Source organism: Colossoma macropomum, unplaced genomic scaffold (assembly GCF_904425465.1).
Source record: "Colossoma macropomum unplaced genomic scaffold, Colossoma_macropomum, whole genome shotgun sequence".
Lineage (NCBI taxonomy): Eukaryota > Metazoa > Chordata > Actinopteri > Characiformes > Serrasalmidae > Colossoma > Colossoma macropomum.
The window spans coordinates 21,245,851-21,388,169 of record NW_023494801.1 but is presented as its reverse complement, the minus strand read 5'-3'; the positions used below and the strand labels follow the sequence as shown (position 1 = coordinate 21,388,169).

The 142,319-nt window shown below is 38.2% G+C and overlaps 13 protein-coding genes across 18 annotated transcripts in view; 7 read left to right on the top strand and 6 right to left on the bottom strand.

Annotated features, from left to right (window-relative positions):
- The window catches only part of LOC118821621 (small integral membrane protein 10-like protein 2A), a 3,376-nt gene extending 1,179 nt beyond the window's left edge, over positions 1-2,197 (bottom strand). The window contains exons 1-2 of the mRNA XM_036590320.1: positions 1,843-2,197; positions 1-743 (exon numbers count right to left, since the gene is read on the bottom strand). The exon at positions 1-743 is cut by the window's left edge and continues 1,179 nt beyond it. Coding sequence (XP_036446213.1) covers positions 723-743; positions 1,843-2,022 — 201 coding nt within the window. The 5' untranslated portion in view covers positions 2,023-2,197 and the 3' untranslated portion in view covers positions 1-722. The remainder of the gene's footprint in view (positions 744-1,842) is intronic.
- Positions 2,198-3,064: 867 nt separating this feature from the next.
- rac1b (Rac family small GTPase 1b) lies at positions 3,065-11,233 on the top strand. The gene is made up of 6 exons (XM_036589485.1): positions 3,065-3,409; positions 6,667-6,738; positions 7,748-7,865; positions 8,067-8,129; positions 8,237-8,396; positions 9,760-11,233. Exons 1-6 carry the CDS (start codon positions 3,375-3,377, stop codon positions 9,888-9,890), a joined length of 579 nt encoding a protein of 192 aa, XP_036445378.1. The 5' UTR covers positions 3,065-3,374; the 3' UTR covers positions 9,891-11,233.
- Positions 11,234-11,354: 121 nt separating this feature from the next.
- On the bottom strand, positions 11,355-14,255 carry stk19 (serine/threonine kinase 19). 3 transcript variants are annotated; one of them, XM_036589482.1, is made up of 7 exons: positions 14,235-14,255; positions 13,906-14,016; positions 13,594-13,739; positions 12,277-12,512; positions 12,093-12,190; positions 11,871-12,018; positions 11,355-11,785 (listed from the first exon to the last, which is right to left on the bottom strand). In XM_036589482.1, exons 2-7 carry the CDS (start codon positions 14,006-14,008, stop codon positions 11,740-11,742), a joined length of 777 nt encoding a protein of 258 aa, XP_036445375.1. In that variant the 5' UTR covers positions 14,009-14,016; positions 14,235-14,255; the 3' UTR covers positions 11,355-11,739. The 3 variants fall into 3 exon arrangements, with proteins under 3 accessions (XP_036445375.1, XP_036445374.1, XP_036445376.1); XM_036589481.1 differs by having other exon boundaries at positions 14,141-14,241; XM_036589483.1 differs by having other exon boundaries at positions 14,182-14,237.
- Positions 14,256-16,161: 1,906 nt separating this feature from the next.
- Positions 16,162-27,369, top strand: LOC118821784 (5-hydroxytryptamine receptor 3A-like). Its single transcript, XM_036590511.1, has 9 exons — positions 16,162-16,314; positions 16,485-16,630; positions 16,936-16,980; positions 20,051-20,157; positions 22,443-22,612; positions 22,939-23,060; positions 24,635-24,845; positions 25,873-26,019; positions 27,113-27,369. The coding sequence occupies exons 1-9, from the start codon at positions 16,251-16,253 to the stop codon at positions 27,367-27,369; spliced, it is 1,269 nt and encodes a 422-aa protein (XP_036446404.1). The 5' UTR covers positions 16,162-16,250.
- Positions 27,370-32,734: 5,365 nt separating this feature from the next.
- LOC118821699 (5-hydroxytryptamine receptor 3A-like) lies at positions 32,735-37,999 on the top strand. Its single transcript, XM_036590430.1, has 9 exons — positions 32,735-32,922; positions 33,157-33,314; positions 33,587-33,631; positions 33,718-33,824; positions 35,328-35,497; positions 35,592-35,713; positions 36,442-36,652; positions 36,779-36,934; positions 37,387-37,999. The coding sequence occupies exons 1-9, from the start codon at positions 32,847-32,849 to the stop codon at positions 37,644-37,646; spliced, it is 1,305 nt and encodes a 434-aa protein (XP_036446323.1). The 5' UTR covers positions 32,735-32,846; the 3' UTR covers positions 37,647-37,999.
- An 18,233-nt stretch (positions 38,000-56,232) lies between these two features.
- On the bottom strand, positions 56,233-60,540 carry zgc:112148 (uncharacterized protein LOC550424 homolog). Its single transcript, XM_036590351.1, has 7 exons — positions 60,476-60,540; positions 60,203-60,270; positions 58,509-58,653; positions 58,246-58,335; positions 57,892-58,017; positions 56,850-56,978; positions 56,233-56,758 (listed from the first exon to the last, which is right to left on the bottom strand). Exons 1-7 carry the CDS (start codon positions 60,485-60,487, stop codon positions 56,732-56,734), a joined length of 597 nt encoding a protein of 198 aa, XP_036446244.1. The 5' UTR covers positions 60,488-60,540; the 3' UTR covers positions 56,233-56,731.
- A 2,952-nt stretch (positions 60,541-63,492) lies between these two features.
- Positions 63,493-65,254, top strand: amn (amnion associated transmembrane protein; the record flags this gene model as incomplete). The annotated part of the gene is made up of 1 exon (XM_036590510.1): positions 63,493-65,254. A coding segment is annotated over one exon (1,440 nt), but the record flags the coding sequence as incomplete, so codon positions are not given.
- On the bottom strand, positions 65,072-71,148 carry LOC118821430 (tripartite motif-containing protein 16-like protein). Its single transcript, XM_036590029.1, has 6 exons — positions 70,468-71,148; positions 69,946-70,041; positions 68,522-68,755; positions 67,272-67,443; positions 67,083-67,178; positions 65,072-65,836 (listed from the first exon to the last, which is right to left on the bottom strand). The coding sequence occupies exons 1-6, from the start codon at positions 70,966-70,968 to the stop codon at positions 65,298-65,300; spliced, it is 1,638 nt and encodes a 545-aa protein (XP_036445922.1). The 5' UTR covers positions 70,969-71,148; the 3' UTR covers positions 65,072-65,297.
- Positions 71,149-81,706: 10,558 nt separating this feature from the next.
- On the bottom strand, positions 81,707-88,347 carry ush1ga (Usher syndrome 1Ga (autosomal recessive)). The gene is made up of 3 exons (XM_036589849.1): positions 88,096-88,347; positions 83,066-83,516; positions 81,707-82,620 (listed from the first exon to the last, which is right to left on the bottom strand). Exons 1-3 carry the CDS (start codon positions 88,257-88,259, stop codon positions 81,817-81,819), a joined length of 1,419 nt encoding a protein of 472 aa, XP_036445742.1. The 5' UTR covers positions 88,260-88,347; the 3' UTR covers positions 81,707-81,816.
- Positions 88,348-91,125: 2,778 nt separating this feature from the next.
- On the top strand, positions 91,126-104,683 carry LOC118821322 (proton channel OTOP2-like). Of its 3 annotated transcripts, none has more exons than XM_036589881.1 (8): positions 91,126-91,192; positions 92,572-92,679; positions 98,616-98,976; positions 100,690-100,826; positions 100,925-100,983; positions 101,392-101,522; positions 102,700-103,514; positions 104,027-104,197. In XM_036589881.1, the coding sequence occupies exons 2-8, from the start codon at positions 92,587-92,589 to the stop codon at positions 104,195-104,197; spliced, it is 1,767 nt and encodes a 588-aa protein (XP_036445774.1). In that variant the 5' UTR covers positions 91,126-91,192; positions 92,572-92,586. The 3 variants fall into 3 exon arrangements, with proteins under 3 accessions (XP_036445774.1, XP_036445777.1, XP_036445775.1); XM_036589884.1 differs by having other exon boundaries at positions 91,169-91,192; positions 92,575-92,679; XM_036589882.1 differs by lacking the exon at positions 91,126-91,192 and having other exon boundaries at positions 92,587-92,679; positions 104,027-104,683.
- A 2,047-nt stretch (positions 104,684-106,730) lies between these two features.
- Positions 106,731-109,928, top strand: LOC118821780 (proton channel OTOP2-like). Its single transcript, XM_036590509.1, has 5 exons — positions 106,731-106,761; positions 107,523-107,874; positions 108,585-108,716; positions 108,817-108,875; positions 109,650-109,928. Exons 1-5 carry the CDS (start codon positions 106,750-106,752, stop codon positions 109,926-109,928), a joined length of 834 nt encoding a protein of 277 aa, XP_036446402.1. The 5' UTR covers positions 106,731-106,749.
- Positions 109,929-110,148: 220 nt separating this feature from the next.
- Positions 110,149-135,969, bottom strand: hid1a (HID1 domain containing a). 2 transcript variants are annotated; one of them, XM_036589620.1, is made up of 19 exons: positions 135,759-135,969; positions 133,867-134,016; positions 132,448-132,618; positions 128,449-128,574; positions 127,107-127,213; positions 125,128-125,244; positions 121,553-121,760; positions 120,101-120,157; positions 119,866-120,006; positions 119,681-119,771; positions 119,349-119,500; positions 118,169-118,247; positions 117,461-117,625; positions 116,068-116,295; positions 114,965-115,110; positions 114,579-114,668; positions 112,966-113,057; positions 112,707-112,865; positions 110,149-111,172 (listed from the first exon to the last, which is right to left on the bottom strand). In XM_036589620.1, the coding sequence occupies exons 1-19, from the start codon at positions 135,822-135,824 to the stop codon at positions 111,109-111,111; spliced, it is 2,409 nt and encodes an 802-aa protein (XP_036445513.1). In that variant the 5' UTR covers positions 135,825-135,969; the 3' UTR covers positions 110,149-111,108. The 2 variants fall into 2 exon arrangements, with proteins under 2 accessions (XP_036445513.1, XP_036445514.1); XM_036589621.1 differs by having other exon boundaries at positions 128,449-128,571.
- A 1,171-nt stretch (positions 135,970-137,140) lies between these two features.
- LOC118821156 (protein FAM104A) lies at positions 137,141-139,928 on the top strand. The gene is made up of 3 exons (XM_036589622.1): positions 137,141-137,760; positions 137,960-138,074; positions 138,764-139,928. Exons 1-3 carry the CDS (start codon positions 137,735-137,737, stop codon positions 139,001-139,003), a joined length of 381 nt encoding a protein of 126 aa, XP_036445515.1. The 5' UTR covers positions 137,141-137,734; the 3' UTR covers positions 139,004-139,928.
- The last annotated feature ends 2,391 nt before the right edge of the window (positions 139,929-142,319 follow it).

Sequence of the window (142,319 nt, the reverse complement as noted above, 5' to 3'; positions counted from 1 at the left end):
AGCTGTTGCTGCTCCTAGATGCTTCCATTTCAGAATAACAGCACTTACAATTGATCATGGCAGACCCATTCTACTGCTCATGTTTGTCTATGGCAGACTGCATGGCTGTGTGCTTGGTTTTTTCTACCAGTTATCAATAGGTGTGGCAAAAACATCTAAACTCAATAATTAGGTGTCCACATACTTTTGACCATATAGTGTAAATGTGTCATATCTCAACACTGATAAACCTCTCAAAGCTGTACAGATGCTATTAAAAATGCCTAAGAACCCATCCCTTTAAAATTGTATAAATTCTATAAATATCAAGGCTCTAGGTGGTCACTACTGCAGTTACAAATAAGCAGAGCTTCCAAATGACTCTAGGCGAACAGGATTTTTAAAAACACCCTGAAAATTCCTTCCATCACCTTTGGCTACTATGCCTGGTCCACTAAAGGCTGGCAAAGTCACAGCAAGCAGCAGTGGGACACTGTGAGAGATGCCTAGCTGTATGTTCCCACAGGGCTCTTGTCCTTACTGGAGTGACTAAGGCCTTTTCTGAATACAGGCCTGCTTGAGTACAGAGTGGCTGAGATGGCAGCCCTGTCTTCACATTTGTGTCCATATTTCTCCCAGTATTGCATAATCTTTTCACCTTGGACGACTTCTGAAGCTGCGGTAAATGGCCATTCCGTCTCAGGAGGTTGGGCCTTCAGCTGATGGAAGTTCATGGGTGAATATTAATGTATCTCAATATGAACCTACACAAAGAAAAGAGGTAAGACATTAATATACTATTGCACAGCCTGGAAAGTCTATCAGGTTCTTTGCACTCCCTTCATGATCTTGTAGAGGTCACTAAGTGTGTTTTTGAATTTTAAATCTTGGCAACTTGTGCCCAAATTACTAAATGACAACACATCCACAGTTTCACAAACCTTTTCTTAATTTCCATTTTCATCTGAAAACAGGTGCTTATAAATTCCATACTTTCCTAGATATCAGAGACCTATCAGTTGCCAATTCTGAAGCCATACAGACTCAGCAGTTCATTTTAAAGGGACTTTCCCACCTAAAATGATATAGTAAATACTAGTTTGTCATTTAGTGCTTCTGCATTTGTCAGCTAGCAGACAGCCTGCCCTCAAGTACCCACCCCAAAGCAGTTTTGTAAATGTTCCTCCCACCTTTAACACAAATCATCAGAAGGGGATTTTACTAGTCCTAAAACCAGAAAATCTCACTCTAGAGACTTCTTAAGCACTCCTGTAGGAGGCGAGTAGTACAAATGAATAAATGTTTATATTTATCATTTTGTCAGGGGTGCCGCTTTAAGATGATATCCAAATAACTGCATTTATGTTAGTTATTGTGTTGCTTTGACAAGTCCAGCTCCACATAAATAAGTTTCGCAGTTTTTTTTTCTTTTTTTTTGTTGCATGTTTAAGCCTTTACTTTACCAGGTAAGGCCCACTGAGAGGGACTTCTCACAAGCATAATTTGACTAAAGAGGGATTTTAAAACTTGAGTAATTTAAGGTGCTCGAAATGCCAAATCATTGAATCAGTGCAAACTGTAATGGGTCAATTAAAACAACTCTAGAAGAGATCAACTCAGTCACAGATCACTCACTAATCTCAGTAACAGACTGGATGTAGCTCTTTAAGACACGAGTGCGCTAAAAACACTCATGTAACCAGTGAATTTGTGCTAGTTCGCCCACTTCACACCGTGCTAGCAAACACTGCCGTCATACGTCTAACAGCTAGGCTGACTTGTTATGGGATTGTCCTGGCTCGGTCTCGCTGGAGCTTAAAATAGAGATGGGCCTCCTCCGCCTGTGAACACTCGGACTGTTACCTGCAAGCGCACATTGAACATCATGGAGGCGATGAGGTAGAGATACGGGAATCGGATTCGGAGTCTCCACGCGAGATCGAAAAATATGAGCAGAGTCCTCGTTAGTCCCTTAGAGAACAGCCCGTAGGTCCGGCCAGCGGAGCCCGAAAATCGCAGCACCAAGTACGACAGTCCCGCCATAAGAGGCTGCTGGGCTGGATGAACCGCTCTGCGCTCCAGAACAGGCAGTTCGGTCAAAACCAACTCGTTATCCTGCACTGGGTGAGCATGATTTTGGGTTTGTTTTGAGCTCGAAATGATGTCGCAGTCTAGGTGGACTCATACTCCGCCCTGGGCGCTGCACTGCACTGCTGCTCAGCTCCTCCGGAGGAAAAATCCCGACACACAGCAGGGATGTGACTGACTGGCAGCTTCCGGTGACGTAAACGTTGCAGTTTTTGTACATTATTATTATTATAATTATTATTATTGTTGTTGTTGTTGTTGTTGTTGAACAAAAGTGCAAAATGGGGAAAAGCAAAAAAAAAAAAAGATAAGCACAGGTTGTAAACATATGGATAATGCTATAAAATGATCATCACTCTTAGGGAAATATTACATTCATAAATGTCGAGCAAAAACGTAAACCCCAGATTTTGAGTGCAGGTATTGTATGTATATATAAGACTGTTGTAAGAATTGAAAGCAAAAAAGCTGTATTTACTTTTAGAATTCCACCATCGTATCTATAAGTTCATTTGAAATGTCCCTCCCGCTTCTTATTTCATTCCTTTATTATTGGGCTCTGTGACGCTTGACTCCACACTTGACTTCCCTCAAAGGAAACGATCTGTTATGGTGTAAAAGTTGTATGAATAATAATAATAATAATAATAATAATAATAATAATAATAACAATAATAATAATAATCAACATTTGAAGTAATGTTGTTGTAAATTTAATTGCTCACGCAAATTTCCACAGTTCCACTGCTTTAGCCATTTTCTGTTTCAAGTGAGGATTTTATGGTAATGTTTATTTTTATTTTTATTTTTATGGTAATGTTTATTTCCTTTTTACTGTACTAACACAGACTTGACATTGAACTCTTTTGTAGTCAGAACAAAATATCGGCACATTCAAAAAATAAGACTAATTGAATTTATTTTAAACGAACTATTTTGTAAACTATTTTAATCGAAGTCCCTGAAAGGAGAGACTTTTCTTGTGAAAAGTCGCTGAGCCGGAAAGGGGCTTGTACGGTTATGAGGGTGCTGCTTTCTTGGGTGGAGGCTACAAACTTTTCTCTGTTACTTCGCTGAATCCGGACAGCAGGAGGCTGGAATGTGATAAGGGAATATAAACTTTACTTGAAAATTTAATTAGTGTGCGGTTTCAAACGAGCTCGGCTCGTAGAGGAGTTTGAGTTTTGTGAAACACTGCGGCGAAGTTGTTTGGACACTTATTAGCACATTAGCTAACAACTAGTTAGCTGGTTAGCTCGTAAAGCCACGCAGGGGAAGCGAGAAACGCCTCAGGATATCCCGGACCAATGCAGGCCATAAAGTGCGTCGTTGTCGGCGACGGGTAAGCAGATTGAGATTTTTTATTTATTTTTTTTTTTACAGTTTTCGTCTTGACACTTTATGCTTTTCATTAAAGAAATCGAGCGGTTTTGCGTTTGAGCGGTCAGAGAAGTGCCGCACCGCCCGTGACGGAGTTTAGCTGGTTAACGCCAGTTTAGATCAGCAACATCTGTGAAGTTAATGACTCGCAGCAGAAAACCTGAGATCTTCTCTTCTCTCACATCTTTTTTAGCTGTTTTGTGTAAGTGTAAGTGAGTTTTTTGACTGGGTTTGTTAGCCGTCTTAATACATGAAGTGGATCAGAGCTGAAAAAAGTAGTAAGAAAGTTATTTGCGTTAATCTAAATATCACAAGAATAGGTGGTCATTCTTCATTTGTTAACTTGTGCTTTAAGGTATAACGACATGAGTCTGCAGTATAGCTTAAAGGGGAATTGCACCGATTTTTCAAAATTTCTGAATAATTAAATGGTCAAGATGTAAACAAAGTGATGCAGAGTGGTTTGGTGCGAAATTCTCTGTTTCAGAGAAACTTACTGAGTCAGAGTTGTTCACAGTGGTGGTTACAGGAACCAGATATCTAAAGAGTTTAATGACTCTAAAAGCTCCCTGACAGAAAGCTGACACTCCCTGATGTCTGAAAATTTGTTTCATTAAAGTTTTGAGATAAAACACAGTTTTCGTAAAATAGTTGTATATTGGGAAAAAAAAGAAATTTGGGGGTGCTATTTTGCGTTACACCACCCTGCATGTACTTCTGCACCCTGAGTAGTAAAAAGAAATAATGTTTTAGGCTAGAATCTTATCTCTAAACTTTCATAAAAGTGTCTCAGGCATTAGGCAGCACATTAACAGCGATAATGTAAAGTAAACCCAGATTTTGAGGGTTTTTTTTGTCCCTCTCTCTCTCTCAGGACACTTCACCTGTGTACTACCAGTTTCAACAAGGAAGTTATTACATTTCTTGAATTGTTTGTTCTGAGAGATTACGAAGGCGAGAAGTGGGTGTGGGTCTGTTCGTTCTAATGAAGTAATCCTGGTGCCAGGAAAAGCTTGGGAAAACCCAGCTGTTAAATCATACATTGGGAGAAGTAAAAACCACTGGCTTAGGACGGGTTTGTCATAAGAGATGAACTCACAGCTAAACCTTGCTCTGTGCTGTACAGGCGATTTAGAACAGTTACGTATTGAGTTTCAGGTGCCTGGCCATATTTAGCATGATTTATCATGTCATTTAAAAGACAAAAGTCTTGTGTTTCCATAATCTTCAGTCAAAGTGACTTGTGCCCACCTCTTAAATGTCTTCTGAGTTTTGGTTACACCACCAGGCACCAACAGGCTGGAAAAATACTAAACAATAATATCATCAGTTAGTTCAGAGGCCCTCCCTGATGCAGTGTTTCACTTGGAAATACGTCTCAGTATGGAAAGAAAATGCACTGTGATTTTCAATTCATGTTGAGTATCCATGTTTTTTTCCCCATTACAATATAGAACCTTGAAAGTAGAGTAGTTCTCTTTAGCCTGTGTGGTCACTTGATTTCTCATGTGAATCTGGTGTTAACAGTAAATAAAAACAGTAGCAACAATGGAGGAGCTTCCAGTGCTGATATACCTTTACACCTGTATCTTCCTGCTGGGCATTGTTGGTGTCCCAGCAAGAAGGATAACCAAACTCAGCATTAGTACTCTGGTACGGTATGGTTCCCTAGGCAGTGGAAAGGATGACAAAATGCGCAATTACAAATTTATAACTGTCCTGTATTGTACTGCACCAGTGGAGAAATGGCATTAGTTTGATTTCTTTGTTCTGTTGCTTTAGCACATGCACTTCTTTGCTGTTGCTCACATTTCTCGCCCTTGCAATTTAGCATTTTATTTTACATCAAAAGGATCCTAAAATAGAAGAATAAGTTCTAACAAACTTCAGTTCTTGAGCTGATAAGATACTGGATAAATCAGAAGTACCAGTACACTTCTCAATATATATATTTTTAACTCTATACTTTTTGGCTCCTCCTCAAGCAATTTTTATTAGCTACTTTTTCTTCTGCTTTCATCATTTAAGTAAAACGTAGCAGTGCTTTTACTTTGCTCTAGTTTGAGACCACTCTACACATCTCTACTTAAAGAGAAATGTAAAAAATTTCAAATAAACAATATTGTGTTATAAACTTCATAAATTATGCTCTGTGAACAATGTTTCATTTGTTAGCAAGCTAGAGACCACATTAAAAGTCTGGCATTTAAACCTAGAAAATCAACAGAAATTTTTCGAATTTAGGAAAACATTAAAGCAACAGAAAGTTATCTTCTAAGCTGTTGTCCTTCTGGTTTGCGGGGGGAGCTGGAGCCTATCCCAGCAGTCACTGGGCGAAAGGCAGGATACACCCTTGACAGGTCACCAGTCTATCGCAGACAGACAGACATATACATTAACAAAAAGTTATGACAAGTGAAATAAAGAAAAAATATTCACGATTCAGTTCAAATTTCAGCAAATCTGTGACACTGACCACGTTAATGTCTTTGTACAAAAAAATCAGATTTAAAAATAATAATCTTTTCCATTGAAACTCTTAAGTGGATTTGATCTACTCATCAGAGACTGAAGCAAAAGTGGGACAAATACTAGAAGAAATTCAAGGATACAAGGATAACTATTGAAGCAAGCTCCTTTTGTTATTCTGGAGCTCATGCCTTTTCAACTCATATCATTTCTGTCTTTTTTCCTCCAGACTTATTTGGAGGAGGAGGGCTTGATTTTATAGGTGTGTAAGACAAGACAGTAGTAGGAAAAACGCCGCAGTACTTTAGTACATTCTTTAGCTGTCTTAATAACATCTGCCTTTTTCAGGAAAAAAAAAAAATCAAAACTTGTATATATAAACTACACATTTATGCTTCATAGTGGCCCTTGGTACCATCAGTTAATGATTATTTTTTTTAAAAAATGCTTTCTGATTTTTGGTTACATCACTATGCACCAGCAGGAGGGGAAAAATAATATTAAAATTAATATCATGTTTTGAATGCCACTCCTTCTACTCCCACCCATCACTGAGCAATAATGCTCAGCTTGTTCAGAGAGCCTCCCTGATATAGTTTGGAAGAGATGCGTAATAATTGTTGACTCACATTGACTTTTACCCTATATCTGCTTGTTCCTCAGAAAAGTTTTCTCCCTTTCCTTTGAGGTCATTGAGTTGCTCCTAAAGTTGCTGTAATGTTAACTTCCCTTTATTCTGCTTTATTCCAGGGCTGTTGGTAAAACATGCCTGCTGATCAGCTATACCACCAATGCATTCCCTGGAGAGTATATCCCTACAGTGTGAGTATATGTTGTGTCTGAAAATCTCACAGGGGTTCACTGATACCTTTTTGGTTTGAACTGGGTGTAGAAAAATATGTAATATTGTGACGCATGAAGACGTCTTCACCATACATAATACATAGCACAAAAATAAATAGGTACGGCTGTCAAATGATGGAATACACAAGCTGTATTTGAACAAGACAGTCACATCATAATAATGCACAAGCAGCTGAGCTTCAGCCTTGCAGTACAGCAGATGGTTAGATGGTCAACCAAACGAAGAAGTGCTATTAGACTGAAAAACATTTTGTGCTGTTAATAATTTGTTTTGACACAAATATGTAAACTTTTACAGAACTATAAATAAGACATTGGCCTAGAAGGCTGATATTTAATCAGCTCCTCCTCACAATACCACTGGTTGTTTTTCACAGGTTCTGTAAAGTTTTTAAAGCTTTTCATTTATTCTAATGTACTAGATGACGATACCCATTATACGCTTAGAAAAGCATGTTGTGATGTCATTTGTCTTATTGCCCACCCCTAGTTTGACCATTCCAAAACATTTTTTAGATTAATTTCTGCTGGGATTATGTTTAGAAACATGCAATATTCATGCAATAGATCAGATTAAACCTATCAAACATTTTTGCTGTGAAAAACATTTGTCACCACACTTTTAACTAGTGGATATAGAAAGCATTCTAGGCCCACTGAGTCGTTATACTTATTTTCTGTGTGAGTATGTATAACTGTTTAACAGTTTACTCATCGTGGAGTTGATAAATAGTTCAATTCTGATGTTGAACCCATACAGATATAGGTAACCAGTTATCTGTTTGGTTATGGTATGGCACTGTTGTCATTCAGTCCAGCCCTAATGAGGTGCCTTGTAGGATGTGTTTACTACTTTTTTTATTTATTTATTTATTTATTTTTTTTGTAATAATGACATCACTCATTACTTTAACCACAGCTACACAGATGCATTCCTGTAAAAGCTTGTTCCACTCTGATTCGGCAGATTTGATAATTACTCTGCAAATGTGATGGTGGATGGTAAACCAGTCAACCTGGGTCTATGGGATACAGCAGGACAGGAAGATTATGACAGGCTCCGCCCTCTTTCCTACCCACAGACAGTAAGATGACTCCGGTCACCTCAGTTAAAACCAGTTTTTAAATTGCTTTTATGGAACATGTTTTTTCATGTCTGCTTTATGGAAGATGCAGAAAATGTTCTTCCCTTATAAATTGAACATTTTAGAGGACAATAGACATTAAGTAAATTGATTTAGAAGACATTTCCATCGCCATGTTTTGACTGGTTTTGTTTTCTGTAGGATGTCTTTCTCATCTGCTTCTCCCTTGTGAGTCCTGCCTCATTTGAAAACGTCCGTGCAAAGGTGAGATCTGTAGCTAGTTATTTATTTGTTCAATTCATCCACTAGAAGCACTAAAAACCATACACATATGGTAACACATTAATGGCTGGACATGTTTTTTTCTACAGTGGTACCCTGAAGTAAGACACCATTGTCCTAACACTCCAATAATTCTGGTGGGAACCAAGCTTGATCTGAGAGATGACAAGGACACTATTGAGAAGCTCAAGGAGAAGAAGCTCACTCCTATCACCTACCCTCAGGGCCTGGCTATGGCTAAAGAGATTGGTATGTGTACAGAGCAGTGTTACTCCATTAGTTGTTTTTGTAATGTAGTTAGTGATATTGTGTTAAATATAACTGGCAGACTAGGCTAACAAAATCTAAGAACTATTAAGCGTCGAACTGCACCACATCAAGACCAGTATGTGTAGCGCCTGCTCTGGTAGTCAGTAGTTTTAGCATTTTAAGTATGTAGTGTCTAAAATATTGTCATTCCCATGACAGCAGTTGTCCAAAAGTTGGTTCCATTAGATAACAAAAAAAAAACACTGTTTCCTCTGCTTTGCTCGTCACTGACACATTCAGAAAGCACCAGCAACTTTTTCAGTGTTGCCAGAACAAGCAGGACCTCCTGGACTAGTGTTTTATACTTCCTGATAGAGGTGGGATGTATAGAGGTAAATGGGTGTATACTAATCAAATCCCAGGGCAGATAATCTGATGACAAAATGAATTGAAATGGTAATGTTGAAGTTTCTGTCAATACATATAGAAAATTAACTGTACCGAACCAAGAACAAGTGATTTAAAAAAAAAATAATAATATAATATGACCGTTCACATGTACACTCTGCCAGCTAAACATGTACTTTAAATATCCAGGAAATCTGAGGAAATGTTTTAAAATAAAGAAGGAATGGAAGGACGTTCACACAGACATGCAGATAAGCAATCACAATGGAACTGACAAAATCATGATAGTTGTGACCACCTTAGCTTAGATATCGCACACTTTGTCTACGTTTGGGCGGCTGTATCAGCTGAGACTGTGGCTTCCTGGCACATAGAATAGAAGCTGCGTGATACCTTTTGAAAGCACTTTATGTATTTATGTATTAGTGCAGAAATAATGCTGTGGTCAGACAAAATTGTGAACTCTGGTAAATACTGCAAGAATTGGTTGAATTTTTGTGAGTTTTTGGGATCGCAAGATGACATATTCCCAGAGGGTCTGAATAATAATCATTCACCCCCTTCTGTTGTAAATAATCGTTTCAATTGTTTTTTTGTTTTTTTACCTATTTTTTTCCAATTATTTTTTTGAAAGAATAAATAAAAAAAATAGTTAAATGAATATTTAAATGAAAATGCATGCATTGCTACAGAAAGGCAATTTAGTAATAAGTCACACAAAATAATCATCCATCTCAAAGTTCTTTTATTATTCTTGTAGAATATTTGAATATTTTGAAGTAGTGTTCAAAAATGAAAATATTCAGTAATTATGGTTGTACTTAAATGAAATAAATAACAATAATAATAATAATAATTATAATAGTAACCGTACCAATATTGAGTTGTCATAATTTGACAAGAATCGAGTTCATTCATGTTATCACATGAGTGTGTTTTGCCATTTGTCTTCCAGGAGCTGTCAAGTATCTGGAATGCTCGGCTCTGACACAGCGCGGCCTTAAGACAGTGTTTGATGAGGCCATCAGAGCCGTCCTCTGCCCTCCCCCTGTCAAGAACAGAAGGAGGAAGTGCTCCCTGCTGTAGACGCACAGCGAGGCCTGTCATCTGAGCTGTGTTTTGTGGAAGAGGAATGAAATGGCGTGTTTGTTCAGAGCTCCCTCTCCTTTGTGACTACCAGTACAAGTTTTTATCTTCACAAAACTGATAATAATCTCTAGATGTAGGAATGAGAGATTGACCTCGAATCCATCTTCCCGTAGACAGACATATGCACATACCGAATATTAGAATTCCTGCGGCCTTTGAACACAGATTTTTAACATTTTGAGAAGTTTTCTTATACTTGGTTCACTTCTTTTAAAAGCCCATGTGGTTTGTTTACAGTCTTTGTTGGAATGGAATGAAGGTCTTGCCAAATAGCACTACAGTACTGAGAACTTGCATTGCAAACACTACATCTGTTGCATTTCCTTCTGACTTGAAAAATGTTTGAACAATAACCAGTGGATAGATAGGCAAGATAGGATAACCTGTGTTTTAGTAATGTTCTTTAAATGTTAGTCAATGTAGTTGCCATCTAAAAAAAAAAAATCTGGTTGTGGTATTGGAAGGAGGTCATCACTGGCAATGTATTTGTATTACTCCATGATCATAAGTTTCTAACACTATTGTTGTCTGACTTCATACTGTAAAATATTTTAGACCTGAAGGACCTGCAAACATAGCTTCAGTGTTGTTTTAATGCTTCAGATGAAGCACACATATACCTCCCAATTAGGCTACAGCATGTTTCTAATTGTTGGGTCCAAGCTAATCCTCTCCAGTACCTACAACCCAGCCTATATACCTTCTCTGACTACATAGAAACAAACTGCAGTCTGAAAGATTGTATGCTATAGTGTGGGACTTGATGCATGTAGGGCTACCAGCATCCTTTATTGGTTTTGAGGCATTTATAATAATCCTTAAATACAGTTGTAAAAATATTTTAAAAGGTATTGTTAATGGCACATTTTAGCTTTTTTTTTTTAATATTTGGAAGTGTCCGAAAATGAAAAGGCAAGACTACTGTGGAAACGTATGCTACATGACAGATTTATGTGAAGTCGCTTTCTTTTCTTTTAGACATCTTACTCCCACCACAGTTAATCATTTTCTAATTAAAATTTTTACTTTGTACTCTAACATTTAACTGTCATATCTGCATAGTAATTGCTTTTCTAAGAGCATGAAAATGTCATGTAGTGTGACATTTTAAGGCTTGTTTTGAACCACTGTCCCAAATTCCAAGTATAGAAATGTGCATTTGCCATTGTATAAGTTTTGTCTGCACAGTTATAGCCAATGCTGTAACCCTGTTGTTAGGGCTAATCCTAATCACTTGTTATACAAACATGGTAACAGAAATAAATCATAATTAAATGTGACTATTTTTGTTGACCCTATGGTTAAAACTATAACTGCATAGCACAAGGGGACTAATTAATCTATGATACAATATACAGTTTTACGAAAGCTGAAAAGCGTATAAACCAAAGACAAAACAACTGAAATTGGAACGTTTATTTCAGTCAGCAGAAAACTGCAGTTGGCAAATAATAAAAAAAAATGCCACTGAATTTAAGGCAATAAATAAATATGCTTCTCTTTGAAAGCAAGTTGAATGAATTTTTCATAAATAAATGTTCCTGGCATTGGTACACTACGTGCTTTAGGGTTGGTGAATTGCACATATTTGGCAGCTGCCTGATCAGAACACATTAATGCTAGACCAGTTTTGGTCATGTCCATCACTCTTGTGAGGTATATACAAACCTAGCACTCTTCTTTGATGCAGATTTTCTGAGACTTTGCCAGAAGGCTGGGGAGAAAAATCTCATAAGCCTTCCAAGTTCATTTTGTTCTGTAGCATTTAAACTTCAAGGGCCGAAGATCAAGTGTCCATAAACCGTAACAAAGTCCCTGATGTGGTCTGTATGCTACAAAAAGAGAAACCGGGAATTTTAGTAATTAAATACATAAAAAATAAGGTGTATCGGAAACACAACAAGTACACAGTCTTACCATTCTACCAGTTCCGCACCAATTATATCATGAATGTGGTACTTCATGTGTAGTTTAACTTGTGAAGTGGTGCGACGTTCCTCCAAATCAGTCTTTAAAATTTCATTATATTTTGACTTCTTGACCATGCTGAGAACAGCTTTGCGTCCTGAAAGAACAATGAACACTGTTAGGCTAGGGCAGCTGGAAAAGGTGGTAAGTGTATTTTGTTGTTCCACTCACCCTGAATGAAGTATTTGGTGAATCGGCCAGAGTTTGGAATAGACAGCCACCAGCTGCCAGCATCTCTCACAGTCAAAACCCCTGACTTGACAAGCTGCCTGTTGTGAACAGGACATCCATAAATACACAGGGCAGCTTCATGGAGCAATGCGTGTGCTAGGACTAATTATAACGTTCCCCTTACGTTATCTCTGAATCTGTGAAAAGGAACTGCTTCAGCATTTTGTCTTTGCTGAAACTCAGGTCTGAGCAACCAGGCAGTACTTTATCAAGAAACTTCTCCACAGTTCCCAGAGTGGCTCTTCCAGCCTCGCCTGCCAGAACTTTGGCTCTGTAGTCCACAGAAAATACCAGGGCAAAGGTGTCGGAGTCAAAGCCCAGCTGAAACATCAGCAGCTCTCCTTGATCTCTCAACTCATTCTGCCAACACAGAGAAAGAACAAGCGTAATTGTGACTAGGTAGATAGAAAGATCATCTAAAACAAAGGATCCCAAGGTCAGGCATGGGGACCCTATGCTCTGTACATTTTCAAGTTTTCCCAACTAACACATCTGAGCCAGCACAGGAGGAGCTTGTTAATTAGTTCATGGGTTGAATTAGGTGTGCTAGAGGAAGGAAACCTAAATGATGTTCATAGTGTGTTGAATTACCCAGTAAAGAGACTGAGCACCCCTGGCCTATTACCAGAGCTAGGACTACACTCTTAAAAATGATGGTTCTTCAAGGGTTCTTTAGTACAGATGGTGGTTCTGTGTCTGTGTAGAACCATGAACACTCAAAGAACCATCTGCATGCTTAAGGGGTTCTTTGCATCATGAAATCATTCTTCAGATTGATATAGAATGTGTTGTATATGGTTCTATATAGAACTTTTTTGGAAATATTTCTTTACAGCATCAAAAAGCACAAAAAAGGTTGTTCTATTGTTGCGATGTCAAGCTTCTATACAATAGAAGAACCCTTTTTAAAAAGGAATATATTTATATAGAGCCATACACAACATATTCTCCATCAGTCTGAAGAACCATTCTATCATACAAAGAACGCTTTAAACATGCAAATAGTTTCTTTGATTGTTCACTGGATGTTCATTTCAGTGTTCAGAACCTAATATTACCCAAAAAGGGCCTGTTTGGCTGCTGGTCCTCAATTCAACTAGGTTGGAGCACAAATGATTTCACTTGTTTAGTCAGTTAGTCTTAGTCTTAAAACAACTAGGCAGTTATATAACGTGTGCTCCTTCTAGATTGGTTTGAAAACCTGCAGCTACAACGACCCTTTGTGGAAAAGATTGGACCAGGCCAGGGAGTTCAGAGCACACAAGCGTGAGCATCATTCAACACTTTTTCTTCCATTCAGTCAACACTTTTACTACTTTTGATGCTTTACCATGATGATGTTCATACAGGCCAGTACAATTAAAAGTACAACTACATTTTGACTACACATCCTACTACATACTACACGCAAAATAGCTTAAGCAGAGATGAAGAAAATTACCACTTGCTTGTCCACCAAGGTTTTGTCACTGTGTAAACTGTACAGCTGGTGTTTGAGGACAATTTGTGGAAGGCTGTCGTTAAACAATTTGCGTGGAAAGAGAGTCATGAGGTATTGCAGTGTGGCCTTAACATCAGGAGGCCCTTCTGTTTAAATAAAAAAGCACAAAAAAAAAACGTATTTAGCCATAAATACACTCGAAATATGAACTTGATCAATATATAACTACAGGACAGACACCGTCATACTGTCAGTAAACAGTTTAGACCAACTAAAAATGCCAGTGAATCACAGCCATTCAGAAAGACCTGCCTTGAACATCTCCATGTTCCGGATTTCCGATGAGGTTGTCGGCTCCAAATCTTCGTTTCTTCGTGCGAAACGCGTCCGGAATTAATGTCCTTTTTCTGTTCATAGCTGAGACTAAAAAAAACAACCGGAAAAACAGAACAACTGAGATTAAACTAGGCAGCGAACATGCTAACTACGACAAGATAGCCGATTAAACTTCCGGCAGAAAAACTAAGGGGAGAAAATTTATCACAACCTTTTTTTATGGTCTAAATCAACTAACTTAACCTAACTAACGTTTATAACTCGAGAATAACGCCTCGGTGAGCCGCTGTCAGACGCTCACTTACTCTTCTCACTTCTCTGGAGTCCTGAGTAAAAGTAGCTTCTGCACTCTAGCGCCGCTCACTGGTACGGAGCAAAAACATAAATCCACATTTTAAATAAATACATTAATAAATATAAAGACAGAAATAAAAAAAAACAGCACAAATAACCCTAATGAAGAAGCTGGCGCTATAAAAGTTGTGGGGTTTTTTTGGTATTTTTTTTTTTTTGGCACTGAGATACAAAACAACAATATGCTTCTAAAAAGTACAGTTACATTAAGTACATTAACAGTTTGTTAAATGTCTGTATTTACAGAGCCATGGTTGAAAAAAAGGAATGACATTGCATTCCCTTGCAAATGTTTCCTTTAATCACGATACATTTATATTCCCTCGCAATAATTTTGTATTCTCTTGCAAATGCAGTGGATCTTGAAGGGAGCACAAAATTAATTCCAAGGGAATGCAAAACATTCAGCAAGGGAATTCAATGTTGTTGCAAATATTTTTTTTCTGCAAAGACACTTTAGGGGCTCTGTAGTATTTTAATGTTAGACTTGAGATCTATACAGATAATTAATTTCTCCACAAATAATTTCACCATAATTCAGATTCCCCACAAGAAGGGCACTATTAGCAGTCGTAGTGTTTTTCTGCATCTTTAGGTGCGAGAAAACCCACACCAGCAGTAACACACACATATGGTTGGAGTCATAAATTTCAAAACGGGAAATAAAATCATTTATTAATTAAAAGTGAGGCTCAGGGTTATTTTATTTAAAATTGCTGTATGTGTGTGTGTGTGTTTATAAACAATGTTGAGGTGAATAGGTGGTGTACAGTCAAAACAGTTGAACTATATCATCCAACAACCGATTTCATTTGGGGTAACTGGAAAGTAAACATATCGTTATTGATCATCAGTAAAACCTTTAAACAGAATAAGAGTCCCTAAATCTGTTCACTTCTGGTTGAGGATCTAATTGATTATTTGTTTATTGATCTTTTTTTATTAGATCCAAAATTCAGTCGTCCCCTGAGGGCAGATCAGAATGTAATTATTACTGTATTTCCGTTCAAAAAATGGATGTATGTTGTTTGTTTTTTGTTCAGTTGACTTTAGGTGGTGATTCTGAAAAGATATAGAGAGGAAGGGACAGAAATTAACCTCATCATTGTTTACTTTCAACTAATAATGCCAAGTTGGACCAAGACATTAATAAAATAATAATTAACACTATTCTTAGGCTATATATTATTTAATGATATTTTACAACATTTATTATAAAATATTCTATTACTTATTAATATATATGTAAAATGAACTATAATAAGTATAATAAACTAAAGAATAGTACAATAAACTACAAGCAAATTCTGTTCAGTCTTGGCCACTCTTACTCTTGCCTCAAAGACTCAAAGTCTTGCTCCTGACTGGGACCCAATGTGTCCAGGTCTTGGCCTTGACTTGCATCTAAAATATTAGCAGGTACACAAATTACCAGGCAGAATAGGTCATTTCAGTTGAGTCTTCTACCCAGTTGTCGCACAAAGCCATTAGCCTCAAGCATAAGCAGAATATAAAGAGTCCTGTCTGAGACAATGAATGTAGATAAAGAATTGTTCTCAAATATTATTGTACATGCTTTGTAGTCCTACAAAGAACAGCCTTTTTAAATCTAATGCAGGAGAAGGGGCTATGAAGAATATGGCCTAATGCTTTGTTATACTGCCCATTTTATTCTTAAACATGCACAATTTGAGACATTAAAAGCCTTTTAAACAAGCAGAATGTTTGCACTGGGATATAGAAGCTTTTCAGATGAGCTGTGTCTTTTGTTACTCTCAGTACCACATAACTGTTGTGTCAGACAGGGCAGTGGTACCTTTTAAAAAGCCACATGATGTTTGCAAGCTATAAAAGATGAGGTGAGCTACAGGTAAGAGAGCGGTGCAGGAAAACTAGGCCTTTTATTTGAGGCAGGCATAAAAAGAGTTCTGCTGTTTTATATTAGATCAGCAGCTTTAGTGTCGTAGATGATCGGAATGATGTCTACACAGAGGATTGTGAAATCTCTCATTATTCTGTCTTCAGTAATTGGTAAGTAAGCCCCCAAGGCTTTGATAAAGTCTTGAAATGTAAACTGATTATTAAGAGTTAATTTTACTGATTGGTTCAGTGAATATATTATTAATGAGAATATTGTTTTTACAGTTATAGCTAAGGGTTTCCATTTGTAAACATCTGTATCCGTCTGTTGTCACTGACAGTGTTGGTGGGATCCACAACAGCTTGTGTTACGCGCCGATGCCTGGCTGAGGAGTTCATTAAAAAGAAACAGTACAGCGCTCCCCAACATCCTGAGTGTATTATCAACGTGAACCTCACATCCATCCAGTACCAGACCCTCTCTGTTGTAAGAATCAAAATATTATGTTCACTTCATTATGGGGAAGGGTGTTATGGCCAGTTAAACAGGACTAATTATGCTCTGTTTGTAATTATATATGCAGTGGGTGAGTGCTCTTTAAGTACTGATGATATCCACAGTGCACTCATAATAGCATATTGTTGTGTAACTTATACTGATACAACAATAACAATAAAATGTTTTATAATATTGCCACTCTTGCTTTAAGCAGTGAATTTAGAAGTACAGAAATCATCAACATTCTTAACACTCTTAACACGTTTCCTGCTCTCCCTGAACAATCTTGCCAGGACACCAAAGCTATGCAGTTCTCTAGCCGGATTAAAATTACCATGGTAAGTTCCCTGTCTAACTATTCAGATGTAATCAGCACATCAGTGTTTATTTAATTACACTGCTTATGAATGTAGTTTTGAGTCTATAAAGTCCTGCTATTGGGTGGTACGTCAGTAAACACGTTCTCGCACACCCATCAGATGTTGAGATGATGTTTTTTTTTTTGTTGTATTTCTGATTAATTGACTGATGCATTTGACATTTTCGATGCATTGGTATAGAACCAGGGCTGCCAGTCTTCATGGTTTTGGTGTGAGATGCCACAGTTTTCACACTGTGTAAGCAAATTGCTTGTGCATGATAATATCTGACTGGGTTATATCATTTTGCACCATGGCAAAGTCTTATTTTGGTGTTAAGAAGTACCAGTCGCGATTTACTAAGGAAGTGCAAGTGCTCTTTAGTGCCTATGAAAACGATTGAAGGGGCGGTCACTGTTCTTTTTCACTTTTGCCTCATTGCATATGCATGTATAGGAGTTTCTCAAAGTGCAAAATACTGTGAAAAGATTATCATAACAAAGCACTAACACCAGTTTATCAATGCTGATAGCAAACGCTGACTGTGAACTGTTTAACACTTGTGAAAAGCTTGTCTTATTTTAGGCACTAACATGAATGCCATTCTTTGTGCTCAGGGAGAAATACAAGAGATATTCTCACATATTTATTTATTTTCGATGAAAAAAAAAAAAACACTTGTAAACAGCTGCCATATTTATACTTCATTTGATAAAGGAAATAAAAATCTAAATCCAAATAGTTTTAGAAAAATTATGTTTTAAAAATGATGCTGTTTCCTAAAATTTTACAACTCTATCAAAGAGCACACATACACACACACACCCACACACACATTTTCTGAAATCGCTTATCCTTCTGGGTCACAGCTGTCAAAGAGCAGGTTTTGCCTAAATAATTGAACAGGCAGTTTTGTTTCAAAATGATTGTTAAAAGCACATATTGAAACTCTTTGGTTTTGCAATCCTTGCTTTACTAAAAAGCTAAAGCTTTCTTTCTCAGTACAAGAAACTCAATACAAATGCTCTTATATCACTCCATCTCACAAACAGGTGCCAAGTTTCACAGCTCAGCTACTGACGTGTTTGATTTCAAGGTTAACTCCTTGTCATCTGCCACCAGCAGTTTTAGAGCGATTGTTCAAAAAATGTAATCAAATACAAATAACTAATTAATTCTCTAGGAAGAATGTATCTCGTTATTCATTACTTTATTTCTAAAGCCCACACAAATCTGTATGAACTGGAATACACATAGGGAATATTAGGTTCCCTACTTTTCTAAGAGATCTTGAGACCAGTCTTGATTAAAATTACACACGGCTAATGCTGTTAAAAAAAAAAAAAAATAGCCAGTTTATTTTATTTATGCAACGTACTTAAGCCAAGTAAGTGCAATGTGATCTACAGGGCCCTATTGGGTTTGGTCTGACACCAGATGTTAATTTAGGACATCCTAGGATTAGCCAGTAAAAACAGTTGACTGAATGACTTGGTTTATGTCAGGCATGTCAGGACTTAGTGCCCTGACAGGTTAGAGGGAACATTTGAAATGCAGAGTCTGTGGTGGCGAGAATCTTTTGAGGCCACTGAAGAAGAAAACATAAAAATCCTTGAGAAGTAATCGCTTTTAGTATTTGTCCTCTAAAACAGGGGTGTCAAACTGGATTTCTTTCCAGACCAAAACTCTGCAGAGATCATCATTTTCCTTCATCTAATACTAGATGATTACAATTTATGAAGCCCTTGCTGATAAGTTGAACCAGGTGCATTTAATGAGGTCTGACATGTAGGTTACATCAAAACGATTTAATTATGCAGAAATGCAGAAAAAATGAACTCCCTTCTAATAATATGTTGTGCCATTTGATATATACAAAGTTAAATAGATATTATACATACTATCTTCACCAAAAGCTTGTCTGATTGGGATAAAATATATTTCTGGCTGCAAAAGTATGTGACACAGCTTAAAAAACGTTATGGACTCACTTGACACTTGCTAGCTTCTGGACGAGTTTTACACAGCAGTATTCTCTAAAACTAGGCAAGCAAGTGGTGGAAGTGGTTAGTAGATAGCAGCAGCCAGCCCCCTCTGCTGGTCAAAATGAGCACAACATGAGGCATCTGCCCATCTGCTCCAACAAATCGAGGAGCTATAGCGAAGTTAAGGAACTATAGCAAGTGTGCAAATAATCACATAGTCACTGCATCATTCAGAGCCCTTTTATAGCACCTTTAAGGATACTGACAAGCAAACAAGCAAAACGGAGAGCTTTTTCCTGGTGGTAACAGTAGATACAGCAGATGAACGTTTGTCTCAGGTGTCTGTTCATGCCTTCTTGTTTAGGACACCACTGAACTGCACTGACAAACAGATAAACTGACAGTTTGTTGTGTCAGTTCCAAATGTTTACCAAAGCTTTTCTGTCAACAGTGGATGCGTCACCTGTTTGTGCTATACAGACATGTGGACAACACTCAATTCTGCTGATTGCATACCATCCGTATAATTATATGCTGCACAATGCAAAGAAACCTACCATTAGCAAGTTAGCCAGTTACCTAGTGTGCACTTCATTTGATAGACTGGATGTAAGTAGCAAGACAGTGAAGTAAGACATGTTCCAAAGTCTATACACTTTATCTTATTTACATACATTCCAGTATGTATAAATATCACTGGATCTTCTGAATTCCAAGGTTAGGTAGTTGAAATATGAATGTTGCTACATGCAATCAAATGCTACTGTGAACCTATCAACTAAAATACCCACACAAGCCAGCAAGATTTACGAAGTGTGGTGGTTAAGTTGTGTGAGTAGCTTGAGTAGCTGGAGGTGTTATAGAGTGGAGTTGACATACAGTATGTAACTGGTTTTAATGCAATGTCATGCCAGTGTGCAGGAGATTTGCTTCTTGCTAATAACATGGATTTAGCAATTCTTGATGCTGGACTGTGACCTCCTCCCAAGTAGTAATGTGCTAAAGTGCAACTCTTTGGTGGTCAAAAGACATGATATAAAACAATGTTTCTGCATTTTTAATAGGAGTGGAAAGACCCAGACCTCACATGGTCAGACTCTCAGTATGAGTTTGAGGAACTTCTGTTGCCATTTAATAAAATATGGACTCCTGATCTCACTGTGGCCAATGCGTAAGTCAAAGTCTACTTCATCACTGTCTCTACGGTGGCACAGGGTTTATATGGGTTTTAGCTATGGGTTATAGCAATAATTCAGTGTGCATATACAGTATGTACAAATATGTTGAATATTAGCATTAGATACAGATTAAAATGTATTGCGTGAAAAGTACACAAACTTTGTATTTTTGTGTGTGTGTGTTCTTTGTTAATGTGACATGGAAGTTGTGCTTTACCATATTCAAAAGTACTCAATGTTGGCAATATTATATTTACCATTGTATAACATTCTATACACCATTTTTGCTTTATTATATTTGAATGCAAAAGTTTGGGCATCCCTAGTCAAATGGTGTATTGTTGTTTTTTTATGTGAAAATAAGTGAACACATCCTCTACAGAGAACACACTTTTGCATATTTTAACGCATAATTACTGTTTATTTGCTGAATTTAGCACACTGGAGAAAACATAGCATAAAAATATAATCATAAATGTGGACTGTGCAAAGTTATGGAACAGCTTATGTTTTATTTTCTGTTAGAAAGTGTGCACTAAATTTGCAGAAAAATGGAAAATTAACTTATTTTCACTTCAAAATTCAAGAAAACATGTAATTTGACTGGGAGTGTTCAAACTTCTGCATATGAATGTAACTTCGTCAATGAACACTGAATCCAGTCCAACTGAATAATAGCAAACTAGAAAACTTTCACAACCCCCCTATTTTATTATTATTATTATTATTATTTTATTATATTGGAACACTTATACAAATTGCTCGTCATGATCAAACCAGAGATCCAGCCACCTTCCAACACACCTGACTCGAAATTACCATATCATTTTGAAAGATATGGAATCTTCATAGAGAAAACTGAATACAGGATTTAAGTGATCAGATCATCTTTTTCTGACTCACCTAATGAGGCTGAAAATGAAGTTCTGGCTCAGTTTGACAGGCTTAGATATTTATTCATTATGTTATGTTAATCTCCAAGTGACAGTGTAAATTGCTGGGTTTCAAAGCTTATTTGAAAAGACCCCTGAGTAAATGGCACAGAGCGTTAGTTACTAGTTTTCAGTTCTTACACACATGAAGCCCAGCACTAGGCCTATGTATTCACCACTGTATTTCCTTCATTTCAGTTTTGCTTGTGCTGAAAATATAAACGTAACTGGCTAACATTTTGCCAGAACAATCAATTAGCTTGATATAAGTAGAATGTTTTATTTTTGCAAATAATAAACAATCTTTTTCATATTTCATATTACAAAAAAAACCCTGCATTACCACCATGGCCCACTGGGGGCTGCAGCCCACAGGGTGACAACTATCGGTTTAAATAAGTTTCAAATAAAATCTGTTGGTTGAGGATGTAATTGATCTTTTCATGATGGCTTAATCGAATATTATTTGTTTGTTGATGTTCATTGCTTCCAAAGTTTAAACATCCCTGAGGGCAGATCAGGATGTTATTATTACTATGTAAATTGAATCTTAATCTGGTCTTGGTCTTGTCTCGGTCTTGACTCTTGATTTGGACCCAACTCTGGTGGTCTTGACTACAACACTAATAGCTGCCATCCAAAAGAAGAGATATGCAACAAAATACTGACTTAAAATAGAATACTAAATTGTGATAATTGTTATTCCTAATTTCTACATAACAGAAACATACACTACTGTTCGAATAGTTTTATTTGCCTTCTTATTATTTACTTTTCAATCAATCCTGGGGCTGGATTCACAAAAGCTTTTGTAAGAAAAGTCTTATGAGAGAAATCTTCCTGAGAAATAGTACGAAGTTTGAGAGTAAGAATGTTCTTAAATGCAATTCTCATAAAACATACATTCTCAAATATTCTCTTAAGAAAGTCTTAATGATTTCCTTAGAGCTAGAAGTGATGGTGGAGGAGGCAGCCTAGTTTATTTTAACTATTTGTGAAACTCACTAGAAGTTAAAGTTTACTATGTCAATTCTTACAGTCCAAGACAAATGACTATCTTAAGGTTAAGAAAATATATTTAAGCACATATTTTTTTCAATATCACTTGCTCCTAAAATTGTTTTGAGAGAAATGTTAACAAAGGAAAGAAGAAAATTCTTGAAATAAAGACACGTTTAAAAAGATTTTCATTCTTGAGACGCTTTTGTGAAACCGGCCTGGTTTTGCTAGCTGTTACAACTTTTCTGATGGATATGAATGGATGTACGATTATTTTAGCTTGGAAAGTAATAAAAAAGACATACATTGTACTCAGAGATGTGTTATATTTTCCTTTGTGCTTACAGAGTATATGTGGATGTGAAGCCTGTTTCTAGTGATATACTGGTGCAAAGTGACGGAACTGTGAACTACGCCATTATCATGTACACCACGGTTGTGTGTAGGATTAATCTTTTAACCTATCCGTTCGTTCAGGGTGCATGTCCTGTGGCCATTAACGGATGGAACCAAAGCTGTAAGTTGTTAACAGTCAGTTTGTTTGAGTTGCAGTGCAGCTGCATGATTATAACAAAAATGTAGCGTTGTGATTAAGTGATGTGATGTAATTCAGTTAGGAAAACTACAAAATATGAACAGAAGAATATTGCCCTGCATCAGAAACGGCTGTGATGCTATACATAAATAATGTATGACTTACTGATCATTCTCAATTTACATGTTAATGAAGACAGCGTATAAAGAAATGCCTAAAATTGGGACATTTATAGAAAAGTTTGTGTAATAAATAAACAAACAGGATAAAGTTTCTATAATGATGTGATCACATTTGTGCTTCTTCAGCTTGCGGCCTGAATCTCGAGTATGGGTCAGTATCCTCAGTGGGAAGTGGTCGAGGGGAATGGCAGACCTTGTCGGTAGAACTTTATGGGAACGAAGATACACCCAACCGCAACTTTCTCCAAGTAAACAATCTATTTATTCTAATAATGAAGTGCTGGATGTTTTAAAGCCTGAGTTTTGAATGCCTAAATAGTACATCATCTCTAATTGACCAGAAATCATCATATGATATGTGTATTGTACTGAGAATAGTAGTTTCCAGAGCTATGTTAAGGGGGAAATCCCACGGTTTTGTTCAAAATTTTGCACAGTTCAGTTATTAAGATGTAAACAAAGTCATTTAGAGTGGTTTGATGTTAAATCCTCCATTTTAGTGAAACGTACAGATTTTTTCAGAGTACTTTTTGAGTTGAATAAAATGAGATCAACTGCTTGCTGTCACATAAAATCATTTTGTAGGTTGAACTGATGAACCATTCTTTACAGTAAGTGAAACTACATGTGTCTTTACATGTTTATATAACATAAAACCGTGTCTCCAAAAAAAGTAACTTCACAAGAGAAAGAAAAACATTCTTATAGCTTATAATGGAAGTCATTTTTGATCATTCTATTGGTCTGTTCGTCCAGTGATATTTTCAGACAATGTAAATGGCTCCTGGCATTTTAAAATTATGTTAAAAATACAAAAAACAAAAATGAAGAGACAAGGTTAGGTTCCGAAAATAACATGATCACAGATATACATGTAGTATCTTTCTGGGAGGAAAACTCTTCAGATGTCTAGTTCCTATTAGCACCACTGTCAACAATTCTGAGTCAGTAACCCATATGGAAAAAAATATTTATTCCAAATGTATATATTAAATATATTTTTGCAATGTAAAAAAATGGCCCAAAAACATATTTGTTAAATATATTTCAATTTTTTTTTATTTGTATTTGTTACTATATTTTTTTTCATTTGTATGTGGTTTTAACAAAGGTTACAGATATAACTTAGTGGTACTGCCTTCTGTGTTTTGCATTGTACTTTGCATTAATCATGTACATATGCAGTAAGACAGTGCTCACACAACATGTATTTCAAATAAACAAGGTTACAAATCATAACTGCATTTTTACAGTGTATCACCACCTACAACACTTGCTTTTGCCATGTTAAAGGTTCACTGGCTAGTGTTTAAAACTGGAATACAGATTTATTTCAAAAGGTATTCCAAACAGTAGATTAGACAAGTATTTTGGCTATTTCATAAATTTACAATGTATTTGATAAATACATTTACATACATTTATATTTGTCCGGTACACTTCTAGATGTACTATTTCCTCATACAATTTAAATAATGTATTTGGGTAATATGGCAGTATATTCTGAAATACATTTTAGTGTATGGAATGTATTTCGGCAGGGGCTGCCACGTATTTGACATGTATTTCAAATATACAAAAATATGTCTATATATTTTTTTCCCTTTGGGGAGTCTCCTTAGAATGGAGCATTTCACATGAAGCCTTTCTGACTTAATTTGTTTTTATCTTAACGACTGAATTTTGCTGAAAATTCACCCTTAATGGAAGTGTGAAGCAAACATTTTGACAGCACAGAAAAGATATGATACAACAGGACAGTAAATGGACTAAATGTTAACTGTTTTTTCACCCTCCCCTGCAAACACATCCCGTGAAATAGGTCACTATGTCCATCAACCCATTTAATGCAATGGTGTCACTGGTCCTGCCCAGTGCACTCATCATGGTGGCTGACCTGGTGAGTTTTGCTCTGCCGCTGGAAGGGGGAAAACGCAGCTCCTTCAAAATCACCCTGGTGCTCAGCTTCACCATGTTTCTCCTCATCCTCACCAGCCACCTTCCTGATACTGGAGCCTGCAGCCCTCTAATACGTGAGTAGGACTCCAGTATGAATACAACAGTATCAAAGATACCTATAACATGAGATAATGTAATGACTATTCAATATAAATGCCTATTTAGTTAAACATGAGCTACATTAACTTACTACACCACATTCTTAAGAATAAAGGTTTCTGATCGCTTCTTGGCTTGAATGTGCCTTATTGTTTTAAACCTGACGTTCACACTGTGTGGACTAAATGAAGACATGAAACATTCTAAAGGGGAATGCCACCAACTTTTTCAAAATTACTGCTTAGTTAAAACATTAAGATGTAACCAAAGTCACTCAGAGTGGTTTGGTGTGAAATGGTCCATTCAAGAGAAACTTAGCGAGTCAGGATTGTTCACAGTGGTGGTGACAGGAACATCTGAAGAATTTAGTGCCTCTAAAAGCTCCCTCACATAAAGCTATTACATAAAATTGTTAAATATATGCTGCTTTATGCGTTGTTCTATGAGAGCTTTGAGATGAGATTTTTAGCTTTTTTTTTAATTCATGGCAGAGAGGTACTTGCAGAACATCGTAAGGCAAAGCAATTCCCAAAAAAAGTTTTTTTAATTTGATCATTATTTTACCATCATCAACATTACATAAAAAACCTCAGAAGTCATGCAGCTTCACTAGTCAATTTGGATAATAAAAAACGGCTAGATTCAAATTGCAGATCTTGAGACCCTTGGTTCCTATCACTATCACTGCACAAAAAATCTGATGTAGTCAGATTCTCTACAATGAATCATTTTACATCAAACCACTCTAAAAGAGCTTGTTAACATCTCAACCATTGAATTAGGCAGAAATTTTGAAAATTCGGTGGAATTCCTGTTTAATAAGCCAAACTGGTATGTTTACATTCTTAAACAAAAAATCAATTGCTTGTTTAAATAACAAGAATCAAATAAAGTGCTGCATCAAAAGTAGCTATTTAGTGCAATGACTTATGTATGATTATGCTACATTTTGGTCATTTCTTAAACATGTTTTGAGCTATATCTCTACTTTCTGTTTGTCAGGTTACCACTTCTGCTTCTGCCTGTTTGTTCTGGTGCTGAGCATGCTGACGTCCATGGTTTTCACAAAGCTGGCTACAGATGGCAGCATCCGACCTTTCAAACTCAAAGAGCTGCGTAAATCAGGCAGGTTTAAAACTCAGTTAGGATGTAAGAAAACGCACACAAAACTGCCTTTCACAAGCCTTATTCCATATCTTTCAAACTGGTTTTGCCCATCAATAACAATAATAATGATAAAAATAATAATAATAATAATAATAATAATAAAGTTCAAAATCTCAAGGGCACTGCACATGCAAGGAATAATAATAAGTAAAAACACAATTTTGCACAAAAATGTAAAAAATCTATGTACTTAGAATACATACACAATATACAATCAGAGTTAGGTTGAGATCTGGTGACTATGAAGGCCCTAACATACAGTATGATTTACATAATTTTTATAGTCACCAAAGCATTCAGTGACCTTTGTGCCCTGTGATCAGTCAGAATAATTTGTAGGTTTGTAAGGGGACCTAAACCATGCCAGCAAAATCCCCCCCCAGCATAACAGAGCCACTGGATCCCTTGGGATAGGGGTCTGAGTGTAGGCATTTATCGGCGCACGTGCACTCGCCCACTTGTAGTATATATGGTAAACAATGACCCATCTGACCATATTACTTTATAGACCAGTGCCTGTGATTTCACACCACTGAACTCTCAAACGTGCATTTGTCTTTGTAATGAGGGTTCTGTGTTATCATGGATAGACTGTTCTTGCTGGCACTGTCAGACCATGTCCAGCATTGACATTCTCATTCTGAGGAACTGATCTTCTGTTTTTTCTTACATATCACACTAAAACTCAAGCATCACCTTTGTTCAGTATGTGCTTTTTTGACCACCATTTCCAAGCCTACTCACTGATGTCTTTCCCACAGATCTAAATGCAGATATTACTTCAGTCACTGTTCTCCTTGAAACTCTAGCCAGTTGAACAGTCTTTGTGACTGAAGCTCCTGCCATCTGTGTCCCAATACTGCTGAACCCTTTTTCAAAGTCACTTAGATCTTTTCCTCTCATCATCTTGATGCAAAATTGAGGTCCACTGGGTCTGCACAGCACTTATGTTTCTCCGTTCATGTATTCAAGTTTTTCCTTTAATTTGTCACACATTTGTATGTGCACAATATAATATTTCACAAAGAAAAATACACCTACAGCTATCCAGTAATACTATCTTTTATCTGAATAGACCTCAACATGAACGGTGCAGTAACAAAATCTGCTGGCTTGACCAAGGAGGGAAATTCTCTGGAGAAGATTGTGAGTTTTGTGGAAAACATTGACAAGAAGGAAAAGAAGATAAAGATGAGGCAGACCTTCGCAAACAATTTGGACAAAATCTGCTTCTGGATATACTTGAGCCTGGATATCATTTACAGTGTATGTGTAACCATTTTGACCAGAACAGAATACTGTAAGTTTAACAATCTGGACTTCTGGGAATAATTCATTGTAGTTTCATTGTAGAGTTATTGCTTATCATGCACACGCACCACATACTTACATATCTGAAGTAGGTTCAGTGTCAGTACATTTTCACATAAATGCATTTAACTCTGTATACTCCACCAGCTAGACAGGCCATGAATTTCTATCTGAGATAACCAGTTTGGTGAAATCATCATGCCTTTATCTTCAACAAATAAATTCAATTTTTCCAACTTATTATATTACTATATTCTTCATTCTTCAAGTTTATTATGTTTTACGGCATTCTGTAGTGCAGCAATATATCCCTCAGCCTTGTCGGTTTATCTGAAGTAATGATTTTACATTGTTTTCATCTTTTCATTCATTCTATCACTAAAATACCCAGCATGTGTTAACCAGTCCTCCCTAGCCACTGAGCTATAGACAAAAAATATAACTAAGCCAGCGTTACGTTGCTTTTAAGTGCAAGTCAGGCAGTAGTGAGAGAAAATATTGTCACCATGTGTTATTTTCCTTTCTAATGTAATTCTCTCAACATATGTTATTCTCCTGTATCTGTTATTTTCTTATAATCTTAACCAAGTTTATTGTAGAGTTTTAGCAAATGGTCTTTTGCTTGCAGAGTAGTGATAACTCCCCTCCCTCCTTTGTTTGTATTTAAATGACCCTTCGTCTCACGACCTTAACGTGATAACAATCACCCCCCTTATTTCTACCCCCTACATCTCTATTTGTATCTCCCATCTACAACCCCTCCTTACACCTCCTCAAAGTCCTTTTGTTCCTTCTCCCCCCTCCTTTGTTTTTCAATGTATATAAGGTCCTTCCAAAATATTCTTGTTAGACTAGACTCCTGATACTGCTGATTGACTGTTGATCGACCACGCTGTACCCATACTCTGTATGTGGAAATAAACTCCAGTCAACGCCGAAGCTCCAGTCTCCTGACTCTTCTTGCTGAATTTCTAATGGTTGGATCTTCCAAAGGGGAACTCATTCATACAATATGCTCGTGTGGGAGATCAAAACAAATCATGAAGGTTGTAAAATGGTTATTGTAGCTTATTAGCTAGCTAGCTAGCATCTATCATATTTGGCCTATCTTACTGGTATTTTAAACACAAACGAAGCAGAAATAAAAAGTATGTTCATTTTAAATTTACTTCACCTGTCTGTACAGTATTATTTGATTAAGTTATGTTTGTTTCTTTCCTCCACCTTGATGAAAATAGCAACAACGTCACACCTCTGATCATTTCTGCTACATTGAAAATTTTGATGCACCCGACTTCATCATCTGACTTTGAAGAGTGTTAGGTTATTTTTCTGATCAAAATGAGACCACTTGAATGGTGTAACTCAACTCGGTTGTAGAACGGAATTGCAAAGAAAACAGCGATTCTCTCCTTATTCAGCACAAAATGGACGCCAGAAACTATTTTTACCCTTTCAACCAGGGAAAAGGAGTCAAACTGGGGTATCTAGCTAGACAGATAGCTTAGCTTGTTGTTTCTTCTCATCTGATTACGCATTTCTGTCATTTAAGTAATCCATTCAGTCCGTTGTACTGATGATTTAAAGACAATTATATGATTATATGACTGTAATAAGATTTTTGAGCAGTTAGTTATCTTCCTTCTTTCTGCTTTCAAACAGCCATCTTCAAAATACATCATCAGAAGGGGATTTTTTGCAGTCTTTAAATTGTGAACTCTCACTTTAGAGACCACTATAACACTGCTGTAGAATGTTTACAACAGATGTAGCACTGTTTCCTTTTGTCATTTAGACCACAGTGTCCCTTTAAACCAGGGGTGCCCATAGTTTTGTGGCATGAGATCTACTTTTTCCAGTGAACAGATCATCATGATCTACCTTAAAAAAGGGGTTGGCCTCATCCTTTTTCAAAAGCTTTTTAATGCACTTCAGTGGCCTATATTGATATTCAGCATTACAAGGCAAATGACACATGAAAAATCACTTACCTTTTTCTGATGATTGGCACTTGATGGTTTCAGCTAGGTTTGTGTAGTCTGGACAGTAGCTGCTGATGCCAATTCTCAAGCAGGCTTCCAAGTGATCATCAGTGAGGGTGGACCGATATTGGGACCTAATTCTTTTCAAGTAGGTTGATTCAAAAAATGCTGTCAAATGAGAGGGGGTACAGTCCCAGATTGGCATCTGACAGCAGGAAGTGGCAACTCCGCCGTCCAGAGTTGGCATGTACTTGCATGTGCCATTTAGCGAAGGGCACCTGCCATTGATAACTGGTAACGAGTGGCACTTGCCGCTTGTGCCACTTGGTTAGTGGCACTCGCCAGTGCCACCTGCCACACAGAAATGGCGTATGCCACTCAAACTGGCACATATCAACAGCTCTTAGCTCGGCTAACTAGCAGCACATCACAGCATCACCACCGGCCATCAGAACCTGGGAAAAGTGACAGAGCAATGTTTACTTGAAGACTTTGTACAAATAGTCTATCATTTTGTTGGTTCACTGGTTGTGCTGTTGGCTGGACAATTCTAAGCGAAATGAGCTTCGTTAGCTAAAGGCTACGCAACAATAGTAGTAATGCTAGCTTTAGTAGACTCTTTGTGGGATTCTGTTGTGGCACAGAGTTAGAGAAAACAGCTTGTGTTACAGACATGCTCACACTAATTACTGAATTATTTGTGATGTGTTATTCATACTAAATCTAAACACTGTAAGGACCATTTATCAGTATATTTATTAAACAACACACAAGAAACAAAGGCTTGAGATCTTGTTTTTATTTATTCATTTGTGTAATTCACGGTGATTCATCAACGGCATCTGCAACTGATAGCCAGAGTGGCACTAACTAAACGTCAGTAGCACCTGCCACTCAGGAGTGGCACTAATCAAACACTAGTGGCACCTGCCGCTCAGGAGTGGCACTAACCAAATACCAGTGGCACCTGCCGCTCAGGAGTGGCACTAACCAAATACCAGTGGCACCTGCCGCTCAGCAGGGGCACTAACCAAATGCCAGTGGCATCTGCGGCTCAGGAGTGGCACTGACCAAATACCAGTCGGTGCCATTTCCAGACAGCAAAGTTACCACTTCCTACTGCCAGATGCCAATCAGGGATCGACCCCTTGCTGGCAAATATGTGGCACATTTTCTTATGTTTGGATACTTTTCTTCAGCCAGCAAGTTCCAAAATTGTCCAGCAAAGGCCCTTGACTTCATATGAATGTCAGTTTGCAGGGTTAAAATTCCATCTTCCAGAGCAGATGGGTCCATGAGGAACAATGATGCAGTTTTTTAAAGCCAACACATCAGCTTTAGCTGTACCACCAAATGGAAAGCACATTGTGACACTGCAACTTTGAGGACTGTGCTTCTGGACAAACAATGACACTGCAGTTCTTTTTTTTGCAGCACTATATTTATTTACTTTTCCATGTTTGACGTAAGTAGGCTCTAAATTGTTTTTGTCAGGGCAGTGTTTGTACTTTAAATGACCATGACTAGGTTTTATGTTTCAAGTTTCCAATGAATTTGTTTTTCTCCAATGTAAATCTTAACTGTGAAGTTATTGTTAAATGTCATTTCTAATTTCTTGAAAATGAATAAAATACTAAGCTACTTGACTTTGTAGTTAATCTCATGATTTTGGGCATCACACTTGACCATCCACATCTGTGGAAACTTTTAGCTGACAGTTATTCATAATACTAATAGCTAATGCTCAACACTGACAAAACTGACACACTGTCACTCGATAAAGGATTCTAAATCTTTCTTGGTCTTGTATAGTTCTGCCTGCAAATTCTGAACCACACTATACGCACAAAAAGATTGGGACACCCCTCCTATTTATTGTGTTCAGATGTTTCAGCCACACTCATTGCTATCAAATGAATCAAATTAAGCACACAGCCTTGCAGTTTCGATAGACAAATTCTGGCAGCAGACTTGTACTGATGATCTCACTGACTTTAAACATGGCACTGTCATAGGATGCCGCCTCTGCCACCAAGTCAGTTTGTGAAATTTCTGCCCTACTAGATCTGCCCCTGTCAACTGTAAGTGCTATTATTGTGTAATGGAAGCACCTAGCCACGAAGCTTACAGCTTATTCACGAAGTGGTAAACCACACAAACTCACAGAGCAGGGCCGCTGAGTGCTGAAGTGTACAGTAACGTCTATTGAATCACTCACTAAAGAGCTCCAAATTGCCTCTGGAAGCAACAACAGTAAGGGGCAGCACATTAGGAGCTTCACCAAATGAGTTTCCATGGATGAGTGGCTACACACAAGCCTAAGATCAAAATGCACAGGAGAACATTACCTGCCTGACTGCATTGCACCAAGTGTAAAGTTTGGTGGAGGAGGGATAATGCTATGGGGTTGTTTTTCAGGGTTCTAGGTCCCTTAGTTCCAGTGAAGGGAAATCTTAATGCTTCAGCAGACCAAGACATTTTGGACAATTGTATGCTTCCAACTTTGTAGGAACAGTTTGGGGAAGACCCCTTTTCTGTTCCAGCATGACTGTGCGCCAAGTGCACAAAGCAAGGTCCATAAAGGCATAGCTGGGTGAGTTTGGTGTGGAAGAACTTGACTGGCCCACACAGAGCCCTGACCTCAACCCCATCAAACACCTTTGGGATGAACTAGAACAGAGATTGCGAGCCACACCCTCTCGGCCAACATCAGTGTCTGACCTCACAAATGCTCTTCCGGATGAATGGGAAAAGATTTCCACAGACACACTTCAAAATCTTGTAAAAAGCATCCCAGAAGAGTGAAAGCTGTTATAGCTGCAAAGAGGGGTCCAACTTCATATTAATGCCTATGGATATATAATGGGATGTCATCAAAGCTCATGTAGAAAAAAATTGTCTTCTAATGAACTATCCCAACATATCTAATAATAAAAATATTTAGAAGCTGTGGTATTAGATATATTGTAGTGCTAATATGCTTCTCATTCGCAAACCAACAGAATGCCTAATTTGCATTGAATAGCCACCATCAAACTGTCATTACAAGCTCATGGCTTCTGTTGTATTGCACTCATTCAATAGCTTAATTAAAACTCGGAGAACACTGAGCATGAATTGTTGTCAGAGATGATTCCAGGCATGCCCCCTCTTCCCAGCTGAATGGAGGTAATTAATACAGTGCTTGTGTGTTTAAACATCAGTGCTTTCGTACATTAAAACTCAATAGCTGAGAACGTAAGACTACACTGTGTGGTTTGAGTTTATATGTGGACGTAGTTGCTTTAAATACGAGCTGTATATTTAGTTCTTACGTCATAGCCAATTAGTGTCAGAGTGAATAGTGCTGCCTTATTAAGAGCCATCTGACGTTTGCCTTCTAGAACTTCTAAGAAGAGCAGCAGAGTCAGATCCTGTATCCAAGTCAAGCTACTGAAGGTAGATTTAAGCTGTTTCATATTTTTTAGGTGTCTGTTGATACTGTACAGTAGAAGAAAGCCTTGTCTAGCTTATTTTATGCTTGTAGAGAAAGACAACATGGTTCCTGCAAAGAGAATCTTGAACATTTTCTTCATCCTTTCTCATTTAATTGGTAAGAAATGTATGTTACTATTTAGATATTTAGACAACAAATATCTACAAATATCTGAAACTGTTCAGCTCACATTGCTTTAGCGATGCTGCTTACAGCACAGCTGTAAAACAAAAAGGCTGCTACTGTCAATCATAACTTAATTATGAGTTTCACTTCAGCCATTTAAATGTTTATTTTTTATGACAAAAATTCTGCATATGAATGTATGCATCACCTTTGTTGGTCTCTTAGTGTGGTTCAATGTTATGGTAGGAGCTGTATCACCTTGTGTCTCGCGACGATGCCTGGCTAATGATCTGATTGCAAAGGGGCTATACAGCCCCCCACAGCCACCCACATGTGCAGTCATGGTGAACCTCACATCCATCCAGTATGAGACCCTGTCTGTGGTGAGTATCCCCCCTCCTAAGAAACAGAGCAATGTCCAGTTCATTCTGAACATGCAAAAATTTAAACACCTCTGTTCAAATTACATGTGCTGTAAAAATAAGGCAAAAAAATCCTCTACACCAGGGGTGCACATCTCCAGGCCTGAAGGGCAAAGCATGTTATTTGACCAGAGGTGCTTAAACTGTTGTAATTGACCATTCAATAATGAACATAGGATGCAAAACTCTCTGCATAACCAAACTAACATGACTTTTCCGCCCTTTTCTCTTAGGATACAAAAACTCTACGTTTCTCCAGCCGCATCAAAATTGAAATGGTAAGTTCTATAGATGGAAATCTGAAATGCATAACAACCAATAGATGGTTTTCACACATACTCTGTTGTTGTGTTGTCTTTAACAGGAATGGAGAGATCCAGACCTCGCATGGTCAGATCAACAGTACAAGTTTACAGAACTTATGCTACCAGTTGACAAAATCTGGACCCCGGATCTTACTGTGGACAATGCGTGAGTAACCATTTAATGCTGAGGCTAATTCCGGACTATTCCTGCCTTTAAATCTACTCTTCTCTTCTGCTTTAATAACATATGGAAGCACATTCCCACTAGGTAGATGAGAAAAAATAGAATATAGAACAGAAAACAGAAATAGAATGAAAAAAAAAAAAAATTATGATTCTTTATTTTTTTCCAGCAGCATATTAAAACATTGACTCAGTATTTTAAAATATTGAAATAATGAGTTCAATATGAAGATGGTAATTATTTTAGAAATGTATTAAGTCATTAGTATGAGATGCTAAGTCATTATCTTGAAACAGTAAGTCAATATTTTGAGAAAGTATGTCATTAATTCAAGTAATGTCAAGAATAACAAAGCCCAAAATTTGTTTATCTGTTTATTTTGAGCATAGGAATAGGAACATACAGTCACATGCAAAAGTTTTAATTTGAAATTTGCCATTTACATTGTGTAAAATCTTCATGATAAACAGACCAATTGAAATTTACTTGAAAAAAAAAATATTTCTGCATTAACTTCTATCAAAGGTTAAGTAATATTTTCCTTCTCCTGTGTTCACAGATAGAAACTGTGCACAAAAACTGCAACAGAAATTTGCAACAGAATGCAACAGAAATTTGCAAAATTTTCTTCTTCTTAAACTTCTTTTCACTTAGAGAACATGTAACAAAACACGTAATTTGACTGAGGGCTGTTCAAACCTTTGCATACGACTGCACTTCATTCACCTTTGATTATTGCATTGATGAAACAAATAAATCACAAGTTCTTAGCAATTTGAATTTTGTTTTGAATATGTGTTCATGCTTGCTCAGAAACTGCGTCCAGCAATAGCAACAGCACCATGCTTCTTTTATATAGTGATAGAAAACATGGTAGCACAGAGAACACTCTACATCATATGTGCTAATGAAAATTTAGTATTTGGTCATCAATATGGACATGCAAGCATTTCAAATACTCTGGTGGCACATTTTGAGTTTAAAGGGAAGTTAAAGTTATATGTAAATTAGGTGAAGGAGAGTTAAATCCACTGTCAGTATCTTTAATTTGCCTTTGCCTTACTGTGCCACATTTGTAAAACCTTTGGTTATAGGTATATGTACAATATGGTTATACATAATGAGTGCATGCTTCAAACACTTTTTGTATCGGTATAGGCATAATGATAAGTATGCAGAATAAATTGATTTGTTATTATAATTTACATAAAAAGGAAGAAGCAATTGGAGACCTTTATTATAACAGCTCAATCATTGACTAAACTACTTAAACATTAAACAGTTTAACAACTGAAAGTACCATTTTACCATTCTAAACCATAAAATATGAACTGTTTGTTTCACATTAAGCTGAAAACCAGGTAAAACAAAATTTAAACGAAATGTACATGACTTTGTTATATTACCGTATCACTACTACTGTAATTTTATATACTGATATCAGTTACCCTGATTTTTTTTCTCGGCTCTCTCTTGTTGCGGTAGAGTTGAGACAGAGGTAAAGCCTGTCTCTACTGATATACTGGTCGGTCAGGATGGCACTGTGCAGCATTCGATCCAAATGTACACTACAGTAGTGTGTGGAATCAACCTCTTCAACTACCCTTTTGTCACGGATGCATGCCCTGTGGCCCTTAATGGATGGAGCCAAAGCTGTAGGTTAAATGCCAATTTACAGCATTTTACTGGTGTGTTTTATAGACGTGCACACGTGACCACTTTTTATGTTTTACTGTTGTGTCCATTCAGCTTGTGGCCTGCGTTTCCAGTATGGAACCATATCTACAGTGGGAACCAACCGTGGGGAATGGCGAACCTTGTCAGTGGAGCTTCGTGGGAACAAAGACAGACTGGATCGCAACTATCTCTATGTAAGGACAATTTAAAGAAGTGCACAGTTAGTATATCTGTAACCATGTAGAGAATACATGCGTGATTTTTGACATATACTATAATGTGTTTTCCCAGATGTCATGAATCTCTGCCATTTAACCTGCCCAATGGTTTATTGTTGTATCAGATGAGAAAAGTATGGGTCCCCAAAGATTGTGTACTTATGTATAATACAGAGCCAACTGTATGAAGTTTGTAGTCATTTCAGACGTCATTTAATTGTCTAATAATAGCACATCAACAACACATTCCATAATCAATCTGAAGAACCATTTCACCATGCAAGGAACCCTTTAGGCGTGCAGATGGTTCTTTGCGTGTTTATGATTCTGTATAGAACAACTGTCTTTACTAAAGAACCTTTGAAGAACCATCTTTTTTAAGAGTGTAACACCATCTGCTTTACCGTTTCTAAGTTTTAAAAGCTCATTCAAGATGTGAGTTTGTGCATTCCAAACTCACTTCTGGGCCACAGCTCCACAGAGTTTAGCATTTTGCCTCATTAAGCACACCTGTAGCAACTCAGTAGTTAACCCTTTAAGACCAACACAAAAAGTGCCATTTAATCTGCTGTTCTCTTCTAATAATATATTTCTCAATACTCATGTTTATTTGACAAAGCCGAAATGTTTCCTACTGGCTTGGCCTACAAAGGTTCTCCCCACCCCTGATTCTGCATTTCAACCTCTTCCCTCTAACCTGTCAGGTAACCATGTCCATCAACCCCTTCAACACAATAGTGACACTAATCCTGCCCAGTGTGCTCATCATGGTGGCTGACCTGGTGAGTTTTGCTCTGCCACTGGAAGGGGGAAAGCGCAGCTCCTTCAAAATCACGCTAGTCCTCAGCTTCACGATGTCCCTCCTCATTCTCACTGACAGTCTTCCTGACACTGGCCTCTGCAGCCCTCTAATTCGTGAGTAGGGGGGATGGTCAAAGGAATGTTAAGGTCGTGCACTGAATCCTAGTAAATATGCTTCTGATAACATTTGTGAGCTGTGTATCTAGTGCAATACTAAAACATTTTATTTGTACTTGCCAGGTTACCATTTTTGCTTCTGTTTGGTTCTTCTGGTTTTGAGCTTGCTGGCATCCATGATCTTCACACGACTAGCTGTAGATGGCAGTCTCTTTTCCTGCACACTCCCGAAACGACATGAATCAGACAAACTCAAAGCCAAAACTGATACAAAGCAGGGTAGGTTGTAAAAACATAACTGTTGAAATATTGAAATATATTACAAACATCACAGTAGTCTAGCACCAAACCAGTGCAGACATCTGACAGATACAGTAAATGTTACAGGAACTACCTGACATACAAAATTCCAAAAAAGTTGGGACAGTGTGTGAAATGCTAATAAAAATAGAAAGCAGTGATTATACAATAAAAGGATCTTTAGAGAACCAAAGTGGTTTTTCTATGGTAGTGCTCTAAGCAACCCTTTTTGGCACCTTTATTTTAAAAATTATATTTTACCAACTATAGACTCTCAAGACTATAAATAATCATTGTGAATAGCTCAGCTTTGCCTCAGTACTTCAGTAGCACACAATCAACTACTATGAAAAGATGAAATTTATCCATTACTTTAAACCTACTCAAATGTTTGACTTTTAAATCTCCTCCATTTTGTCATTTTTCTAAAGATATAAGCCTGAATGGTGTGGCTACAGTCTATGCTGATGTGTCTACAGAGGAAGCTTCAGTCCAGAAAGTTGTGACTTTCTTGGAGAACATGGAGAAGGCCAATGAGGAGTCAAAGAAGAGGCAGTTCTTTGCAAACCGTTTTGACAAAATCTGCTTCTGGATCTACTTTTGCATTGATGTTATTTATATCATATGTTTAACTGCCATTACCAGAACAGAATTTTGCAAGATTAATAATCTGGATTTCTGGAGTTCATAAAATCATCAATGAAATAATGAACAGTGTAAAGAAACGATGAGGATTAGGGTCACTTCTTGTTTCAGTCTTTATCCTGTCTTATGGTTTCATATGCATGTTTGAAGTCGATTTTACTCAGGGTTAAGTATAAAGGACCATTCAAGTTTATAGCTTTTCTGAGAAAAAGTTTATATGTTCAGCGTGTCAAAACGTACCTAATCTAAAAGACCAGACAAATGAATGCTAGACTGCAGAAAAGGACGCTGGTCTTGTATCACACAGCAGATCCATCAGGTCTTCCATGAATTACTATGTATATGATTCTGTTTATCATAGGTACAAATTTTATACTGTTTAGTTAATAAAAATATTCAATTTTGTGTGTCTTATTTCTCACATTCTCAAAAATTAAAGGTGATAATTGTTATATGTCGTAGCATCTATTCATAATTCTTTTTGTTCTGAATTTGAGTAAACAGCTCTGTATTTAGAGAAGGGCCACAGTGACACGATTAGGCAACTGGATTCATGAAACCTTTCTAAATAAAAAACACTTAAAGGATCACTTAAAGGTTCACTAAAAAGAAGAAAAGACCCCCAAAATGTAGTAATTAATCAGGCATTGTTTTGTGTGTAAAATTTGCTTATTTAGTTTTAAACTAGAGTTGCAAGTCTAATGTAGTGAATGTAATGGAAGTCTCTGTAATAATATTATAATAGTTTTTTTTTACAAATATGCATTTTGGGGGGGGTGGGTGCACTATGTAAGATTTTTTTAATTAAAGTTGAAAAAAGCAGCACTATTGACTCTAAAGAAGAGGTAAAATCTGATGTGCACTGCTGTTAGTCTGCAAGCCCTGTATAGCCTGACACAGTAATAGCAGCAGGAGTGTTTTGGACCACGTCATACATCTTTACATATTGACATTACATGCACAAACGTAAAAAGAAGCTCCAGCTTAACGTTTAAGTCTCAAATCTAAAATCAACATTATACGGATGAAAATATGATGACAATAGTAGATAATTAACTCACATCTTCATAAGACATGTCCTTCACCTAATTTTGATTTAGTACTCATTTAATACTCCTTCAAAGTGCTCACTATCATCAGATTCATCTGCTTGTGGGAGTGCGAAGCATAACCGACATTACAAAATGTTCTTCTGCATGTTTTGTGCAGTTTCCACCAAGAAGGGGTTCTAATCCTTTAAACCTACATAGTGTAGCTTTAGGAATTTCTCAAGTACTCACATAAGAAAGTAGGCTATTAGGTTATTTGTTATTTGTTTTTTACAAGAATAACAGTGGAAATTCCACTGAATTCTCAAAACGTCTGCATAATTAAACGGTTAAGAAAGCAATTTGACTCCCCAAAGCAAACTTATTTCTTTCTCAGATTATTTCTTTCTCAGATTTCCCACTATTTTACTACTATCAACATTACATATAAAATTTAGAAGACATGAGTAAGTTCACTAGTGATTTTTAATAGTAAATAAAATGGCTACATTTTCATTGTAAACATGGTGAGCCATGGTTCCTTTCACTTTAAAGAAATTTGAGTCAGTAATTTTTTTCTACAATGAACCATTTCAAAAGAGTGTGAATACAGGCCCAGGTCAGACAAAGTAAAATCATGCCCAAATTATAAAGCCTGTCTCTGCCTTGGTTATTACTTTGTCAGAATGGCTTGGCTATATCCTAACTCACAGTGATTTCCTCTGCATTTTCCAAGGGTATTTCTGTGCTTGTGGTCAGAATAGCTCCTGTAAAGTCCTGCAGATTTGTTCTAGTCCATTATTAAAACTTCTTACTGTTCACTGGAACCATCAACCTGAATTACAGAATGCAATAATTATATGTACCTTCATATTTATGTCTCATCATTGGCTAGTAAAATGTGACAATGTCTGTTATATCAAGCACTCCTTGTCTGTATTATTTGTCAGGAAGACAGGTTATAGAATTGTATAATAAAACTTTGGGCCTGCTGGTGGGCTCTGACCATTTGAGGAATTAAATATCTCAATGTGTTTGTTTAACCATTTCCTTTCCTCGTGGTGGCCCAGTATTAACTGTAGTTATCATTTAACATCATGAAGGCAAATCAGTACTTTATTATGTTAAATTAAATTTGCTGGTGATGGAATTTAACTATTCTATGTTACAACTGTTTTTGGCATCTATTCTAATGGTATATGGTGATTTTACAAGCAAAATGCACTTACTGCCAGGATAAATGGTTTTAAATGTACTTAGGTGTCTAAGACTTTTACACAGAACTGTATATGTTGTCTCAATTTTAGCCGTCTTCTTGTTTTTGGTGTCTGTCTTTAATGAATCTAACAATAAAAAACTGGTATAAACCAATGCGGAAGCTCAAAAACAGCTTCCAGCAATTAGGGTTGTTTGGTATAGCCTACTTTCTTACTAGAAACAAATGCAAAAGCTGAAATATCTTCTGTTCACAGAAGACTTTAATGGTAGTATTATGTAACCTTAAACTGTACATTCCTCAAATGGCAAAATGAAAGCTGATAATACAGAGATGCTCCTATTGAGCTCAGGTCTGTGAGTGATTACTAGGTGTGGGGCAGAAAAAGACATGAGAAAAGTAAAAATAGTCATGCTGCCTCAAAATTTTGACATAATAGAGGCAAAAATCGTGTCATTCAGTGATGGAACTGGCTCACTCAAATGTATTAATGATTTAAAGGGGAATCCACCAATTTTTCACATTTCTACATAATTCAATTATTATGATGTATACAAACTCATTCAGTACAGTTAAATGTAAAATGTGCCATTCTACTGAAACTTGCAGTGTTAGAATTGTTCACAGTGGTGATGATAGGAACCAGACATCCAGAGTGTTTAATGCCTCTAAAAGCAACAGAATCACAGAAAGAAATCGCATGAAATGGTTATAAATATGCTTCCTGATGCCTGATACATTGTTTTATATTGTTATACGCCAAGCTGCAGAGTGTTAGTTAACCTTGTAAAATTCCCAGGCTTATTACATCCTGAGTCTTGCTATTCAGGAACTACATGATGGAAAACACTGGTGGAGTTGTTCTTAAGTGAAGAATGGAAGCCTGAACCTCCTGGTGGATCTTGGGCATTGCAGAGTTAAGTAAACTGATATATCTTTGTCAATAAGTTAAACAAACTCACATATTCATGTTATTATCAGTTGGAATCAAAACCAACTGAACCAACAGACTGAGTAAACTGAGTCACCACACAGAAGTAATAACCTGCTTCATTACTGTAGTATTGTTCCCTTCCATTAACATCAAGATCAACAGCACTGATGATGGAAAGCAAAGTGAATAGTTCTCAGATAAACCATCCTTTATTTGGTTTGCGGTACTGCTGAGTGTAGCCTATTCGGACCAAAAGCAGGTGAAAGGATCAAAGATAATTAGGTATGATGATGTAGTATAATACACTTACGTGCCAATAAAACAAGTTTGAAGACATCACATAGTCGTGTTTACGCTTGGTGATAGGTGCTTTAGCTGTGCATTTCTCTTACGTCACACATTAGACACATGCTGGAGTAGCGGAGCCTTTTAAACTGCCATCTGATGTTTGTTCTCTGGAGAAAGATTCACATAAGCTGCAGTTCAGCTAAGAGAGCACAGCTTGGCCAAGATCCTCCACCTGTTTCAGTTAAAGGTAGGTTACACATCGCTATTGTAACAAAACTTTATTTTCGTATATCCAAAATCGTAACTTCATTGGAAAAGTTTATTAAGATTTTCATCATTTTACACCATTTCTATTGGCCAACTGTTCATAAAATGTTCACACAGTGTGATGGGCAACTGGTTTGGAATGAGATATGAATTGATATTCAATAGTAATTTCTACAGTGTAGGCTGAAATGTTATGAACTAGACAGCGGAATATAAATACATGTTTATTTCATAGTAAAAACATAGTAAAGGTCTTGTTTATAGCAATTTCTGGCGACAAAAGTTCTAAATTTCTATAAATTGAACACTTTATGAATATGAGGCATGGATATAATTTCATTATAAGTTCATTCTGGATGCTATACAACTTTCACAGTTATTATGGAATCGTCTACCATTCAGTTTATCATTGGAAAATTACTTAATTTTTACATCTTTCTATAAATTGTTTAAACCTATAGAATATTCGTCTAATATAAGAATCACTGTATATATGCCTCTGCAACAGAATTGGTTTAATACTATTAAAAACAGTGATTCCAAACTTTTGAACTGTATTATTGCAGTGAAAACTTTTTTATTTGTAGTAAGGCTATGGTATCTACAAAGAAGATTTTGAAGTCTCTCTTTGTCCTTTTTTACCTCACAGGTAAGTCGTCAATATTACTAGTTGCAGCTGCATGCAAAGGTTTTAACACCCCAGTCAAAACACATGTTCTTGTTGATTTTCTAAGTTAAAGTATGTTAACACATCCTTTACAGAAACCATACTCTAATACGGCATTTTTCACATGTTAGAAAAAAAAGTAAAACAAAAAATATAAATTGCACAGGCCGCATTTAATGTTGTATTTTTGTGCATTCAAATGTGCAGAAATGTATTCTCTGTGAAGGATGTGTTATTTTTAAGCTTATTTTTACTTAGAAAATCAACATGTTTGACTGGGGGTGCTAATCTGTGTGTAAATCACGCTATGTAAATTTGCTGTTTTAAACTCTTATTTTAGATTCAGCTGTACAATTTGATATTCTATCAGGATTTGTCAGTGAGAAAAATATTGTATTAATGTGAATTGCACTCTGGTTGCATAGTGTTGGTGGGACCCACAACAGCTTGTGTTTCGCGCCGATGTCTGGCTAATGGGATCATTGAAAAGAAGCTGTACAGTCCTCCACAGCCTCCAGAGTGTGCTATCAGCGTGAACCTCACATCCATTCAGTACCAGACTCTGTCAGTCGTACGTATTCCCCTCTTAAATTAGTCTCAGAATAAATTTTATATAAGTGAAGGTTTGGCTTAAAATCTATTTTACACAATTGTTCGCTTGCCGCAAATGTAGTCAGTCGGCCAAGACATGTTAGATATCTGAAGTTTGCTTCTTTAGTTTTATAGAGCTAAGAGGCTAACAGGTAATAGAAGCCTATTTCCCAATAGTTAGCACAGTGCTGACTACGTCTCATAATCTTGCCTCGGCATTGAGGGACTTGCATTACGTAACCATAAATAAACTGGTTACTAACATTCAGGGGTGGCATAAGGGGACGGCAGATTAGGACAATTGCAAGGGGCCCACAAAGATGGTATCTTTAAACCAATGCAAATGCAATTGCATAACGCAAATCAGGATTTCAAAAACAACAGGAAAAATTAAATAACAAGAACAACAAAATGGGGAAGACAGTATGTCAGAGCTTAACGTGAGGTATGATATACTGGAGCTTTTAGCAGATAAGAATTGTTGCTATAGTAACTGCAGTTGTCAAATGGAAATGATGCAATGGAGCTGTCTACATTTGTCGAGTTTTTCCCTCATAAATTAATAATGCAACATAGCCTCTGTTCTCATATTCTGTCAAACACTAAAATGTAAAAGTTTAACTTGTGGTGAAGTAGAAAGTTGCCTATGTATGCTAAGAACAATTTCTTGTGGAAAGTACAAATCAAAACCTTCTAAATAAAATATCTTTTTATATTTGCAGTCATATTGCTTATATTCATATTCACAGCTTGCTGCATGAAAAGTGAGAGTTGGAATGAACAAAATAAAGAGTAGTGTTAATGACTACATTTGAAAAAGCAAAAATAAGATGCTTGACTGCCTGAAAATAAATGTCTTTCTCTTCTTTTCTGATTTTTACTAGGACACAAAAGTTCTGCGCTTCTCAAGTCGTTTAAAAATCAACATGGTAAGTTTCTTTGTAGATTATTTACGTTGCCCAGTACAAATGGATATCTAGAGCACATACTGTTTTCTACTCTAATAGGAATGGAAAGATCCAGATCTTGCATGGACAGATCCACAGTACAAGTTTAAAGAACTTATACTGCCATCTGAAAAAATCTGGACCCCCAATCTGACTGTGGACAATGCGTGAGTTAACTCCTACAATGTCCTCATCTTCCCTCTGTCAGGTCTTTTTACGCTTTTCATGAATTCAGACCTTGAATCCAGTTTTTGGTTCTGTATGTTGTAATCACTGGTAGTTACTTAAACCATTACTGCAAATAATTGGCCACTTTGTGTCCTACAAGTAGAGCTGGGCGATATGGCCAAAAACGTTATCACGATAAACAAAATTCATATCGTTCGATATCGATACATATCGCGATAAATGTCAAATCATGATTTCTTTCACGTTTGAAGGCTGATTTTGCTCCTGGGTGGTTAACTGTGGTTTTAAACTATCACTTATGGTCCCGATCATGACAAACACTCGGCAAACAGTGGAACATTTCACTAATCTGTCTTAGGAGAGTGGGAGAAAGTTTCTGAGCTGCTTTTATCAGCTGGAAAAGCACAGCTGCAATTTTTGTAATAGTCATGATTTAAGAAAGAAAACAGATTATTTTTAGCTGTATGGTGACGGGCGCTCAGCTACCCCGTTACAAATGCTAAACAAGTGGCCAACAACAGTGCTAAACTCTTTAGTTTCTCAACAACGTCAGCTCGGTTCGGTAGGTCACTGCTGTCACTCCTCCATCCGTGTCATATCACAGTATTCAGACACCAGCTAGCGACGGCTGGGTTTCTCTATGCTATCGTAGTAGTTTATGGGGTGAACCGCAGTATATCTGACGTTCGCTGTGTAAAAGCATTATCTGCAGTGTGAATCTCTCACACCAGTCACAGAGTCCTCCTTTTAGGCATGTTTAAACTGAAAGCGGTGATTTTGTGTCGTGTTTGATCTACCGTATCATCAATTCACCGTGTTTTGCCGGAGCGCTGCTTCAAGTTAGCCAGCAGCTAAAAACAGCTAGCCTGGACAGACAGCGCTCTCCCGCTCTCCAGTGCTTCACAGCTTCCTCAGTTTACTTTCGAACATGAACCCACTTCTTTCTTTCGCTTTCGTTGCTCGAGAATGCACTAATACTAAAATATGACGGTTTGGCGCTGTAACACGGCGCTGTAGACGTGATTTAACACCGCTAAAGTTGTTAGGATGCACGGAAAGAGGTGAGTTCACCGTAGGACAGTACAGTTACACCACTGACCTCGTCACTCACACTCGGTCACAGGAGAACAGATCGCTGATAACATCCACTCAGACAGGGAATGTATAACTCCGCGTTTCAGCCGTTGCTAAAGTATATTTGGCGACCCTTTTTTCACTCGTGACCACCTCCCTCTCTAATCAAGTCGAAAAATTCGGAAGTGCACCCTCTCCTGGCGACAGCAGAGTAGTGTCGCTTTCCTTGCAGTAGAAAGCGCCACCAGGTGTATTATATCGAAAATTTATCGGACCTGTCTTATCGCGCTATCGAGGAAAAGTTATATCACGATACTTATCGTTATCGTTTTATCGCCCATCCCTACCTACAAGTGATTAATCCAGGACCAAAAACTAGATTCAATGTCTGCATTTGAAGGGTCTCTGGCTTACTATAACTATGAGCATTGAACTAGCTTGAAACCTACTCTATGACCCTTGGGCTTGTGGTTGGAGCACACTTTGGCCTAACAACATAAACTCCTGATAAATGTCCTAATACTTTAACTCTGATTTCTCCCTGTTTGCCTATAGTGTTTACACAGTGGTGAAGCCTGTTTCTAAGGATATACTTGTGAGAAGCGACGGCACTGTGAAGTATGCCATTGCTATGTACATAACAGTGGTGTGTGGAATCAACCTTTTCACCTACCCCTTCGTCACCGATTCATGCCCTGTGGCCATTAATGGATGGAATCAAAGCTGTAAGAACCTCAATGTGTATCTGTTTAAAATTGTAACTTATATCTAACGCAGAGCTGGCTCTACCAAATAAGCGACATAAGTGGTTGCCTAGGGCCCTGAAATTATTCTCTCTACTTTTATTTTAAACCGTTTATAAGGTGTAGGTGAGTTTAAGGCATGAAAGAAGCTTTGACCAGACCCTCAGTATTGTCAAGTGTTTCAGTTTTCCTGAAAAGGGATACTAAACATTCCACTCTGCATGTGAGATTGAAACTGGTTGGAGAAGAGACAAGATTTGCTCAGTGTCAACACTGCCAATTAGGTTCTCAGTGACCCCAGAAGGTGTAAATGTTCATATGTGTGCAGGAATGAAGTACCCAGAGATACTTCTTGTTGCTTAAATGTTGATTTTCGATAGCTTAGGAGACTTAATGGTGATTATCCTGAAATTAGGAGAAATAGCTTTAGACAAAAGGGAAACATTAGACACTGGAGAGATAAAGGGGAGATGAGAGTTTAGTTGCAGATGAAGATGAGCGTGGTTATCTCTGTAAATGTATCTCTGCGCACATTGTGTGACTTCACTGAGATCTACTAAAACTCAAATGAGAAACACGTGTGAGATTACTGGACTGGAGACTTAATCAAAAGTCTCATCTGATCTCACTGATCTAGGAGAAACTATTGAGATATTAAAAGGTCCTCATTTTTCTTTCTTAATTTATTCTTAATTTTTCTTCTTAATTCATTTTTACATGACAATTTTCCAACCTTCCTCTAACCCTTAGTATCAGTCAGGCTGTTTTTGTTACAGTGCTTTTAAGACTGATATATGTAAATGACTTTTATTCTGACTCATTTTGTACATTACTCAAAAACAGTCCAGGCTAAAGCACTCCTCATAACTTCATAATCCTTACTATGCTAAATAGCTGGATATATTTAAATGAGTTTGTTTTAGTGACATCACAAAAAAAAATAGTTTTCATATATGGACTATGTGAACTGGGGAGCGAGCAGCACATTTTGAAATTTTGACAGTGTTTACATACTACATGGAACTCTTTATTTAAAAAAAGTGATACAGTGAAAACACACCTAAATAACAAGTCATGCTTGACTTGATGCAGATTTTTAGGTTTTACTTGCAGGCAGGGAGTACCTGTGGTGTGGGGTACAGGAATTCATAAATTTTGTTGTAATTGTGTACTGTAGTTTCTCTGTAATGTACACAAACAAAGTAGTTTCTCTGGGTTATGGTGTTACAAGAGGCACTCATATTGACATTTATGGTAATGGATTTCAAATATGTGATATAAATTAGTATATATGGATTACCCTTATATCCAATTTATATTAGTCACATATGGACATATATGTGACATATATACCAATTTATTTGAAATTAGCCATTTTCAACATGGGACATACATTTCAGTCTTATATCACTATACATAAGCGTGTGTAACGTGTGTGACGCATATATTTAACAATATATGATAGAAGGCATTAACCATGTACAGGTGGCATATATTACTCATATAAACTAGCTTTGTGTTACATAATGTAAGTTTTTTTCATTACATGTATGTTGCTAGTGTATTTCATTCTGATTTTTTGCATCTTTTGGTCTATCAGACATATATATATGATCTATGTATCAGACATAGACAGACAGCATATATGTGATCCATATATTATACATATCTGTTCATCCACCTACCAGATATTTGTATGGTCCATATATTATGCATATATGTAAAATGTTTGATACTTGTATTAATTCATAATATATATGCACATATGTTTTGAAATATATGTCTGACCCTTTATGATATATGTGCATATATGACCATATATCAGATTTCCATTAACGGTAATTGCAAATCACTCTGAGTAACTTTGTTTACATCTTAACAATTTAATGACACATAAATCCATTAAACAACTTCTGCCCTACTGCTGCAAGGAAATATATTGTGATTCAGTAGTTTTAATTTATATGCTTCTGCCTTCTGTTAATTGTCCTGTGCATATTTTAGCTTTCAGTACAGCAGAGGCTATGTTGCAATGACCCGGTAAACTGAATTATTGTGCTTACTGACATTATTGTACTTGTGTTTGTTCAGCTTGTGGGCTGAATCTCCAGTATGGGTCGATACTGTCAGTGGGAGGAGACAGAGGGGAATGGAGAACGTTAGCAGTGGCTCTCTATGGAAAAAAACGTAACTACCTCCAAGTAAATATACTCTTCTTTTTTAAATGCAGGAATGAGATTTCAGTGTTTTTTTTAGTTGTTAGTATACTTAATGTTATTAAGTATACTAACAATCATAAGCTTAGAAATTCATTTTAAACTTCAATTTGGCGAGTTTACCACAGAAGTTGAAAATTAACTATGTCAAATTTTAAAGAGATTTTCATCCTTTTCAACTGAATTTGTATCTTGAATAAACAGAAGCTTCAGTGTTTGACTGGTGGTGAAATTATAGGCTTAACTCAAAATAACTGCTGACCCTTTCCACAGGTAACTCTGTCCATCAATCCTTTTAATGCAATAGTGTCACTGGTCCTACCTAGTGCACTCATCATGGTGGTCGACCTGGTTAGCTTTGCCCTGCCACTGGATGGCGGAGAACGCAACCCCTTCAAGATTAAGCTGGTATTCAGCTTCACCATGTTGCTTCTGATGCTGTGCAAACACTTGCCTGACTCTGGCATCTGCAGCCCTCTGCTCTGTGAGTAGAACTCCCTCAGGAAATACAAGAGTGTTCAGGACATGCATTAGATACTGTGACATACTACAGGTGTAATAATTCATATTTTGCTTCAATGCAGTGCTGTCTTAATTAAATACAACTTTCAGCAAAAATAGGAAGTACCTGAAAATGTGCCTTACGTTAATATGTTACTGTTTCCAATTGCAGGTTATTAGATCATTCAGCATTATAAAACTACCTGTTCCATTTAGACTGGTTTTGTATATATAAACACCAAAGAAAAGCTGTGCTTTATAATGGTCCCAGCTAACAAGCTAGCTACCATCTAATATGTAAGACTGCTGAAAAAAAGAAAATTACAGAAATGATTAAAAGTTTCTGTTGGTTCCTGGTGGTGTTCAACAGTCAGTATTAGTAAAAATGAGTTGATATCACAGTGTAAAGGATTTAACCGCAGTTCTGGGATTCCAGGTGCATTTGAGGGTGTCCCACATGAACCTAGAGGTCTCAAATCGTTTTAAGTCAATTCCCATTAGAAAGCAAAACCATCAGGTTTTAATCTCAATGGTTCTAATGGTCTTTTTTCAGCAGGGGTGAGCTAACGGACTAGTCACAAGTTTATATATTATTCCTAACATAACTTACAATCTCATGTTTACAATTAACATGTTGACTGAAAATGTGTCCCCTTGTTTCCAGTCACAGTATTCACTGTGTTATTAGATGAATCATACATCAGTCAAACAGGAGGAACCTCTAAAGGCATAGGTAGATATGTACATGCCTGTCATTTTATGAACAAATATATTCCTGAACAAACGCAATAAAGCCAGCAAACAACTGTGCTAAAACAGTGCCACGTTTTACAGTTTACTGTACTGGCTGGCATGGTAATGAAAGCGTGCTAACTTGCTAACTCTAGCTGAGGGTCCTTGGGAAGTAAAATCAGCACGGGATTGTGAGACTGGGCTTCACACTGGTTTGTGAGGAGCCTGGCCTCTTCCTAATTACCCCATTATATCAAAAACGTGACTGCAAAACGCCAGAGGGCGCCCACGAGCAAGTCCTCAATGAATGGGAGTGAATAGAGCTAAATGACTAAAAACGTAAAGTAAATAGTTTAAATAGTTTCTAATCACTTGCCCAAAACTTTCTTTCACTTTTAGAATAGAGAAGGATGTATTTCACTTAAAAAAAGAAAACATAACTATATATTTTCCTTCTTCTACAGCAAATGGGTTTGGGGTTGCAGGACGCTAGCGTTACTGCTACTGAGTGCTGATTGGTTGGTGAGCAGAGCCGCTCATTGGCTGTTCGCGCTCACTGACGTCATGAACGTAACTGAGGCGCCGTTTTGAACTTCTACAACTCGAGTTGAAAAGCTCTTAAAAATATAACAGCGGTGTTAAAATGTTTTATGCTGTTATATGCTCAGGAAATTAATGTATTGTTTTATATTAAAAATGGTTAAGAATTTATAAACAATGACTTTGCTCAAACGCAAATCCCATTCATTTTGGACTCGATCAGGAGCGCCCTCTAGCGTTTGAGAAACCCAGAAGACATTAGAGAACGGTGATTCTTCTCGCTGCGAGCTCTTTGGTAATACACTAGCAGGGCTGCCAACTCTCATGCACTGGCTGTGAGACTCTAGCATTTTGGTCTAATCTCACACTCTCACGCCACACTTAACATTTCTGACGCATTTTACGTCTCTCCTCGAAATGACCTACAGATGCACCTGAACGCCCATAAAGTCTTCCAGCTTTACTGACTAAAAACACTCCTGAATTCAAAAGAGGGAGATCACGTTAGCTCGTCTGTCACAGCCGGTCCGTGTGTGCTTTAGATCAGTGGGGCGGAGCCGGTATCCATAGCAACAGGGAACTAATGAGCGATGTCTGTGAAAGACGAATCGCTTCTGTGGTGCGGGAATGTGACGTGACGCACTCCAGTGTCAGAGAGAAAAACCTTCACTAAACACACGACAAACGGCAACAACTCGCGAGAACTGAAGGAAAACGAAAAGGTAAATAACCGACTTCATCAGTAAATCAAACATAATTGCTAACAAGACAATTGTTAAATAAATTTTTCTACTCTCGTCTCACGCCCGGTTGTGATTCTTAGCAGACAGTTAGCGTAACTAGCTAGCTAACAATACCAAGTTTTGGAGAAAGTTTAATCACTTAATTGGTTCCTGATTTCTTTTCCTTCTTTCTCGTTTTTTCGTAAAACTGAAATATGACACAAAAATAAAGCTTATTAAATTGATACATAAATCTTAAATCTTAAAAATAGCTAGAATATAGAAAGGCAGCCCTGCACTAGTCACAAGTTAATATGTTAGCCCCAAGCTAATGCACTAGCCATGAGCTAAGACATTAACCATAATGCAACCATATAATATGATACAATATACATTGTACTGTTACACCCTAATGAATATAGGCTATTATCAAGCTATGCTTTTAAGGTTTGGTTGCATCTGATCTTGACAGTTATTTCTGAATGTCATGGAGACAAAGACAAGTAAAGTCTTAACACATTTTATCTTCCACAAAGTTGAACAAATGATTCTTTTCATCTTTTTTCAAAAGATTATCACTATTGCTTCTGCCTGATTATGCTGGTTGTGAGTGTGCTGACATCCATGGTAATGACTCGGCTGGCTAAAAATGGTCACATCTGGCCTGGCAGGCCACAAAAGCTCCACAGATCAGGCAACTCCAAAACTCAACAGGATGACATGAGTGAGAAAAAGGGTAAGAAGATAACCTGTATTTATGAAGCATATAAATAACATAAACTGTGCTGTTCTTTTGGTTATATGAAACCTTCATTCTGAGAGAAATGTGTGTTCCATTTTCTGGAAAATGTCTACTGCCCACTAATGTGCCAGAAAAGTTTCTGTCAATGTACAAGGAGCCAAAGTGCAGATTTTTGTAAGACGGCAGAGAGTGAATTGTTAGATTTCTAGATTTGGTCTCTTTGTACTAAAATAAATGCTAAAGCTCCAGCATCAGAGCTGTCATCAATCTCCAAGCAGACTAACCGAGTAGAAAGTAGACTTTCCTCTCAGATGTACTTCAGTTGAAATTCAAGCCTTATCATTTGAAAATACCCAGACAAAGTACACATCCATCCAAATTTACTTGAGTGCATGAAACTGAGGAACCTCCTCTCCACAAAGTGAATTATTGCTTAATTGCATTTTTCACAACAGTCTGTCTTTACGCAGTTGTGTCATAATAATAACAGTTATTTATTTATTTAACATCAGTGCATGCAGTTTGTCTAGGTTGTATTTGAATGGGGCCTTTGGCTCATGGGGGCCCTAGGCAGCTGCTTACGTTTGCCTAGTGCAAAGACCACTGCTGAGGAGCTGTAATTTAGAAAGGACATCAAATGAAAATCCTTGCTTTCTTGTCTTTTAGCAGCTATCGACCTCAGTGGTGGCATAACAAGTTCTGCAAAGCCAGCTACGAAAGAGGCCTCCATCCAGAGCATTTCTAGTTTCCTGGAGAATATGGACAAAGAAGTGAGGGAGAAAAAGAGGAGACAGAACTATGCAAACTCCTGGGACAGAATCTGTTTCTGGACGTACCTGATCGTGGACATAATTTACAGCTTAAGTATAATTGGTATCACCAGAACACAATTGTGTAAGATTAATAACCTGGAATTTTAAGATAAGGGGTGATTTTTTTTTGTTAACTGTTGCCTAATACATTTATGAGAGCACGATAAACATACAGTGGCCCCTAGAAAGTATTTGGACACTTTCACTTAAGCTATTTAACCATTTGTCAACTTAAATGAAGTTCTTCAGGTTCCTTAAAAATGTTTAACTAAATGACATTTGTTTCAGACAAAGAAACTTTTAGCAGAATGTTAAACTGATGGTAGACTTTATGAGGAGAAAGCCTGGAGAAGAGTTCTACCCAGACTGCACTAAGGCTACTGTAAAGTGCTGTTTTTCTTTCTTACAATCGTTTGTGTGCGGGGGGCTCAAATATGTGGGGCTGAACCAGTGCCACTGGTGCTACGTTGTTTACATTGCCTGGGAGATGCCACTGTCAGTCATTTTGCATTCTGACAAACCCACACAGTCCTGAGCAGCCAGCAGCTTGGAATTTTTGGAGCATTTATCTACTGTTAAATTTCTATGTATTTCTTGAATATTACACTGGTAAACACGTTTTCTATGGCATATCTTTACTGTTAAAATAAAAAAAAAACATTTGAAACCATGTTTACAGGGGCTTTCATTACTTATTTCAATCCATTCTTATCGAAAGTTTTTGTACGTTAAGGAATGCAAAAAATCTGCAGTTATTCAAGTGAGATGTTACCCTGTGTAAAAAGGTCTTGGTCTTGACCTCTTATCTGTCCAGAAAGGCCATTAATCGTGTGCGTTGATGGAGTGTTCTTCTTTAATACTGGTATGGAATGGACCACAGCCTCTGAATCCTCCAGCCCATCACTAAAACACTACTTTCACAGTGAATTATAATATGCATAGTGCTAGTGCCACATTTTAAAGTCATGACATTGTGTATCAAGTAATCTAATCACTGTTTGATGCCATTCTAGTTTTCATTATATATTCCAGTTCTTCAGATATTTGAGAATTACATGAAATCAGATCGGTCTTAAGTCAGACTTTCCCTTAAAGATATGGCTCTCTTTGTCTTTCAACTAGAAATGTAAAATATCTCCAGGGAGTGGGAATGAAATGTAATTGGGTAGAAGTATGATTATTCAGTAATACTTTAGTATGCAAGTATAGTAATAATGTATAATCACTTCAGTGTTTTCCATCCCTACTGGAACACGTGAGGCCTTTTGGATTCCTGCATCCAGGTTCATGGGAAATTACAACACCATCTAACTTCTGACTGCAAATGCTTAATGCTAGTAAAATAAAAAGAACTTTAGAACCAAAGAGAAAACAACTTTGAGTGGAGTTTGTACTTTTATGTTCTTTTTTATGCATCTACATTGTTTAGGGTTGAGCATCCAGGAGCTTCTTTTTACAAGTTACTGTTAAATTTGGATGGATATTACATGGTTTTGTTATTTTAACCATGATGATGTTTTGAGTTTCCGTTCATTCCTTTTCTAAGTTGACAGAATTTACAAGCACGGACTAAATTAACAAAAATTGTCTTTATAAAGACTAGAATAAGAACACATATTACATTTTGCCCTAATTTTTATCACCCTTGAATACCGTCCATGATCTCATCAATCAAAACCTTTCACTTAGATTTATTTGTATCATTGAATTTTTCATCACATCATGGCTGTATTAGCACAGCACAAACTTGCAAATGATAACTTGCTAATATCAAAGTACTTCATGAAGAGTCACTTAATTCTCATGAAAATTTCACAGGCACGATGGGCTACTGCTACTGCATTCATAATAGTATCGTTCAGTGCTGTCCTTAAGTGCCTTAATCATAGTTTACCTCTTAATTTCAGTGTGGCTTTGTGGTGCATTGGTTTGGTGAACTGCACTAAGGTTATTGGTTTAAATCCCTGAAGGCCTGGTTGAGCTCTGTGATCTCAGTTTAGTGCCTTTAGAACGGAATGCTGATGCTCTGCTTCTAGGCAGTAAAATGAATCATTTTCAGTGTGATTGGCTACAGACATTTCCTTTATAAGTGTTGCATAGGATATTGTGTACTAATAGAAAGATAGCTAAGTTGGTTGTGAGGTTGTGTGGATCACTAGTTTGAGTTCTGCCTTTGCAGTCAGGAAATGATTGGGCCAAATCCTGGACAGCATATAGACTTTTATTTTATTTCTTGCATGTTTTAATGTGAAGCTGATAATTTGAAAGGCATATGTCCCAATAAAAAACTTTATAAGCTCCTGTAGTTTACCTGTGTGAGCAGTGTTAAGAGGTCACAGGTTCAAATCCCCATCAAGAAAGTGTGTCATGGTTGCACAGACATACAAGAGGTGTGCAGAGGATGTTACCCATGATAGGGAGATAGGAATAATTCCTGGAATGACAGGGGAAATGAAAGGGAGTTTTCTCTAAAATACAAAAGCCTGGATTACTTAAAAGTCAAGTCTTCCTGCTTTAAATTGCTCCTAAACACACGTAAAAGGAATTCTGCATTCAAATCATTCTCAGGGGCCAGAGAACTGTTGATTTGCTGCCGTCTATGACTGTAGTGGGAATAAGGCTTTGCTTCCTGTAAGTTTCGTTCTCAGTCTCAGCTGGTTGACTAACTATGTCTAATTATGGCTTTTTGTGCTGTTAGTCCCTAAGATCAGTGGAGTAAAAAAAGTAATATTAAGCAACAAAAAGTGTTGTAAAATGTCAAAAAATTATAACCACTTGTTTAGTGCTAACATAACATTATAAGTCCCTAGGGATGCAAAAAAATGTGCATTATTGTCAACAAAGGCTACTCAAAGCATATAAAATGATCTAGCCTATAGCATGGATGTAAACATTGTACAGATCCTACAGAAAAGTTTGATTCATTCTGACTTCTGAATTATTTTGATAAGTTTATTCAAGATAAATTAAGTGAATATTGTGAGTACAGTAACCAGGCTATTCTGAGGTGGTTTGGTAGTCAAATAGTTCAACTAGGTAAGTGTGGCTTTTTGGCACATTTTGGTCTATTTTGAAAAAAATAGCATATGTGATGTGCTCACTCTCCTTAGTTATGAGTGTGGCTATAGTGAAGTTTGGGGAGTTTCAAGCAGTTGGCCTAGCCTTTAAGTATTGTAGAGGTGTTTTTTATGTACTTATGTTTTTCAAGTGGTATGCTTGCACTGAAAAAATTATTTCAAGGATTACTTTTCACCATGCTCTGCAGATATCTCTAAATAATTAGTGTTAGAAAGACATTGAAAAAATTACATACTGCACCTTTAACTGACTTGGGCCCAATCCTGTTGTTCAGAGGCACACTCCAAACAGTGTGTTATGAGGAGAAAAATAGAAACACTGCACAGTGGCTGCACAACTGACCAAAGAAACATTAAAAAAATACAAAAAAAATACAATAACCCTCATATTATCTCAGTTTAATGTTGTTTCAATGTATTTTGACCCTTTTCTTCATAACAAGCATAAAAAACATTAGTAGTATGGTAATTTCTTGGTAGCTAGCTAGTTAAATGTCATTCCACCTTTTAAAGAAGAACAGAAAAATCTGAACAAAAAGCTGGCAAATAGCTGACTTCAGCTTCACATCACAGGCATATGATGCCCTAAAGTTAACTAAAGCCCAGCGGCGAGGTAGCTGAACCCTCCTCTGCTATCCCTGCAGACTGGCAGGGTCACCTACAGAGCACCGTTAGTAGCCTGTTAATAAAGTAAAGCTCTTTTTTATTTCAGGGTTGTCCCATTTCGTAGGAGAAGATTTCAACCACTACAACAAACAAGGGGTAGGAGCAAAAATAAGGAATGGGATTGGGCCTTGGTAAACGTCACAAATTTTAGTGTAATGTAAATATGCTTAAGGGTAGACAGCTAGTGCCTACACTAGCCCAAAGCAGGAAAGAAGCAGCCCGATTACGTAAAATTGTGCACACTGTGCCTTTAAAAATCAGCTCAACGAGCAGAAACACAGGCAGAGACGTTTGAAAGAATAAGAGAAAAAGACCAGGTATCAAGCCCTTGACTAGATGAGAAACTCTGAGAGAAACATTTGCATCTGCTGAATATAGTCAGTTCGACAGGCAGGCACAACAGAATCCAAGAGAGAAAACAGTTCCAATTTCTTTACAGACAAATTCCCCAATATGTTTAATTCAGCAAATAAACTTGATGGCTTAATTGTGAATAAACTGTGCAGAACTGTGTTCTCTTTAGAGGTTCTTAATTTCACTTCACATAATTTGACCAAGGGTGCCCAAACCTTTGCATATGACATACGTTGTATGGTGCTACAAAAACCCTACACAAATAAAACTCACCTGAACTGAATAATAATAATAATAATAATAATAATAATAATAATAGCACAAGATTCTTTAGATGTTTTATTACAAACACCAGCCAAAAGAACTAGTCCCATATTTTTATAATGCTTCTCTCATGCATCCTTCAGGAATGTATATGGAATTATTACAGAAGTCATAGGTTACTAAAAAGTGCAGTTTCACTAACAGTCAAGAAGCAGAATAGGATTATTGTTATGATTAATGAAATGTACAAAATGTAGTTTTTAAATACATATTTAAAATATATAACTATATATTCTACTTATATTCTGGACAACATATTGCTGTAATTTTTATCCCACTATATTCAAATGGGATTGGAAAATAAACTTGAGAAATCTGTTTACTCTACTGATTTAATAAAATAAAAAAGCCAAAATAACTTATCCACATTCACTTGGTTTGAGAATGAAAATGAAATGAAAATAAAATTAAAAGAAGGTACAGTTGAGCTTCCCTCTGAATGCCAAAAAAAAGTTACATTAGTTAACATTAGCAGCACCAACACTGTCAATTGTAGGCACATTAGGGTCCTTGTGATTTGTTCATAGCCTGTGTGAAAACAATAAAAATATTAGTTATATTAAAGACGTATCTGCTTATGTGTGTTGTCAATCTTAATCACATGAAACAGCTACTTTACCTGCTTAAAAAGCTGAAGGCCAAGATAGTTGGTTGCCATGTTCCTCAGGTTGGTTCCAGCTCCAACTTTGCATCGAACATACCCATAGAGATTAGCCCACTGTAATACAACTCCCATAATCACCACTGCCTGCGCAAATATACATGACAAAACAGAGAGGTATAAATCTATACACACACACACACACACACACACACACACACACACACACACACACACACACACACACACACACACTGCATGGACAAAAGTTTTGGGACACCCCTCCTAATTATTGAGTTAAGGTGTTTCCACCACACCCATTGCTAACAGGTAGAAAAAATTAAGCACACAGCCTAGTAAAGCACACTGCCACTGAACTCTGGAGCTGTGGAAACATATTCTGTGGAGTGACGAATCATGCTTCTCTATCTGGCAGTCTGATGGATGACAATGGGTTTGGGGAATGCCACGAGAAAATTACCTGCTTGACTGCATTATGCCAAGTGCAAAGTTTGGTGGAGGAGGGTTAATGCTATGGGCTTGTTTTTCAGGCATAGGCCACTTAGTGCCAGTGAAGGGAAATCTTAATGCTTCAGCATACCAAGACATGTTGGACATCTGTACGCTTCTAACTTTGTGGGAACAGTACCTACAAGGTACAAACATTGTAAATGTACCCTGAAAATTACAACAATCTCTGTAAGGTCCTTTTTTAATCTTTGTATCTTTTTTTTTTATATATATATTTAAAGGCACACCACAATCAACTTTTCTGGGAGAAAGAGGCATGTTTGTATCTTTTCATAACTTGACATTTTTTAAGCCTGGAGTCAAGACAGGGCGTATGAAGTAAATGATATTTTAAAAAAGAACATGGTAACTATATGTACAGAAGATGTACCCTTGAGGGTACCACCACAGTGACAGCGTTTGTCCCCTTTCTTGAGAGTGTATAAAAGTTTAAAGCTCAAAGTATACTGCCTTAAATCATTTAAAATAGTGCTTTGAAAAGACCTGAGAACAGATCAAATATTTGCATAACCTGGACTTTGAGACTTACCAGCCACTTGATTTTGAAGGAAATGAGAGTAGAGAACACAAAGACAACCCATAAGATTGGACACACAATAAGACCAAGCCAGAAAATCCGTGACTCTGAACTTGAGACAACCTTTTTGCTGTTTGCCTAAAAAAGGAAATAAAGAACAAAATATTCCAAAAGCAAACAGATTTCATGCATTGTTTTTGATGTCTAAGCAAAAGAGTGGACTTTAAACCAGTCACTATGAAAGTCATGTTTGTAGCTACTGCACCATAAAAGCTTTAGAAGTTGGTTTAGTCTGAAGTTGACAAATCACAGTACTATTTCACTCTTTCATTAGAAGAGGGCAACAATGTTGATACATTCACATACCTTTCTGGACTCAAACACCCAGTGACTCTTCCCTTTCTCATCAACTTGATTCCACCACCTCAGTCCCACCAGCAGCCGTCCAGTGACATTCTGATAAAGGACACACATACATTTTAAAAACTACTACATAAATACAACATGACATAATTGCATTTAGTTGAGTGAATAAAATACAAGATGTGCATGCTTTTAAACAAAGTTGCAGATTACTGTAATCACTGTTCCTTTATAATACTATAAAAATAAAATGTAACTCTACCTACCTTGACTGTCCAGAAGTCACATGACAGCAGTAGAATTATGGTGACCATACAGGCAATGAAGCTACTGCTGATAAACTCACACAACAAGTAGACAAGGACGGCACTTATGCGAAAGAACAGGTGGAAGAAAGAGGCCAAAGGATGTCTGAGAAGAAAAAAATAACAATATACAGTATGATGAGGAACAATTAAACACAGAACAAGTGCTGAATTGTTGTATAGTTACACTCTGGATGAACATTTAACAATGTTTATATGAATTTTTTTATTTAAGGCCATTTTTATAGTCTTATTCAGAACCAAATCTGGATTTGTGCCATAGGATGACAGGACTACAGTTAAGTGATAAAGTGACAAAGTGAAAAAGTGACAGGTGATACAACTTGATTAACTGAAAACTTTCTTTAAATTTGTGCTCAGATGAGCTGAGAAATCAGGACAGGTAAAATTCAGAAGCATTATAACTTTGCTTTCATGTAGGCTAATCCAGTTATCCCCACACTGATCCTGGAGGAACCCCTACCCCACACATTTTAGTGTTTGCCCTGCTCCCAACACACCTGATCCAACTGATCAGCTAACAATCCCTTTCTGAGTTGAAGTGGGTGTGTTTTGGCAGGAAAACACAAAAATGTGCTGGGCAGGAGGTCCTCCAGGTCCAGGGTTGGGAACCACTGAGCTAATCCACTATATTTGCTTTTCCTGCTGCTGTGGAGGTAAAACATTGAAAATACAACTACAAATATGCAATCGTATGTACAACGACCATCTACTTCATTAAAACCACCTCCTCAGCTCCACCTACCATATAGGTGCATGTTCTACGATTTCTCTACATACTTTGTGAGCCTCCTTTCATCCTGTTCTTCAATGGTCAGGACCCCCACAGGACCCCCACAGGACCACCACAGAGCAGGTATAATTGGGTGGCGGATCAGTCTCAGGACTGCAGTGATGCTGACGTAGTGGTGGTGTGTTAGTGTGTTGTGCTTGTGTGAGTGGATCAGACACAGCAGTGCTGCTGGAGTTTTTAAACACTGTGTCTACTTACTGTCCACTCTATTAGTCACATCTACCTTGTTGGTCCACCTTGTAGATGTAAAGTGAGAGACAGTAGCTCATCTGTTGCTGCACAGTTTGTGTTGGTCATCCTCTAGTCCTTCATCAGTGGTCACAGGACGCTGCCCACAGGACTCTGTTGGCTGGATATTTTTGGTTGGTGGACTATTATCAGTCCAGCAGTGACACTGAAGTGTCTGATCACTGCTGTGTCTGATCAACTCAGATCAGTGCAACACACACTAACACACCACCACCACATCAGTGTTACTGCAATGCTGAGAATGATCCACCACCCAAATAATACCTGCGCTGTGGTGGTCCTATGGGGGTCCTGATGATTGAAAAACCGGGTAAAGGGGACTGACAAAGTATGCAGAGAAACAGATGGACTACAGTCTGTAATTGTAGAATGACAAAGTGCTCCTACATAGTAAGTGGAGCTGATAAAACAGACAATGAGTGTAGCAACAAGGAGGTGTACTTACTGAAGTGGCCGGTCTGTGTATACTGTGAAGCCCGACAGATGAATATTGATAGAAAGCAGAAAATATAACATTCTGGCACAAATGTAGAAACTACTACATAAATGCAAACAGAAGAATGACCTTCTTTTTCATAAATCAGAGACTTACTGGATTTTTGTCTTGTTCTTGCTGTCATTCTCATCCTCATCAAAAAGAGGGACATCAGCCTGGGAGTCCTGTCGATATCAGGCTTATTAGTTCAAGCAGACTTTATCATTCCTACCGTTTGGTTAGAAACAGTGTTTGTAAGAAATACATTTTTCATCAAATCAGTCGCCGTTACAGTTAAGAAAACTTCGTAACTGCAGCTATCCACTCTAAAATAAACAGTGTCTCAAAAATAATATCTAGCTTATTTAATAAGACGTGGACGCTACTCACCTGTCCCAACATTTTGGATGAACTTCCTGGTGACGTGTATGTAAACAAAAGGCATCAGTAGATCTGCCTGAAGGACCTCTGCGATTTTTATTTATTTATTTTTTTTTGGCTTCGTGGCTGCATCCCCATCGGCTGCCTTTATACATGCAAGTAACAGTGCAGTATTTCGCCCCCTGTGTAGTGCACTATATAAGGACTACGGAGCCATTTGAGATCTGCCTTAAGATTGCGTTTTCTCGTGACTAAAACAATTTCATTTAAATATGGAAAGCAGAAGGATGTGTTTCACTAAAAAGCATTGAAAACATGCCAGTGTCTTTCTGCTTTTCTATAGCAAAGGAGTTTTGGGCAGAAGGATGTTAGCGTTACTGCTACTGAGTGCTGAATGGTTAGCATTTCTGCTACTGAGTGCTGATTGGTTAGCATTTCTGCTACTGAGTGCTGATTGGTTGGCATTACTGCTACTGAGTGCTGATTGGTTGGCTTTGCTGCTCCTTAGTGCTGATTGGTTGGCGAGCTAAGCAGCCCATTGGCTGTGAGTGGAGTGGAGTGAAGGGGTTCGCAGTCACTGATGTACATGAGGCGCCATAATAAAGTCCTATAAATGGAGTTCAGAAATGCTCAGAATATAACAGAAATGTTTAAAGCTTTAATGCTGTTCTGTGTTTAGAAAACGAATGCATTCTTCTATATGAAAATGTCTACGCATTTACAAACTCTGATTTAGTTCAAATGCTCCATATTAACTCATTCACTTTGGTCTCGCTCGGGGGCGCCATCTAGCATCTGGTAATATATTTATACTTTATATTATTATAAGATAATACTGAGTGGCAGTTATCCTCTCTCTCAGACAGTTCTCTACTGAATGGAGTAACGTCTTGGAAAGTAAAGGGCTTGATAATGAGAAGGCTAGATGCCTTGTAACTCAAAAAATATATAAAAAAAATTTGTAAATTGTAAAAATTCTTCAACATTGCATCTAAGAAAACATAGATTTAACTTAACTATTCAATAATTATGTTTATGCATTTCAGGACAAATGTCTCGTTTTGTGTAAGGTATTTTTGCTGACAGTAGCTTAAATGAGTAACAAGGTTGAAAGGAAAAAAAATGGCATAGAATTAGAAAATACACAAAATGTGGTTAACTAACATCCACGCTAATGCTGTGAGAGCACTGTAATGATTTAAATGTATTCATTTATAGGTTATTTATTTACTTTCAGTCTATAATTTGTGTAACAAGGTTGAACTTTCAAAGTGACTTTGCCATTATCACAATGTCTTTGGAAATAAAGAAGATAGAAAGAGAAAATGTACTTTTCTTCTTCCCGTGATCCCAGGATCTCAGCAAATGTTTAACATAAATCTATTCAGTCTGAAGCACTTTAGCTCCACCTATTCTTCATTCATTGTTTTTTGAATGAGGCTTTTTTTATTAGTCATTATATCATTTATCAGTCTTATAGGCACAAAATCAAAACCAGCCTGTTTAATTCAAAAGGATAAACAAGGTAAAAAAAAGGTAATGTAAAAAAATAAATTATGAATACTTTTAGTACAGAAAACAACATGTAAAAGTTTGAACACACCCAGTCAAAAGACTTTTATTATTGATTTTCTTAGTGAAAATGTGTTAACACAACCTCAACAGAGAACACACACTTAAATATATATATATATATATATATATATATATATATATATATATATATATATATATATATGTATAATAATAATGTTAATAAATAAAAATCAGACTGCCATATTTTCTTACTTTTCTTTCTTTCAGAACAGTAACACAATTTATTAGAGACGGCACAATACCATTTATACTTTTATGATACAGATATGGACTCTTTGAGTTTTGGCTGATCTCGATTTCTACTTTAAATGCTACTAAGCTGTAAAATGAGCAATTTTTACTTGAGATGAGTATCTAAAAGTGGGCTATCATGTTCAAATGGCTCAAACTCTACTACTATAGAAAAAAAATACACAGCTAACATCATCACCTCACACAATGTAAGTGTGTAATATTACCAGATAGATTTGTTACAAGACTGGATTAGATTCATCCTTTATTTCCCCCTTATATCAGAGCCAGGGGTGTAATCACATGTTTTGTGTACATGACCTGATGAGATGAAAGCTGTCAGTGTGATGTCAAAACTGTTTTATTTTACTAAAAACACAGATTCTAAACTTTGGAACATCTTTGGTAGCGTTTTTCGTAGGATCTTTGGTTCTTCAACATGAAGTTAGAAGGCAGTAGACTGAGGGCCAAAAAAGACAAGACAGCTAGCTAACTGTTTGCTTTACATTTTCATACATTGCCATTTTATGTGGAAAAAACTGTGTTCATTGAATATTTCAATGGTTTCCTTACATATGAGATACAAAGTCAGTGAAATGAAACTGTTCACACTAGTGGTCTCTAAACCTCTTGTCCATGTACAATCGTCTATCATGCTATTTTAGCTCACAACTAGCTACGAATGTTGTCAAATCTGTGTTGCAGTCAGTGACAATTTTTTTTCCAGTTTTAATTTATAGCATTACAAAATGTATTTATCAGTAAAACTACTTCAGAAATACTTTTTAAAGAAAAATAAGAGACTATAAAACATACATGTTCTCTCACTGGAGGAAGGGGGATAAGATAGGTTGTTGGGGAGCCAAATCACATATCCATGCAGGCCAACTTTGACCCACAGGCCCCATAAGCTTCAACTGATATTAGCCCAACACAAGTTTTGGTACTTGCTGCATCTGATGTGAGCTGATAAGCTAATTTCCTGAAGCTCATTTTGTAAAAGGTGTTGTGTTAGGAGAATTCTGACAAACCTGGTTTCCTTCAACATGCATTGCTCTTCAGTATGACTCTATCTGTGGTAAATATTTGACTACCAAACTCCTGCATTGAATTCTCATTACCAGAGGGATTTAGTGTTTCCATGTGATAGTCACACATTTACTGACAAAACAAAGGTCGCTTTTGCTACATTCTGACTTATTCCTTTCTTTGTCATGATGGCTACCACACGAGATCTCCTTCTTTTCCTCTGCATGTTTGGTTCTGCCCTTGCAGTCTACAAAGAATGGATCCCAGACACCAACTTTGAAAATGCAACAAACTGGGACAAGGGCTCTGTGCCCTGCGGGAGTGACCAAGTGGTGTTTCCAGCTCAGGGGAAAGTGGCCGTGTACGTAGAGACGGCTCATACACTTGCTGGAATGAGTCTACCTGTGGATGGAGAGTTTATTCTGGCCTCAGGGGCTAGTTTTTCTGTGGGAGAGGGTCAAGACCCTGGCTGCGGGGCTGGTGTCACTACCCACTTCAAAGAATTTGACTCTTTAAAGTGGTTCAATCCGGCTCTGTGGAATGCTGCTTCTTCTGTAGATGACCTCCAGAAAGGTTCATATCTGTTCTTTGTTCACGAAGAAAGTGTACCTTGCCAGCAGGATGATGTGGTGTTCCGGGATGCCTCGTCTTTCCGTGTAGATGTTTCAGGGAACGAAAACACAGTTTCTGTCAAAAGTGTGTCGGTTCTGGGGCAAAAGTTCAGTAGTGACTCAGACTTCTCTCAGTTTATGACATCTACCCTTGGTAAGCTTCTATTCCATGGATCTTCATCACTCAGAGTTGATGGATCGGGCTGCAAAGATAATACTGGCTGTGCGTGCGGAAATTCCGGCAACCATGAACGGATCTGTGCAAATGTACAGTGCTCACAGCTGGATTGCAAGAAGCCCCTGCATCCGGTGGGACACTGCTGCGATGTCTGTGGTGCCATTGTGACCATTCAGTTCTCCACCAGCTTCAACCTTGATTCATATCGCCAACGCCTGCAACACCTCTTCCTAGCCCTGCCCAAGTATAAATCCATTCAGATGGCTGCATCAAAGGTGTCGAACACACATAGACTTTTGGGAGTCATTCCGTATGAAACCAGCCATGAGATCCAGGTTGTCCTCTTGGACCAGAACACAGGTTCAGAGTCTGGTGTGCTGGCTGAGGCTCTTGCCCGCGACATACTGAAGGATGTCCATGACCAAGGCTCCCACCTGGGCATAGACAGTGCAGACTTTCATGCATCTTCAGGTGCAAGTAGTAGTGGTGTGGCTGGGGTGACTGGTGGAGACGTGGCTGGGATTGTGCTGGGCACTCTGGCTTTGGTGGCTTTCTTGGCAGCAATTGTGGTTGCCTATCGTCGAGGCTTGGTCAGAACACCACGTTTGCCATCTCTTATCAGGTGGAAGAAGGACAGTGAGATTGATGAACTAGGAGGGCCCATAGATCATGGCTTTGACAACCCCATGTTTGAGAAGTCGCACGCATTGCCAGAAATCCCTGGGCTGTACGGAACGGACAGTCTGAATGGCATTACCTTGACACACTCAGGTGTGCATTTTGTGAATCCTGTATATGATGAAACTGACTTCAATGCGTAAAACATATACAATCTTTGTGCCTGCTCATCGATCTTTAAAGAATAATGACCTCTGAAAGAGTTAACTGATTGAAGTACAACTTAAGCTATTGAGAGATGAAAAGGTTTTAAGAAAATCACAATGTCATTAAGCAAGAAAATAGTTATTTATCCATTTATTACTTCTTTGACCATTCTATAAGAAGAAAATGTAATACTTTATTATGATCGGCTCAGTGATAAAAGCTAAGGTAGATTCTCAAATGATTTATAAATTCACCTTTGGACAATGAATACACAATGTTGTTTTATGTGCTTAAGAAAATAAAATACCTATGAATTTCTTCATCTCTTCAACCTTCATTCTTTCTCTTAAAGTATCATAAATTAGTCGCCTGGCTTAACAAGAACAACAGCATTGTCCTTCTTGGAGAGCCAAAACACAGGATATAATGGTTCAAGAAAGTTAGCGGTGTACGTATGAAGGAGGTTCATAGTTTCGGCTACGCCATAGAAGGCCAGCTGTCCCTTCTCGTAGTCCACATAGAATCCAATCCTGGGGAACTCTCCCACTTCATGAGAGGTCTCTACATCAGAGTGCCATGCTGAGTAGCCGTGGCTTTCTCGTCCAAAACACCATGAGAAGTCATTGCCTGTGATGCAACTGCTGCTTTCTTGGCCTTTGCGATCAATGCTTTTGTAGGTGAGTCCCACATAGGCCCCCTCTCCAGTCAGTTCCACCTCAAAGTAGTGCCGGCCCAGGTAAAGGCTCTCTGAGGTCATCACTTGCCGCCAGTACTCGAAGCGGTCAGATGTATCGGGGTAGTTGTGTTGCCACGGTGTGGTGTTACTGGCTTTTCTATTGTCCTCAGTGAGTCTCAAGAACTTGTGTGTGGAGTCAGGATTGAAGCTTAGATTGATGGCATCTGCATGTAAAATATGTAGAAATTACTTTAATATGAATATTCACAATGTGCTGGAATTGATGCCTCTAAAAATGAATATAAAATGTAAGAAATGAATGCTTATAATGTATGCAATGAGAGTATTTTACTCAATAATATTACTCAAAACATTTTAAAAAAATGGGAAATTGAAAAAAATGTTTTACATGATGCTAGGTAGGGGAGAGCAGAGCACAAACTGACATGGGGTAAAATGTAACATGAACTTTTCATGTAGGTAAATAGGTTCAAGTACAACATGCTTTTGGCCTTCTTCTTGCATTTCCTTAATCTTATCATCCATAAATTTTTATAGTACTCAGACGTTTCTCAAGAATCACCCTGAGGACTGTTTTTGTACCACAAAAGTAACTTTTTTTTACTGAATTTATTTCAATTACTGAATTGTGTGTAAAAGTCACAGGATTTACACTTATTATTTTCATCATGTTCTCGGTGCCAATAATGTAGCACAGTTTTTAAGCTAATAAATAACTCACAGCAAGACACAGCGAGGCTAAAGTGCGGTATCTACACGAAGGGGTAAACTGTAACACAGTGTTGCAAATAAGCATCCCAATGATTACAGTGAGTGAAGTCCATATCCTCCCATATACATTTAAAATAGTACATTTTAAATAGTTAATAAAGTTCTCTGTGCAGATTCAACTGCAATGTACTTAAAAATGTTTTATTGTGTTGTCATTAGCTCTTCCACTTTATGGTCAAAAATAAATTTGCCACATATGACACAGCTTCTATTCCTTGTTCATAGGCCAATTTATTTTGATGAATATATTTTTATGTATTTAGGTTGGGAAGCTCATTTACTTTAAACAACATAAAATTGTGTTGAATTAATTGTGTTGGCATCAAATTATGAGAATTTGTAGCAACAACTACAACTACAACAACTAGGCGTTCAGTCTTTCATAATTACCCCAATGTACTTGTACCACTTTCAGCTGAATTATTCATAAACATACATTTATTTATTTGCAGCAGAGATGTGTTGGTTGTATTTATAAAACACAAATTGTGCTCTAAATTTTTTTTAAATTATTTAGCACAAACCAAACTGTGTTATGTGGTGCCCCACTCTCCCCTACATTACTTTTACAGAGGTAAGTTTCAAGTTTTTTTAACACAAGTGGCTTCTTGTTTGTATGTTCCTGGTAGCAATATTCCATGAAATGAATGAAAAATTTCCAGGTAGTTATTATCTTACATTTAAGGAAGTCATCCCTAGTTACAGGCTCTGGGAAAGATGCTTGTTGTGTGGTCGGGGAACTTGGCTGCACCATCGTCTTAATACCTAGTTTCTCTGTGTGCAAAGTCAGATATCATTCAGAGGAAATTACATAAACATATTGTTTTGTAAACATCGTGTAAGAAAGTCCTTTACTTCAGCTCTTACCACTTTTGCAGAGTTCCTTGAGCTGAACGTTATAGGTGGACAGCACCAGTTCGCACAACTTCTGAGTTGATTCTTTGACAACATGGTTAAATGTGGCCAGCTGGTCTATGAGGCTGATGTAAACACCCGGTAAACAGACATCTATCAAGCCCTTTCTCCAGTCTGTGTATTCCTGCAGTATACAAGTCCAGCTGTGAAGGCACTAATCCAAACTAACATTTCCCATATTAGGAACTATTAGATTTACATTTAGAACGTTGAAGCCAAGAATATCAACAGTACATTAATATAGATTGGCTCTGTAGTTCATGAAGCTCCAACATAAGAAGCTACTATGACTAATAATTCATGAACAATAATGGGGACAATTGAAAAGTTAGTTAATTTGCTGTCTCACTGACATTATGAATCCTACTATTTCGATGCTTACTGGACCCCAACAGTTTTAATTCATTCTTAGCAAAGGGAGCATTTGGGAAGACATTTTTGAAGCCCTTTAAATGACCTGACCTGCCTTTTTTTAAATTCCAGTTAAAACAGCCATGAAGTTATTCATTTTTCAGTGTCGGGAAAAAAAAATAAGCAAAACATTTGCTGTACTTCTGACTTGCTTACAGTTTTTCAAAGAAATCTGATATTTTTCCACACCACCAAAGTTCAGTCTAACAAGTTGGTTTAATGTTCTGCTTCTCATGATCACACTTATCATACACACACTCAGTGATGCTGAGGTCTGGACCCTGGGCTGATCAGTCCATTGTTTTGAGAACACCAGCAGCGTCTTTGTTTGCCTTTCAGATTTTCTTCTTTTTTGTCTATTTTCTTTACTCAGTAATAGCTCCTTGACATCTACACATTTGTTCAGACCTATAGCGTTGAATTGTCTGCTCACAGTGGAAAGACGTGGATTTTTTTCAGATCTGAGCACTGGAGCTTGATTTTTTTCTCTCTCTCAAAGATGAAAGCTTTAAGTGCTGTTTCTCTGATGGTGACAGTCATTTTTCTCTCTGGCTATGGAAACTTTTGTCAGATTCCAGTTTTTAATTATCTTATATCTAATCTTCTGAAAAATAAATCCCAAAAATAAATAACTTGTACTTAATGGCTGTTTTGAGTGGAGATTAAATAAATAAATGTGGTCTCTGGCTTTTGTACAGTACTATAATAAGCCTGTGCATTTAAGTGCTTAAATAACATAAATGATTTTTGTGATAGTGAGCCTCATTGTAGTAATCCCAAACAAGCCTGACCTGTAAAAAATCAACGTCATTCTTATTCCTGGTGAGCCGCTCCACCTGCGCCATGGTCTTCTTCAGCTCACCAATCCTCTGTTCTAGGTGGGTCTGAATGCTTTCTGCTTGATTTAGAGCTTGTTTGTGTTCCCCCTCCAGGATTTCCAAGGTGCTTTTTTGAGCATCCTCAACTGCTGCTTGCAGGGCTGAGAACTGCTGCTCGATTACAGCACGTACTCCAGCCACAGAGCTCTGTAGGCAAAGATTTATGATTTTTAAAGCTGACTTTTTATGGGACAGATCATTTATAGTCATATGACTATAAATTATTTTTAATGAAAATAGTCTAGAATCTATTTCTCACTCATTTTTAACATTGCTGCACAATTTAATGAGCAAGAACAAAGTCATTCAGACTGGTTTGATGACAAATGATCAACTCTAAAGAAATTTACCTGGAATTGTTCATGATGATGATGATGATAGGAACCATTCGTCAAGTGTTTAATGCCTCTTTGTGAGTTTACACTGTGTCTTCACATATGGTGGTATTATGTGGGAAACTGATTAAGGTAGGGGAGAAAACTTTAGACTTCAGAACTTGTGAACATGAGAACTCAGAGAACTTGGGATAAAGATCTGGGTGGCTTCTGCCTGGAGCTAGAAGGCCCGGGACCCCCCCCCCACCCCCTTTTTAACTGCTGTAGTATTGATATAGGACTGAGGAACAGGGAGGAGATGGGGTGGGTGTTGGTTGAGGATTGCCAAATTTCATCATGGGAAACGGAAGGTAGGGATAGGAATGTGTAGGGTGTTAGATTGGAAGGAGGAGGGGCTTCAGGCATGGTCCTCTTCCCAGATTTCAGTTATTCCATAACTCTGTTTAAAGCTTCTCCACAGAAAGCTATGACATTAAATGGTTATGATACATGGCCTTGTACCTGAGACATTGTTTAACAATAGTTTTGCAGTACGAGTTTGGCCTAAAAAATCTATTCATGGCAGAGAGATACATGCATGGTGTTGTATTGTCTCATTTTGTAGTATTCTCTCATATTTACCATATTTTACCATAACTAAAATTGCATATAAAACTCTGAAGGTATGTGTGGGTTCAATAGTGGTTTTGGATAGTAAATATAATGGCTATATTTGCTTTGTAGATGTCATGACCCTTGGTTCCTGTCACCATAATTGTAAAGAAATCTGAATGATGTTTCTCTACAATGAACCATTTCACTTTAAACTACTCCAAGTGACTTTGTTTACATCTAAACGATGGAAGAATGCAGATGTTTTGAAAATAAAATGTGGAATTAACCTTTACCTCTTTGACTAAACATCATTTTTATATGAATTATCTGAGGAATGGCTACAATTAGGTAAAGCAGTGTCATTAACAACAGCAAAACAGTAAAATGTTACATAAGGTAAGGCCTCACTTCTATGGATTCAGTGTTGCTCTGTAGCTTGTTGATGGCCTGTTCTGCTGCTGACAAAGTCTTCAGCATTTCCTTCTGTTTTTGTTGAATCTCTCCCTTCAGAAGAAAAACACACACAAAGAATCCAGTGTGTGGGAGCAAAAATAAATGCAAACTATGCGGTAAGGAAGTCAGGTCTGCTTACTGTTAGTTGGACAGTTCAATATGTAAGGCATTACAAACATTCTCCCTTTTCATCTTAGAAATCTCTCCTTTGGGGAGAAGGTCAGTTTTTTTTTAAAACACATGCTTACAATGACTACAAAGGCAATTCATACTTCAGGATCATGATTTTGACAAAGAGCATTGTTAAAGTCTACTCCCAAGATCATTTTAAACAACTGGTTCCATTCACAGATGAAAATAATCTCCTAGCTGTGGAGTTATTTGAAGCCTTTGCCAACAGCTTTAGTATTTAACTTCCTGCCAGTTCACGTCAAGGTGCCCCTCAACGTACAGCCGTTAAAGGCGTAAAGTACATACCTCTATATGTTTGCGGGCCTCTCCTATTGGAGTGATGCTATGTCCCTGGTGCTCTTCTGTCTCGCAGTTGGAACAGATGCAGCAGCTGTCCGTCAGGCAGTACAACTCAAGGTCCAGATGGTGATGCTGGCAGGTGCGCAGCTCCATGTCCAGCTGTGGCTCCACCAGCCTGTGGCTCTGAAACTTACTGTTCTCCAGATGAGGCCTCAGGTGCTCCTCGCAGTAAGACACCAAACAGGTGAGACAGGACTTGGACGCCTTGCGGGGGTTCTCCATACAGGAATCACATGTTACTTCCTGAGGTCGGGGTTCAGTAGAGGACTGAGTGTTACCATCACAAGAGTCTACAGGTTCATTGTCATTACCCAAAGTCTTTGTGCTTTCTTCTTCTCTTTCTGCCACCTGGCTTTCTTCTTGTTCATTCTCCATGGCTGGCTGAGTGCTGTCTGGAATTTGTTCTGGTGAGATTTGTTCTGGTGAGATAGTTTCCTCGGCACTCATGCTATCCTCCTCTGGGGCATAAACTGTGCTGGAAGTTCTTTGCAGTTAGAAGAAGTGAAGTATGCCGCATTTCCAGTAATTTCAGTGCTATCTTACTCGCTTCCTTCCCCGCCTACTTCATTTAACGACAAACCGGTATGCACAATACAGTTGTTTGATTTGCTGGAGGCCACACCTAGTGTAAGGGTCAGCTGAGCACTCTAGTACTGACAGTACTTCCTGCATAGAAGTCTGAAAAGAGGGAGAAGCCAAGGTAATTATGTAACAACAGGACAGCAAGGAAAGCAATCACTCAGCTAAACTCATAACAAAAGAGTCATGTGTTTCTTTTTCCCTTCTGGAACCTCATTCCTTTTACCCTCGATGAGACATGACAGGCTAGGTGCCTTTTTGTAAGCTATGGGCTATTTTCAGGAATGGATTGATTTTTGCTGTATGTTTTTTAAGCTAAAAGTAGGGTAACTTGGGAGCAAAGCAACCAAATTAAAATAATGTGGACTAATTAAGACAAATTTATAGAGGCCTTGGTTTCATTTTAAAATATAATAGTTTTAGTGCTATACTTTAATTAATAACTTTAAAAAAAACGCAACGAATATAAATTATTTGACATATATGCATTCTGTAAAAACTTCACAACCTGATAGAAGACTCTCAAGAGCACATAGGTACGGAGGCTTCTTCCCGCAATAGTGCCACTTTTTAACATTTTCTTTTTGTGCAATGAAAACAAAATTGACTGCTGTTTCAGTTTATTTCCCCTGAACGTGTGTAGGTTCATGAATCATCATCCTGTACATGCTAAACTCATGCATAGATATAGTTTATCTTTACAGTAAATGACTATTAAATGACTATTGGGGCAATGTCCCCCATTTTCCAAATTGCACTAACCCCAACCTAACCCAGAATTATTTACTCTATGAGTGATCCTCATGCACATGAAAGCATGATGCTTAAGATGAACAGCCAGTCATGTGAAACATGAGGAGTTATCAATAGGAGCCCACTTATCATATGTGGAAATTAATGCACTGCTGTCACTGCCACTGTGTTTATTGGAATGACAACACAACATATTCTTAATATCTATGCAGGATGATTTGTTTATCCTGTGATTGAAACCACAAATGTCACAAAGAAAAAAAGTGACCCCGAAAACTGAAATCCCGAACTTAACCTACCCTGGAGCAGGTTAGACGTGCAGTACAAGTTGCCATGGTGATATAGCACAGTGTTTTTCATACATTTCTAGTTGTTTAGTTTTACATGCTGCACAGGCCTATAATCTTTTGACCACTAAGGACCTCTAGTGGGCACTTGAAGTCTTGAAAAATTAACCATTTTTGAACACTGCTGGCTGGAAACCTTCAACACTTCATGAAGCTCCCCATCTCCCCATCACTACTTCACAGAAATCACACAACAGAATCTTGGTTTCAGCACAAAAGTTTCTTTTAGTCTCACCCAATTTAGAGGTCAGAACAAAAAATAGTCACTGTAGGTGGAGAAGGAACATAAAGAAGTCCCAGGGAAAACAAGATTCAGGCGTGCCGCATCAGCTCCAGTCCACTCTTTGTGGCATCCCATGCTAAACCACACCCCCCACCTGCTACAACTTGTCCTCTTTTATAATGCTGGATCTGAAGAGGGATCTGAGATTATTCACAAAATCTCTCCAGGTGCTTCACTGCTCCTCCCTTGTGAACTTTGTTCAGAAGAAGAAGTTTTCTGTCTGTAGTCTTTGGGAAAATTGTTTGCCTTCAAACCATCCTCCTCCCTGTGCAAGGAGACAAAATACACTTGTCTCCTTTTCCAGGTCATAGTGAAGACAGGTATTCTCAAGTGTGAAGGTCTTTTATACTGCTAACGCCTGCTTTCACTACTGCATTTTCATATTCTTTACATAGCCGATTCCTGTGTCTTTGTTCTTTCTGGATGATTTGAGGAGCACTTTGTTCCATTTAGGCTGTAGTGGGTTTATCAGTAGAAGCTATCATAAACACATGGAAAGGAAATGTGTCCAGACATTTAGGCCAAGTGACGGGGAGAGGCTGAACACAGTATTTCCTGAAGATTCCATTCTCTCCTGCAGGGCTGCAATGCTGACTCATACCTCACAGCCATATTAGTTATACCAGGTTAATCATCCATGGTAAATCAAGAATTTAACATCTGTGGATATTTTAAATCATGACCAAGGTACAGGATGGGACATAAAGGCTCAACCACGTAATGAGGAGCCAGGCCATGCAGAGGTTTATATGTAATAAGAAGAGCCTTGTACTGAACATGGAATGTAATAGGTAACCTCTTTAGCTCCTTTCTCATGGCTCTTTTTTATTCTTTATTTTATTTCTTGTATTTCATAGTATTTTTCTCCTAGTTAAATACTTATTAACAGTCTGTATGATTGTGTGCTCTGTTCAATATGTTACATGTCATACACGTGTGCACTCACCAAGACAAATTTCTTGAGTTTGCAACACATACTAACACATCCCTGAAATAAGGCTCCCCACATGCCAAGACATCCCTGAAAGCTGGCAATCCCAAAATAAGGCTAAATGTGAACTTTAACCACCAACAGCGTTATTAACTCAATCAAAGATGTTCAATAATGATAAGACATGCATTCCACTAACAACTTCTGTATTTTTTTTTTATTTCTGACCTCTTATTTCATTTTTTGGCTGTTTCCGCTACTGTGTCTTTAAAACAGATATATGTAAATAAGCTCTGTTTTGATTGGGTGACCTCTTTTATATTGTGTCTCATTCCAAAAAGCAGTCCGGGCTAAAATGCACAGAACAAACTGATAAGTTCGCAATGATATCCTCAGAAACATCAGGACCATTTGGAAGGCTGCAGTGACACATAATGCTCACTATTTAACTGTTTCCCTTCAGTAATTCTACTACAGACTGTCTGAAGCAAAAGGCCCTTCATCATGAATGAACAGGCTAGACTGCTGTTGGCTGAATGGGCGGTCGTATGTACATTTTTCATGGTTGTGACATCAAAAAGTCAAAATGCAACTGTTGTGTTCTTTGACAGAGTTATTTCTTCAATTGTTCTCGTTTCCCTCCACTAGGTGTCACTAGGGATGCACTTAAATTACCATAATCTGTCTTCTGGTGTGTATGCGTTGAAGCAATCACCTAAAAGAAATAACACGCATACCAGGCTAATAGGAGGGTGTACAAAAATATTAGCTAATTGTCTCATTATACACATTCACCAAATTTAAGTGCAAATTTGTTAAAGGAATAACACATATAATACTGAGATTCAGCATAAGGGCAAATACAAGGACTGGTCAATTAATCACTCCATTCACATTTGTGGATATAAAGAAGTAGAATGTATAGAAAAATTGATAGAATGATACAAAAAATGTCTTCGTATTGAAAATCAGGTAGGTTGGAATAAAAGGTAGAAATCCAATTTTCAGCCTCAGACCAAAAAGTTCTTACGTATTCATGTTCATGAACAATACGTTCAATGCTGACATACTATGAATGACAAAAGCTGCAAGGAGTGTTTTCAAAACACTGAAAATGATCACAATTATTTGAGATGATTGCAATTATTCAAGCTGACTACAATTTTCCACAGTCCTTCGATTTTACAATCTTATAATGCTGCAAAAAACAGAATGTAAATGTTGAGTGTGTTGGGTTGAGGAAAATAAATGTAAATAAAAGAAAGCAGTGAATGCATTTATCAAGACACATGATGGGAGTTAGATGTTCTATCTTCTAACTTGGCACCTTATTTGCTATGTAGCTAATGTTTTTAGCTTGCATGCTAGCAAAGTGATATTTTTACTCTTAAGAAAAAAAAAGCTTTGCTTAACTCAACACAAAATTATATGTAACTGTTGACAACAGTGTAATGTATCATTTTCACAATACAATCAGTGTTAGCTACTAAGTAACCATGCTATAAACATGCCATTAGACACGATGGCTGATCAGCCAATTTGGCCACTTTATGCTTGTACTTTAATAATTGCATTCAGTGAAGAAGAAAAGAAAATTAAATCATCAATTGCAATTATTTATATGACAATTAATTGTCAGCTAATTTCATTATCATGACAGCTCTAGTCTATGCTTTATAAATTTAATTGTGGACAACTAGAAATTAAGAGTTGAAGTACTTCATATTAATCCCTCTCTGTTTAAAACCTTATAAACTACACTAGATCTAGATCTAGAAGGTACCCTTTTATGTTCATTTTCCTGGAGTTAAGCCTAGTCCTGGACTACATTCAAAATACTGTGACTATGCTTATGACTAGGGTTAAAAAGTGCTTATCACCAAAATCACCAAAAAATTTCCTTGCTTTTTTAAAATTAGAGTTTGATGTAGTGTGTATACAACGGTGCCTTTCGCCAGGGCTCTAACTTCGTGGTCTGCCTTTTGAGTTCACTGATGTGCCATTCTACTTCTCAATGCTATCTCACTTCTGACACCACTGTGGTGTCTGCGTAAAAGAACATAGCACATATCGGTGAATGCTCTTTTATATTGAAGAAGCATTTCAATAGGCAGCAAGAAATGACCAGCCCAGCGCTAACCCAACACAGAACAAGGGCCAGGGGACACAACATCCATAGAGGGTGGACACTTCCAGACAATTAACACCCACCCTCCTTGGTTACAATTACTCCAACCACACAACTACACTAATAAAATCAACAACAACAACAGCAGCAGCAGAAGTATCTTTTTAACCTGGGAGCTCGGTCACCTCCCAAGAGCTGCTTTGCAGGGTCACCCCTCCTCAGCTTCTAATGGCCTCGCGGCCCGTGTTATCATGGGCAATAATGCAATCAGGACTCCAAGATAACTTATTGATTTGGTACAGATCAGCACCTCCAGTCAAACTGACTTTATTTTCATATCATGATTTGGAAGCCTTAGCCCGCATTGACTGCTCATACGCGTTAGGCTGACGACAATATGGCCACGGAACGCTTCCCCAGGGTTTTGCAAATACTATCTTTACTTTGACTGGTACTTTGGCAGATTTGACATTACCTGCGCCAAAGCTAGTCCCACCCAACTCTGAAGAAAATGTCACAAAAAGTAATTGTGCAAAGTTGAGACCTTGAGATTCACCTGAGACCTTTAGAAAGTTGCTTGAACTTGTAACTCATTTCTATCATATAAAGCCAGTCTTACACATTTGCGAATTCTACGCTGTGAAGGTTAATGTTTCTAACAGAAACAGATGCCCTATGATAATGATAAAAACACTGACACTTTGTCAGTGGAATCTGTGATAGAGTTTAAGAGTTCAACTGATAAATAAATAAGAGGTCACTAGAATTCGTGCCATCTTTTTGTTGCTGTTTACAGATTCAGCATTAGGATAAAAGTCAGTTTAGTGCCCATAGCCCTCTCCTATCATCTGTTTTCCTTTTCTTCATCTTCAGATAGAGGATTCAGGAGCTGATAGATGATGTCTGCAGATAAAAAAGATAATACTATTTACTTGTTTTGTTGCTAGCTGAAAGATGTGACTGGGAGGAGTTGATAAGGGCTTTGCTACATGTGCCAACAAACATGGATTCAGCCAATTCAGACTGCATGACCTCAGCCTTGACACCATGACTTGACCTTTGAACTCATATTCCATCTTTTTAGGCTAAGATTACAGCAAGTCTGATAATAAAGTTAGGTGTCCTTCATAAATGTCTATCAGTCCCATTTGGCTGCCCCACCCTTCCTCCTCTTAGCATGTTTACCTTAATCCAATTACTGTGAAGGAATAGGCTTTTGGGACAAAGGTTAATGGCTAGTGAAGCGACCCCACATCCCAGACTGTACCTTTATAGCATTTAGTAAAAATGTAAAGAATTTCTTGGAGATTTTGAGAATATCTGAGTAAACTCAAACTGATTGGATGGTTTGAAATCATCAGTAACAACTCCACTTTTCACAGAAATAATGAATTATCCACCATACAAGAGTGTGTGGGGGGTTACCCGATCTGGTCTTGCATGAACTAGAACAATAAAAAGAATGAAGACAGACCAAAAATTCCAAGTATACTCAAAGAGACATAGGTTATTTGTCTCTTTCAGTATACTTGGACTCCTTTGTATTACAGAACTATAAAGTTTAAGGAAAATAGGGCCATAAAACACCTACGACCTTAATGTTGCCCAACATATCTCCATCTCTACTGTCTGAAAAAGATAACCAAATGACTTAACAACGTATTGCTTCAAGTGGCACTTGTCATGGGCAATCATAAAAGTTAATTTGATGTGAGCTCCTTTTACAACAATTTTACGAGGTATTGGTACTTGATGACTTTAGTTGACGTCATAGCTTCTCAGTGTTTAACCCTTCGGTTGTATAATGTCAGTCATTTGCCCTGGCATAGGTGTCAAATGAATTTTTACAAAGGTCATTTGATATATTCTTGATGAAGATAACATTACAAGACCATTTGTCTTGTAATGTTAATGTCTTGTAATGTGATTTTCAGTGTTAAATTTCTTAGCGGTTAAATCAATTTTCTGCTCAGTTTTGTTCATGCACTGTTAAAAAAATAGTTTCAGGTTTCCGTGCTGCTTTAAAATTTTGAGCTAATTGAACTTCTAATAGTAAGTTAACAGAGCAAGAATCCTTGTCATACATTCTGCTGACTTACTAGTTGAAGTTTAATAATCTCAAAATTTTAGGGCAGCACGGTAACTACGATAACCTTTTTTCCATGTGGTGCTATTCATTTCCTTGTTTTGTATATATTTGTGCAGCACATTGAGGTCATGACTTCTCCGAGTCTTGATAAAGACAGGCTTTTGACAATTATTATTCTTCTATAGCAGGAAATAGCGTGACAATGCCATGTTTTGAATGCTACTGTCCATGCTTTTTATTATGTAGGCATTTGCTATGTAATAGAAAGCTTAAAAGGCATTGAAAGGCAATGTTGGACATTAAGTAGGAAATGTGATATTACCATATTTTGAATACTATATTTTTATGCATTTTAAGACAGTGTAATTATGTCATAAAAAGCACAGACAATAGCATCCAGAACATGATATTTTCCTGCTTTTTCCTGCTATGGAAAACTAAGATTTTATTGTTCCTCTAAAATTTGTCAAGAAGGCTGTATCCTTCCTGACAAGTTATGCTATAAGAACAATATCAGTCAAAAGACTGGAATTATCTATATGTATATCTATATTATAATCAATAAAGATGATTCTGCTATTGGAATATTTCATACTGTTATAATGCAACTTTAAAAATGCCACCAGTTATAAATTTTGTAAAACAGACAGATACTCAAAAGAATAGCAAAGGTTGTTCTCAGTCGTGAAGTCTGGAGCTTTAGCTGATGAAAATTAATGGAAAAAAATATAAAACCATATTTAAAATTTAGCAGACGAATAATATCTGGTAAGATGTAGTCTCAAAATTCTATACACCCAAGGAATACACAATGAAGGCTGAGTTATATAATGTGGAGCAAATCCAAAACTGATACTAATCAGTTTAGTGAGCCTGTATAAATTTATGAAGTATATTATATAATACATTAAAATTATAAATGTATATGTTATCTATATAGAGTTATGGTCATGTCATATATATATATATATATATATATATATATATATATATATATATGTACGGAGCCTTTCGTTTGGCATAACTGTCATCCTTTTTTTATAGCTTTATACTGTATTTGTAAACTTTTCTTTCTATACTACCTACATTTTCTCCTCTTTTATTGCATATAAAACCCCAAGTTGTTTGGTAAAAAACAACCTGTAAAAAAGACTTCAACAAGACACAGAAACACAGTTGTGTTATCAGTTTATTGTCTTAAGTCATTGCTCATAAAGACGACATAAAGTTCCATGGGTTTTCAATGGTGGTTATCATTTTATATTACTATTTTACAAAACAATATAAAAAACACATGAATAAAAGAAGTATACAGGTAGCAAGTCCTGATTGCTGGGGGAATGACTTGAAAAATGAGGCTGTGCTGGACACCAAATACATTACTGTGGAACGTATAGCATGTAGAATAGGAATGTGTCTGTAATAATATGGCATGAGTGCAAACCAAAGTAAGTCAGCAAAGAGCAAGAAAAAAATCCCATTTTGTCCCCACTCTCAGGCTGAAGTATGGCTTGACACATGTAAACAACTGATGGATGTCAAAACTTGCAATGCATCTCTAGACATTCACTAGCCTGCAAAAGCAGGGTTCCTATTAGGGCCTGACCATTGTGTGTGTGCATATATATATATATATATATATATATATATATATATATATATATATATATATATATATATATATATATATATATATAAATATATCTCTATTAGAAAAACCTCGTATCTCCAAAATGGTAACTTTACAGGAGAAGGAAAAAACATACTTTACTTTTATTGTAAGTCAATGGGACCAGACTTTTTACCAGTAATTTTGGGTCATTTCTTTTGGTTCATTCACCATGAAATTTACACACAATGAAAAGGACAACAGGCACTTTCAAATAACGTCAAAACAAAAATCCCACAGATGAAGAACTGATCATTTGTGGCTTGTTTTATGTTATAATTAACAGATTTAGTGGTTTCATGTGTTTCATGTATTTAAGGCCAAAAACCATATGAATTATATTGTCCAATGTTATCAGTTTCAGAATTTTTCAGAATCTCCTTAAAATTGCTATTGATCACAAAATTTTCATATCGGTCAGGATCAAGTTCCCACATCTATATGTCTATTAGCGACCACTAGTCAATCTAGGACAGACATCACTTAGGCAGCATATAAAAGTTTCACGGTGGTAAAAAGTTTTATAAAATGCTTTTAAAATCTAACCAAACATGCCACTTGTTCTACACAGTCTTTGTATGCTGAAATTGAGAGTTGCTAAGAGGCTACATCATAATCAAAAATATCTAACATTATATTTAAACCATGTCTGAAATGACATTTTCAATAGACACGTGCGGGCACTGAAAACACAGGCACTAAGACTCATGCCCCACAGGGGCAGACACATTGGGCTGAGAGAGATGCTGATAGGATCTGACCTAGTCAGGCTAGGCTCTCAGCAAGATTTGCCCATAGATATGTATGGCAACTGTGGAACTTCAGCTTGATTGCTGTCACTACATACTTCACTGTATGTGCCAGTCATGGAGGTAATATTGTCTGTCAAATTCAAAGTTATTCCTATGACAAAGGGACACTGTTGTATTGTTTAAAATCCACAGAAACGTGGCAATTTCACACAGGTCCATTCAGTGAATTTCTCCGCTGAGTGCAAGTATCTGTCTGTCTTGCTTCACATGAGCTGTGATGTCCAAAAGCACAAGTTATGTAGCAAAGTCCTATTTGCTATCTGTAAAAAGAAATAACATTCAGATGATATAGAGCCACTCGGATATTGTGCAGTAAACAGTAGTTACAGTTCTTCATGTATTTTTCATTCAATTTTTCATGTATAACTGTATAATGATATCCTTAAAATTATGGATAGGCCAAAAATCAAATCTTCTTTTACCCCACATATAGTCAATCTGCCAAGGCATGTTTTCTGAAGTTTTGCACTGGCACGATGAGGCTAGTGTAGCTAACAAATAAAGGAAGCTTATAGATACCTTTTAGCATTCTGCAAACTGCATTCCTAAATATCACATACTTGCTTCAAACCGCATTGACTAAAGCATGGTAAGTATATTTGACTAGTATTTAAACGAAAACAGTAACACAAGTTATTTAATGTTTTACCTTATCAACTTCATTGTTCTCACTAATTCTGAAATTGACCGATTGATTTCTTGATTTGATAGCTCGATTATACAGGGAGATTCACTCGAAAGAGGCCCTGAATATTCTGTAATAACTCTCGCTAGGACGAAGCAATCTGAAAGAAACAACGTGCAATGTGATCCTCAGTATATGGAGCTTCGAACAAGCCGGATGCTCCTGCGTTGGAGTGATGAGGTAGGCGCCGGACAGCCGTCACAACATTTAATCTCCGTTTGCAACTTCCGGGTACATAGCCCCGTACCCCTTCATGTGTCCGGCAGAAAACGGAGATCACTTCCAACATCACATGTAAGGCAATCTTTTACACATACGTCACGGTATGTAGCGTATTCTTTTGGTTCAGATTGCTTCATCCTAAAGGGAGTTACAACAGAATATTCAGGGCCTCTTTTGAGTGAATCTCCCTGTATTTTTAGCTACACTACAAGCTATAAGGAGCATTCAGGAAAGGCCTAGTCCTTATGCCAGAAACAATTAATGCTAAAAGATATAAACACATTTTGAAGCAACATATGCAGCCATCAAATACTAAATATTGTGTTTTTTGTTTTCAATTGAATACACACCAAGCAGAATTTACTAATCACTTTTTTCTGTCTTTTATTAATATTTCACATACTGTCCCAACGTTTTTGGAACTGAGGTTGGTATATCAAATATTGTTTATGTGGTGCAGAGCAGTGACTTGGACCAGGACTGGGAACAACTGCAGCATGGCATAACCTCACTGTGGTTTGTGTGTGTGATGATTCAGGTATGACATTTACCAATGTTAACAGGTGGCTTGTTAGATATATTAGCCTTGTAGGCCCTGAGCAAAACCAATGAAGATGTTCACGTTTTGGCTGATTTGACATAAATGGGGTGAAGTAAAAATGGTTTAAATTTGATTTTTGCCCAAATCGTTGCTTAAGGATAAGAATATACCATTGTAAACTTCACCTAACACATCATTCTTAGAAACCTGACACCTCTTCACATGTGTTCCGACTGGAAATAATGTGGTTTGCAACTTACAACTCGGTGTCCTCGATGCTGTCGGGGTCCTCGATGGTCTCCAGGCGTCTCTTGCAGGCATCAATAATCTTCTTGCGGGGTCCCAGGGGAATATGGATGCCCTTAAGGTCATCATCAGAGCACAGCAACAGCGCTTCCAAGTCAATCTTCTCCCTCTTAAATATGGGGATGAACTCATGCATGCTCTGAGCAGCCAGGAACACCTCCAGTGGGCTACTCTCTGGCTCATCATCATCATCCAGCCCAAGTTCCACCTCATCCCAGGGAAGCTCCTCAATGTTCCTCTCTTGAAGGCTCCGGGCACTGCCAATACTGTCCTCGTCCAGACTGGGGGAGCGCTGGAGCCGGCTGCGCAAACGCACGTTGGGAGCTCGTCCACTTCCAGCTAAACTGCCCTCATCCCGGGCTCCAATGCCAAAAAGGCCGCTACTCACGTAGTTGCGTCGGAAGACCATGGTGCCCAGACCTGGGCGGTTGAAGAGTGAGTCATGGCCTGAGTCAGTGCTGATCTCAGAGTAATCCACATCAGGCCCGTGCAAGTCTGGCTCACTGATGGCACGCGAGATGGCATCTTCATCCCGCGGGAACATGTCGCGGATGTTACGCCGGCCACGGTCTTTGGGGTTCACATAGGTGCCCTGCTTCAAGAACATGACATCATTACCAAGTTGCAGGCCAGAAAGAGAGCGGACGCTCTTCCTGCCATCTTCGTAGATCTTGAAGGTCCCGTCGCCCTGCTTCTTCTTCTCCAGCTTCTTCTGGATCTTGGTTTTGCCCCTGGCCGTGGCATGGAGGGTAGCCTGAAACAGTAGAGACCACAACACCAGATTCATATCTTCATCACCTATTATGATATGCCACTCTTGCAATCACAAGGTGCAGACTTTACCACTACCTAAAATGATGCCCCTCAACTATGGAATAACCTTCTTGCAAGAGTTACAATGTCAGACAGACGCAAGGTTTTTATTCTAACGCTCTTAAGATTTTTCCTGCCAGAACTGTCCTGAGTTTATTCCGTTCTCATCAGTGGTGTGGACGCATATTTCTGTAAAGGTGATTTACACCTATTGCAAAAAGCACTAAATTCAATACATTGAATTGAATTACACAACATCTAGATGTACTATAAATACAGGCATACCAAGAATATTTATGGTAGCTCATAGTTGTAGGTCCTGAAAAATTCCAAATGATTCGGAATGTTCTCTTTCTGTTATTCTGAAAGATATCAGGGAGGCACACCTGAGAGTATGGCACACTGGTGGCAGTGTTAAAGTGGTGCAGCTTTCGGCTAAGGGTGCTGCTGCTGTAGCTGGAGAAGCTCATGGCATCAGAGACGGAGGCCTCGGTGGCCTCCTTTTGGAACTTGCGCTCCATGCGGCGATGATGCTTGCGCTGCAGTTTGACGCAATCTTTGATGCGGCGTTCGGCATCGCGAAAGGCCCTGTCCTTTAGTTTGGCCACCAGCTTGGGGTTGAGGGCCGTCTGCTTGGCGGCAATGGAGTCCAGGTAGCGCACGCAATCCATGTGGCTTTTGGTGGCAGCCATGTCCAGGGGTGTGTGGTAGTCATTGTCCAGGCACCAGGTGTTGGCACCAAACGACACCAGGAAGGACAGGCAGTTGAGATGGCCATTGGCAGCAGCCAGATGGAGTGGTGTGTTGCCCCATATGTCACACTTATCAGGGTTCCCTCTAAAACAGCATCAGAGGAGACACAAAGACGTCACTATCCAATATTTCATAAAGACTCACCATCATGTGTTCAGGCATCAGGTGTGATGACCTATGAAAGCAAGGATGATGTAATTTCATCTGTGTGAATATGATACATAGCATGATAAAAAAACAATTCATGTTTCATACAAGGGCACGCTTATGTGCTCAACACTTCAAGGTGTTGGGTGAAACACGATCAGGCAGCACTAAGCTTTTATAATTCTTCACAGTCGACCTGAAACAGCTGAGGCAAGCACATGATTCTTTGATCATGTTTTCAGCACTGACTTCTCAGGCATAAACAGGACCATAGCAGACAGTAAATTATTTACAAGACTATCACTCTAAAGTGCTTCACTTTGCCTGAATATTGCTTTCATAAAATGCTCAAGAGACACATAACAGACACAATATTAAGAGAAACAAGAAGGTACGGAAGAGAGCAGAGAACAAGCTTTAAAAACTTAAAAAGACAATATCTTCATGGCAAAGGCCTGAATGAATTATTATGGTACATGGCTCACAAGCTAGTGACCGAAGGGTCATCTCCAATGAAGCCGAACCAGAGCATCTGTAATATGACCATCGGCTTGCCTACGTGGTAATGCTATGGGTATCCCCTTTCAGGGAAGACCGGTAGGATTGCAATCGACGTGATGTCACCCTGAATTCCAGCACCCAAAGTGCAGCCACTGACAAAAGCAAGAAATTCTGGCCTGAAGCTTTTCTTTTAACTTCTAGAATGTCACTGTTTGATAACAAAACCACAGATATAAGTGCTTCTCTGAAGGCATGGTCTCTAACTCTAAATGTGGAGCTCTACATGAGGAAATAGCCTTTTTTCCCTGTAGGTATTTGGTCCACTTCCTCATTTCCAACTTGTAGATAATTTCCAGACAGCTCCAAATGAGTGAACCAAATGACCCTTGAGGGATTATGCAATTCTGGCACTGAATATCAGATATGTTTTAGGTGTGCCCCATTATCCCAGTATTTTATTGCACCTGTGATTACCGATAGCACAGGTAATCATCTCAAAGCTTCTCCTAAAAGATTACTGTAAACTGCACTTTCCATTTCACATAGACCTCTACTTTTTGTGCTCAAAGCGGTAAAGATTTTACTGTATGCATGGTATGAATTTACTCTTTATTTAATGATCACACAGGGATCGAAGAACAAAACCATGAGGGAACTGATAGCACTGGAGAAAAGTGGCACAGGTGCAAGTTAAAGTAGATGTAGGAAAAAGAAATGTGTGTAAGCAGAGTAACATTAATCTTCATCAACTCTGCTTACATTAAGTGTTGGTAAAAAACTTTATCAGAAACGTTCAGCACAGAAATGTTCAAGGTAACTCCTCACTACATTCAAGACTCGGTACTGTAAGATATATGCTATAGTTACTGAGATAGAGGAAGGGTGCTAAGGAAGGATTGTGTCTTCCCAGTCCATAGAACTGTATTTACTGAGAAAACAGGAATGTAGAAAATGACCCCAGATGAGTACTCCTTTTCAGAGGGGTTTAATGTATGCAACTCCTGACCTGGATCTCGCTCGGCTCCGTGGCACTCATGCAGCAGTGGAGCTCATCAATATTTGACAGACTGCAGGCAAGGCCCTGCAGCGGTGCATTATAGATGAGCAAAGCTGCGAGGTTTTCACAGATGGCAGTGAAGCTGTGTTCAGTGCTGGACTTAGCCAGCACTGGGATTATCCCCTGCTAACCTGTCTGACCCTGATTTCAACCTTCTCTTTGATATATTATTGCTGAACCGCATTTTCTGAGCATATTGGAGGTCATCAGATAAATATAAAATAGGTATAAGTGCTAAACTGAATTTCCTTCTCTGAAGGCATGGTCACTCACTCCATATAAGGAAAAGGCCTATTTTCCCTACAGATTTTTGGTCCACTTCCTCATTTCCAACTCCTAGTCAACAGCATAAATGTCAGAGAGCTCCAAATGAGTATACCAGATTAGACAAAATTAGAATAGAATTTTTGTTCTAAGAGAGAAAATCTGCTTATGTAAGTGTGCATACAATAAAGGTTTATTGTCCTTTTACATGAGTAAACAGTAGAAAGTGTGTTTGGGCTATTCTAAGATGTGTAAGACGATGGATACGAATATTTGCAATGTGCAAAATTTACAGTGTCTCAGCGGCGAAAAAGCCAAAGTATGCAAAAGGAAGCCCTACAGTTTTCAATAGCATACAGCAATGTAGCAGTAGGGTTAAACGATTTGGGGAAAATATCTAATTGTGATTTTTCCAACGATATTGTGATTGCCAGCAATTATTTTCTAAACATAAAAATAATTGTTTCAGGGGACTATTTGCCTTACAACGCCCTGCATGTACCTCTTTAGGCCAAAATCTTTTCTCAAAACTATTGTAACTATCGTAGTCTAAGTCTCAGACATCAAACAGCATTCAAGTAATAACCTCCTGTGATGTAGCTTCTACAGGCATTAAACTCTTCAGAAGTCTGGTTCTTCTCACCACCATAATGAACAATTATGACTCAGTACATTTCTCTAGAGTGGAGCATTTTTCACCCAACCACTCTGAATGTCTTTGTTGAAATCTTAATCATCTAAGCTCTATGTTATTCAGTTAAATTCCCCACTTCCTGAGAGAACGTTTTCAGTAAGGTAGGCTTTTAATTGACATTGCAGTTCTTGCTTGAGTTCTTGAAAATCAAGCTTCTTCAAACTGTGATTTCAATACAAAAAAAAAACCTTTTGCCCTGTGCAGCAGCAAAATTCACAGTGTGCCAAGTCATCCTTCAGTATTCAGTTGAGTGTAGAGAACTTCATGAGTTCTTTTGAAATCCCCTTCACAAGAGCAAAAGGCTTGTTTGTTCTGACCTGAGCTAGATACGACAGTCCAAATGGAGCACGTCCACACAACTACTATTGATACAGGTGTGTGAAAAGTGAAAACTGTTCCTTGTAGGCTGCCATTGCTTAAATAATGACAGTTCCTACAAATTATCAGTGTGTGGGAGCGATATTTATCTAAGATGTTAATTTAAACGTAGGCCCCGCTCAACCCTATCTTGCGCTGTCAGTGTTACCAAACTTGGAACAATATGACAGATTGCTGCTACTGTGCTATAAAGCCACTAACCTGACAGTAAGTCTATATTGCAATCTCACAAGCGCTGACTGCTATATGATCCACCAGTAACTATAAATGTCTCTCTTTAGAGGTTATTAGCAGTGTTCCAGCACCAAGGTTTATGTCTCAATAAATTAAGATGGGAAGAGCGAGGTGTTCTATTCATGGCCTTGTGTAAAGTCTCATGTTGTGAGTTGTGGTGGGAACTCATGCCATGACTTCTGGTATAAGTCATGCAGCGGCATGACAGACAAAAGGGAAGTATGCACAATGAGCCGGGGAACTAAAGGCACCTACCTTAATTGCTCCCCATGCTTTAGCAGCCCGTGCACATGGCACTCAAGCCTGGCTTTGTCTGGGAGAGATCACGCGATAGCCGGCGCCGTTCAGTTGGCCAAACCCACTGGCATCCCACAGGCCAGTGTTTGAGAACTTTTGCCAATTAACCTCTTTCATAATGGGCCTCTCAGATCAGGCCAGGAAAACAGGTCAGCCAGAAAGATTGTGAAAAAGGCTTTTGTATGTCCTCTTTCGCTGGTCCTTCACCAATATGTGGCCACTCTTCAGATACTGTTTAATTAATAAAGCAAATGGATGCAAAGCAAAATGATTTCAGTGTAGTGTCACTGCAACCACAGAATGAGCTCTGAGAATGATGCTCTGAGATATATATATATATATGTGTGTGTAATTTTATATATAGTGTATATTATATATATATAATCTGAGCCTACTTGAAAGCAGAACTTGAGTAGAACTGCTTCTACTCAAAGCAGAACCTGTCTATTTTACATTTATAGTCTATAAATAGTTTAGAAAATGGAACCACAGTAAATAGTTTACAAGCTGGAGTGGATAGCACCTGCACAATTATATGTTTCTCCTATAAAATGGAAGAACATAATCTTTTCATAGCAGCCAGAAGAAAATAAAAGTAATATATTGCTACAAGGTGATATATTGTCCTGTCCAATGAATTGCAGATTTTATAATAGCCTGATGAGGTGTATTCAAATGTTACAAGTGTTGGGCCACAGGGGTCACTTAAAACAAAACATTTTAATTTCACTTAGTGCTTATTACTGTTTTCTTTCTAAATGGAGAAAAGGAAATATGCTTTATAGGCCAATTCAATTGCAAAAGTCACTTTTTAAAGGCAAACTGAATAAAAGATGAAATTTTCATTCGTCTGGCCCACATGACCTAACAGCTTGCCCAGTATTACATGATGATCTTCTTGTTGGTGCAGTGGGACACTATGAAGCAGCCCACCAACATGAGGACCACTCATTAAGCTAAACAACAGCCTTTTCAGAACTGTCACCTCGTTGAAAGATGATGCTCAGTTTTAATGGCCATAAGCTATTTTATTGGTTCTGAAACGATCAGAGTTGTAAAGCGTGTAATAAACCTGAGCCCGGCGGACTCACCCTCTCGCCACGATGAGCCTCAGCGCGTCCAGGTTGCCGTGGTAAGCGGCCCATAGCGTCGGTGTCATGCCATCTTCGTCGGGGGCGTTCAGGTCCTTCCGCGTCGCCTCTTTCAGCAGGTCCAGGTAGCCATCCCGGGCTGCCCTGTGGTACTTGTCATTCATGGTGCTCTCGAACCTCTGCCTCCATCGTGCGCGGTGTTTCACTCGCCGTCTGCGCTAGCAGGGCTGTTAACGGTAGCGCTTCCCTCGGCCGCGGTGGGCGACATTCTCCACTAGCCTCTCTTCACTAGCCAAACAAGGGCTCAGGCGTTTCCATGGACACCGAGGACGCCGGCGGCCGAGGGGCGTGGCCTGAGCGCCGTCATCAGCTCTGAATAATTCTATTGCAAAGTTTTCTGGTCTGACTGTTCAGATTTTCTCAGAAGGAAAGTAACTTGTGACTTCAGTCTTACTCAAGTCTTATTCAAAAAGGACGTTGAAATGTATATGCACTCCTTAAATAACTCAAAAAACGTTTAGCAATAAATACTATTGTACAATGCACCAGTTATAAATTGTTATAATATTTCTTTTGTAACTCTTGTGTCCTCAGTTCTTGTTAACTTGTCAGTCCCTTTGAATGGGCATCATACATTGTTCAACAAATTCACTACTGGTCTGCTGCTCTGAAGAAAGTATTTCTGACCAATGAGAAACGCTGCATTCTGCATTAATGTTGGCTAATAGTTCATTCCATAAACTGTAACTGTAACTGTAAACAATGTAAATGTATACATATTGGTTTATACTCACAAGCAGTTAGACGATAGTAATAACAAATATGAGGCACTGAGCAATACTTTCCTCAGAGCTAGAGCTTTGCAACATATTTTCAATGCCTTAATATCTGATTATTATTATTATTATTATTATTATTATTATTATTATTATTATTATTGCAATTGTTTATTTTTTATTCTTTTCGCTTTTCTTTATTTCTCATTTTCTTAACTACGTAAACGTATGCATGAATGCATGTTCAAGCATTTGCCGGAAGATAGCTTGCTAACTAGCTAGATCTGTGGTGTTCTCCTGTGGTCCTCAGCCAGCTGTCGGTGCACATACTGAAATACTGTACAAATACATCAACTGTATTTGAGAACAAACATCAACTATATTCAGAAGTATGGTAATTTATAATACAGTGTGATTACTGTTACAGTACGTTGCTGTGATTTTAAACAATTCTTTTTTTTTTTTACATTATATACAAACTCACTAAAATGAAACACAAAAAATGTAAGAATGGATTGCGTTGTGTTAGTTCCAGACTTGAGAGCTACTTCTGATTACCGTCTTCACACTATGAAGATGATCCTGCTAGTAAACCTGTATTATCACCAGCTCATAATGTGTGGTGTGTTGTTAAAATGAAGAACTGCATTATACTGCACTCTCTAATTGTAGAACCTTTTCCATGCTGTATATCATTAAAGGTGAACTCCACCTCTGCACCTTTTTTTGTGTCTCTGCAAATTCAATTGTTCAGATGCAGTCATTCAGAGTGGTTTGTGAATCAGTGCCTTGTAGAGAAACACATGAAATTTACAGTGGTGATGATAGGAACCAGGGGTCACAATGTCTATTTTTATTTACTATCCAAACTGACCTGTGAAGCTACACTATACATGTCTTTGGAGTTTTCATATGTAATGATGGTGATGATGGTAAAATATCAGTAAATCTGAGAAAAAAAAAAATCTCTGGGGACTATTTTGCCTTACAATGCAAAACACCTCTTTGCCAGGAATGGATTTTTAAAAATTCCAAACTTTTCCTCAAAAGTATCATGAAACAATGTCTCCAGCATCAGACCATTTACTATTTCATGTAATAACTTTCTTGATGCAGTCAGTTTCTCTAGAACAGAGAATTCAACTCCTGTTTTTTTCACCCAGTGTTTACATATTGGATCAATGTAGTTTCCTACATGATAGATCATTGCTTTATAGTACAACTGCACTGGGAGTTTTATAGCTTTGTCAAGTACTTTAACACACTCAGAGCTGAGGGCTAAGTGGCTCTAGCAAATGACCACACAGTCATGGCAAGTTAGCCAAGACAAGATGTCACATGGCACAACTGAGACTTGAATCCCACTTGAATTCAAAAGTTTAAATCTTTTTGTGGAACCTCCTGCTCATGTTCTCTGTTTTCTTGATTTTCTAAGTGAAAATAAGAAGAAGTATATCCTCTACAGAGGAGACGTCTGCACAGGAAAAACTTCTGGAGAAAAACATAAAAGGTAGTTTGTGCAAAAGTTATGGCACCTTTGATGTTTTCGAATTTGTTAAATCCAGCAAATAAACAGAAAAATCCCAAAATATTTAAAAAATGAGTGATCAAACTTCAGCACATGCCTGAATATACGCCTTTTAATCAATTACAATACATTCAAACCTCTCTTTGGTTTATAGTACAATGCCCTGAGTGCAATGAATGATAAGCATGATAAACGGAAGCTGATTAATATTTATTATTTTATTGTTATTAGACCTATAAACTGACACCAAAAGTTGTGTGCACATGCACTGTGGGAAAACACACATGCATATGTACACACACATACACACACACTATATTACTGTGATAACATTAAGTGCGCATTATAATTTGACTTTTTTTAATAAAATGGATAATAATCATCTCAAAAGACTCACAATGTAAAAACACAACATAATTAGTGTCTAGAAAGGAGTGGCCTTAAAACTCAATGATTCTCAAGCACAGTCTAACACTTCTGCACCAGGCTGCATGATGGTGAGTTATTCATTTTTTTTCTGACACTGTGTTATTTATGTCTAATGTGTACATATTACAGATACTGTCCCAGCCATTATCGCATAAATATTGTACTTTTAGACATGATAAATGGTGCTGTCATACTAAAGAACAGTACACTGGACAGTTTTTAGTTTTATTTATTATGGTGGGGCTTCGTGTCTTTTTCTGTACATTTGTGATGGTCATAAATCTCAGTGGTATGGTGTGGGTATAAAACACTGAAGGTTGCTGTTTTCTCATCATTGGAAGACCTGCAAGAAGCACTGCTGTAGGTAAGAATCAGTTGCTCTTTATATTGTGTGACCTTGTAATGACAAATGGACCAACACGAATGGTAGAAAATGACTCGTTTACATTAACAAACTCAATGTTTTCCCAGGGTCCTTTAGTAAGGGGAATGGTTCTATTTAGAACCATGAGGTTTATATAGAACCCTTCCATGCTTAAGTGGTTCTCTGCCTGGTGAAATAGTTCTTCTGATTGGAGAATGTGTTGTATATGGTTCTATATAGAAGCTTTTGAAAATGGTTCTCTATAGCAACAAAAAGAGTTCTTCTGTTGTTACAAGCTTAACACTGTAACAACTGGAGAATGCTTCTTGATGCTATATAGAACCATTTTCAAAAAGGCTCTATATAGAACCATATATAGAATATACAGAACTATTTCACCAAAGCAAAGAACTACTTAAGCATGAAATGGTTCTATATAGAACTCATGGTTCTAAATAGAGCCATTCCCTTTACCAAAGAACCCTTAATGAACCATCTTTTTCATGAGTGTATAATGTCACAGTTTTGAAGAGATGAGGGAGAGATGAGAGAGATGAAAACAAAGATTATATTCATAGGTTTAACATGGGTATAATGTAAACCTCAACACTTTTTTGACAATAAAATTGAATTGGGTGAAAATTGAAAATGGGTGAGGCTCAATATCAAGCTGATCTCGAGGGCTGATATGGTTATCTAGACGTGCAAATTTAATAAAAACCCAGCGTTCGTTGGTTTAAGTTGGTTTAAATGGATATGTGGGTGAACACTTTGTTTCCTCTGCATCAACACAGAGAAGAATAGAATTCTAGAATTATCACTGTCAAATACTGTTATCAGAATGACAGACCGGCCACGAACCGGCCTCCATTAGGTTCAATCAAGGGTCACCATCAATGTGTCAGAACATAATTTCAGATGTACAATATTACAAAGCTAAAAATACAGATGAAGAATCTCTTAGATGTGGGTTGTAGACTGTGTCAACAGCATGAGATATGATGGATTTGCTACAGAGGACAAATGATTGACTCTAATGAGATTTTATCCATGTTTGATGAACCGGATAGACAGTTTCTAAATATTTGTGTTCCAGATTCAGCTTTGCAAAGTGCTTTGTAGTTCTAGGGAATCAGCCCAGGGTCACTCAAAGATCAAAATATGCTCATAATCTCCCTTATCAGCCACATCAAACTTATTGATATTTTTTTTTCTAATCTGGCACAGAGGTCAATAAATGTTGAACGTGTGATGTGTGTGCTATGCTCTACTTTGGCTGTGTGGAGAAAAGAACAGTTTCACAGGCAAACTAACAGTAAAAGAGACCAGTTGTTTTATTTTATGGAGGAAGTCACATGCTGAAATTCATTTGACTCCAGCAGGTTGATCTCATCATGAGCCAAGAAGCACACTCTGATGCACTGCCCGTCACAAATCAAGAAATCCGTGCCAGCATACTGGCCAGTATCTACGGCATGGATTTTGAAGTGAGTAGAAACTACTTACATTTACTCAAACGTGTATTTAAGTAAAATTTTTGATGGGTTTGTACTTTTCTATTTGAAATTGATAGTTTTACGTATACTCAAGAAGTATTCATTTTTCCTTCGCTTTAGTTCAAAATGCCTTGTTTGCAATTCATTTTATTCTGTTCTGTTGGTTAAGAGTCTGGAATGTTTTACCATTGCTCAAATCTCTCACTTACTCAACGTACTTAAAACTGAAAAAGATAAGAGCAGTGCTTAGCAAACTTCACTTCTTTTGCTGAAAGATGCCAGATGAATTAAAAAGCTCCACTGTGGTTCTAAAGGGACCTCAGCTACTTTGACTTTTACTAGAGTTATTATTTCAGTAAGAAGTAACAGTAGATTTACTTGAATTTGGTTTTTGGTTACTGTATAAACCACTGCAGCAACAATAAAATACTGGGCCGAGTACAGTGTGCCATCCAGGCAGTAAGATTACGATTTAAAAATGAGAGTCAGGGAGAACATTTATTGCTGAGAGAAAACACCTGCTGACCAAAGGGCACGGTCTTCCCTATAATATCCCACGTTCAACCAAAGACTTACAGCATTAATATTATGAATACATCACTGCTACAATCTCTTTGTGTGTGTGTGTGTATATATATATATATACATATATATATATATATATATATATATATATATATATATATATATATATATATATACACAAAACATCATGTAGTACCAACAGTTCATTTACTTGCTTAGGTTGAACTGACAAACATTGACTGACTTTTTACAGTATGTATATATACATATTCTTTGGACCATGGAACAGCTAAGGCAAACAGCTGGATAAGTTTTTCAGATTAAGTTTTTTCAACATCATTTTATGCATGAACACTGAATGCCTAGTCACACAACAAGAGACAATATAAAAGCTCTTGCTGTTGGAGATTAAAATAGATGTCCAAACTCACTTGTAAATAAAATGTTTTTAGGAGGAACTTTTTTCCAAGTACCATTAATGAGACGGGAATGAAATGAAAGTGGAGTGAACATTCAGCTAATATTTTGTGTATAAATATGATTTTAAGCCTCATCAAAATGAATGATTACTTAAGTTCATCATGTGTTTTGGCTTTTATTAACTTATTATTTGACCTAAAAAATCAATGCAGATTACTCACTTTTTAGGTTAAAACAGCAAATCGTGGCATCTGTAAAAAGTGGCTTGTCAGATCTACTTAAAAAAATTACTTCATGTGGTAACAAGCAATTGAACTAGTTTTATTCAACTTAAAACACCACATTGAAATAATTGTTCATTCAAAGTATTAGTTAAGTTGCTTGTTACCACATGAAGTAATTTTGTTAAGTAGATCTGACGAGCCACTTTTTACAGTGTACAGTGCTGTGCTGCTGAAAGCTGGTATGTGAAAAATTCGGCATACATGGCTGACATGCCAATTTTATATCACGATCATAACCTTTTATCACAGTTTATGCAATGTCTTAATAACATCATGTCATGGCAATGGCTTGTTTGTTTACAGCCAAACAAAACAAATTCTCAATATCATTTTCAATAGGAGTGCTGCGTATATGGTTATACATGTACAATATGTACAAAAAATAATTACTAAAAAAGCAAAAAAATTAAACTGCTCCACATATTGATGCTCACTATCATGCAGGCCTATTTGTAGTTAGAACTGGAGCTGAGAACATGCTGAGATCCTGCAACTCTCCCTGTCCAGTCAGCACAGACAAACATTTTTTATCATTACTAAGAAAGTCTAAGAAAGTAGTTTTTTGCTCTCCAAAGTGTTGTTATTTGGAAAATGCTGGGTAACTTAGCTTACATTATTTGCTATTAAATGTTAGCTACTGGGGGCACCATTTGGGTCAGGTACAGATCAGACAGCAGCAGTTAGTTAGGTAGGTTAGCTAGTTAGCTAGCATGTTTAATATGAAGATTCTGACAGCCCCAGGGCCAATTCATTTCAAGGGGACCTTCTGGACAAGGTTTAGTCAGAGTAAAAGTTAGTGTCTGTGAATGTTTTCTTTAGCTAGCTAGTGTTACATTACATATAACTGCAGCCACTGTCCCCATTAGATAAGGTGACAGCAAAGGGCTTTCATTGGAGTATTTTAAACAGAAAAAGTGAAATATTTAGCTGGCTTGGTTGCTAGTATCACTTGATAAAATGAGGTCTTGAATAAAATAATGTGTTAAATATAAACTTGTGTTACACATAGAGGCTACAGTAATGTTACCTAGCAACATATGACTTAAACTGGATGATGTCAGGGAGGACCAGCTCAGCAGAAGGGACCGCCACGATCCCCGTACTGTTTGAGGGTCTGAGGCAGACTAATAACAGTTTACCTCATCAAGTCGGACATTCTTTTCAAACCAGTGTGTGACGTTAACAGAAAAGTAAAGATGTTAGACATGGTCCAAAACACTCCCGTCAAATCCGTCCTCTGACTTTTAAATGATTATTTCAGGCTTTACAAGGCGACTCGCAGCGGCACCATAATTTAATGTGTTCTTTTTTCTCCATACTTAGTAATGTTACTTCTTTCAGTTTTAACAAAAAATATTACACAGTGCTGCTTTAAGAGAGCAGTTACAAATCACAGTTAAGTAAGAGGGGCATAAATTTTGTAGTTTAGAGATCTAAATGCTAAATCTGTTGGCATGCTATCATTCTCTGGCTGTGTCTCAAATAACTCCCTATGTAGTGCACCTAGTAGGCCACGAAATAACAACTTTCACAGCGAAATCGTTCATTTATGTGGTAAATAGAGAGGAAAAAGTTCTGAAAGCTCTCCTTTCTTGGCATGCTGCGCACTGTAAATGTTTACCTGACCTGCTAAGAGGAGGGACCACATCACTTGATCAGAACGTGACAGTGCAGAGCGCTGGTTCCCAACCCTGGTCCTGGAGAACCATCTGCCCTGCACATCACAGTGTTTTCCTGCTCTAAAAGACCCACTAAAGAAGCTTGTTGATTAGTTGCTTAGCTGGATCAGGTGTGCTGAGAGCAGAGAAAACACTAAAATGTACAGAGCAGGGGGCAGGACAGGGGGTGCTCCAGGACCAGGGTTGGGAAACACTGGTGTAGTGGAAACTTATGAAAGCAGAGTTGATCTATATCCAATGATCTACTTCTGATCTGCATCTGCATTTAGTCTCACTGTATACTGAATTACCAAACACCAGCACATTTCTAGTGAAAATCAGAAGATAACAGCTTTAGCTGTAGTTCAGAGAGTAATAATCTGTGTTGTTGTTAATTTAGTATTTGACTTCAAGTGAACATAAACCTCTTGCTTTGTTTTAAATAAAAACATTAAAATATTTTGTACAGTGTCATTTTGCTAACAGTGGCTACACTTAAAAAAGTGAAATGTTGGATTTGCTTAAAAATGTTCTAAAATGAGTTGACTGAGTAATGAGTAATTAGTGAATCCAAGTAAATCACAGTAAAATGTATTTGGGTAAATTTTTTATGTATTACTCGAAACCTAAATGTTAGATTTACTTATAAATGTTAAATCAAGTGGCACCATACAACTGGATTAAATAGCTTTTAAGTTGTTCAGTAGAGTAACGTGTAATTCAAATTCAAATAAATCACAGTAAAAAGAGAATATAATGTTAACGGACTTTTGTTCTACATGGTTTCATGAAGTTGTTACTGTACCACACTTAAAAAAATGACCAACTGGGTTGTTTGACTGACAAACTGATAGTATGTCGACATTAAATAAATTAATTGTGTCTTTGAGTAATTGGTTTATGTAAAATGGACAAAAATTAATGATCCAAAGAGAATTCAATTAAAAGAGAATTCCAATTAAAACCCGATAAATTGCATTGTTTCTATTTTCTTTTAAGTTTATGTTTCTATTTTGCTCAATCAACAGTTGAACTTACACTGAGGAAACAAAATCTATGACTACTCAGTTTCATTGAATGGAAATGTGTGGCATAATTGAATTAAATTCATACAATAATGTATTTTTTTGAGTGTACTGGGCTATCACAGAAGTACAATCAGCAGTAGGTTTTATGGTAACTTGCACTTACAGCCACCAACATGGCTTGGCAGTTAACCGTTGATATAAGACATAAGCACACCACAGGAAAGGTAGGGCAGAAGAAAAGAAAAGGAAGAGGGCGAATAAAACAAGTAAACCAGTATGAAAGTAGATGAAGCCAGGAGCCGATGGGAAAGACCTTGAGTTGTACTTAACAAGGTTGCATTGACTAAACATACACTATTAAAATAAATCTGACTCACTTCATTTCACTGAAAGAACACAACTAACCACATTTCACTGATAAAGCATTTGTTGAGTAACATCTATGAGCGAACACAGATTAAAACCAACAATAGAGCGATTTCATTTTTATGTGGAAAAATTCCTCAGGTTTGTCCATGCTTGTTCTTATAGTTTTTACAGGTTTCGTTTACTGTTAACATACTGTTAATGGGCTCAAAACATGAAGGCCACTAATTTACTCACTGTTTAAGTTAAAACAGGAAATAAAACATTATATTATGTAGTACATGAAACTGTTGCCAGTTGCTTGTAAAGAAAAGTGTGAATGTGTTTTGTTGTTTTCAACTCAAATCTTTAAGCAAACCTGCTTAATGGCTTTTAAAGATCAGGAAAAACAAGCTGACTACAGACAAAAAGCCAGCAGCTTTGCCAACACCTGTTGTTCAGATATAAATCTGTTTTGATTGTTGATAATCACTTGAGTTTCAGTGAACTCAAAACTTTAAGGCAACAAGGATCATCATTATTCTAATTTGGAACAGCAACTAATTTTGTACAGTATTGCTACAGTGTTATTTTTTGAGGAAAAACATTGTATAACATGTTGACTACTATATCCAGGGGTGGTCTTTGCAAAAGGCCTGGGGCCCCCATCAGCCAAGGGCCACATGTTAATACACGTTAGATATACTGTACGTGTTTATGTTAAACAATATATTCCAAAATATATGTATGTTTTTGCAATTGCTGTTTTTTTGTGAGTATAGTGATTTGTTTTAGTCCTATCAATGCAAAAATAGTGAGGAAAGCAAAATGTTTGTTACTTCACTACCAAAGCTAACTTTGCTTGATTAGTCAGAACAAAGTGCCACACAGGCTCAGTAGAAATCTCAGGATTATTACATATTAATGTCTATTATTCAGTCACTACAAGAACTTCGGTGCAAACTGGCTTTCACTTAATAAAATAACTTTGGTACAAAATATCTAGAATATCTTATTCTTGCACCAACTTCAAAATGAGAAATATCAGATATATCAACTAGATTTAAGATGTCAGCTTTTGCAGTGTAGATGGCTGCACCACTCAGGAGCCCAGAGCTCCAACTAATTTAAAACAGTATATCCAGGGAGCCCCATTCCTGTCTTTTGCCTAGAGCCCAAGAATCTCTAAATCCGCCCCTCATTATATTTTAGCCAACAGCCCTGCAGTGGTCTCAGGCAGACGGCTATTAGGTTTTAATCCTATTGGTTTCTAATTGTCCTTTTTTTTTAGCAGGGTACACTGTCCTGTCTTTTGGCAGTTGACCATTTAGGATTTGGGTATCAGTTGATTTCATGGTTTGATATTTAGGACAGCAGACCGTTTTGTTCAGTGTGATCTTCCTGACAAGAAAACAGGATATAAAACAGATTACAGCCTTGCCAACGCCTAGTATGACGCAGGCCAGGTTTGGTGAGTCAGGTGACCCGTGAAGCTTAGCATGTATATAAGTGATCAGGCTGGGGCTGAAGTTGCCTGAGCGCCGCAGTGTGTGTGTCTGTGTGTGAGAGTGTGTGAGAGGAGCGCTGTACTCAGCATGGACTTTAGCGTGTTGAAAAGCCTAGACTTACATGACCTTAACCTGTACTTCCATGGCTTCTGTTTGGAGGCGGGGAAGAAAGATGAGGCTGAGGGGGTCCAGCAGATCTCCACCGTGCACGCGGCTCCGCTCGGTCAGCGCTCGGCCAGCGTGGCGCTGTCGTCCACCAGCGTGTGGAGGGACCGCGCGGGCAGCTGGGGTTGGATGCTGTCCGCATTCATCCTCCTCAATGTGCTCATCTTGGGCTGCGCGCTGGTCAGCGGGAGCGTTTTCAACGGCGTGCAGGTGAGCAACATGCACGTGCAGGTCTTCCTCATCATCATCATCATCCCCACCACGGCCTGGATGCTCTTCTACAAGGCGTACACGTGCCGCGAAGAGGAGGCCGTTCTCTACAAGGACGTGCACGCGGGACCCGTGTGGCTCAGAGGTAAACTTAGACCTCAGTAGCACCACCTTAGTGGAGCTGTTAGAGGGTCCAGAGTGTCAGATAAACTGTTTATACTGATGGAGGGAGTCCAAGTACGCGAAACATGCGAAAAAACGTTTTAACTCGTTATTCAGTCATTAATCTTAGGAATTAGTATTAAGCAGCTACAATAAATTGTTTGGTAACTACCATTACACTATTAAGTGTTAACCCACACATGGGGCTTTAAGCTTTATAGACCTATAACAAAACAGCAAGATGTGCTGCATATGCATTGTGACATGTACAGCATATGTATGTATTTCTAATGTTCACCGACCGGCCACTTCATTAAGTACACCTCCTTGCTTCTACACTCATTGTCCATTTTATCAGCTAGACTCACTATATAGGTTCACTTTTTAGTTCTACACATACAGACTGTAGTCCATCTGTTTCTCTGTGTACTTTGTTAGTCCCCTTTCACTGTCTTCTTCAATGATCAGGACCACCACAGAGCAAGTATTATTTGGGTGGTGGATCATTCTCAGCACTGCAGTAACACTGACATGGTGGTTGTGTGTTAGTGTCGCGCTGGTACAAGTGGATCAGATACAGCAGTGCTGCTGGAGTTTTTAAACACCTCAGTGTCACTGCTGGACTGAGAAGTCTACTAACTAATTTTACATCTACAAGGTGAACCAACAAGGTAGATGTGACTAATAGAGTGGACAGTGAGTGGACACAATTGTTTAAGTGTTTAAAAACTCCAGCAGCACTGCTGTGTCTCATCCACTCATACAAGCGCAACACACACTAACACACCACCACCATGTCAGTGTCAGTGCAGTGCTGAGAATGACCCACCACTCAAATAATACCTGCTCTGTGGTCGTCCCGTGGGGGTCCTGACCCTTGATGAATGGGTTAAAGGTGAACAGAGAAACAGATGCGCTACAGTCTGTAATTGTAGTATACAACATTTGTATTTATTTCTAATGTTTATCCTTATTGATTATTCATCTTATCATCTTATTGTCATTATTCTCATTGATTTTTGAAGAGGTTACAGTGTAAAAGCGTGAATAACTCGAGTAACTTGGTTCGGTCTATAGCCTACAGCCACTTCTCTCAGGTGTTTCCTGTAAAAGATGTTGTTGAAGTTCTTGGTCAGCATTCAGATTTTATTACAGCGGCCCATTTTAGTAAAAAATTACCTTTTCCTGAAAGGGTATAAAATGATGGTTGAAGGTCACTGTGGGTTACACGTGGGTTTATATACTTTGAATCTAACCATGGGATTTATTTGAATAGTTAACCATGTAAGAGTGACATTATTTATCATTCTAAAAACAATAAAAATTTGCGTCTGGACATTTCTCTGAATTCACTCCACATTATACACTGCAAAAACGTCTAGGCAAGCGGAAATTTCTTAAACACAGTCAATACATCCAATTTTCTTATTTTGAGACTGTATATCCTTTAAGAATATTATAAGATTATTTAATTTATTGTAGATTTTTTTAATTTTTGTGTCATTTTACCTAGGTACTATGTAATACAAATAAGCTATATAAAAAATGTATAACTATCTCAAAAAATAGATATATTGACTAGATTTAAGATGTTTTTATTTGCCAAGATATACTTTTTTACAGTGCATTTTCTTTGTCTTAGTGTATTTCTGTTGGTTCTTTTGCCTAAAACAGTCTTCGTCTGTTTTCTCTTCAGGTGGTCTGGTGCTGTTTGGAGTCTGTAGTTTAATCATGGACGTTTTCAAGATTGCCTACTATGTGGGTTATGCACATTGTGACTCACCTGTGAAAATCGTGTTCCCTGTTGTGCAAGCTGTGTTTATTCTGGTGCAGGTGAGATGACCTCTCCCTCATGAAAACTGGCAGAACTCTGTTATCTTATCTCATTAAAGATTTTTTTTTTGAGAATCCTCTTTTTTTATGTGTTTCAGACTTACTTCCTCTGGCTCCATGCGAAGGACTGCGTCCAAGTTCAGAGAAACGTAACTCGGTGAGTGTGAAGTTAGTGATTTAAATGTGCGGATGTACACTAAATATGATAGACCTGGGCAAATGCTGATTGTCTGAGGTGCCAGCCACCTTTAGGATGATATTAGCATGATGAAGAGACAACAAATAGTGTAAATATACAGTGATTCTGATCATGCGTTAGCACTCCTACTAGATGTGCTTCCTTTCTTCCTTAGATTTTGAATATAATGGGAAATGAGATGGATGTTAGCGTAGGGTCTGTGAAGGGGTGTCTTTGTCTGTGGTGTTATCAGAATCTGTCCAAGTTCATTCATTTACAACATTTAGTTTACTTGCGTTTACTAGAAATTTGACATTGATTTCCTGAACCAAAGTTTACAATTAACTCTGATAACTGATCTCTCACAATGTCTGTCTTTGTCTGCAGCTGTGGACTGATGCTCACCTTGGCCACAAACCTGATGCTGTGGATGATGGCTGTTACAGAGGAGTCACTACATCAAACCGTGTATCCTGACAGCAACACTAACCACACCTCCCGTACTCTTTTACTCAAAGGTTTGTTTTCCCATCAGTGAATACTGCAACAGATATGGTTAAAGTGTGATTCACTTGTCTTCACCTCAGTGCAATCCCTTTTAACCCCTTAAACTACACACTTTTTCAGTTATTAATCTTAGGACTTACCCTAACAGCTACTACCTTAAATTACTCTGTAACTACTATGAAGCTAACAGGCCTGTGATGTAGCCACAAAAGTTAACTGATGATCTAGAGTTGAAACATGTGTTGGGGGAAGGAATACACTCAACCCTGCAGGGCTGTGGTACTCCAGAGAGTTATTTCACAATGCATGATTTCTCAGCTTACCAGATAACTTAAGCAAAGGGTCAAGCCTATTCAGTATGTGGAAAGGTAAATAAGTATGTTGGATATTGACTATTTCTCAGTTTAGGCTCAAGTCAGTGTTTCCTCTTGGTCTTTCAGGTCCCCTGCCGTGCATATTTTGGTGTGCTCTAACATACCTGATCCAATTAACTAATTAGCTCATTAAGAAGCCCTTCCTTAGCTGTACTGGGTGTAACAGATAATATGTGAAACACTACAGTGTTCAAGGCAGGGATTCCTCCAGCACCAGCATTAGGGACCACTGACTTATCCAGCTTTACTCAAAAGTCTTGCTTCATAAAAAACCCTGCAGGATTTGGAATGGAAAACATGCCCCCCCCACACACACACCTCATCCCACCCGGCCCCCTAAATGTATACATGTATATGGAACAGAAACTCCTATCTACAAAATGGTGTCTTTAGGCATTAACTTTGAATATGTAGTGTCCCATTGTAAGCTTATAATTATCATCACTGTTCTTAAGAAAACCTCCATGAAAACTATATATTATATATATATATACTATATATAAAAATATATATATATATACTATATATTATATATATACTATATATAAAAATATTTTTTTAAAAAAGTCTCCAACATGGTCACATCATAGAAGAAAGAAAAAACATCTTTAACTTTACTTTTTATTAAGTAATTTTGGATAATTTCTGTTTTTCATTTCTTATTAAATGCTCCCACAATGTAAAGGGCAGCTGCCATTCTCGAATGGTGTAAAGAAAAAAAAAAAAAGATAAGACAATTTGTGTAGCTGCATTTGCCAAACTGCAATTTCCTTGAGGATTAATAAAATGCCTCCTTTTTCTTTCGCTCTCTCAGCTGCGGCTGCTGATGGAGACAACAGCTGCCAGTGTAGTCACACGTCCTGCAGCATCTTCGAGCACGCCTACTACTACCTCTACCCCTTCAACATCGAATACAGCCTGTTTGCCTCGGCCATGACCTACGTGATGTGGAAGAATGTGGGCCGGCTGGTGGACGATCACCCACCTCACGAGCACAGCTTCCACCTGCGTGATGTCCTGCTAGGCCCAGCTGGCGGGCTGGTGGTGGTTGTGGCCGGCATAGCCACCTTCGTGGTCTACGAAGTGGACGTGTTAGCCGAGGAGGAGGAGAAGAGGGACACAGCGCTGACCATGTACTACATCACCAACACGGTGACCATCATACTAATGACGATATTCACTGTAGCTGGATGCGTCATCTTCCGGCTGGAGCGGCGGGAGCACGCGTCAGGCAAGAACCCCACACGCAGCCTAGACATGGGGCTCCTTGTGGGGTCCTCCATGGGCCAGTTCACTGTCTCCTACTTCACCATAGTAGCTGTTCTGGGCTCGGGAATAGATGGCCACGTCAACGCCCTCAACCTGGCCTGGTCCATTCTGACCGTGGTGGAGCTGTGTGTGCAGAACGTCTTCATCATCGAGGGCATCCGGCGCGAGCCACATCATGATGTGCGTCGGGCCAGCATCTTTTCCAACCTGTTGGCCCTCCATGCACAAGAGGAACGAAGGTCCAGCCACATCCCTATGTCCCCCCGCAGCTCCATCGCCATCCCTGTCCACAAGCCCCTGCCCTGGAAGAGGAGGATGCTGAAGGAGATCTCTGCCTTCCTGCTGCTTTCCAACATTATTGTAAGTTCCTTAACTTTGGAACCATATGCATCAAGCTTGTGGGACCAAGTGTGCCAACCTAGAAACAGTTTTGTCTATAGATAGCCGAGACATGTTTGGTATCTGATGTTTGCTTCTTTAGTTTTGCCCTAGAGCTTATAAATAATGGAAGCTTAGAGCCACTTTGCATCGTGCAAACTACACGTCTAAATGATCACACACTTGCCTCAAATCATGTCAAGGTGTTGAACAATCTCAGACAGACTAGCTTACGACTTATGATATACGGTTATAAAATGTGTCTTACCAAGCTAAAAACGCTACTAGCATCTTCAAGCCTGAATTTTGTCTGTGATTTTGTAGAGCTACATTAGCTTTGTAGCTCCAGGGCAAAACTTTGGACATCAAATATGTCTTGGCATGGAAAAAATAGTTTTTTTGCATCTAACTATTGCTTTAAGGTTAAGCCCTTAAGATATAAGGCATACCTATCACCCTACTCACAGTGTAAACCCTCTCTGTCTGTTTCACAGCTTTGGATCATGCCTGCTTTTGGAGCACGACCGCAGTTTGACAACCCCATCGGAACAGACTTCTATGAGTTTCACATGTGGGTGGCTGTGGTGAATGTCGGATTACCTTTTGGAATCTTCTACCGAATGCACTCAGTAGCCAGTCTATTTGAGGTGTACCTCACCTCATGAACAGCTTGGACAACAGTGGCCCTTATTTTATAAAACTGACATTTTGTACCGGATATTATGTATTTTATAGTGTCAACCTGTTTGTTTTTGTCTTTATTTTTATTTGGCAAGTGAATGACAAGCTTGCATAAAGCTTTGTATGTGTGTTTGTTTCTGAATATACTTGACTATGTACAGCTTGAAATATTTATGCAACGAATACTTGTACAATAACTTTATTGTAAACTTTAAGCTTTTGCACTTCTGATAAGGCCATCACTTTTTTAAGCAACATAAAATCAAGCATTTAAGCATGCTTGTCTGTGGGCTCAGTTTTAATGATTGCTGAACTTTTTATATAGAGTGGAAACACTGCCTTCACTATGACCTCTTTTGATATATTTCATTTTCCTTTATTATTACTGAGTGCAATATCAATCTAAGGAGATCTCTGTGAGCAGGAAACATGCTGTTGACATCAAATTAAAGAAACAGTGATGTGGAGAACTTCCTGAGTCTGTGTTACATGATACATTGACACACATTTCCTGGTTTAAAATTCCCCATGCTGTCTATAAACCATATACACCATCCCTCATAATCTCATAAATGGTGAGGCAACATTGTTGGTTTTCAGTGAAATCATTCCACCATCACACTACAACAGTCATTAGTCACTTCCTTTTACTATCTGGAGTGGCTTTATGGTTGTTGTTAGTTATTCACATTGTGTCACTTAACAATCTCTCTTGTGAGGCTTAATAAGACTTAAGAATACACAAAGGCAAATCATGCGGACGGGACTGATCACAGTGGCTGACTCTGAACTGAGGAAAATGTACTAGAGGCGATACATATATATGATACGATATATATATATAGATATGTAGTGTTTAAATATAAACTCATTGTGAAATTGATTCACAACAAAAACTGATTTGCAACACATCCCAAAAACAGATGTCTGCTGCTCAGGTGTTTATCCTGAGCAAGAGACACCAGTGATCTCATGTCTTCTTATGAGTTTTAGTGGAGATAAAGTCTAAAATTGTGCTCAGATTTGCAGAGATTTTGCTCATGTGCAACTAAACTCTAATCTCTCATCCTTGTCTACTGCTATTTTTACTAAGGAATTTTAAGGAATTCATAGGAATCTGTTTTCAGTGCAAACATCAGGGGGTGATCTGACCACGTTCCTTAAAATAATACTGTTAGATTTGCATGGATTTCTGTCAGGGCAAGTTAAGGAGAGCCTGATTACTTTCAAACGCTAGACGACGCCCATGATCGATCCTCAATGAGTGGGAGCTAAAGGAGCTGAATGGCTAAAAAGATTTAGGGCAGTTGAAAGCTATCAGTACACAGTCAGACACTAGAAACTCTGCTGCACTTCAAAATAGGAGCCATACAGCTTTAGTTAAAGAGTATCAGTTTATCTGTGACTGTATTTACAGTAAAACAGGATGATTTTGAGTGATATATATGGGTCATTCTACCAAAATCAGGGCTGAAAACACATTTCACACTTTAGAATTTAAACTAAAATCCTTTTGCTTTAATTGACTCTATACCTTTACTCTGTTTATTTCTTTAAAACTAATGATTGAACATTTTATTTTGCCACTAGCAAAACATTCCCAACACTGCTGACACTTTACAAAATAGGCTTTGCCTCTGGACTCATACTCTTTGGGTAGTGACATGAAAACCTGGGATAGCATTTCTTGAATAAAGTTTTTTCATTTAATATTAAACTCTAGATAAATGTAAATACTCCAAAATCACTTTAAAAGAAATCAAAAAAGATATTTAAAAAAACAACATTGAAAAAAATAACATTTTAAAGTATTATTTACACAAGTTGAAATTTAGGGGTTAGGGTTTGGGACAGACACCTGCCAATAGAAAGCACCCTACAAATGATGATTTTATGTATTTATCTTATTACTGTCTCTATAAATGCATTGGGTTTAAATAAATCATAACATAATCCTTGTAAATGTCTAAGGTCCGAATACTTAATTGTTTCTTTAAATAGTTTTTAAATGTGGGACTGTAGTTTGAACTAATGGTCCATTTATGATTGATTACTATGTGTGGCTATTAAAGAATTACATTGCTGACACCTCCTACATCTATCATTATATTTATTATTTTAAACGGGTGGAGAGACAAGTCAGTATGGATCCAGTGATATTCAAGAGAAAAATGTTCACAGGACAAAACGTATCAGGTTATGAACATTTTTATTTAACACAGGGTGTGATAGAGGTGATTTTTCGAAAACCCTATTCATTCTGGCCATAGAGAAATCGGGCTTAGACCCGGAGTTCCTAATATGGGCATAAGAGCACGGCGCCGACTACAAAATAACAACATGATGGAGCAGAGAACCTTGCTTTTGGAACCTTTGCTTTAAATACAAGGGTTCCAAAGGACTGGAAATGTTCAAGAACGTCTCGCTTGTTTCTACCATCACCTGTAAATATCTAATTGCTGTCATTTCAAACTCATTGCAGGTTGATCTCATCATGAGTCAAGGACACTCTGCTGTATTGTCCAGTACTTCCAACATGGTTTTAGATGTAAGTAACTACTTCCTTTTATTGAAGTACATGTACTTAAAGCAGCACCACATAATATTTTTTGTTAAAACTGAAAGAAGCATTACTGAGTATGTAGACAAAAACAAAACACTAAAATGTGGTGTGCGTGTGCTGCTGCGAGTCGCTCTGTAAAGCCTGAAATAATCATTTAAAAGTCAGAGGTACTGGGACGGATTTTTTTAGGACCAGGTCATACGTCTTTACATATTAACACCACACACACAGGCTTAAAACAAAAGACTGACTCAATGTTTAGGTCTCCAGTGCAAAATCAACAATAACAATCAACAACAAATTTTGAAGATCTTAAATCATTTAAACTAGGAGACATTATTATTAAAAGGAAAATCAGTCAACATTGTATGCATATAGTTAGTGCTGTTCCACCTAAATCAACTAGTTAACTAATTGTAACACTTTTGGTCAACCGATTTACATATATTAACTGCATTTATTTTGTTGTTTGTGTTTACTTATTTGCTTTTTGGTTTTTGTTTGTTTGTTTTTTTGGAACGTTGATATTTCTGTAAATGGAAACTAGGGTCATGCAGTATCATACAACTCCTAGTCTAGATTAAACTACTCTAGTTTAATCATCATCCTAACATACTAAACATATTTTTATCTGCATCAGTTGTGCACTGAGCACTGAAGAGCAAAACTTATACATTATGAAAAGAACACTACAGATCCTTTACTTCTGTGATCTTAACCTGTACTTTTATGGCTTGTGTTTGTAGGTGGGGAAGAAGGATGAGGCTGAGGGAGCTCAGCAGGTTGTCACCGTGCACACGGCATCGCTCAGTCAACACTCGGCTAGCATGGCACAGTTGTCCAGTGTCATGTGGAGGGATCATTTGTGCCAAGAGTTCACCTCCTACATCCCTCTTACTGTGCTCCTTGTGGGATGTGCGCTGCTCTTTGGCATCATAGCTAATGGCATGCAGGTGAGGGATAGAAACCTGCAGATGTTCCTCATCATCGTCATTGTCCTCACCACAGCCTGGATGGTCTTCTACAAGGCGCACACGTGCCCACAGAAGGAGGCCGTGCCCTGCAAGGATATGCACGCGAGACCCATGTGGCTCAGAGGTAAGAACGAGGCTTTGGTGATGCCACGTTACACTGTTAGAAATAAAGGTACTATGCAGGTACAGTTTTCATTCATCAAGGTGCAAACAATGTAAATATACCCTCAAAGGTACAACAGTGGTTTTAAGGTTGTGCACCTTAAATGAGTTTTTCCAAGTGGAAAGGTACACAGTTGCCACATTCAATTCCAGTGTTTTTAATAGGAGAGGCTCATTCTGCATACTGTTTTTGCATGTTGTGTGCCTCAAGTTTTATGAGTTTGACTGGGCAGCAATCAGCAAGTTCAAATGGAAGCAGTCACGTCAAAACAGAAACACAAAGCAAACTATTTTTTTAGGTTAGCTCATTTTTTCCATCAAGACCATGTATACTTGTTAACAGTCACGGTTAAGCTTTCTTCCTGTACATGTATAAATAATATCTTATACTATATAATAGACTGGAATACCTGACACTGTAAAAAATGGCTCATCAGATCAACCTAATTAACTACTTCATGTGGTAACAAGTAAATTAACTAGTTTTACTCAATCTAAGTAAATACTTTGAATGAACGATCATTATGTATTATGAAGTAATTTTTTGAACTGTTGGTCTGATGAGCCATGCTTTACAGCGTAGATATAACAATAGAAAACTCTGCTATATTTCCTTTGTAGTAGTTTATTTCTGCTGGTTCTTTTGCCTGAAACAGTCTGTTTCCGCTTCAGGTGGTCTGATGCTGTTTGGATTTAGCAGTTTAATAGTGGTCAGCTTGAAGATCGCCTACTACGTGGGTTGTGTGGACTGTGATGTGGAAAATCAGCTTCTCTGTAGTGCAAGCTGTGTTTATTCTGGTGAAGGTGAGAAGACCACACACACACACACACACACACACAAAAACAGAATTATTCTTATTTATTAACCAGTTTTGTGTGAATCTGCTTTTCTTTTGTGTTCCAGACTTCCTTCCTCTGGCTCCATGCGAGGGACTGTGTGCATGTTCAAAGAAGCGTAACTCGGTAAGTGTGAAATTAGTGTTTATGAATTTACACTAGAAATGATACAGTTCTGTGTTTGACTCTGGTTTCTTGCACCACTTCATAATTACTTAATTCATTCAGTGATGACTGCAGCTGTGGACTGATGCTCACTTTGGCCACAAATCTGATGCTGTGGATCACAGCGGTGACAGAGGAGTCACTACATGGAACAGATTGACATCAAAACTCATCACTTCTACCACACTTTTTTACTCATCACCTAATCATCTTCACTGCCTGTCAAATGTCTGAGAACACCTTGATTTCTTTTAACACTTGAATTTCCTTGCTCATAGTGCTCAAAGAAGAGGGGAAAAAATACTGGCAGACTTCGACATATTTAATATAATGCAATGAACATATTCAAGCTTCATTGCTCTTCTCAAGCAACCCTGTATCTCCAAAACATTATAGCAGAAGGAAGATTTTTTTACTGCATGTTATTGTGACAGGATTTTATTCAGGGTAGTTTTGGAGCATTCCATTTGGCCGTTCATTGTGACATGTTCAGACAATGTAAAGGGAAGCTGTAATTCTAAAGTGATTTGTATGTGTTTCTAAACCATTTGTCTCGTTTCTGTTGTAACTTTGAAACCTTGATTAATAAAGTGTCTTTTTGTTTATATATTAATGTATCTAACCGTCCATTGATTTATCTGTTACAGCTGCTGGTGGAAGCTGCCAGTACGATCACACCAGTCACTTATCATGCACCAAACTTGAGCTTGCCTTCTATTACCTCTATCCTTCGAGTACTGCATGTTTGCCTCAGCCATGACCTTTGTAATGTGGAGGAACGTAGGCCAGATGGTTGATGATCACCTGTCCCACGGGCACTGTTTCCACCTGCGGAACGCCATGAGTCGCCTGGCCAGCGGCCTGGTGGTGCTGGTAGTCGGTGCATGCGCCTTCATAACTTATGAGAAGGACATGGCAGCCGAGGAGCAGGAAAAAGGGGGACGAGGCGCTCAGTGTGTTTTATATCACCAACATTTTTGTCATTGCTTTAATGACGATGGTCTCAGTGATTGAGTGTGTAATCTACTGGCTGGCTACTTTTGGGGGGAGGAAAAAAAAAAAAGTAAATTATGTACATTTTTGGGTGAACCATTCATTTGACATTGTGAGCTACAATGGCGGTTAATATTGTCTCCTGTGCAGATATTTAATAAAACCAAGGATACACAAACTATTCTCAAACTATGAAGACTGATCTGGTTGGCTGACGTAGAAGCAAGCAAAACACACGGCCTTTTTGAGTTCAGTATAGTTTGTTTTTTTATATGGAGACAAAAACTATTTTAAACATTGAGCACAGTATATACACATTAGGCCATCTCATTAGCAAAACTGATATGCAGACAAAAATAGAAGTATTGGTTCACCATAAACAATTCTTATTGAACACATTGCAAACAATGATTGGCTAAATTGCTATTAGTTTGTTTACGGTTAAATACTGTGGGAACATGTACACTACAGCCTGAAACCGTTTCCAATCTGGGTCTTTCAATGAAATTTCATCAAGTTCAAAAAGAACGTTTCTGTTATCTGCAAGAGCTAGTTACAATGAAGACTTCAGATTAAACAGTACACTTACAGAATCAACATGTTTGACAGAGAGAAAAAAAGAGAAATCTGTAGCTGTGCTGCCCTCTAGTGGCAGACACATGACAACACAGTCACAGTCAATGCCAGTGCTCACATTAGCCTGATCACGCCATTTAACTGTTGGACTACTTGTGACCAATTTCAGGCCTTCACATATGCTTTCCATCAAATATATATGTTTTAATAAACAGTATTAATTCTTACGGTAGGCAACTCATTTATACATCCACAGTGAGAGAGTGATTTTTAAAGACTCTGAAGTCTCAATGGTCTAAGCTGCTGGACATTCTGTGGTCTTATCAAAGGACAAGGAGAGCAGGGTTATTTATAGAAACATTATCATTTTTACACCAACCATTTCAACAACACAGGAAGCCATGCCTGCTGATATATAGTATCCAAGTCACGGAATCCTTTATAGTCCAGGAAAAGCCTGTCCTTTTCCATAGAGAAACTAATGAGATGTAATGGGGAGGATACAGCATTGTGACAGGCAAGTTAAAGACTGCAAGCTTTGAAAGGGTGCCAGAGTGTGAGGGGCAAAAACCTGACATCACCATCCAGCCCCCCCACTTCAGTCAGTGACAGGCAGCTCAAGGCTCTACATCCTCTGGATCTCAAAGAGACGGACATCTGTGTCGTACCAAATTGGTGGGTCAACATTACTGCAAAACAGAGATTAAATCCAATCATTTTTCACAAAACCATTTTTTTGAGTAAAAATGCAAACATAATGCTCAGTCTTAGGGAAAAACGTTGGAATATTGTTCTTATTATCTATATTCTACTAGTTAACCTTGTCAGATATGTGTTTTCAGGGTCTTTTAAAAAAATGTTATGCAACAATAATGGGATCAAAACATGGTAAAATGCGAGATCATGACGCAATGAACTGTTTACTAAAGAACTGCAATGTAATCACCGTGAGGTCAAAGATTCCCACCCTGACTAATCATACACTTTAATATCCGCTCCAGGACTAAGGTTCCCACACCAATCCACCAACTAATGCCGAGGGCACACTAGGGCCGGGCAACATGACAATGTTTATTGTTTTCATAATCCATTACATCACAATATGTCATAGTGTACTCCTCTCATATCATGGATTAGCATTAGCATTCGAAAAACACTGACCAACTGCATGTTGATTAAAAAGACAGCATAATTATCTGTTAAAATGGATTAAGTGCACAACGGCATGTAAAATGTTAAATATGAATCCCTGTTGTCATCATTTTTTTGACAGTATTTTGTAAAGTGTGGCACTTTACGTGTGCTCCAATTTATCAGACGTCAGAAAAAGTAAATATCATCATATACTGCGTATCAGGAAAACTTCTGCAAGTATTGTGATTTTACATTTTCAACACCACTGTAAACGATTGGTAAGTTTCTCTACAATGAACCATTTCACAACCAACTACTCTGAATGACTTTGTTTACATCTCAACCACTAATTTATGCAGTAAGTTTAAACATTTCCTGAAGGATTCACTGTTAAACTATTTTGAATGTCTTACAAGCTTAAATGTCTGTGTCTAAGCTAAACTTATTGTGAAAATACCTCACCGTTAGCTTGATGTTGACACAACAGAAAAACTAATAAGGGCGCTAGCAGAAATGAGCATTGTTGTAACAGTTTAACATTGATGTATAAACAGTGAATGTTTATGAACATTTATACATAAAACAGTGAAATGCAGTGCACAGCTGGTGTATTTTCATCCTGACTATAAAGTTAAAAGTATCCTACGCTTTACTGAATGTCAGTGTGTTATCTATTTGTGCATCTGTGTTTGTCTGCACATATATTCTCTTTTCGTGATATTCAAGTGGGCTCTTTGAATACTAATCTTTTAAAAATGTGGACAGTCAAAAAGCAAAACTGGTTAAAATGCCCTTTCCTAGTGATCAAATCAGGCTATTTTTTCTGTTTCCTCTTCACAGTGCTGTTTGCTTGCTTTGCTCAGTTTCCCTGTATGCGCGCTATCAGAGAACGAACTCTCATTGCTGACCACAAAAGAAAAGAAGTGCGGATAAAAAAAGCCTGCAGAACACTGCATAAATTTCGGGCAACTGATGCCCACCAACGGCATCATGTTGTCCAACGGATGACAGCTGGCTTGGTGTATTAGGGCCCTAACATGGATTTTGTTAAGAACAATATATACATTTTGGGACTTGCAGCAAGCTTACCGCAGGTAGACGACACCCCACATGTATGTGCGGAACCACATGGCAGTGCCAGAGTTGGCCTGGTACTTTCGGATAAGGATTGGGTGAGGCACGGGAAGAAGCCCCACCAGGGTGCCATGCTGAAGAAACTTCAGGATCTCTGACTCATCTGTCAGTCCCCTGTGAGGTAGAATAAGAAACAGACACTGAGTTCTGCAGCACAGTCTCGTACTAAAAGTGTTTACAGGAATCTGTGAGAAGTGATGTTTTTTTCCTTTACTTGTCAATGCAGATCTTCTCCACCTGTGGCACCAGAACCTGCAGCAGGCGCATTATCGTCTGCAGAGGGAGCTTACTCTTCCAGGACAGCACCTGCACCAAAAAAGGTCAGAACTTGTGGACTGTCGTACTAAGCTCATGTCACAGGTCTTCTATGGGGCTGGGTCAAAGGACTGTGATGGTAAGGGCAAAATCTTGATTCTGTGGTCAGTGAACCGTTTGTCAGGCTTCCTAGCTGAGGCCGTTAGGTTTTGATTTAGCAGTTGATTTATTTGCTGGTACTTGGAGTGATTTTTATTAATATTTCAAATTAAAGATCAAAATGATAAGCAATAAAGAATGTTTTTACAGCTTGTTTACCAGGGACTTTAGTATTTGTGGAGGACACTGTACTTTACTGATGTCCATGGTACATTTCTGCTCTTAAAATCGTTAGCAACAACAGCAATTTAACCCATATTGATTTTTTTTTACTGTACTTTATATTTCCTCTGGTAGCCATACTGATGACTTCATTCAGAACTGATCATCATACAAACACAATGAAAGGCAGTCAGAGAGAGAGAGCGTGATCAGGTTGTGTTCTGAGATCAGCTGATAGAACAACAGTCTGATAGCATATTCTGCCAAGGTGAGTTTGAGGAGTAAATATAATTTGTAATGCATCCTCGTCTCACGACAGACACATAAACTAAACTTTTATTCCTCTAATGACCCTCATCCCTCTACACTTTCTTCAATTCTGATAAGTGGCGATGTGAAATCTGTTCTGCTTGTCTGTGTATAAAATTTCACATCATCAGTATGCTACCAGTGACAGGATATCCCTTATTAAGTGTAATAAAACAAAAAGGACTCCCAGGGTCATATGGCCGTGTACCTTCAAAACCATGGGAAAGAAACGTTTATACAGGAGTAAATCGGGCTGACATATATGTATTGCTTCACTGGCTGCCTAGTTCTACACGTCTTAGTTGTGTTGTTTCGGTTTGTTAATGTAGTTAATGGAATATGAAACATAAGACCTGCCTCACAAAGCAACATCTACTGCTTAGCCAGTTAACCTTGGATCGTGGATTTTTAACCTGGTTACAATACCATGGCAACTTATGCTGTATACTTGATCTGCTCAAGGGCAGGTTAATTTTGAGATTTATGAATCGTAAACAGGTCTTGGACCACAAGAGTAGCAAGAGTGATGCCTGATTTTCTTCAATGTCTCAAAGATGAAAGTACTGTTCATTTGATAGTGACAGTTTTGGTGGTCTACTAGGTCATGCACGGTTGTCAGGAGTCTCATTTTCTCTATATATTAAAATAATTTTTCAAGTCCTTTAAACTTAATTTACTTGTTTTCATTTAATTTTAATACAAGCAGATTATTTTATATCTAATCTTAGAAATATCTGCTGAAAAATGAGTAACTTGTTTTTAATGGCTGTTTTGACTGGAAATAGGTTAGCATTTCTGATCAAACCTCCATTCAACTGGAATTTGGTCTGGACATCTTAACTCAAAATCTCAATTTTATGGAGCAGGGAGAAAGAAACTAAACCCTAGGAGCTGTAGCTGTCCCTTTCTTTAAACAGAAAGAGGGATCTGAAAGCCACTCACCCACTCTGGGGTTGGGTTCCAGTATGTGGCAGCTGACGATGCACTTGACAGACGTCTTCTTGCCATCTCTGCCTCCGTGTAGAAGACGTCCTGAGGAAAAGGTGGGATGGCCTTCAGATCGGAGTGTAATAATAGGCATCTTCCACATATTTTCACATGATTATAAAATTGACTTCCTTGACTAAGTGGTCATAAATGGACCCCATCAGTGTTCCTGGACCAACAGATTGGCAACAAATCCTAAGCACAGCTAAATATGCATCAGCATGGGAAGAAAGGCTGGAAGTTGGGATAGAACCCTGCTTCTCTTGAGATATCCCTCCAACCCTGCCCGGAAACCTGCTCACTTATACCAGCTCAGTCTTAGGACAAAATAAACCCCTCACCTCATTGTCTCTTCCCGAGTTGGACTCAGTGTCGCTAGCCCCAGCCACACAGCCATGTTCTGGTGAGCGTGGAGTTTCTGTCTGTGGCACTGCAACCATGGTACCATCTTCGGACACCTGTGACTTTTCCGTTAGTTTATCGATGCCTGAAAAGACATTACCATAGATGTCAACCTCTTGACATCACAGATACCCATATAGAACATTTCTAGCATTCAAATCATCAGCAACAACTGTAATTTATTGATTGCCTTTACTATGATATGTTCCTCTTGTAATCATACTAAATACGTCACACAGAATCAGAAATGTATTCTTACTCTACTTGACAGTTACACAGCTTAACAGTCTCTCTTTCACAGTTAAATACACATACAAACACAAGGATATGAGTCAGAGAGACTGAGAGAGAGAGCAGAGTCAGGCTGTAGTCTGCGATGACCTGACAGAACAAACAGTCTCTAATGATGTAGCGACATCTGCAAGATGAAATTCAGGGGCAAATGTATGCATACCTAAATTAGTTACACTCTGGTCCCAGCAAATTTAATGTTTTATTCTCCAATGAGAGACTTAGAAACTAAACTCTAATCCCTCAACGATGATCTGACTATTACTGCCCTATGCTCCCACCCCAACACCTACAGCTTGATCAGATTACTTTTTAGGCTGACGAGTCTTAATAAAAAAAAGAAGAAGTGAAAAACAGAATTATTGATGTTAATTGGCCAGAGTTTATAGGTAACCTGTGTTAGAATAGATTTCACATATACCAGCCTTATACAACCATTTTCCTCCGTTACTGTGAAAAAAAAGTACTCTACATGGATGAACTGTATGGATTTACCTATTTGAGCAGTTCTTCTACAACCTGGAATTTGGAAATTTAGAGTTGGAAATATTTGTCCGAAACTGGGTTCTAATTTCAGGGCTCAGTTTTTGTTTTTACCCTGCATTCTCCCTACTTTAGCCTTTTTCCTTTAGTCTTCCTCTCTACTTACATTACGCACCCCACCCCCCGTTTTGATGGTCACGGTGTATAAAAACTCTGTCTCTTCCCGATGTACTCCAAGAACTGTAGTACAGAAAATGTTGGTTGCTACCTGGCATGGCAACAAGGCTGGCTTTCAAGGTGCCGGGCTCAGCGGGGACAGCTGGTCGAGAACCCTCCATGGACACCGTCTCCTGAGAGTTGGTGCGAGAGATGGTGTCTGGAGACTTCTTCTTTCTTTGCAGTGCCTTCTGGATGGACGCAGGGTCTGTGGGTAAGTTAGCCAGCTGGTGGAAGACACTGCGCTTTCGGATGATGGCATACACCAGGTTGCAGTTGCCTGGCGGAGAATGTAACACCATTTTTATTCAACACTAAATAAGTTACATTAAAATATCTAAAAGAAGAATATTTGTAATGTGCTGTATTTTTAATCATGATGAAACCAGGTGTGTGAAGTGAAATTACAGTTTACTCAGAGATCAAATGAGGCCACTACTGAAGTCTACTTTGGGGACTGTGCTGATATTTCAATGGCCCACATCATGAAAAACAATCTTTTTTTAAATGTAAGAGTTTGATGGAATAAATAACCATTATTAAAGATTCAAGATGTTGCACTCACACTTACTAAGCGGCAAAACAGTTTTCAATGTATTATTTTTGTGATGTCACAAAAAACAACACATTTCCATGTATCTGCCAACTCAGCCTGCAGTAGTTTAGACAGGGCAGCTAATCAGAACAGAGTTTATTCATAAACATCATCCTTTAAGGCACAGTAACAAAAATAGCCTATTTAATTCTAAGAGATAAAGAGAGGTAGAAAAATCTTGTATCACTGTCTTTGTTACATATGCCCACACAAATGGACTTCAGGGAAAAAATAGAAGTACAAGGACATGGGGCTTTTAATATGCTGGGTACAGCAAACGACTAACATTCATGGCCAGAATTCAAGCCCTGTTTCGGGCAGTCAGGAATACATGAAGAGAACACATTAGCCCCATTTTCACTGTATGCTTGAATGGCATACAGCCATATCACGCCCTTTCACACTGGTGCAAACTTGCAGGAGGGTGTGCTCTAAACCAGGTCTAGGAAGAAACTTACAGCAATAGCATCATTTATATCATAAATATTGGTGAGTTGTTTTTGCTGCTTCCCATTTCCCATTTCACTTTTCACTGATGTTATGAAGGATTTCAAATGACTTTTTGGACTGTTTTCTTTCAGATAGGGTGTTACAAAAGTGATGTAAATGTTAAATTATTGATGATGATGAATAATATTCCTAATAAAGTGAATATATAATTTACTTTGCAAAAGTAATTTACTTAATTTCCAGGCCATTAAGTAAGTTATTCATCTTCAGCATCAAGGAAAAAGAACCACCCTTCGCCTTTATTTCAGCTTCCATTCTTTTCAGGAGATTCCCTCTCAGATTTTCAGAGAAATCTGTAGGGATATATTTTTTTTTCCTGACAGAATTTAATTTAGCTTACCATCAAACTGATACTGGATAATGTTGTTGAAGGCTTCCAGTAGGAAGAAGACCAAATGGTGGTTCTGAGCAGCGGAGAAAAGGAACCAATTGGTGGAGAAGGCTTCCAGGAGATGCAAGAGCTTATTGGCTGCCACCATGGACAGGCTCTTCAGGTAGGGGGACACTAAACAATGGGAGGACACCATTAGATGGAGATTACATGCACAAACACATCTGTAACCAGGCAAATCCCCAAGCAAATACCATTACAAGCAGGTGCAGCCATTATTAGTCACATCAGAGACATTATAATAATAGGCAGAGGAGACAATTCACTGGTTGAAATCTGAATGGGATGGTCTCACCCTTCAATAAAAAGAGAGCGAAATGCCTTGTTGGCAAAGGTGTAAGTGGGAAAAGCCTCCCTTGCTGTAGTGATATAGGCAGCAAAAGCTAGAACATCCCCACTTTTATGTTTTGTTGATTTTCAAAGTGAAAAGTTACAGAGAACAGCCTTAAATATGGCATTTTCTGCTAATTTTGGTGCACTATTTCTTTTTTTGTTGAATATAAAATATTGGGAAAAAAATATAAAGTCTGCCATAGATTTTGTCATGATTCTCCCAAATCAAAAAGAAATACACCTGGTCTGACTAAAAATAACTGCCCGAGGGCTTTGCTAAACTTTCCAGACCGACTTTCCCTTAAGAACTTTGATCACACCTACCATTCACTACAATGGTGAGCAGGCAGTCATAGAGTGGCTGCAAACGCTGGTGGCCACTAGTGATGATCTTGTGGAAAACCTGAAGAAATTGGGTTGATACAAGAAAAAAAAGGAAAATGCTACTTGCTCGTGGGTCCGACAAAGTGGAACACACCAACACATCTCTATTCTACTCATGGCTGCAACCAAAAATTCCCAATAAAAAAAGGATTTTTTTGCAACCCAGAATTTTCCCACAGTGTCCCTTTCACTACATTTCCCAGACTTTCTTATGCTCATGAGCCTCTGGGAGCAAGTGCAACCTATTATTTTGTACTGTGCCTTTTGAGAGCAGCTGTCCCACTGGATTTTTGTTTCAGCTATCAGTATACAAACTGGAAGAAATGGTGGGCAATATGGCACAAGTATAATATCACAATACTTAAAGACATTTTCACAATACTTGATATGTATCTTGATATTTGTCTTTTCTGAGGTTTGATAAGTTGGAACATACAACACATTTTTCATGAAACATGCAGTTGGTCAGTGTTCTAACTCATGTGCTCAGAAAAGCATAGTGAATATAATTTATGAGGACAACAATATCATATCATCATATTGCCCACCCCTAGCTGTAAGCAATCATTTTTGCAATTAAGGTATTAGGCCTGGGCGAGATCTAAAAATAATTAGCACAATATTTTCTAGTTAAAAAAAATGTGTGTGTGGCTACAGCTTAGACCTACTTTCTACTCTATTTTAGTTTATATACTCTATTTTTAATGTTTATATAAAAACATTAATTATGATAAAGATCTTAAAGATCATAAAAATTACATACTAAACATCGTAATACTGACCCAATCTCTTCTGAAAACTACTTCACCTCTAGTTTTGATAGTTACTGCCAACACTTGCATTTGTGAGCTTCTTCTGGTGTGGGTTCATGGCGACATCCACGCTCATAGTGCCCCTTGCTGGAAAAACCTCAGACTGCTACACATACTCTCAATGAGTAAATTCCAATATACTGAATATTGCTTTTTAAGCACTATCATCAGTTACTCGTCAATCATTGACAATTTCATCTACCTATCATCCAGGTCTAGTGAATATCACATCTGTGACCTCTGTATAACACAAAGCAAGAACCTACAGTATAACACAAAGCAAGAATGAATGACAGGTTGGGCCTTACCACAATGAGGAGGTCAGCATGCGTGCCAGTGAACACTGGAATGTCCATAGGGACGTGAAGAGAGTAGGGTTTGTTCAGACGCACGCCGAAATTCCTCTCCCCACTCAGCAGCAGCAGGATGAATACACCGATGTGCATGAGACCAACACGAGCTACCGACAAGTGCATAACATTTAGGTGCCAACTAGAAATCACAACATACATGACAGAAAACTGAGGATGCAGTTTTCGTGAATCACTCCAAGAGTGAGGGTCACGAAGCATTGGGGGTCACAAATGTTGATACACTTAAACGAACATTCAGCTCATGCAACAACATTCAGCATACTTACACTGGTCAGCCCTGGCATCATTCAGATAGTACAGAATCGGCACCAGGATATCCAGCACATCACTGCTCTTCAACACGAAGAACAGAAATTTCTGAAACAGGGGAGAGAGACAAATGGTAAAAGACGCCCCGAAAAAGAGAAGATTTTTCTGATGTTAACTGAGGAAGATCAATGAGGTATCATACTTTGTTGAAATCACAGAGTTTCCAGAAGAGGACCAGCAGCTCTTGGTGGAACTGGATCTTTTTGGTGGAGTTTGGCAGGTAGGTCTGCGTGAGTGGGTTAGTCAGCAAGCGAGCCAGACCTTTCAGCACAAAGTCATAATCCTGGAGGCAAACAGAGAAACAATATCCTTTTACAAGGCAAGAAACAAAGTAGCAATGTAGAATACATTTTATGAGAGACTGCCATGGGACATACCTCCTCCCTGTGAATTCTTGACAGATAGTTCACAAACAGATTATCTGGGCCAGCAGACTACAGGTGGTCAGAAAAAGAGATATGAGTTGATTTGTATGCATAGTTCATTTAGTGCTATTTTTAAGCAGCACTACTTAAGTTACCAGATTTGACAAAATATAAGAACAGAAGAACATTCTGTAACCTCAGTAATGCTGTAATTATTAATCTGGGTAACTGAGGTTGCCATTTTGAAGTAGGCTATCCATCATGTTCAGTGAAAAACTGCTACAGTTGGTGACTGTAGGTGAATGTGGCATTAGGGGTCTAGCCCAATGACTCTTATTGGAATAGCAGCGGCATTCCTGCTGATAATCCAAACAACTTCTTCCCTGCATGTTATCACCTCATTCATTTATACCAGACCTGTCAACTACACCCCAGGAACTTTTTTGAGCCTAAGGGCCTGGCATACATGGTTTTAACTGCACACAGTACAAACACCTCGGTTACGCAAGCAGCATATGTTCATATATTCTCAAGCACAACAATGAGCTTGACAACAGCAGACAAGTCTATGCCATCATTTATCTTGAGAATGTGGCAGAAGTGACTGTTGTCATGTTTTGTTCAGTCTGCTGCTGACATCCTATCACACCTTTGATTCCAGCTGAAAGAGGAAAACCAGCCAAAAAGTTTGACCAAAAAAAAATGCCCAAGAACTTCTCCACTGAAATGATGACAAAAATCCTGAACGACCAAACTGCAAAGTACAACTAAAAACATATTTCATTACCTCGGATCACCAACTGTTCTCTGTTGTCGAGGATGTTTAATACTGTAATACATTCTGAAGCTGACTTACTATAATAATTTTAGTTAAGTTTATTTTCTGCAAACTGTTTTTGTTTATTGTGAGCTTTTTTTGCTGTTCTTCAGTTTTGGTTTAAGCCAGGAATTCTGCACAACCAATGCTTCAAATCAATACAGGATGAGCAGGAGTCATCTTGCGCACGGCATACTGACAGTTAAAATCAAGGATATACTGCAGTTCTCTGAGATGTATGATGAGTACAAGAACTCTAAATCTGACCTGACAATTCTTTCTTTAGAATTAAAATTGTATGCTTCTAGCAAAGCTACATCAGTTAAAAAAACTTACTTAGTGCAGCTAACAGAGTGCAGCTTTAAACTTCAAACTTGTCCATAAATAATATTTAGTTAAAAGAACACTGTGCTTAATAACATTGGCTTTGCTATTGCTAACAATGAATGAAAAAAAATCGTGGCAGATTCAAGTGAAGCATGCCCCACTAGCTACATATTAGCTACATTAGTATTTTGTATGAAATATGTTCTCAAGTATAATGTCCAGTAACAATAAACCTGTTCACTTTTTACACCTCTAAAACTCTGAGCACACTGTGTGTGTGACTATGAGAGTGTGTGCTGAAGGTGTGGCGGCGCTCCTACATCCTGCTCGTCCATGCTGGAGGGGGAGGGAGCGCGGTGCGGCTGGCTTCCCTCGTGCTCCAGGGTGACAATGAGGATCTGCACGGCCTGCTCCACCAGCTGCTCCCGGTAGTCAGAGAAGAGGAGGTGGTTGTAGGGAATGCCATAACCCACCGGATCATACGCGCACACCACGTTGATCAGGGAGGTAAATAAAGGCAGGGCATGCCTGGAGAGAGTGTACATACACACACATGCACACACTATAATATCACAAAGGCAGATTCTGGTCTTGCCTTTTGAAATCACTGGCAGTGTTTAGACAGGTCAAATGACCAAATTAATTATATATACACACACCGATCAGGCATAACATTATGACCACCTCACTTTACGTTTCGACGCTCATTGTCCATTTTATCAGCTCCACTTACTGTATAGGTGCACTTTGTAGTTCTACAATTACAGACTGTAGTCCACCTGTTTCTCTGCATACTTTGTTAGCCCCCTTTTACCCTGTTCTTCAGTGGTCAGGACCCCCATGGACCCTCACAGGGCAGATATTATTTGGGTGGTGGATCATTCTCAGCACTGTAGTAACACTGATGTGGCGGTGGTGTGTTAGTGTGTGTTGTGCTGGTCTGAGTGGATCAGATACAGCAGTGCTGCTGGAGTTTTTAAATGCCTCAGTGTCACTGCTGGACTGAGAATAGTCCACCAACCAAAAATATCCAGCCAACAGTGGGCCTGTGGGCAGCATCCTGTGACCACTGATGAAAGACTAGAGGATGACCAACACAAACTGTGCAGCAGCAGATGAGCTATCGTCTCTGACTTTACATCTACAAGGTGGACTGACAATGTAGGAGTGTCTAATAGAGTGGACAGTGAGTGGACACAGTGTTTAAAAACTCCAGCAGCACTGCTGTGTCTGATCCACTCGTACCAGCACAACACACACTAATACACCACAACCACGTCAGTGTTACTGCAGTGCTGAGAATGATCAACAGTCCTGACCACTGAAGAACAGGGTAAAAGGGGGCTAACAAACTATGCAGAGAAACAGATGGACTATAGTCTGTAATTGTAGAACTACAAAGTGCACCTATATAGTAAGTGGAGCTGATAAAATGGACAATGAGTGTAGAAACAAGGAGGTGGTCATAATGTTATGCCTGATCGGTGTATGTCACAGTCATAAGAAAACCATGCATTTCTTAATAGGAGAAAAAAGTAGGGAAAAAAAAACTTTAGCATCTGTTAGAGCAGTGGTATCAAATTTATTTCAAGTACAGGCCACATTACACTCAGGCCAATTTCAAGTGGAAACAAACAGAAAAACAGTTCAGCAGGACAATAAAACATCAATAATTCCTTATACATTTGTTTATTTTTCATAATTTATCTGAAAGGTAAATGCTGGGTGAACAAAGTGATTGAACAAATATTACAGGAGCAATGTTAGATATGGAGAATGTCATCTTTCACACAAGGTCTTCCAGCAAAGGAATACAGGTATACTAGTGCATTAATGTTTATCACAACATTTATATCACAAATGGGAGCGCTACACAGTCCTGTTTAATCTGACTGATTTATTAAACTGTCAGCAGCTAAATTAAGAAAAGCTGACCTAGTTAGCCAGTTAGATTTTGTTCTGCAAAGTTATTAATTGGAAGACTTCATATTAAAATGGATGTTAGCAAATACAGTAACCCACATAATGTTAAGCTTACCTTGGAGCTGCCTGTTTTATAGTGCAATAGTTTTGACTGTGAGTGTGGTCTTCCACATTGATTAATCTAAGACCGTTTCACCTTCAGCAATGTGCCGTAGCCTCATAATAGTGACTATTTTACCACCATGGCTACTCTTACTGCAGGTTTGTTAGGAGGAGTTTTGGCAGAATTCTTCATCACATATTGGAAGAAGCAGTGCTTGGAGACGGTTGCTAAGCAGGGATTGGTTGAGCATCAATCAATCATTTTGCAGAGGGGAACCCTCAGGGCCTTCTAGGTCTTCAGAAAAGCCCTAATGATTTCCAGGAACTAAAAATGTATGTCTGTAATTTATAGTTAATTTTTATTCATCAGAACCATGCTGGAATTTAAACACTGCAAGTATTACAGTACTACTCCTGTTTAACTGTAAAGTTCTGGATAGAAACAAAAAGGTAAAAAAAATTTAAACGTAAAGCAGATAATTGGGCGATCGGGAATTGTTTTTCTTAGATTACCTATCAGCATAATTACAGAGTGAATCAACCAATCATGTTTTGATTTCCAACTGGTGGGATCAATTTGGTGGAACAAAAAAAGGTCACACAGGGCCAGATACATCAATGACTGACTACAAACCGCAGCCTTATCAATGGTTCATTAGAAACGGAACCGGTGGCAGCAACTCTATACCAGTGCTCACTACTAAAGGTAAACTGTAAGTCTGTCACAAGTAAAAGTAAGAAATGTAATGTCTTTTAGAAGGTTTAGATGACTGTGTTAATTGTAATACTGCGTTTTTGAATTTTCCATCCCACCTTATACAGTTTAGCAGTTGTATTCTGGTACCTAAGGCTACCTTCACATTACAAGCCTAATTGCTCAATTCTGATTTTTGCTGACATCTGGTTCACATTCGTGTGGGTATGTGACTCAAATCCGTCATTAATGTGAACAAACCTTGCACTTTGCAGCGTTTACTGACACTAACTTGATATTTTGGGCTGCTGCCACAGTACATCACTGAATAATGGCACATGCATAGTGGGGGAAAGAAAAAAAACAAAAAAAAACACCTGACTTCCATTGTGGCCATTCTCATTAAGGTTGTATGGCCATGAATTGGATATGTATCCAATCTAGAATCACATATGAAAGCTCTGATCAGATCTGATTTTAAAAGGTCCACACAGCTCTAAAAAACACTGATCTGTGCCACTTAAGTCTGGTATTGTGAATGTAGCCTAAATATGCCAGAATGTAACTGCTGCACCATTTAAGGTAGAATGGAAAATTCAAATGAGAAGCTCATTTAGCACTAACAAACTTCTAGAATCCTATAGATGACACTAGCAGATGTTAGCATTATCACTGAGGTGGGTTTTTTCCTTCATGTTTTGACCAAGTTTTGACATTTATGGCTTTATTATAATTAAAGGCTTAACTCTATTAGTCACGGTTTGCCACTGTTATTTTGCAAATGGTAAACTACAGTCTAAAGATGACTTTAATTTAGACTATGGATTCTAAACTCATCTAGTGAGCCAGATAAGAACCACAATTGGGCCAGTCTTGGCCCACAGGTGTATGCCTTAAAATATGAAAAGTTCAAAATTTCATAATCAGCCCATTTGTCACTCAGAGTTTACATTGTGTAAACAACAGCTGGTTTTCAAGTGGCAAACAAAGGTTTTCTTATAACATTAATGGTGTGATACTATACATTTCTGATCTATTTAGTGAAGTTAGTAAAGTTAAAGCTATGTTTGAACCGAATTTGAGCTCTACAGCCTGCTGACTATGTAGACTTAGTATTGCTAAATAACTTTGCCTTTTTTGAAAATGAATAGGTGTGCGCACATATATCTCCCTTACCTGTTCTCTGTGGAGCAGAAGAAGGTGACCCAGGGGTTGAGGATGTTTCCATCAGATGACGGTGGCAAGTACATAGCCTCTGAGAAACAAGTTAGCAGCAGCCTCAGCAGCTCAGTCCTGCATACACAACATACCCACAAGCTCTTATGTACCATTCCAGACTAGCAAAGTCAATCATTGTTTTCCTCATGAAAATCCACAGTGGATGTAGCCAGTTCTGCAACTTTTACTGATCTGCTAGTGGTAACACTGTTGCAAGTTAACTAGCAAAGCGAGCTATCCAGCAAAAAGGTCTTGATCAAAATGTATTACAAGGTAAATTGATGTCAAGATTAGGCATTTCAGAAGAATGGACTTCTGAAATGTCCAGTCTTTTCTATGCCACCCTTTTGAAATGTTCAGTCGAGCTGTCTGATATGCAACGCAATCATAAAAAAACTCAACTGCACATCTAACACAGCCTCTGTAACGTGTTCTGCACCAAACCTGCTGTCTTATTAAAAACAGACTGGTAAACTAGTGCTAGTATATCCTCTATATGTGGTTAGACTAGGTCTTAATGATAGCCTTGCATATGCAAAAGTTTGAAAACCTTCAGTTCCACTACAGGTTTTGTTGATTTTCTTAACCTCTTCAACTCCTTGAGACCACCGGTGGTTCCAAAACGCACCTCGTCATATTCTTCAAAACTTTCATATTTAACAAGCTACATTCAAAAGGTGGGTGTCATATGAGAGCTGTAACTGTCTTCTTTCCAGTCAAATAGATGGGTAATGTAATTTTAAACTCTTATAATAAAAGAAGCTGAACTCACAATTTTTTTTTTTCTACTGAAAGTTGACCCATTTTTCCACAAATCAGGGCTATAAACTATAAACAGATGTGTTTATGTTATATTCAGCAAATAAAGAGGAATTGTGCATAAAAATGTGCAAAACAAAGTGTAAAGTTTTTTCACTTAGAAAAACAAACAAACAAAAAAAAAACAAGCTTGACCAGGATACCTAAACATTTGCATACAGCTATAGTTTCTACATCAATTTAACAAACTATTTTAATAAAACTGATGTGGGACGATGGGTTAGGGACTGCACGTGCACTGCATACACACTTAAAAATGATGGGTCTTCAAGGGTTCTTTAGTAGACAAAATGGTTCTATATAGAACTATGAACACTCAAATAACCATTTGCATGCTTAAAGGCTTCTTTTCATTATAAAAGGGTTCTTCAGATTGATAGAGAATGTGTTGAATATGGTTCTATATAGAACATTTTGAAAAGGGTTCAATACAGCATCAAAAAGGGTTCTTCTATTATCGTAAGCTTGACATCGTAACAGCAGTAGAACTTTTTAATGATATATAGAAGCCTTTTCAAAAAGGTTCAATGGAGAACCATATTGAACAAATTCTCCATTATTCTGAAGAAACTTTTCACCATGCAAACTACTCTTCAATAATGTAGTGTTCTTTGAGTGTTCATGGTTCTATATAGTACCATTTTTTTTTTTTACTAAAGAACCTTTGAACAACCATCATTTTTAAGTGAGTAGCTAAAAGCAATAGTAGTAGCAAACTTGAATCAAACCTTCTTTTTGTGAAAATAATTATTTAGGCTTGCAGTTTGCCCTGTGCTAATTAATATTCAATGCTACCTTGTGGCTCCAGTGCAAAAAGAAGCAAACTTGAACACCAAACCAAGTCTTAGCAGATCAACTAAGTGGAAAATTGTATAAATGTGATTTTTCACAAAACTATAGCTATGAAAGCCAAACAGCAGAAGAACCGCTGCACTGTATCAAAGTGGATATGCTTAATTTCTTTCATGCCCAACAAACTAATTTTTCCACTGGTTCATGTAAACAACTGATCCGAGATACAGATCACTTTGAAAAGGCTGTATGTGGTGGTTACTGATTAAAAGGTTACCATGGCAACAATGCTCTGAAAACAGGCGCCAGCTTGATTCTATGCTCACCTGTTGAGGTCATGAATGTAGTTGAGTGGGGGAGACTGTGCAAAGCCCACCCCCGCCTCCCAGATGTACTCACAGCTGTCCAAAGACTGCATGTCCTCTGCAGAGTCCTGACAATGAGAACAATGAGATGTAGGTGCCCTGCATTCAAATGATTCTCAACCTCTTACTGATAACAATGACGTCTACAATGCCATTTGCTCAGTCTAATGACAAGGTGTATGGGTACTCTGTGAAAGTGGGACCCTTTATTTATTTAATGTCAAAATAGCCATTAAGCTATTCATTTTTCAGGAGATCTTTCTGTGGAGATCAGATACAAAGTAATCCAAAATGTATAATGATGGGGAAAGTCAATGAAAGAAAAATCAGTGAAAACCAGGAGTTTCCAAAACTGGAGTTCAAATATGATTAAAAGTTAAAGAGAAAATGGGACTCCAAACAGCCTGGTAGACCACCTAGACTGTCACCATCAGACTAACAGTACTTAAAGCTTTCATCTTTGAGAGAAAAGAGAAAAATCAAGCCCCACTCGTCCGTCAGATCCAAAAAAAAAATTCTCAGGTGTTTCTGTACATCCTTCCACTGTGAGAAGAAAACTCAACGCTATGGGTCTGAAAGGATGTGTAGCTGTCAAAAAGCCCTTACTGAGAAAAGGAAATCAAACAAAGAAGCTTCTCGTGTTCTCAAAACAATGTACTGACCACCCCAGAGTCCAGATCTCAACATCACTGAATGTGTTTGGGATTAACTGCATCATAAGAAGAAGAAATGCAACCAACTTCTAAGACTGAAGTTGTTGATGATTCTGTGCATTTTTTAAATATGTTTTCTGCTTTTTTTCTTCCTGAAAAATGGACAACTTGTACTGCTTTGACTGAAAATTAAATAAATGAGCAGTGCTTTCTGACTTCTCTACCATAGTGTATGGTGACCAAAGAATGTGTATATGTTAAAGGCAATCCTCAGTGTCAATAGCCAGGAAGTAAAGTATGCACAGCGTCCTAAGTACACAAGCATAAGAACAAGCTGGTCCATAACTAACCCCCACCTCCACCCTAATTCCACCCCCTGCAAACCACCCACATACGCTTCCTCCCTTATGGAGATTTTAATTAAATAGATTCTCCTACTTCCTCATACCGCAGGCTAACTTGCCTTGCCAGTAATCCTTTAAGGGATAAGAGAGAGCTGAATGGAAATAAGAGAACCTGATCTTGTTTGCATATAAATGAAGTGGACAAGTAACATTAAGGACTTTGGCCAAGCGTAGAGGACAGAAATAACTGCAGTAAAGTAGTGAAGGCATCGTGACTGCTGACAGTGAACAGAGACGCTCACTCACAGGGCCTCCTCTCTTGTGGCTCTGCACAGTGAAGTCCGGACAAAAGAGTAGGTCAGCGATGGCCAGCAGGAGTGACTCTGCCAACGGCCGAGCTCCTTCATCATCCTCATCCATCTCATCCATCTGCTGATATCAAACAGGAGACATTAAAGGAATACTTTACTAATGTGGCAAAACATGAATGAATACTAGCAGGGATCTATTTTTTGGTCTCTGATCTTTGGATAATGTGGTCTGGTCCCTACTCATTTTCATTTACTATTAGCAACTAATGCCGGCCTGGGCAATCCAACTATATATCGTCAAATGATATTAATTTTTAGTTTCAGTGGTAAAACTTGGTTAACTCCAGGCTGTCAGTTGCTTCAGATCTTTAATAAAACAGTTACAAAATACATAAAAACAAAATAATTATTAAGGCTTCATTCTGGAAATCTGGCTTGTCTGGTTAACAACAACAACAACAAGTTTATACTACTGCACATTGTTTTTGTTGTTTTGTCCATACTAGCTTAAACAAAATGAAACAGTCTACTCAAAACAAACAATGTCTGGTTTGTGTGGCATTTCTTTAGCATAGAGTAGCAGTACTCAGGAAGAGTACTTCCTATACCCCCAAATTTAATTATAGTGAATTTCTACCCAGTGGCTATGTCTCACCCTATCACATGATGCTACAAAGCTGGAAGGGTGAATTCTAACATGTGCTTTCTTGAAGGCATGCGAAGCGCCACCGCATCTTTTTTAAACTGCGGCTAATGCAACATCATTGTATGCAAGCTACATTGTGCTTGGAGGAGAACACTACTGCCAATTCTCATATGTCAGCTAATAGACGACGGCTAGCATCATGCTCAGGTGATTGGGGGGAGAGGGAGGTGAGTGTGGCTTAAACCAGAAATGAGTATGAGGTGCTGGAAGTTAATAAAAAACACATAGGGACTGTAATTTCGTCAATCAGCAGTCTAGGTTTTAGAACAGGTATTCCTATTGGTTCATAGATGCTAAGTCCGTTCTGAAATTGGTTCTTAATGCTAAGACTTAGGTGTTGAAATTTAGTACTGACAAAATTTTTCAATACTCAGCAGTATTGAAGTAATTCATTCGATATTATACGGGTATCAAATTTCTATACCCAGTACTACTCAGAATCAAGAAAAGGTTCATTAACTTAACTGAAGCAAACTGATATCATCTGATACTGTGATTCTGTGATATAGGGGTTGCCGATATGGAAAAAATAGTTTATCTGATTACTTAAGGACATTTTTGCAATACATGATATTTAGTGTTAGACAGATACAATGCACAAGTAGTATCACATTTAAAAACTATCAAAAACTATGCAAATAATTATTTTAATCCATCATTTCACATACTGTGCAGCACTAAATCCAACTGAACGAGATTAATTATGCTCTATTTGTAATAAAACACGCAGTTAGTCAGTTTACTTTAAGTATGTATGACATCCACAATATGCTCAGAAAAGCATATTTAAAAAGCATATGCAAAAATGATCAAGATTCATTTAAGATAATTAGGCAAATTCACAGCATGTCTCGTGCAATTCTGTAATTCCATACAAAGAGGCTCTATCAGAAGTAGATTCCACACAGAGTAGACATCTCACCCGGATATTCCATTACCTCAAAAACAGACCCACACTGGGTAGAAACGAGAATGCATATTTTTCAAAAACTGAGATATTGTCTTTCACTGAAGCATTTACACACTCAGTTGCAACTTCATGAATACCTCACTGTAGCAGGAGTCGAGACCTATTTGAAGGCATTACGTAATTCCACACTACTGTTGCCTTGTACACTTCAAGAGGAGCTAACATGGTTCACAGGCCGAGTTATTAAGCAGCACAGTTACACAACACTGACTGTAGCACTGCTGCGGTTGCTATATTCTACTCTGTGAAGTGTGTCCCATAAAAAGAGCCAATTTACTGCATAAGATCAGAAAACCAAAGATATTGGTGTGGTTTGACAAGACATGGCTGATTGGAGAAACATATTCTGATTTTAGGCCAAAATCTTGCCTCAAAACTTTCTTAAAACAATGTCTCAGGCATCAGGCAATTTATTTATAACCACTTCATGTAATAGTGTGTAATGTCATGTAATGTGATGTAGCTTTCAGAGGCATTAAAAGCTTTAGATGTCCAGTTCCTATTACCACTACCATGAACAGTTCTGACTCTGAAAGTTTCTCCAGAATGATGCATTCCACTTCAAACTGCTTTTAATGAGTTTGTTTACATCTTTCCAATTTATTTATGCAGAAATTTTGAAAAATTTGGGACATTGGAACTTTGAGGCTTATAACATCCTGTAGCATACCTTATACTGCTGAGCTTACAGCTGACCAAGGAATGTTTTTTGGTTTTCATATGCTAGTGAATACTGCTCAGGCGGCTGACTTTAGACCAGCACTCTTACTTGAGACACCTGATACACATGGTTCTAACCTTCTGCAACACAGAGACCAGCCTCTTTTTCATACTCTCAAAGAACAGCCTGTATCAGCTAAGGGTGAGTGATACGGCAAGACTGCGGCACAATACTTATGAAGACACACAATAAGTATCATGATTAGTTAGTTTGCTTTTCTTAGTGTTAATGAACAAGGTTCTCCAGCTTTATGCACCAACGTTATATAACAAAATAAACAAATTAAACATACACTCACTGAGCACTTTATTATGAACACGTGTTCACTCTTTCAAGCAATTATTTAAATCAGGAAATCATGTGGCAGCAGTGCCGTGCATAAAATCATGCAGGTACGGGTCAACAACTTCAGTTAACTTTCACAACAAGCATTAGAGGTGGTGCCAGACAAGCTGGTTTGAGTATTTTCTGTAGCTGCTGTTGTCCTAGGATTTTCACACACAAAGGTCTCTAGTGTTTACTCAGAAGTATAAAAAAGAAAAACATCCAGTGAGCGTCAATTTTGCAGATGGAAATGCCTTGTTGATGAAAGAGGTCAACAGAGAATGGCCAGACAGGTTCAAGCTGACAGAATTCTACAATAAGTCATAACCATGGAGCATGGGCTACAACAGCAGAAGACCATATGGGGTCCCAGTTCTGTCAGCCAAGAACAGAAAGCTGAGGTTACAGTGGGCACAAGCTCACCAAAACTGGACAGCAGAACAGTGGAAAAACACAGCCTGGTCTGATGGTAGGGTTAGAATTTGGCGCCAATATGTATGTATCCATGGCCCCAACTGCCTTCCGTCAACAGTCCAGGCTAGGGAAGGTGGAGTAATGGTATTAGGCAATGTTTTCTTTGCTTTCTTGGCACACTTAGGCCCAGTAATATAAATTATATCAATATCAAATCATTGCTTGAATGCCACAGCCTGTTGCCTGTTGTTGACGATGTGCATCCCATCATGGCCACAATTTACCCATCTTCTAATGACTCAGCATGATAATGTACCATATCACAAAGCAAAAGTCATCTCAAACTGGTTTCATGAACTTGACAATGAGTTAAATGTTCTTCAGTGGCCTTCCCAGTTACCAGATCTGAATCCAATACAACACCTTCAGGTAGAACAGGAGATTCGCAGCATGAAAGAGCACCTAAAAAATCTATAGGAATTGCATGATGGAATCGTGTCAACATGGACCAGAATCTCAAAGTTTCCAACTTTCCAATGTCTTGTGGAATCCATGTGACGAAGAGACCAAAGGGAGGCCGTACACAGGTATTAGTATAGTGTTCCTAATAAAGTGCTTGTTGAGTGTATACAAAATAAACTATTGAAGAAGGAACAGGAAGAAAAATATCAAATTGACATGACAATGGCTTGACATTCCGTCAGCTTCTTATTATGCAGTTTATTTTGTTATTTATAGCCACTAGTCTTTTTTATGATACATGTAGATGCTCAGAGTTCATGAAGTTACAATGATATTGTTTTTGTCTGAAAAATCAAATCAAATCCCAAACCAGCAGAGATCCATACATCACACTCACCCCAGCTCGCCCTGCGCCAGGCACAGTGGACCAGAAGAAGCCTCTCCAATCCTGATCCTCGAAGATGTAGGGCAGGATGCGGGTGAGGATACGGGTGCAATTTAAAACCACCTGCTTCTCCCTCTCGCTGGGGCAGCCTGACTCAGCCGCCTGCACCAGCTTCTCCACCGCCTGAGGGATGTCATGCAGGCAGTGAGTAGTTAAAGCGATTAAAACTGAAAAATTAACAATTTTATCAGATGATCAGTTTTGTATTGCAGAATGCTTATATGCACCAATTAGCATTGTGCAATTAATCTCACATAGACTTGCTTGTGTGATTTCTGATACTGTATAACATACTGTTATCTATGAAAATGGACAAAAGACTGAATAAGGTCCAGGCTTCAGGTTGGCTGCTACTGCTGTTTTTAGCTAAACAATACATATGTGTCTATTTTTATAGAAAACACTACGTTATACAGTGTCAGAAACCACACAAGCAAGTCTGTATGACATTATAAACACAGCAAACATGTCTTGACTGACAGGCTACATTTAGGGTAAGGAATAAAGTATGCAAATTTGATTTTTCACTATTGCTTTAATCATTGAGCACTGTATGAGCACATAAACACATACGCATGTAAACACAGACATAAACACAGAACAGGTGTTGTGGGCAAAAACTAAGCCCAGTATTATACTAGTTAATATACTAGTTAATTTGCAAATGTTCTGTGCATACAGCATGTGCCATATCAAAGCAATAAAAAGCAACTTCAGCAATTTGTTATGGGTGTAAGAGGTCATATATTATATCTATATATATACACACACACACACACACACTTGTACAGAAATACTGCATCCTTAAACCCAAGAAGATTTTACAGTAGTAACAAAAACAAAATACATGAAGGCTGTTGTCAATGAGAATGAGAATATCACAGAATTTTGACCCTGGGAAAATATCAGGTGAGTGCAGTGAAAATCGTCCAGGAGAATAAGGAGTGTTGGTAAATGTAGCTGACCCAAGATCGATTTCACCTCACTGAGCTACAGAAAAAAGACCAATGAAAGACGAATGAAAGAGGCTATTCATATCCATATGGACATATGGACAAGGGAGTTGATCCTAAATCATACTGGGATACTTGATAACTATGGGCCCAGTAATGATTCTTCTGGACCTCTGCTAAGCGAATGTGAGATTCTGAGGTGTTTATTTTACTTTTTTGCTGCTGATATGGAACTTCAAAAGGAAGCAGAAGGCTGGAGACAGGAAGGGAAGCACACAGACTGCTTTCCTGCCCCTGCATGGTGTGGGCACTTCATTCACCCAAACAACCACTGCCTCTGCCTTTAACGTCAAATCACTGAGCACCATGTAATCAATGACCAACTGGTGGGATTTTGTTTAGCTTAGAATGTACCTACCTTGTAACAGAGCGTTGCCAGATTGGAGGGGGACTCCTCCCTCACTGCTCGGATCTCCGCAGCCGGCACAAGGGCGAACACATCCTGCACTGTGGTGGAAGTGTCGGCCCAGAACTGGTCCCAGAAGGCATCATCTGTAGCTTCCACTGGCTGTGAGGAAGGAGTTTCATTGAGTGAAATATCCCTTACACTGGTCATTTAAGCACCCTGGTTACAACAGCAAATACAAACACTAGGTCTGCCATAATTATTACATAATCATCTAATCACAAATATTTGAGATGATTGCAATTATTTAACCTGACTGTAATAGTTATTCACAGTCATTACATTTCATAATTAAATTATGATGTAACAGGCAAAATGTGAATCGGGTGCATTGGGTTGAGGTAAATAAGTGTAAGTAAAAGAAAGCAGTGTGTTCAAAAAAGAGACAGCATGGGACTTATGAGTTCCACCTTCTAACTTGATGCTTAGAAGGCAGTGCTGAGTAAGGTTTATTTGTTAACTATGTAGCTAATTCTAACATTTTGCTCATAATTTTCACTCTCAAGAAAAAAATGTAGTGTGAGTGTGAGTGTGTGTGTGCACAACAGTGTCATTTGGTGTTAGCTGCTAATAAACATAGCTAGGAAGGATGGATATAATCAGGTAGTTTGGCCAATGGCCCTAACCTTTATACTTTAATAGTGGCACGATAAATAATAGGCGAATAAAAAGAAATAAATTGATCATTAATTACAAATATTTATAGTACTATTTACCTTAACTGTCAGCTAAAACATCATGATCATAACATCCATAACAAATACTCCAGTAAATCTGCCACAGTGCCTTTTGGCATGGTTTTGGAAGAAACATGCACCTGAAATTAATAACCATAATTCAAAGGTGTAAAGGGCAAGACCATTTTAAGCATATACACAAGTAACTTACTGCTGTGACGTCAAAGGCAATCTCATTCAAGGAACAACTAAAGCAATATAAAAATATTCATGTAAAAATACCGTTTATCATTTTGCTGGTCAACAAGCTGTTTATTCAGTTTTATGCTGTTGGCCCAATGTAATAACTGGACTGGACTAAGCATTCGTCACCTTAATTGCACTCAAATAAAACCCCATGAAATTAAACTTCAAAAGCACATACACTACAAATACAACACGACAGCCTCGTAGTTAAATAAGTAAAGGTGCCATACTAAACGTACATAATGTTACAGTCGTAGACAACAGTGCTCACTGAGTCTTGCCCATACCGGACAGCTTGTTTAACAGATATGAGTATCGTGTGAAGCTGAAATCTCGCGTCATCATTAGACTAACAGACAGCTGGCTCTGTTTGACTCGATGAGCGTCAAACCTGATTCTGTTTTCAACACGTTATCGACTGGTAGGCAGAAATAAAAGCAGGATCTTATATACGACTCCTCGCTCAATGAAAAACAGGAAACCGAAAATTATAGGCGACCAAATTGCGGGGAAATAATGAACAGCCCATTACGTCAATGAAGCTCACAATGTGCTCTCAGAGATTGGAGGCAATTAGAAATCGGACACTGAGGCATTTCACTCTCACAGCCAGTCACTGCTCCTGAGAAAATAACCACCAAGTCGACGAAAGAAAAGCCTAACCCGCTGGGCAGGTGCAGGGCTGTGTGTGGTAGAGAAATGTAACGCGATAAAGCTTGAAAAAACTAAATTTCCTGTCGAGTGTTAAAATGATTTGTTATGGAATGAGATATTGGGTCGTCTGCGCGTTCACATCTCTTCACATCCTTGATGTTGCAGAGATCTGCCATCTGATTCTCTGCACCGTCGCAGTTCATTAAGTCTCCATCTGGAACCGACTGAGCGGCTGAAACGACAACAAAGTCGAAATAAATCACCCACCTGAGTCTTCGTGGTCAGCTGGATCACCGCTTTCCTGAATTTCAGCTTCGAGTCCGTGTTCCCCATGTTTTACTGTGTGTAGATTTTATTCCTAAGGTGACACGGCTCTAATCCCCCTCTCCCCTCCTCCTCATCCTCCTCCTCCTCCTCCCGCTGCTGCTGCTGCTCTGCTTGTGTCATCAGCGGAGGCGGTGATGCAGCCAAGCTGGAAACTTCCGGGTTCCTCGCGCTCCACGCTGTTGCTAAGAGCTACAGTGGACAGGAGTTAACTTTAAAACCTCACCTTCACAAAAACACACTTTCACTCAATAATGCACTTCAATAATATAATACTATCACGGTATTATATTATTATTTCAATATCATTTGATTCCATGTGATATCTCGATTCAATTTTTCATTTTCAGTTTGTTAGAGCAATAATTATACAATATTTGAAACAAAGATTTAACAAAAGTGCTTTATTGTGCCGCATACACGTACTCACACATGTATATGTATGTAACAAATAAATGAATGAAAAAGATTTTTTGTCAAACTGACCACTTGTTTAAATAAAGACAGAAAATAGCTTATTTATGATTAAAAACTATTGTTAATGCACGAACATTTCTACGGCTCTGTTGAAGTACATTTGCATTCGTTTTTACATTGCATGATTTTGTTTTGAAACAGTAGGCTACTTTAGGCCAGTTTGTGTTAAAGTGTTAAAATAACGCATCAGATAAAAAAGACAGCTGAACACGTAAACTGTGTACAAACTTTCTATTATTTCTCTAGATTATGTTTTTGCTTTTAAATTACATTGCAATTGCTCACTTGCTAGCTAAGCTGGTTAGTTCAGGTCCATAAAGTAAAAATCCTCCCCAGAATTTTGTTCCAACTGTGGACCTTCTCTGTTAAGCTCAAACAAGCAGCAGAGGTATCCAGACAGTTGAAATAAAATCCTGGGGAGGGGTTTTACTTTCTGGACCTGAATTACCCACCTTTGCTTCCTAGCGCCCACGACCCAGAAGGATAAGCGGCTTAGAAAGTGTGCGTGTGTGTGTGTGCGTGCGTGTGTGTGCGCGCTTCCTAGGCTATGTGCTTTGGGTGAAATGTTGAGTATTTACCCTCTATGTGTACCGTAGATATGGGCCAGATTTAGTGAAAACGTTGTAAAATTTTATTAACCAAAATGTTACCAATAAGCACTTTGGATTTTAATCCAAGAAAACATACATGTTATGACTACATATTAGAGGTTTAGGGGGAAACATGGTTGCCCTTCAGGCCACAAACACAATTTCAGCAAAAATGCACATTTCCAGCGAACTCGGGCTTCACCTGGACACCGGAAATGTCGCAACCATCAAACTGTGACGTACTCCGTTAGCTGTGGTTCCGCGCATGCGCATTACAATGTAAATAATAGCAATAGCTGGTAGCCGCTAGTAATTAGCCGGGGGCTGCTAAATAAGACGCTGCGTAACTATTAAAAGACTGTAGCAAAGTTAAAGGTGAAACGTCAGCGACAAGAGACGAATGATTAGCGTCACTGCGGCGTGAATCCACGTCTTATACCTCAGGTTCACAACTTCCGAGGACTAGCTAGCTAGCAGGCTAACCCTGAATGTAGCTGGGCAGGATGACAGTTAAATGAGCTGTCCGTTCTGAGAGCTTTACAGTCTGATACGCTGCATAAATGTCAAGGGTGGCCTTTATACTACTGTTCACATTTTTCATGATAAACAAAAGGTAAACAGGAATGTAGCTAAGTAGTCTTAGGGCCTTCTTGCTGGATGACTCGTAAGTTTGGTGCAGCTAATCTGGCTAACTGTTAGCTGGTTTAGTCTTGTTTGCTGAAGTGACGTTTGGGTTTTTTGTTCTTTGAGAAGCAGCTGCAGCTAAACAGGCAGGGTTTTGAATCCAGTTTAACTGCTAGAATTAACCCCAGTGCGTAGAGCATAGGACATCGTTTTAGCCACTGTGCAGCTATGTCAGCTATGTTATCCGAAAACAGGTGAGTTGTTTTTGCTTGTAGACCTATGTTCGCGTCAGTACTCTGCTCTCTTTATAGCAGACCGATATACAGTCTATAACACGACACTGACGTGTCATAACGAGTCGTGACCATGACTGCATTTATTTGTTCTGTGTAGCTCGATATAGCTTTATTATGCTGACCGTGTCTTAACATGTGTATCCGGCTGTACTTGTAGGAAACGTCAGCGTACTCAAGGCGATGATGCGGACGCACAGCTTATGCCTCAGGCCAAACGATTAAGCACAACACACAAGTCCTCCGAAATCAGCCAAGAAGCATGGGAGTCTGAGGTAAGAGAATCAGACAAAAAGGCCTACAGTGTTTTGAAACAGCTTGCCATGTCATATTTCCACCAACATTCGTACAGCTGAAGAACTGATAAATGTACAGGCCTAGTTCACAGTGAACATTTTGAGATAGGGTTGTCACTATTGATAATATTAGTCACTGAGTACTTGACTGATTATTTTGACATTATATTGAGTAACTAAAGGCCAAACAATTAAATTGGACCTGAATGAATGCTGATAAGCCATGCGTAGCCTTTCAAAGATTACAAAATGTTTTACTGGGGAAAAACAAAAATATTTAAAAATACTTTCCTGTAAAATTTACATATGAAAACCCAGTGTGGCAAAAGGATCAGGATCCGTTTGATACTGTAGGTGAATTTAAAACATGTCATCATTGTACATATTGCTAACTAATCATTTCTGCTTCAGCAAAAGGGGATTTGTAATCAGTTATTTGTTTTAAATCAAAGAATCAAGTTTAATCTTCTGTACCAAACTCATATTGGTAAACACCAATATAAATGTTACAGATTCATCACTAAATGGTGTACAGCAGACCTTTTTGACTACTCGTGAAGCTGTCCATTTAAAATAATGTTTGAAAGTAACATGCCCACCTGCCTTAACAATTATTGAAACGCTGATGCTGCAAGTGTGAATGATGTGTGATTTTGCTCAATGTTCAGTCCTCCAGCAGCGACAGCAGTGGGGTCAGTAGTCCTGAGCATGTGGCCGGGAGCAGCAGCAGTGCCAGCAGTCAGTATGGAGCCGACAACCTGGCAACCCTCGCTGGCCTTGGGCCCTGTAGTCCTCTCAGCTCCTCAGACCAAACTGGCCCCAGCAGCTCGTACCACCATATCAACCGCGTCCTGAGGGAGGCCCACTTCCACAGCTTGCAGAACAGAGGACAGTCCAGGGACAGGTGATTTTGTTTTCAGGGACATTTCTCTCATCTGTGGTGCATGAAAACGATGACACCTTTGCTCTGCTGAAAGCCTGATCACGTTCCCCAGAAGACAGGGTAAAGATTAAAGGTTAAAGCTTCATCAGCTCCATTGCCATTCAAGTCTGCTCTTACTTTCTAGATCTTTTCCACATGCTATAGCTCTCATTTGTGTTGGTGTGCTTTTGAATAGAACGTGTGACCTGGAACTGTAAACCCATTGACTAATTAGAGCACAAAAGTGTTCATACTGTAAGCAATAATAGCTTGGCTGCGATGCAACCTTTTGTGACATTCACACTGTGTACTTTTCCTCTGAACAGACCAGTTTACATATAAATGAGAGCTTTGCTTTGTGAATAACTCCATTTAGGGTGGAACTGCACTTGGAGCATATTATAATTTTATTATTATTTTGATGTCAGGATTTGGTGTGTGAGCTCAGTTGATAGTTTATCTGTGCACTTGAGGTGGGGGTGGGGTGAAGAGGGTCCCCAGCCAATCATATAAATTCACAATGCGACATCAAGGGCATCGTCTAGAAATCTATTGTTTATTTATTGAACCCCATTGCTGTATCGGCACTTGATGTATGTTCTTATATAGTATAAATGTGTATATGATTAAGGGCAAGGTGCTTACTTCTATGCGATGAAACAGCCAACCTGCTACGTGTTGCTCTTACTTGAATGCACTGATATGTGTTCAGGTTTCCTCACCCCATCCCTTACTTTCTGTAGTTGTTTTTCCAATGCAGCCGGCCATGCGGACCCTCTGGAAGGTTGCTGCTTGAATTTGCATTTTAAAGATTGTTGATTATTTTTTATTATACCTTTTTGTATGGAAAGATGCATTACATTTTACATTCAGATCGCATACATTTTAAAAATAAAGATGGCTGTTCATAAGTATGAGTACACTTTGTTTAATTTTTCAATATTTGTGAATAATTCAATCGCTGAGATGTAAACAAAGTCACTCAAAATGGTTTGATGTGAAATAGTTCATTGTAGATTAATTTACTGACTCTGATTTCTTCACAGTGGCGGTGATAGGAACCAGGTATCACAATGTCTACAACCATTTTATTTATTATCCAAAATGACCTGTGAACCTACACATGTTTGAGTTCTTATATGTTCTGTTGATAAATGAAAATGGTGGTAAATCTGAACATATGTGTGTCCGTTGGGTACTGCTTTGCCTTGTATGTACCTCTGTGACATGAATGGATGAATAAGTTTTAGGCCAACATTGTTTTTCAAAACTACTGTAAAGCAATACCGTTAATGTCAAGGGTAATAACTTTCTGTAGTTTTTAGGGACATTAAAGGCTTGGATGTCTTGTTCCTATTACCTTCAAAGGTGAACAATTCTGTGTATTTCTCTAGAACAGAGCACTTCACATCAGATCGCTCTGAAAGATTTTGTTTTTAATGATTAATTGTGCAAAAAATGTGAAAAATTAGTGGAATTCTCCTTTAAGTGGTGAACCTGATTCAGTGTGCAGACTATTAACATTATTCCTGTTTAATTCTTTCCTTATCTTCCAATGCATTAGGGTTTGTTCTCTTTCTATTCAGTGGGAGAATGGAGAATCCCTCTTTAATCTCAGTCACCACTTGTGATGAACAACTGCTTGTGTGCCGGCTTGGGCCTTAATGAGAGATGGCCTGTTCTTCAAGGAGGAGTGGGAAAAGGTCACTTTAATTAGAGCGCTACATGTCCTTGTCTTGTCACGTCGCACGCCCATAACAGATTACGCATATTAATACTCCTCCGGTAAGCACAGCTCCTCTTCAGTCCGTGTCCTCATTACTGGCTCCTTTAAAAGCCCCAGCCCTCCTCCTGAGGAGGATATGTATGATAGATGTGTCCATATTGACCCAGGGTCTGTTTCTTCAGGGTAATGATGGAGGCCCCATTTTGTGTTCTCAAATTTGCAAAGACACCTTGTATATGGAGTCTTGTAGAATTTTCACGACATACATTCTTGTTCAGCCCTGTGGTCATTAACTTCATCTCATTTTGAAGACATTTCTTGTTAGTGTTGCTTTGTTTCTTGCCTTTAGCCTTGGTAGTTTACTAAGCTGTGGACTGTAACGAATCACGTTTACTCAGTTACATTTACTTTCTTTAGTATTTTCAAATCATAATGCTTTTACTCAGAGTTTTGTGGGGAAACTAGGCTGTACTAAATGCACTACACATTTTAATCATTAACATTTAGTTAGTACAGTAGTAGAGTAGAGCATCCGTACTGCTATGCGTTGGTCACACCTATGACTTGTGAGGTCTGTCTTTTTATTTTGGACGAAGTGTGCATCGAAAAGAGAGAAATGGTATCTTACAAACTGTAGTTTCCTTGCTAAAAGATGACGGAGTAACTACGAATGAGTAAAAGTAGTTAAATATAAGTAGTTTTTGGCCTGGTACTTGTTGTAATGAAATGGCTTTGTAGCCTCTTTTGTCACCTTCTCTCTTATTGGTATTGTATTTCCTTCTTGTCCTTGATGATTATTTTTTTTGTTGGGTTTGCTGCCCAAAATAAAATGTTTGTTAAAGGGCCCTTTTCATTGAAACCCAAATGACATTTTTGGCATATGAGATTGATGTAGTGTGTAAACAGTTTAAATGCAACACTATGTAGGATTATTGCTATATGTTTATTTAAAGCTTAAATCATCACCCTGGTTTTAATACCAACTGCCATAGCAACAGTTCAGTGAGACTCAGCAGCTGCTGAAACACCTACACTGATGCTGCTGTGTCAATTAGCCAGAAACAGTCTTTTAAAAAGCTGCATATTTCTTTGTTGCAAGGAAATATTAAAGAATAAAATGGCTATAGGTACCAGTTTTGTTCAATTCAACCTGTAGACAAAAGGCCTCATTCACCAGCCATTCTTAAAAAGAAATTTCTTCTTAAAACCCACTTACGTAGTTTTCACAAAGATTCTGACATTCACCAATGCTTTCTTATTTGGGATTTGTTCTTAGGTCAGAACAGAATATACGCACACTCAAGAGCACAAAGGTGCAAACAGTTCTTAAAACTGCGCTTTAAGAACACATCATATATCTGATGTAGACTTTTTCTTAAGAACAAATAAAAAAAAAAAAAACTTAGGAAGATATTGGAAAATGAAGCCTAATGTTCTCTTCAATCCGTTTTTTTTTTTCTGAGGAAAAAGTCAGAACACAGTGCCATTGTGTTTACATGGTAGCGGGTTTATAGATCGATTCTGAACATGTATTCATCATGTTAAAGCAACATACACCATAGGTGGTTGTTTCGAG

Coding starts and splice junctions, on each gene's coding strand:
- rac1b (XM_036589485.1), top strand. CDS start 3,375: ATGCAGGCCATAAAGTGCGTCGTTGTCGGCGACGG. Junction 6,739..7,747: donor GGAGAGTATATCCCTACAGT/GTGAGTATATGT, acceptor CTGATTCGGCAG/ATTTGATAATTACTCTGCAA. Junction 7,866..8,066: donor CTCTTTCCTACCCACAGACA/GTAAGATGACTC, acceptor TGTTTTCTGTAG/GATGTCTTTCTCATCTGCTT.
- stk19 (XM_036589482.1), bottom strand. CDS start 14,008: ATGAACAGAAAAAGGACATTAATTCCGGACGCGTTTCGCACGAAGAAA. Junction 13,740..13,905: donor GGAACATGGAGATGTTCAAG/GCAGGTCTTTCT, acceptor TTATTTAAACAG/AAGGGCCTCCTGATGTTAAG. Junction 12,513..13,593: donor CCTTGGTGGACAAGCAAGTG/GTAATTTTCTTC, acceptor CTGTGTTGGCAG/AATGAGTTGAGAGATCAAGG.
- LOC118821784 (XM_036590511.1), top strand. CDS start 16,251: ATGATCGGAATGATGTCTACACAGAGGATTGTGAAATCTCTCATTATT. Junction 16,981..20,050: donor GCCGGATTAAAATTACCATG/GTAAGTTCCCTG, acceptor CATTTTTAATAG/GAGTGGAAAGACCCAGACCT. Junction 24,846..25,872: donor AGCCTGCAGCCCTCTAATAC/GTGAGTAGGACT, acceptor TCTGTTTGTCAG/GTTACCACTTCTGCTTCTGC.
- LOC118821699 (XM_036590430.1), top strand. CDS start 32,847: ATGCTTGTAGAGAAAGACAACATGGTTCCTGCAAAGAGAATCTTGAAC. Junction 33,632..33,717: donor GCCGCATCAAAATTGAAATG/GTAAGTTCTATA, acceptor TGTCTTTAACAG/GAATGGAGAGATCCAGACCT. Junction 36,653..36,778: donor CCTCTGCAGCCCTCTAATTC/GTGAGTAGGGGG, acceptor TGTACTTGCCAG/GTTACCATTTTTGCTTCTGT.
- zgc:112148 (XM_036590351.1), bottom strand. Junction 58,654..60,202: donor AAGAACAAGACAAAAATCCA/GTAAGTCTCTGA, acceptor TTTTCTTCTCAG/ACATCCTTTGGCCTCTTTCT. Junction 58,336..58,508: donor GTGACTTCTGGACAGTCAAG/GTAGGTAGAGTT, acceptor GTCCTTTATCAG/AATGTCACTGGACGGCTGCT.
- LOC118821430 (XM_036590029.1), bottom strand. CDS start 70,968: ATGAGTGCCGAGGAAACTATCTCACCAGAACAAATCTCACCAGAACAA. Junction 70,042..70,467: donor AGGCCCGCAAACATATAGAG/GTATGTACTTTA, acceptor TTTCTTCTGAAG/GGAGAGATTCAACAAAAACA. Junction 65,837..67,082: donor TAGGGATGACTTCCTTAAAT/GTAAGATAATAA, acceptor TTTTACATGCAG/ATGCCATCAATCTAAGCTTC.
- ush1ga (XM_036589849.1), bottom strand. CDS start 88,259: ATGAATGACAAGTACCACAGGGCAGCCCGGGATGGCTACCTGGACCTG. Junction 83,517..88,095: donor AGGCTCATCGTGGCGAGAGG/GTGAGTCCGCCG, acceptor ATGCTGTTTTAG/AGGGAACCCTGATAAGTGTG. Junction 82,621..83,065: donor CCAGTGTGCCATACTCTCAG/GTGTGCCTCCCT, acceptor CTACTGTTTCAG/GCTACCCTCCATGCCACGGC.
- LOC118821322 (XM_036589882.1), top strand. CDS start 92,587: ATGAGCCAAGAAGCACACTCTGATGCACTGCCCGTCACAAATCAAGAA. Junction 98,977..100,689: donor GGGACCCGTGTGGCTCAGAG/GTAAACTTAGAC, acceptor TTTTCTCTTCAG/GTGGTCTGGTGCTGTTTGGA. Junction 100,827..100,924: donor CTGTGTTTATTCTGGTGCAG/GTGAGATGACCT, acceptor TATGTGTTTCAG/ACTTACTTCCTCTGGCTCCA.
- LOC118821780 (XM_036590509.1), top strand. Junction 108,717..108,816: donor CTGTGTTTATTCTGGTGAAG/GTGAGAAGACCA, acceptor TTTGTGTTCCAG/ACTTCCTTCCTCTGGCTCCA. Junction 108,876..109,649: donor GTTCAAAGAAGCGTAACTCG/GTAAGTGTGAAA, acceptor CTATCCTTCGAG/TACTGCATGTTTGCCTCAGC.
- hid1a (XM_036589620.1), bottom strand. CDS start 135,824: ATGGGGAACACGGACTCGAAGCTGAAATTCAGGAAAGCGGTGATCCAG. Junction 118,248..119,348: donor ATGCTGACCTCCTCATTGTG/GTAAGGCCCAAC, acceptor CAATTTCTTCAG/GTTTTCCACAAGATCATCAC. Junction 117,626..118,168: donor GCTCACCATTGTAGTGAATG/GTAGGTGTGATC, acceptor CCCATTGTTTAG/TGTCCCCCTACCTGAAGAGC.
- LOC118821156 (XM_036589622.1), top strand. CDS start 137,735: ATGTCAGCTATGTTATCCGAAAACAG. Junction 137,761..137,959: donor GCTATGTTATCCGAAAACAG/GTGAGTTGTTTT, acceptor CTGTACTTGTAG/GAAACGTCAGCGTACTCAAG. Junction 138,075..138,763: donor AAGAAGCATGGGAGTCTGAG/GTAAGAGAATCA, acceptor CTCAATGTTCAG/TCCTCCAGCAGCGACAGCAG.